Source organism: Macaca mulatta, chromosome 14, assembly GCF_049350105.2.
Source record: "Macaca mulatta isolate MMU2019108-1 chromosome 14, T2T-MMU8v2.0, whole genome shotgun sequence".
Taxonomy (NCBI): Eukaryota; Metazoa; Chordata; class Mammalia; order Primates; family Cercopithecidae; genus Macaca; species Macaca mulatta.
This window is the reverse complement of record NC_133419.1, coordinates 77,989,376-78,133,117: the sequence shown is the minus strand read 5'-3', so window position 1 is coordinate 78,133,117 and position 143,742 is coordinate 77,989,376. Positions and strand designations below refer to the sequence as shown.

The 143,742-nt window shown below is 40.8% G+C and overlaps 3 protein-coding genes and 4 long non-coding RNA genes across 14 annotated transcripts in view; 4 read left to right on the top strand and 3 right to left on the bottom strand.

The window, feature by feature from the left end:
- Window positions 1–46,513, top strand: part of RSF1 (remodeling and spacing factor 1) — a 157,999-nt gene extending 111,486 nt beyond the window's left edge. Inside the window, exons 6-16 of one of the 2 annotated variants that reach the window (XM_015115269.3) lie at window positions 4,272–6,046; window positions 8,061–8,267; window positions 13,051–13,155; window positions 15,138–15,217; window positions 21,338–21,392; window positions 22,671–22,780; window positions 28,504–28,571; window positions 29,656–29,863; window positions 31,376–31,596; window positions 34,421–34,609; window positions 39,002–46,513. In XM_015115269.3, coding sequence (XP_014970755.3) covers window positions 4,272–6,046; window positions 8,061–8,267; window positions 13,051–13,155; window positions 15,138–15,217; window positions 21,338–21,392; window positions 22,671–22,780; window positions 28,504–28,571; window positions 29,656–29,863; window positions 31,376–31,596; window positions 34,421–34,609; window positions 39,002–39,576 — 3,593 coding nt within the window. In that variant the 3' untranslated portion in view covers window positions 39,577–46,513. The remainder of the gene's footprint in view (window positions 1–4,271; window positions 6,047–8,060; window positions 8,268–13,050; window positions 13,156–15,137; window positions 15,218–21,337; window positions 21,393–22,670; window positions 22,781–28,503; window positions 28,572–29,655; window positions 29,864–31,375; window positions 31,597–34,420; window positions 34,610–39,001) is intronic. The other variant, XM_077963960.1, reaches the window with a different exon arrangement.
- Window positions 46,514–69,238: 22,725 nt separating this feature from the next.
- CLNS1A (chloride nucleotide-sensitive channel 1A) lies at window positions 69,239–92,365 on the top strand. Of its 5 annotated transcripts, XR_013404198.1 has the most exons (8): window positions 69,239–69,456; window positions 77,054–77,190; window positions 80,632–80,733; window positions 81,396–81,503; window positions 84,109–84,282; window positions 88,713–88,802; window positions 89,715–90,561; window positions 91,112–92,365. XR_013404198.1 is itself a non-coding variant. In XM_028833858.2 (7 exons), the coding sequence occupies exons 1-6, from the start codon at window positions 69,332–69,334 to the stop codon at window positions 88,778–88,780; spliced, it is 714 nt and encodes a 237-aa protein (XP_028689691.1). In that variant the 5' UTR covers window positions 69,239–69,331; the 3' UTR covers window positions 88,781–88,802; window positions 91,820–92,365. The 5 variants fall into 5 exon arrangements, 4 of the variants coding, with proteins under 4 accessions (XP_028689691.1, XP_028689692.1, XP_077820132.1 ...); XM_028833858.2 differs by lacking the exon at window positions 89,715–90,561 and having other exon boundaries at window positions 91,820–92,365; XM_028833859.2 differs by having other exon boundaries at window positions 89,715–92,365.
- A 72-nt stretch (window positions 92,366–92,437) lies between these two features.
- On the bottom strand, window positions 92,438–95,856 carry LOC144334403 (uncharacterized). Its single transcript, XR_013404200.1, has 2 exons — window positions 95,816–95,856; window positions 92,438–94,146 (listed from the first exon to the last, which is right to left on the bottom strand). It is a non-coding gene; the product is annotated as an uncharacterized LOC144334403 (long non-coding RNA).
- A 3,465-nt stretch (window positions 95,857–99,321) lies between these two features.
- AQP11 (aquaporin 11) lies at window positions 99,322–117,786 on the bottom strand. Of its 2 annotated transcripts, NM_001266495.2 has the most exon segments (3): window positions 99,322–99,745; window positions 105,660–105,776; window positions 116,835–117,610. In NM_001266495.2, coding segments are annotated over 3 exon segments (816 nt in total). In that variant the 5' UTR covers window positions 117,454–117,610; the 3' UTR covers window positions 99,322–99,665.
- Window positions 117,041–120,021, top strand: LOC144334402 (uncharacterized). The gene is made up of 2 exons (XR_013404199.1): window positions 117,041–117,593; window positions 117,655–120,021. It is a non-coding gene; the product is annotated as an uncharacterized LOC144334402 (long non-coding RNA).
- A 10,509-nt stretch (window positions 120,022–130,530) lies between these two features.
- On the top strand, window positions 130,531–132,250 carry LOC144334404 (uncharacterized). Its single transcript, XR_013404203.1, has 2 exons — window positions 130,531–131,188; window positions 131,351–132,250. It is a non-coding gene; the product is annotated as an uncharacterized LOC144334404 (long non-coding RNA).
- Window positions 132,251–133,664: 1,414 nt separating this feature from the next.
- Window positions 133,665–142,247, bottom strand: LOC106993393 (uncharacterized). 2 transcript variants are annotated; one of them, XR_013404202.1, is made up of 4 exons: window positions 142,110–142,247; window positions 141,734–141,976; window positions 135,134–135,404; window positions 133,665–133,843 (listed from the first exon to the last, which is right to left on the bottom strand). It is a non-coding gene; the product is annotated as an uncharacterized LOC106993393 (long non-coding RNA). The 2 variants fall into 2 exon arrangements; XR_013404201.1 differs by lacking the exon at window positions 133,665–133,843 and having other exon boundaries at window positions 134,691–135,404.
- Between the last annotated feature and the right edge of the window lie 1,495 nt (window positions 142,248–143,742).

The following is a 143,742-nucleotide window of genomic DNA, read 5'->3' as shown; positions in this document are numbered from 1 at the left end:
TTGAACCTAAAGTAAAAGTTTTTAAAAAATTAGGAAAATGAGGAATCTTAAAAGGTACAAAATAGCAATTGCTTACTAGGCAGAGTTAACAGAGTAAAACAAAAAAGTGATGGCAGCTTTGGGAAACTGAATTTTCCTATGTGGCTGAAGTTTGTGGTAAAAAGACGGGCCAAATAATTAATAATAGCTCCCAAGTACTATGTAAAAGTACTTTGCATGCTCCATTTTCAAAAATTCCCCTCAGATAAAAAGAAAAAAAAATCCTCACAGTTACTCCTTGAGGTATAGATATTTATGTTTCAGTTTTTAAAAGAGTTTAGAGTCTAAAGAGACTTAGAAAATTTCAAGTAATTTTCTAAAGGTCCCACAGCTGGCCAAGGTGGAGGTGACACAAGAGCGTTAAGGTTTTTCTGACTCTTTGAGAGTCTTATTTTTCTTTCTTTCTTTCTTTCTTTCTTTTTTTTTTTTTTTTTTTTTTTTTTTTTTTTTTTTGAGACAGAGTCTTGCTCTGTCGCCAGGCTGGAGTGCAGTGGGGCAATCTCAGCTCACTGCAACCTCCACCTCCCAGGTTTAAGCCATTCTCCTGCCTCAGCCTCCCAAGTAGCTGAGACTACAGGCCCACACCACCCCACCCTGCTAATTTTTGTATTGTTAATGGAGACGGGGTTTCATCATGTTGGCCAGGATAATCTCAATCTCTTGACCTTTGTGCGACCCACCTTGGCCTCCCAAAGTGCTGGGATTGCAGGTGTGAGCCACCGCACCTGGCCAAGATTCTTAATTTGTCATGAAATAGTTCAAATAAAACATAGTATAAAACACTTGTATATCCAACATTTTATTTGTGTGGTGGGTTTTTTTGTTTTTTTGTTTTTTGTTTTTTGAGACAGGGTCTTGCTTTGTCGCCCCAGCAGGAGTGCAGTAGTGCAATCATAGCTCACTACAGCCTTGACTTCCTGGACTCAAGCAATCCTCCCACGTAGCTGGGATCACAGCTCCTTCTCCAGGTATTGTGTATAGAATCTGGACCCAAAGAAGGGAAAAGGGCAAAAGGCACCAGTCAGCTGACTCCTTTCTCACCCACGACTTCCTCATGCATGTCATTGGTCATAACTGGATCACATGACTCACAGCTTTAAGGTATTTGAGGAGGCAAGTGCCTTCCTGAACAAAATTCGTTCTGTTTGTAAGAAAGAAGGGCAGAATAGATAATGGGCAGGCAACTCGTAGTGTCTTCTACTGTTAACTTATATAGAATATTCAATGTATCATTACAGAGTGATTCTGCTAGGGGTGGTGGAGAAAGCACATAATAAGTGATCAATAAATATTTGTTGAGTAAATGAATGAATCACCTTTAAAAACCCACAGTAGATACAACTTCTCTTGAGTCACTTCATTTGTGAAGAAATGTGATGCTGTGTTTCAATTTTTGGAGTGAATTTTTCCTTTGGTCACTTCAAATTTTATGCCTCTTAAACTCGTTTATGTGCTCTTTTACAACTTTCTTTTGACAAACTCTGGGAAAATGCTTGTGTAACTGACCTTTTCACTAATTTTTATAGTGCTTAAAGGTTCATATTCTGTCCTAGTTCTTCCTTTCTCTGTACTATTTTGGAAACATATTTATTTAATTTAGAGGAGCTAGAATATTAATTATTGTCATTTTTTTTTTTCTTAAAAGAACCAAGCCGGCCAGGGCGGTGGCTCACGCCTGTAATCCCAGCACTTTGGGAGGCCAAGGTGGGCGGATCACCTGCGGTTGGGAGTTCGAGACCAGCCTGACCAACATGGAGAAACCCCATCTGTACTAAATATATAAAATTAGCCGGGCATAGTGGCTCGTGCCTGTAATCCCAGCTACTTGGGAGGCTGAGGCAAGAGAATCGCTTGAACCCAGGAGTCAGAGGTTGTGATGAGCTGAATCACACCACTGCACTCCAGCCTGGGCAACAAGAGCAAAACTTCTTCTCAAAAAAAAAAGAACCAAGCCAAATACACAAAAACCCAAGAATTTAACATTTTTGGAATAAAAGAAAAATAACACCAGTGGAGAACAATAGTTGAGGTTATTTAGTCCAGCTGCTTTATTTATAGAAGACGAAAGATCAGTGAGTTTGTGACACACCCAAAGATGCATCACTAGCTAAATTAGTTAACCTGAGAATCTTGAACCTAATGTCATTTCTTGTTTTATTTTGCTGTGTTGTTACTCAAACCGAGATCAGTTACCTGCGAATGAAAACATAAAAGAAATCTACTGAAGAAACTGAGAAATTTACTTTACATTGGATCAGGGTCATGATGAGATCTTTAGATACTTTCTGAACCATAGAATAGAGATAAAAAATATTAACTTGTGCTTAGCGCACACTTAGTATTGGGTTGAAGTTTTTTTTGTTTTGTTTGTTTCTTTTTTTGAGACAGGATCTCACTCTGTCACCAGTGCTGGAATGCACCCAGGCTGGAATGCAGTGGCATGATCAGGGGTCAGGGTTAACCTTGAACTCCTGGGCTCCAATGATCCTTCCACCTCAGCCTACCTAATAGCTGGAACTACAAGCACACACCACCATGCCCCGGCTTTTTGTATTTTTTGTAGAGACAAGAGTTTCACCATGCTGCCCAGGCTGGTCTCAAACTCCTGAGCTCAAGCGATCCGCCCAATTTGGCCTCCCAAAGTGCTGGGATTAAAGATGCGAACCATTGCACGTGGCGGTTGAAGTTATTTTTAAAGATAGTAATCAGTATTTTAACTGTTAAACAAGGTGTTCATTTAGTTAAATTTCCTGATGTACTAGCTAATCTCATTAAATGAGAATTTATCAAACCTGTTTTATCAGTGGGAAAGAGAAAACATACAAATTAGGTAATTACTGTCATCTCTGTTTTTGTCTTACCTTATTTATGCTGTAGAACTATTTTATATTTTGAATTAAAATTTTTTTTTTTTTTTTTGCTGTCATCTCTTGAAATATTTTAGCAGCATTCCCTACTGCACTGACTTTGTAAAGAAGGAAGAAATACTGATTACAGTTGCTTAACTCTCAGACCCTGAATGGTTCTAAATGGTTCTTGGCTTTTTTATTTGCAACATCATTGGACATAAAAGAAACGGTGGTTTGTAATGAAAATATTCACTTTTAACGAAATGTTAAATTTTCATTTCAAAAAACATATCCTGCTTTATCTTCTCACTTCTTTCCATCCCATTATTCCCATGAAATATATCCTAACTGGTTTATCAACTTGATGCGAATCATTTCAAAATTTTAGGAAAAAAACTTATATCTTAGTAAAACTTTGTTTAGAATTAGGTTTTTCAGTAGCAAGGATAAGGTGAAGGGATTAAAAATGTAGGTAAAATTAGTAGTTAATATATTCTGTAATGCAATCTCTATAATCCTATTCAGAGATTATGCTATTTACTGAATATAGCTTTGGTTATGTTTAAATCTGCACCATTATTAGGTACTCCATAAAAGTTGAAAATATATAGCCAATAAGGTATAAAGAAGAATTGACAGATAAATCTAAACAGTTTCTTTGTATAGTACTAACTTCTAAAATGTTCAGTGGTGGCATTTGATAAAGTAAGTTGTAATATGATCACGTTGAAGAATGTTATATAATTATTAAACTCAATTTTTATAAAAGGCATTTAGTATCATAAGAAAGTGCCAGTGTTTCAACGAATAAATTGAGGCAACATGATACCAACTTAGTGAAAAATATACAAGACCAGAAGGAAGTAACCTAAAATATTACTAGTGATTGCCTCTGGGTAATAGGATACGGGCTTTTTGTCTCTCTATATTTTTCATTTTCCCACTGCCGTGTTCCTGGTACAAGTGAAATGAAGTGCTCAGTGACTTGCGAAAAAGAACAGTTGTCAGTTTGTAAAACAAATATGGTCTTTTGGAAATGTTTTATGTAGCATTTTCAATTTTATGTTTTTAAGCCATCTCTTGAATTTGAATAAATTATTTGAACTGCATAAATATTTGCAATCCATTGAGAACACTGAAACAAAAAGTAAAAATCAGAAACCTAAATTTTTCTAAATGTTTTTTAATATCTAGAAGTTGTATTTCAACATTTTTGTAATTTTCTTCATTGTCAGATTTTATTTCTTATTGTCAAATATCCAATGACAAAGGCCACCTCTTTTAAAATAGAAACTTTAAATGGAAATATATATTATACCAAGACTTACATTTTATAGCCTTGAAAGTTTCTATTCATGTAATTAAACTTTTTCTAATTTTTAGAGGAACAGAAAGAAAGTGAAAAGATGAAAAGTGAGGAGCAGCCTATGGATATAGAAAACCGTTCTACAGCCAATGTTCTAGAAGAGACTACTGTGAAAAAAGAAAAAGAAGATGAAAAAGAACTTGTGAAACTGCCAGTCATAGTGAAGCTAGAAAAACCTTTGCCAGAAAATGAAGAAAAAAAGATCATCAAAGAAGAAAGTGATTCCTTCAAGGAAAATGTCAAACCCATTAAAGTTGAAGTGAAGGAATGTAGAGCAGATCCTAAAGATACCAAAAGTAGCATGGAGAGGCCAGTGGCGCAGGAGCCTGAAAGGATTGAATTTGGTGGCAATATTAAATTTTCTCATGAAATTACTGAGAAATCTACTGAAGAAACTGAGAAACTTAAAAATGACCAGCAGGCCAAGATACCACTAAAAAAACGAGAAATTAAACTGAGTGATGATTTTGACAGTCCAGTCAAGGGACCTTTGTGTAAATCAGTTACTCCAACAAAAGAGTTTTTGAAAGATGAAATAAAACAAGAGGAAGAGACTTGTAAAAGGATCTCTACAATCACCGCTTTGGGTTATGAAGGGAAACAGCTGGTAAATGGAGAAGTTAGTGACGAAAGGGTAGCTCCAAATTTTAAGACAGAACCAATAGAGACAAAGTTTTATGAGACAAAGGAAGAGAGCTATAGCCCCTCTAAGGACAGAAATATCATCATGGAGGGAAATGGAACAGAGTCCTTAAATTCTGTCATAACGAGTTTGAAAATAGGTGAGCTTGAGAAAGAAACAACACCTTTGAGGAAAGATGCAGATAGTTCAATATCAGTCTTAGACATCCATAGTCAAAAAGCACAAATAGAGGAACCCGGTCCTCCAGAAATGGAAACTTCTCTTGAGTCTTCTGAGATGGCAAAAGATCTCTCTTTAAAAACTGCTTTATCTACCACTGAGTCGTGTACCATGAAAGTTGAAGAAAAGTCTCCCAAAACTAAGAAGGATAAGCGCCCACCAATCCTAGAATGTCTTGAAAAGTTAGAGAAGTCCAAAAAGACTTTTCTTGATAAGGACACACAAAGATTGAGTCCAATACCAGAAGAAGTTCCAAAGAGTACTCTAGAGTCAGAAAAGCCTGGCTCTCCTGAGGCAGCTGAAACTTCTCCACCATCTAATATGATTGACCACTGTGAGAAACTAGCTTCAGAAAAAGAATTGGTAGAATGCCAGAGTACAGGTACTGTTGGTGGTCAGTCTGTGAAAAAAGTAGACCTAGAAACCCTAAAAGAGGATTCTGAGTTCACAAAGGTAGAAATGGATAATCTGGACAATGCCCAGACATCTGGCATAGAGGAGCCTTCTGAGACAAAGGGTTCTATGCAAAAAAGCAAATTCAAATATAAGTTGGTTCCTGAAGAAGTAACCACTGCCTCAGAAAATACAGAGATAACCTCTGAAAGGCAGAAAGAAGGCATCAAATTAACAATCAGGATATCAAGTCGGAAAAAGAAGCCTGATTCTCCCCCCAAAGTTCTAGAACCAGAAAATAAGCAAGAAAAGACAGAAAAGGAAGAGGAGAAAACAAATGTGGGTCGTACTTTAAGAAGATCTCCAAGAATCTCTAGACCCACTGCAAAAGTGGCTGAGATCAGAGATCAGAAAGCTGATAAAAAAAGAGGGGAAGGAGAAGATGAGGTGGAGGAAGAGTCAACAGCTTTGCAAAAAACTGACAAAAAGGAAATTTTGAAAAAATCAGAGAAGGATACAAATTCTAAAGTAAGCAAGGTAAAACTTCTACTTGTTTTAATTTTTAATTAAAAATATTTGTCTCTATATGTTCATAGGTTTTTTGGTTTTGTCTAAAACTTAGTCATCAAAGACAACTGAAAAAGTGTCTTTCTTCCTCTGAGATACCTTTTCAGACTTTATACTCTATACTCTTGTCATCTTTTAACTTTTTTAAGAAATTAAAAGTAGTATAGAAATATATTCTCCTTGTTAACTATTCAAATAATATCCATCCTGTAGAATTATAGAATGAGAATTCCCCATTGCCATTATTAACAGTTTGGGGATAATTGCCACTATTAACAGTTTGGGGTATATCATCTTTCCGGTCCTTTTTTTTTTTTTTTTTTGAGACAGAGTCTTGCTCTGTTGCCAGACTGGCGTGCAATGGCACGATCTCGGCTCACTGCAACGTCTGCCTCCCTGGTTCAAGTGATTCTCTTGCCTCAGGCTCCCAAGTAGTTGAGACTACAGGCGCGGGCCACCACACCCAGCTAATTTTTGTATTTTTAGTAGAGGTGGGATTTCACCATGTTGGCCAGGATGATCTCTATCTCTTGACCTGGTGATCCGCCCACCTTGGCCTCCCGAAGTGCTGGGATTACAGTCATGAGCCACTGCGCCCGGCCCTCCAGTCCTTTTTCATGCATTTATGTGGATGTTCATAAATATGTACTTATTTTTAAAAATTGGATCAAATATGTTCATTTTTTCTGTGAGTTTTTCACTTAAAGTGTCTCTGAATTCTTCATGTCAGTATAGTATACTTTTGCTTGTTAATGGCCACACAGTACTCCATAGTGTGGATATACCTCAGTTTATTTAACCACTCACTTACTGATTGACATTTAGGTTGTTTCCAATTTTTCACTATTACAGGCAATGCTGCATTGAAGATCCTTTTGGACATGAGTGAGTATTTCTTTAGAATAGACTCCTAGAATTGGAATTGCTGGGTCAAGGGACATGTATATTTTAAGTTTTGATAGCTACTTCCACATTGCCCTCCAAAAAGGCCCCATTAATATAGCATCTTATTACCAGTGTATGACAGTGCCTATTTTCCCCCATTTTACTCATTAATATTGGTGTTACTCATCAGAATTCACTTTTTTATGACCCTGTTATTTTAAGCAAAATATTTTACAAGTCTTTTGCTAGTCGATGGGAATTTTTCATAATTAAAAGTGCTACTTTTCTTTTTAACTTATTTAAACAATCAGATCATTTTTCATTGTAAGTGATCCTGTGTTCCCTGAAATACTGAATTTTTAATTTTTTTTTAGGGTTCCTCTTTTGTTGTTAGAATTAATTTTGTTCTTTTCTAGAGACCTATAGTGTAGGAATAAACTAAAGTACAAGTTGAAAGAGTAAAAAACTAAACAATAAAAAGCTGTTAATCACATTGTAAATTTGTTCTCTGAATGTATATGTTTTTAAGTTTGTCAGGATTTTTTTATGCAGTTCTGGATTATTTAAAATTTAAAATTTATATCCAATAGAGGATTTTAAATTTTTACATGAAAATATGTGAGAATATAGTCATCATTCTCTTATAAAGTATTTAAAATGTGCATGACCTTTGACCCAGAATCCTCTTCAAGGAATTTATCCTAACCACAGAGATGTGTGTAAAAATATTTATAAAGATACAGTACATTGTTGACGAAAGTGAAAAACATGGGAAACAACTACCTAAATGTCTAGTAGAGGATTAGATACAAACAGTTATGTAATGGCATTTATAGTAATGTTAGGAGAATATGACTAGGAAAAATATAAGACCAAATGTTCATTATAGTTCAATTTTAAGAAAAAAGAAAACAAAAATTAGAAAAAATAGTGGAAATATATACCAAAATTTAACCATAGCTATATCTGATGATGAGATGATAATAATTTTCTCCTTTTTTTGGTATAGTGGCTGAATATTATACAATGGACATGGAATCAGGAGATTTTTAAAAGACATTCTTATATCAAATTATCCCAATTTTTTATTTTATACAAGGTAAAACCCAAAGGCAAAGTTCGATGGACTGGTTCTCGGACACGTGGCAGATGGAAATACTCCAGCAATGATGAAAGTGAAGGGTCTGACAGTGAAAAATCATCTGCAGCCTCAGAAGAGGGAGAAGAAAAGGAAAGTGAAGAAGCCATCCTAGCAGATGATGATGAACCGTGCAAAAAATGTGGCCTTCCAAACCATCCTGAGCTTGTATGTACCTGATATAAATGAACAATACTCGTATCACAGACATGGTGAGGTTGCCCAGAGCAACTAACTCTTCTGGGTTTTATCATGGTTTGAATTTCTTGATGATAACTTGTATGCTACAGAGTAAGCTTTATTTCTGTTTCTCATACAACCTAATTCTAGGAAGGCCAGTGATCAAGATCCTACTTTCATTCTACCTAGCTTATACATTGATATTTCCTCTACATAATAATACAGCTCAATCTCTTCTCACAAATTGATGAATGTATTCAAGTATTTTTAGTTTGTTCTTTTAAAGTTTTTCTTCTTTCCCTTTAAATTACTTTATAATGGTATTTCTGCCTGGCATGGTGGCCACATGCCAGTAGTTGCAGCTACTCAGGTGGCTGAGGTAGGAGAATTTGAGCCCAGGAACTCAAATGCAACCTGGGCAGCATGGCAAGACCCTATCTCATGGATGGTTGGATAGATAAATAGGTAAGATAAATAGGTAACTTTATAATGATATGTTTGAAGTGCCAGCTTTAAGTAAATTAGGCCTGAAGGCCTTACTGCCTTCCTATAAAAACATGTAAGTCAAGTAGTAATGTAGTAGGGCTTTAAATTTTTTTAATGGCAAAAGAGTGGCATTGGAATGTTTCTAAAACAGAGAAATGATGAATGCTTGAGGTGATGGATACCCTAGTAACCTCATGTGATTATTACTCATTAGATGCCTTTATTAAAACATCACATGTACCATATAAATATATACACCTACTATATACCCACTAAAATTTTTTTAACGTAAAATTTTTTTTTTAATTTATAAGAGATAAATCATACACCAGATATATTCCAAAAAGAATCGTACTGCATTTATAGGGAGCTTTTTCCCCCGGAAGTAAGTGCTTCAAAGGCTGCCTGAATCAGGAGAATCAGTATCTAATCTATTTTATATACTATATCTATATAATATATATATAATTTGCAGTTCATAAGTGAGTCTGTTGAGGAAATAGCCTTGTTATACCTAATTCTATGCACCTGTGCTGTTCTTTTGACTAGATTTTACTTTAAAGGCAAACTCCAGCTATTAAATAGAAGAAAATATAAAGAAAGATGTTTCTACCTGAGTAGAATCGTGTGGACCAGGATTTGAGATCCTCTAAAGTTTGGAAAATTCCTAAGGAGTGGTTCTCCAGGCTCTTTTTTCCTGCAAGGCGTTATGATGTGATGGGAAAAGCATAGGGCCAGACATCCTAAATTCAGATCCTACTTATCAGGATACCACTTATCAGGAGCTAACTTCCCTATATTTTGATTTCTTTATTGTAAGGTGTGACTCATACTACATACTTCTGAGGGGCGTTTTTAACAGCTCATGTAAAGTTGCCTAGCACCGTTTCTGATACATATTATGTGCCAGGTAAAAGTTAATTCTGGTTTACTTAGTCTTTTCTTTTTTACTGTTAATATCATATCTGGAAACTAAATGTTATCAATGAAGTTTATCATAACCCAATAGTTTTTAAGGGCTCAAGTAAAAACCAGTGAATGACTTGAGCTCTGAGAAGAATAGATGTTGAAATTATGCTGAGAAGATTCCTCTAAGCATTTTATGATCATCAAGGTCTATGTAAGTTAAATCAATATTTTTATACAGAGAAAGGCCAAGAGGACATTTAAGATAGTAGTCTTTTTCTGCTTTCTAAATCAAGAAAAAAAGCAGCACTTGGTGTTCTCTCCTTACCATTTTCTAATGTCCCTTTAAACTAAAAGAGTGCATTTTACCTAAGGCATCAATGACTGCTGTAAGGAACTGATGTGAAGAAATGAGAGGTAAAATGGGGTGAGCAGAAATTATATTGTGAATGACATTGGAAACCGAAGATCCCAAATATGGTAGATTTCTTATGTCAAGTGCTTAAGGATAAACATCAAGTCAAAATATCAAGCAGCTATTCTATGTTAAATCGTAAGAATATGCTGCTGAGCCAGAAAGACATGGTCCTTGTCTTAATTGAGCTTTAACAGCAGAAAAGCAATAAACGTATAAATGAATATAGAATTCTAAGGAATTTTCTAGATGTTTTAGTCAAAATAAATGGATTATTATCTGAGACTTGGAAATCGTACATGGTAGTATTTATTTAGTGAGACTTTACTGCAGAGTAGAAACAATCTTCACTTTAGAAATAAATTCTAAAAGTATACCTGTAATTTTGATATTTGAAATTTAGGTTATGTCTTATAGAAACTATGTGATAAATGGATTTAGGTGGCCAGGTTAGTCTGCATGTGCCTATGTAATCAACTGTATACCAGAAGTATAATACTAAAGTAACTACCAAACCCTGGGTATTGGGAGCAAGTGGTGATGCATTGTAATGGTGTGCCTCCTCCCACACCCATGGTACAGGTTAGGATTGCAGAAACTTCATCTGTACTAGGGTTGAGCAAATAAAGAAAGCATAGATAATAGGAGCTATGATGAACCCTATGATGGTAGATTAGAACTGGAGATATTAGCATGAACTCCATATTTATTTTAATATAGGCACAGAAAGATATATGTGTATACGTATACATACATATATAAACACTGTCCTCTGAGAGAGATGAAAAGTAGTTGCCAGTAGCAATGAGCTTTCAGAGCATCCAGATCTTGGTTTCCAAGTACCATTATCCAGTAAAGGAGCTAGGGCTTCTTGAAGAAATGGTTGGTTCTAAGGCTTGGCATGGAAAATACAAGATGTTCCTGAAACAATCCTGTAGTGCCAGAAAGTAAGGAAGTACTTTAAAAAAAAAAAGAAAGAAAGAAAGGCAGGCAAGTCCTAAGGACACAAGAGACAAGCTGAAAGAGCTTCCATTGTGTCCATGGCTGGAACAGTTCCAACAACAAATTAAATAATGATAGCTTTGGATTGTAACCCAAAGACTAAAATAAATATTCATTAATTCATATTGATATAAATAATTGAATAAACAAATGTGGGGAAGAAGGGACTTATTTTCCTTACAGAATAATTCCTAATAACATATGTAGAAGGCATAAGAGAGATAGAAAATCACCATCAGAACACCACAGTAATAATCGTTGCAAGCAAAATCCCAGTGATTGCTAAAACTAGTGAGCAGAACTCTAAGGAGAGAAGATATTGGCGTAATTTCAGTGCATTTCCCCCAAGTTATTTATTGATTTATTACTATTGAGATTTCAATATATATCCACAAATTATTTGATACTCATACTTCTAGAAAACTTAATTCCCTTACCCTTGAGTGTGGGCTGTACTTATCATGAGAATAGAGTGTGGAAGGTGACCTTACAGTGGATAAAACCAACAGATACTACTTTAACCAAGTGACCAAAGTTAATACCAGCAGTAGTAAGTCATATTGATAACACGTATCCACTGATACAATGCAGTGAGCAGGGCACTTCCCCTCTGTGAGTTCTTCTCCAAAACCTAGAACCCCAGTCTAATCCTGAGTAAACATCAAACAAACTCAAATTTCAGGACAGTCTACCAAAAATATCTGATTACTATAGTACTCTTCAAACTGTTGGTCAGGGAAAACAAAAAAGGACCAAGAAATCCCCCAGTTATGTACTGGGGGATACTAACAAAACATAACTGAATGCAATATGATATCCAAGATTCAAACTCAACAAAAGACATTAATGGAAAAACTTGTGAAATCTGAATAGCCTGTTGTTTAGTTTGTAGTATTGATGTTAATTTCTTAGTTTTGATAAATGTACCAGAGTTATATGAGGTAACAGTGTTGAAAATTGGGTGAAGGGTATATGAGAACTTTGTACCATCTTTGCAACTCTTCTGTAAATCTAAAATTATTTAAAAATAAAAGGTTTTCTTTTAAGTTAAACATTTTCGAACATACTATGTTAAGTTTTAGACCTTGGTCCTCTTAAATACCGATAAAGCAACTATAAGACTAAGTGATGTTACGAACCTTTGTATTATATCATGACGGTTCTGAATGTAGTTGTATTCTTTTTCTATACCTCATTCTCTTCCTTATTTGAATTTACATGGTAAAAAGAACCATGAGTGTTTCTTACAGGTAAGTAATTGAAATGCTGTTTAAAATGGAAATTTTTTGTGTTTTAAAAATTATGTGTGGTAGGGTAGTTTTTGATACTTGAGCTTTAAAACTTTGTTATAAAGAATATGTTGTTATAGCCTTTATGGCTATATGCTGAATGAAAAAGGATTCTAACTCTAGGTCAGAAAGGATTTGTTATTTTTAACTAAATTTTGTAGCTTAATTTTTTTTTAGGTTTTTTAAAAAATTAACATGGGCCGGGCGCGGTGGGCCCACGCCTGTAATCCCAGCACTTTGGGAGGCCGAGGTGGGTGGGTCACAAGGTCAGGAGATCAAGACCTTCCTGACCAACATGGTGAAACCCCGTCTCTACTAAAAATACAAAAATTAGCCAGGTGTCGTGGCAGGCACCTGTAGTCCCAGCTACTCAGGAGGCTGAGGCAGGCAGGAGAATGGCTTGAACCTGGGAGACGGAGGTTGCAGTGAACCAAGATTACGCCACTACACTCCTGCCTGGGCTACAGAGCAAGACTGCATCAAACAAACAAATAAATAAATAAATAAATATTGGTATGTCAGATCCCTAATCATCAGAGCTTTTTTTATTTATTAGCTTTATGCAAATAAAGAATGCTTTGCAGTATAGTACTCAGAAATACTGAAATGTCTTTAACCTAAGAGTCATTTAATTTTAGCCATAGTTAGGTTGACGTCAGTGTGGTTATTTCAGATTCTTCTGTGTGACTCTTGCGATAGTGGATACCATACTGCCTGCCTTCGCCCTCCTCTGATGATCATCCCAGATGGAGAATGGTTCTGCCCACCTTGCCAACATGTAAGACCCCGCCCACTTCTGTTTTCCTAGTCTTTGAGTTTGTATTCAAATTAATAATAACTGTTTAATAGCTACTGAATGAATATTTTTAACCTTCAAAGCAATGTGTAAATAATATTTACCTCTGTTTAGATTTCTACCTTTTATTAATAGCTTTAAGGTTTTCCTTTCTGTTTTTTTTCCAAAGCAATTATCAGAAGCCTTCTAAGTTTTGTAAAATTATGAATGGTTTTTTTTATTGTATTTGTTATAAGCACAAAAAGCACCAAGTGTAGATATGTCGAAGGAAGGATATATGTTTCTTCCTATGTATCACTTTGTTTCATCCTCTTTTTTGGTTTCTGCCTACTTTGTATTTGTCAGTAGTTTTATAGATGGTGTTATCAGGGTTAGGAGAAACATAGATTCTCTTTTTCTTCTATCTTAGGCAAATTTTTTTTGGAAGCTGAAGAATCAGGTTATTTCTGTGCTACTGTGCTCATTGGTTACTTTTCTCTCACAAACCTACTTTCATTTGCCTTAAAAATGATAGATTAGGCCAGACGCAGTGGCTCACACCTGTAATCCCAGCACTTTGGGAGGCCGAGGTGGTCGGATGGATACAAGGTCAAGAGATCGAGACCATCCTGGCCAACATGGTGAAACCCTCTCTCTACTAAAAATACAAAAATTATATAGGCGTGGTGGCACACGCCTTTAGTCCAAGCTACTCGGGAGGCTGAGGCAGGAGAATTGCTTGAACCTGGGAGACGGAGGTTGCAGTAAGCCGAGATCACGCCATTGTACTCAAGTCTGGCAACAGAGCAAGACTCTGTCTCAAAAAAAAAAAAAAAAAATGATGGATTAAGCCAGGCATGGTGACACATAGCTATAGTCCCAGCTCCTTGGAAGACTGAGGCAGGAGGATCACTCAAGGCCATGAGTTTGAGGCCAGCCTGGGCAGCATTGCAAGACCCCCATCTCTAAAAAATTTAAAAGTAGTAATAATTATTTTTTTAAAATGATAAAAGTTTGGCCAGGCATGGTGGCTCATGCCTATAATCCCAGCACTTTGGGAGGCCGAGGCAGGCAGATCACTTGAGGCCAGGAATTCAAGACCAGCCTGACCAACATGGTGATACCCCATCTCTACTAAAAGTACAAAAATTAGACAGGCATGGTGGCACACTCCTGTAATCCCCGCTACTTAGAAGGCTGAGGTACCAGAATCGCTTGAACGTGGGAGACAGAGGGTGCAGTAAGCCAAGATTGTACCACTGTAGTCCAGCCTGGGTGACAGAGTGAGATCTGTCTCAAAAAATTAAATTAAATTAAAATAATGAGCTTTATGCATTTCTGTGAAATGGACTTCTGTGGCTTAGCACAGTTTTATTATCAATTACATTTTTCAGCTCTGTTTTAACTCAGTAACTGTGTAGCATTGTTTGTATATTTTTTTCCAGTCTCTTTTTTTTTTTTAAGGATAGTCAAGTGAAGTAGTGGGAGTGGAGAAAGAACAAAAAAATCTGTAACTGGTTGTGATCAATTAGTTGTAAATACCACTGCACTCACACCAGCCCAGTCTCTTTTATTAAAAAATAGTTTTTGGCATCATTATGTTTTATCGTACATATAACCTTCTCCCTTTAAAACATCTTTGAATCTTTTTTAAAAAGTATAATCACTGTTGCATACACATATCGAACCAAATGCTATTTTAAACATTGATGATTGCCAGTAGGATAGATACAGAATGCGTTTCTTTTGGCAAAGCTGTATGTTTCTTTAACGTGTGCTTTATTTTAAAGGTACTATGCTCATCTTCTGTTCAAAGGATGCTGAGGCACCTTTTATTTGATTAAACACAAGAAAAGCTTCATTGTTCACTTACTGTGTGGTCCCTTTCTAGTTCTCAGAGCACACTACCCATGAAGTTAACATGTATGTAATAAATGATTGCTAAAAGTTGTTTAAAATGACCCTTATCTATTTTGCTTCTTCAGAAACTGCTCTGTGAAAAATTAGAGGAACAGTTGCAGGATTTGGATGTTGCCTTAAAGAAGAAAGAGCGTGCCGAACGAAGGTATTTTTATATGTGTGTTAATGTTTTGTTTGGGAATATGAGAGCAGAATTCTTTCACTGTATGGATAAATGGATCCATCTAAAACAAGGATTGGCATACTGTGGCCTGTGGGCCAAATCCAGCCTGCTTTTTGTTTTTGTACTGCCTGCTGACTGAGAATGTTTTTTATGTTTTTAAATGATTGCGGGGTAAAAACTAGAATCATATTTCATGACACATGAAAATCATATGATACTCAAATTTTATTGTCTGTGAATAAAGTTTTATTGAACACAATCTTGCTCATTTGTTTATATATTGTCTGTGGCTGCTTTTGCCCTATGACAGCAGCATTGAGTAATTGCAACAGAGACCTTATGACCTGCCATGCTTGCATGCTTATTATCTTTCCTTTTACAGGAAATGTTTGCCAACTTTTGATCTGAAGTATTTATCAGAACTAGCTGGGCATGGTGGCTCCCACCTGTAATCCCAGCACTTTGAGAAGCCGAGGCAGGCGGATCACCTGAGGTCAGCCTGGCCAACATGGTGAAACCCTGTCCCTCCTAAAAATACAAAAATTAGCTGGGCGTGGTGGCGCACACCTGTAGTCCCAACTACTCGGAGGCTGAGGCAGGAGAATCGTTGCAGTGAATGCCACTGCACTGCAACCTGGGCAAGAGTGAGACTCTGTCTCAAAATAAATAAATAAATAAATAAATAAATGAAGTATTTGTCGGAACCTTCTCTGAATAAATATTGGCCCAAGTATTGTGGAGGGTGTGTCCATAACTAAGTATTGTAGAGAATACAAGAAAACTCTAAGAACTGATCTATAATTTAGTTATCCCTGTCATCTCCTTGGGTGGGCAGCTAACATTGGTGAAATAAAGAGTATTAAATGCTGAATTGTGTCCTACTAACTATAAGAGATGCCCTCTTCTCAATATAGCATTGCAATGGTGGTCTAAAGCAGTTGGAGAAGGCTTTTTTTTTTTTTTTTTTTTTTTGAGACGGAGTCTCGCTCTGTCACCCAGACTGGAGTGCAGTGGCACAATCTCGGCTCACGGCAACCTCACGCCTCCCAGGTTCAAGTGATTCTTTTGCCTCAGCCTCCTGAGTAGCTGGGACTACAGGTGCCCGCCACCACACCTCGCTAATTTTTGTATTTTTAGTAGAGATAGGGTTTCACATTTTGGCCAGGCTAGTCTCCAACTCTTGACCTTGTGGTCCACCCGCCTCGGCCTCCCCACCCGCCTCGGCCTCCCAAAGAGCTGGGTTTACAGGTGTGAACCACCCTGCCCAGCCTGGAGAAGGGTTCTTAGATGAAGTTCTTAAGACTGAACTTGAGCTTAATCTTTAAAAGGGGATTCATAATCAGGACAATAGTTTATATTTATTTGTACCTTCTTTAATTAATCTATTTCTGCACATTCATTTTCGCCTACTGTGTACCAAACTGAAGAGGAAAGATCAAAAACAAAGCTCTTGTTTACATGGAACTCACCTTCTATTAGAGAATACAGACATATGAACCAATGATACAATAAAGTAGAAAAGTGGAGGTATATTAAAAGCAATACAAGAACATGGTGGAGGAGCATTTTAGTTCCCATAGCATTTGGGGTTCTCAGGAGAGGCATTGGAAGATAAATTGAGGTTATACTGATGAACGTATTTCAGACAAAGAGCACAAACATGAGCAAAGGCAAAGTGTAAAAGTGACAGTAGATGAGTGATAGTAGATAGATTTTTGTAAAAGCTGAGGAAGGCTAAATTGCGAATAGCTTTCCAGGCTGGGGAATTTGACTTATTCTCTATAGTAAGTGGGGCGGCCATCAAAGGAGACATAGGTAAGTATATCTTTATTTCAGGAAAAAATGCTGTGGTAACAGAAGAATGAATTAGAGTTGGGACTGTTGGAATAGCAAACCTGAGAGGCCTGAATTAGGCCAGGCATTGTGATAATAAGGTGAAGGTGTTAGGGAGAATTTTCAGAGGATTAATCTGTAGAACTTGATGCCCGTTTATACACTGGTATGATTGAGGAAATCTAAGTATTATCTCCTGATTTTACCTTCATTTGCTACTTCTTTACCTTATATCCCTTGACTCATAGTCTTGCCCTCCAAATTTAGCTTGCCTTAAGGCAATCAGCTTGTCCCTTGATCCTCTCACTTTACCTTGTGCAAAGGTGAACCATAATAATGGATTCAGCCTCCAGAATCTAAAGGTTTTGTTTTTTTTGCTACCCAGTTTGAGCACTCTGGCTCGTAATGGATGCTACTTAGTTTAAAGGCAAGTTAATCTCTCAAATTGACTAGGACACAAAAGTACTTTGAATTGAGAAATGCTAGGTTATTTCTTTCTTTCTTTTTTTTGAACACAGGGTCTCACTATGTTGCCCAGGCTGGTCTTGGAACTCCTGGGCTCAAGGGATGCTCCTGCCCCAACCTCCCGAGTAGCAGGGACTACAGGTGCCCATCACCACACCCAGCTAAACCCTGGGTTATTTCCATAAACTGCTTGTGTTTCAGATATTTGGAATATCTTCCAAGAACATTTTAAAAAATAAAGAATGATCCTGTATGAAATTACTAGGACTATTTTGATGTGCTGTTTCTCTTGTTTTTATTTTTGACACTGCAAAAGATATAACTAAAGATATTTAAATTAAATCACAAATAAAAACTAGATTTTTCCTTTGCCTCCATCTTGCTCAAAACTGCTTATCCTTTTCAGAAATTAGTGGTTTTCCCATGTCCTGAAGCTGATTTGTCTCAGAAACGTAGATAGCTAATAGGCTCACCGACTAAGGAAGAGAGTTTTGTTTTGTTTTATTTTGAGACGGAGTCTCACTGTGTCACCTAGACTGGAGTTCAGGTGCAGTGGTGAAGTCTCAGCTCACTGCAACTTCCACCTCATGGGCTCAAGCAATTCTCCTGCCTCAGCCTCCCGAGTAGCTGGGATTGCAGGCATGCACCACAATGCCCAGCTAATTTTTTTGTATTTTTAGTAGAGACGGGGATTTCACTATGTTGGCCAGGCTGGTCTTGAACTCCTGACCTCAAGTGATCTACCTACTTTGGCCTCGCAAAGTGCTGGGATTACAGTCATGAGCCACTACTCCCAGCTGAGAATGTATTCTTTCTAAAAGCCAAGAATGTAAACCACTAAGAATGTCTTATCTGCTTATTCTTTGGAGCCCTTTGATGCATATACCATTTATATGTGTAAAAGCCTGGTGAAAACTTTTGACAACAGCCTCATATACTATAGGATATGCCACTGCAATTACGAAATATTTTGATTTTTAGAAATTGATGTTTTAAAGTATGCCACAATATTTGTTTATATTACTGTCTCCAATTTACTAGTTCCTTTACTTTCTCTCCTACTCCAGGTAATCCTCTTTTTTTAAATGGCGTCTTTTTTATTTTTTGGAGACAGAGCCTCGCTTTGTCATCCAGGCTAGAGTGCAGTGGTGCTATCACTGCAACCTCTGCCTCCCACCTTCAAGCAATCCTCCCACCTCAGCCTCCTGAGTAGCTTGGACCACAGGCACACACCACATACCTGACTAATTTTTGTATTTTTTTAGTACAGATAGGGTTTTGCCATGTTGGCCAGGTTGGTCTTGAACGCCTAGCCTCAAGTGATCTGCCCACCTTGGCCTCCCAAAACTATGGGTTTACAGGCGTGAGCTACCACACCCAGCTTTAAATGTCATCCTTTAAGAGGACATCTGTAATTATGATTTTATATCACATTCTAAGTTCTCAGATTGTGTATAGAAAGGAGAGGAAAGTTACTGTTACAGGAAGACCAGCCTGACACAGAGCTGGTTAACCAATTGTTGTTGGTGTTTGCTGATTCTCCCTAATAATCTGGATAACAAAGCTGTTGCTGTTTATAGTTCCTAGAATACTTGTATGTGTGTGTGTGCATGTATACACACACGTATATATGAATCTTAGGAGCTCTAAACAGCAAAATATGTGTGTTTCTAAAATAAATACTAGCTGTAAATTCTAGCCATCGTCGTTCAGTTTTCTAAAGTAAGCACTTATATTCACTTCTAAAAAATCTGTGAAATAACTTATTTAGCATTCATCCTAGCAGCTTAGAGCCGTACTTACTCCCTGTGTTGTAATACAAGAGCATTTTACTCCCTATTTACTCCCTAAGCAACCCCTCTTTATGCATTCATTCAACATTTAAGCAACATGTATTGGGTACCTACTTTATGCCAATGAGTGTAATCAAATGAGGAAGTATATAATGTGGTCTTTACCTTAGAGGTCTCTACAGTCTTGTGGAAAAGAGGGATGGATGTACATTTCAGTGAGTATTTAGTGGCTAACGAGCAACTGTCTACAGACCTGATGGTGTGATGCTCTGTGATGTTTTAGAAGTCCACTGAATGATTTCTAAACATACTGGTTTTAATAGCATCACAATCTATCTCTAAAAAGACCATGAATATTCTTGTTAGAAGGGCACTAAAGGCTGCACTCTAAAAGACCTAGCCAGCTGGATACATTAATATCCTTATATAAGGAACATTACAAGCAGAGGGAGACAGAATGGTTACTATTTCAGTTCAGTTCAATTTAACATACAGAGGCATGTCGGAGCTCAGCTGTCCTTGAATTGGATTAACTTTCAGAGAACCAGGGAAAACACCTGCATTTTTTTTTTTTGTAAATAAGAGACAGGGTCTCACTCTTGATACCCAGGCTGGAGTGCAGTGGCGTGATCAAAACTCACTGCAACCTCAAACTCCTGAGTTCAAGTAATCTTCCCATCTCAGCCTTCTGAGTAACTGGGACAATAGTGTGTGCCACCATACCTGGCCAATTTTTATTTTTTTAATTTTTATAGAAACAGGCGTCTCACTATGTTGCCCAGCTGGTCTTGAATTCCTAGTGTCAAGGGACCTTGTGCCTCGGATTACAGGCATGAGCCACCACACCCATCCATCCTGCTGGTTTTTTATATATAATTTAATTAAAATCAGCAAAGGTTTGTTTCTTGGAAATTAAACTATGGAGATGTCATTGGCTCAAGTCTTCATTTCCTGGCTATAGTTATCTTCAGTTATGGCCTTCTAGAGCAGAGCTATATGTCTGCATTGCTTTCTTCTCTTTCAATAGGAAGGAATGAATGCTCTCAGTGTCATTCACTGGGACCTTGATAAGGTTTTGTTTACATAATTTTTATAGCAATATTTATTACCATGAGATTATAAATGTTAATACATACACCCGAAATATTACTAAAAACTTTCTCCAGCATAACAAAGGTCTAATTTGTCTAATCAAAGGTGGCTTTCCATCTAATCATATCAACTCGTCATAGCATAACTCTTTATGAAGTTGCTTGTCTTATTTCAGTTATAGGTTTTATTTGACCAATGTAAGTCATTTCTGAAAGATATTGTTATATTGTTATCTTAACCCTAGGAAATGTTGAGCTCCCCACACATACTAATACTATATTAAAGTTTTATACTTAATAGCTAACATGGTTAGCTGGGCGCGGTTGTGGGCACCTGTAGTCCCAGCTACTCGGGAGGCTGAGGCAGGAGAATGGCGTGAACCCGGGAGGCGGAGCTTGCAGTGAGCCGAGATCGCGCCACTGCACTCCAGCCTGGGCGACAGAGCGAGACTCCGTCTCAAAAAAAAAAAAAAAATAGCTAACATGGGCCAGGAGCAGTGGTCACGCCTATAAGCCCAGCACTTTGAGAGGCCAAGGTGGGTGGAATTTGAGACCAGGAATTTTGAGACCAGCCTGGCCAACATGGCAAAACCCCATCTCTACTAAAAATACAAAAATTATCTGGTTGTGGTGGCGCTCACCTGTAATCCCAGCTACTTGGGAGGCTGAGGCAGGAGAATCACTTGAACCTGGGAAGTGGAGGTTGCAGTGAGCTGAGATTGCACCACCGCACTCCAGCCTGGGCAAGAGAGTGAGACCTTGTCTCTAAATAAATAAGTAAATAATAGCTAACATTTCTGTGACTTACCCTCTGCTATTAACATGAAATTGTAATTTTAACATTGTGTGTATTCGTGATGTTTATGTAACAATTTTATTTTCAGCAAATCTCATGTATTTTGTTTGTTTTTCACCTAAAGAAAAGAACGCTTGGTGTATGTTGGTATCAGTATTGAAAACATCATTCCTCCACAAGTAAGTTTCTGATTTGTAATATTTTTAAATGGGAGATTGTCATAATGCTCTAAAATTTTACCCACCTTATGTAATGTTAGTGGTTTTAATTTACTTTGAGAAGGAGTTTCATTCTTGTCATCCAGACTGAAGTGCAATGGCACGTAATCTCTGCTCACTGCAGTGTCTGCCTCCTAGGTTCAAGCAATTCTCCTGCCTCAGCCTCCTGAGTAGCCAGGATTACAGGTGTCCGCCACCACACCTGGCTAATTTTTGTATTTTTAGTAGAGACAGGATTTCACCATGTTGGCCAGGCTGGTCTTGAACTCCTGACATCAGGTGATCCGCCCGTCTCAGTCTCCCAAAGTGCTGGGATTATAGGTGTGAGCCACTGTGCCTGGATGGTGGTTTTAAATCTATGATATACTAGTATTAAAAATGGAAATTTAAGACCTTTGAGAAATCACCCATAATCCCTCATGATTGAAATTTTATGTATGCAGGTGACTCCAAAATGTGATATCACATCTAAACTAAACTTACGGCTTTTACCTTTGGAGTATGTTTCCTGTTTTTACGCTGAACTTTATAATGTGTTGTTAGCTTGTTTTGCATGCTGTTTATGTAAAATGACTAAAGAATAGTTAGGAGAGATTTGATTTTTAATTTTTACTTTGGGGATTGTTGAAAACTTCAGTTTGTATTGTTCATCACAGTTTGGGTTTTTTGAAGGATTACCTTTGTTTTGCATTTATTAGTCTAATTTATAACTAAGGTGTATATATCATGAGTGAAAGTGCATATAATGTGGTTTTGTAATTTACATAGTTTGTAAATTTTTGTAATTTGTAAAAATGTGTATAAGTAATTTCATTCCGGCTTAATTAAATCACAAGCTTAAATGGCCTGTCAAGTTACTTCCTTGAGTAGCAACCCCTTTCTTCTAAATCTTTCATTCGGGCAGCATACCTGTTGAACATCTTCTGTTGCAAGTTTATTTGTTAAAAGATGTATCAGTGGAAAAAATTCATCATGACTGTTTTAAAACAAGTACTGGTTGTAAACTCACAAAAGCATAAGAATTTTAATACAGAAGGATTTCATCCTTTAATCACCAGCATTCTTTTTAATCTGTATACTCGATGTTGCCATGTTTATTCACTTCTGGAGGGAATCATCTCGAACTTTTTCAAACCTTTCACATGTGCTACCTAGATGGAGATTACAAAACTGTTTATCCCAAGGAACTTTATTCTGTCATAAGGAATAACCTCGATGCTTATTATCATATTTTTTAAGGAGCCGGACTTTTCTGAAGATCAAGAAGAAAAGAAAAAAGATTCCAAAAAATCCAAAGCAAACTTGCTTGAAAGGAGGTCAACAAGAACAAGGAAATGTATAAGTTACAGGTATGAAATGTGTGGAAATGTCTACAGTGAAAGAGGATTTATTTTGCAAGTACACAGCATGATCCAGAAGTATATGCTTTTCCTATCATGCTGATTATTAGCAGTTGTATATATATATTTCTTGCCTTCTATTTTTAGTCATATAATTTTTTTTCTTTTTTTTTTTTTTCTTTTTTTTTTTTTGAGACTGAGTCTCGCTCTTGTTGCCCAGGCTGAAGTGCAATGGCACGATCTCAGCTCACTGCAACCTCCACCTCCCGGGTTCAAGTGATTCCCCTGCCTCAGCCTCCCAAGTAGCTGGGATTACAGGTGCCCACCACCACGCCCGGGTAATTTCTTTTGTATTTTTCATAGAGACGGGTTTCACCATGTTGGCCAGGCTGATCTCGAACGCCTGACCTCAGGTGATTTGCCCTCCTCAGCCTCCCAAAGTGCTGAGATTATAGCCGTGAGCTACCACACCCGGCCTAGTCATAGAATTTTAGAGCAGAGTGATCTTTTCCAAATGTAAATCTGTTTGTGTCATCCTCTTTTGCTTTAATATAGTTTGTCAGATTTCCATAGCTCTTGGGATAAGGATTGTTCCTTTTTTTTTTTTTTCCCGAGATGGAGTCTTGCATTGCCACCAGTCTGGAGTACAGTGGCGCCATCTCCACTCACTGCAACCTCCACCTCTCGGGTTCAAGCAATTCTCGTGCCTCAGCCTCCCAAGTAGCTGGGACTACAGGCGCCCGCCACCACGCCCAGCTAAATTTTGTATTTTTAGTAGAGATGAGGTTTCACCATGTTGGCCAGGATGGTCTCAATCTCTTGACCTTGTAATCCACCTGCTTCAGCCTCCCAAAGTGCTGGGATTACAGGCGTGAGCCACCACACCTGGCCAAGCATTGATACTTTTAACACGGCCAGTAAGGCACTGCATAGTCTCATCTCTACTTCCCTCTCCAACTCTGTCTTATCACATTCTCCCTTACACTGTCTGCATTTGCTGCATCTCCTTTTAGTCCATTTGTACATACTGTTTACCTGCACTTTCCTTTTCAGTTTCAGCTTGTTAACCTCCTCTATGTGAAATCCCCCCATTATATGCCTTCATAGCAACCAGTTCTTTTCCCTGAAAGCACTTATAATTGTAATGAATGTGGTTGTGATGACTTACTAACATTTTTCATCATCACTAGATTGTTAGCGTGAAGGTAAGGACTATGTCTCTTTTACATGGACTTGTGTCCCCTATACCTAGCATAGTGCTGACAGATAATTAATGCTTCATTAGTACCTAGTGAAAGAATCAGTAAATATTACCTGGTTTACCTTTTAACACCAAAGACACCAGAAAAGGAAATTTTTCCATGGTCATTGTTAGTAGCTAATCCTAGAAACCGTATCTTCTAAAACCCTATCTTCCAGCCTAGTGTTCTTTCCACTAAATCATGCTGTCTTATTCAAATAATAAATAAATTATATGTTAGTTATTTTAGATCATTTTTCAGCCTACAGCTTCTAAAATCTGGGATAACACCAAAGCAGTTTTTTAACTTGAATAACTGGAAATGGAAAAGGAAAACAGTGGATTTTATAAAACTCTTAACTTTGAACTTGCTTCTTATTTATAAACTTACATCAGTAATCATGGAGGAATTTGCCTCTATTGTTAGTGTTAAAACTTTATAAAAATATGGTAGAATCAGTTAGGGTAAAATCTCATATACACGGGAATAGTGCCCATCCTAGTCTTTAAAAAAACACTTCAAAAAATAAAAAGTATTCTTCTATATGTATGAAGTCAAAGCTGACAGATGGAAAGTGCAAATGTAAAGTCAGTTCTGCTGCAACATAACATGTATTTTTAAAAATCACCATGCTGTGCAAAATTATACAGGAAAAACCTTAGGGATTATGGAAAATATGGGGTTAGAGACATACATTAAAGACTTCATTGGCAATGCATTAAAAAAGATAGGAATATACTAAAAATGAGAGCACCATTTGACATATGTTAAATAAGTAAGAAATACATAAATACTACATTAACTATGGCGTTTTATACTGAGAAAAGACCTGAAGCTTGTCTGTGGAAGCAGAGAATTGCAGTTTGTAAATTATGATGTGGTGGCAGAAGGAGGTTTATCTGAAATCAGAAAAGTGTAACATCACATGCAAAAGGCTATAGTTTATAACACATAGTGAACTGATGTTACTGGTAGATGTCTTGGGTATGTGTGTTTTGTATATTGCTGTGCAACTCAGTTCAGCTAGGTGCAGTTTTCTGCGTTCACCTAGCGTTTCTCACAAATGAAATTGCACATAAATTGGCTGGGCATGGTGGCTTACACTTGAAATCCCAGTACTTTGGGAAACTGAGGCAGGAAGATCATTTCAGTCCAGAAGTTCAAGACCATCCTGGGCATCATAGACTCTGTAAGAGAGAGGATGGCGGGGAGGAGGGAAGGAAAGGAAGGGAAGAAAGAAGGGGAGGAAGGAAATTGCACATAAGCATGTACGAATGAAATACGTATCATGTTTGAGTTGTTTTGTAATATGTCAGTCATTTTGGAACTAGGTAGAGTATAAAATAAATGCATTACATAATACATTTTATACGAAAAAACATAGTTTACCCTAAATTCCTATTTTACTCGTATATAATTTTAGAGCTTAAAGGGATAATCTGTGTTAATCCACCATCACAGATGAGACAACCAAGACCAAGGGAATATAGATACATGGAGTGTTGTGTTCAGAAATCTTTTATCTGATTATCTTTTATCTGCATCTGGGATATAAATCAAGACTGTTTAGTTGCATTAAAAATGACTTAGATTATCATTAAGGCAAGAGTGGAATGTTTCATTCTTTCTGAAATAGTTTCAGATACCTGAAGTTCTGATGGTCTTTGATTTTAGCAAACAAATTTCTCAGTAAGAAAGTAGTCACTCAAAGAAATAGGTTATTATGCGACCTTACAGCTGCACCCTATCCTCAGGACAAATGCTGTTTTCAGTTAACTTTGCATCTGGCATCTGGCTTTATCTGTATCTGCTATTCTACCCTAATGAATGGATGTGCTGAGTTTTACTTTCTCAGAACTTAAGAAAAATCCGCACTACAGCTACCAGAATGTTTCTCAAAATATGCAGTTGTGAAAAATTGGAAATAAACTGTTTTGACTAAATATGGTACATGTGTAAGATGAGATACTATGCAGCCAGTAAAAATTACATTGTAAAAGAAGAGCTCTCCATCTGAAATTTATGAGTCCTTTGAAATTATATATTCTAACTATGAAGGCCGGATATTTAGTTTTTAGAGATGGGGTCTTGTTATGTTGCCTAGACTGGACTCCCAACTCGTGGGCTCAAGCCATCCAGCTGCCTCAGACACCCAAGTAGTTGGGACTATGGACTCAAGCCATCCTACTGGCTTGACCTCCCAAGTAGCTGGGACTATGGGTTTATACAACCACTCCCAGCCTCCAGCTTTTAGTCTTTTTTTCTTTTTTTGAGACAGGGTTTCACTCTGTCGCACAGACTGGAGTGCAGTGGCATGATCACAGCTCACTGCAGCCTGGAACACCTATGCACAAGCAGTCCTATTGCCTCAGCTTCCCAAAGTGCTAGGACTACAGGCACACATCACCATACCTGGCTAATGTTTTTAATTTTTAATTTTTGTAGATAACAGGGTCTCACCATATAGCCCAGACTGGTCTCAAGCTCCTGGGCTCAAGTTATACTCCTGCCTCAGCCTGCCAAGAGTGCTGAGCCACTGCACCCAGCCCCAGCTTTTAGTTTTGATGCAGTTGTTAATCCATTGTGTGCTCGTAATCTCACCCTCTTCAATATAATATACTCTGGTGATGGAAGTGTTCTATTTCTTTGATGTCTGATGTGGCCGTAGCCATATGTGACTATTAAATACTTGAATCATATCTAGTGAGGAACAGAATTTTAAATTTTAATGAATTTAAATATAAATAGCCACACCTAGTAATTACCATTTTTAGCATAGTTTTAAACAAGTTACTTCATAACTTGTTTTGAGATTTGGCTGAGCCCTGAAGTAAAAGGCATTTTATATGTGAAGAAATCTTAGGAATCCTTTAGTCTTGATCCTTTTCTTTAAGTCAAGGTAAACAGCTTCAAGAAGTACTTTTACCTAGTTCTAAAATTTTAACCTTTCATGTATGAATTTTAGTAATAATATAATTTTCAATAGCAGTAATAATATAGCCCTATTATTGGGACTTTTTTTTTTTTTTTTTGAGACAGGGTCTCACTCTGTCCCCCAGGCTGGAGTGCAATGGTGCAATCTTGGCTTACTGCATCCCCTGCCTCTTGGGCTCAAGCAATCCTCTTGTCTCGGCCCCTCAAGTAGCTGGAACTACAGGCACACACCAGCTAATTTTTTGTATTCTTTATAGAGACGGGGGTTCACCATGTTGCCCAGGCTGGTCTTGAACTCCTGGTCTCAAGTGATCTACCTGCCTTGGCCTCCCAGAGTGTTGAGATTACAGATGTAAACCACTGTGCCTAGACATATTATTAGGACTTAATAGCATTTATGGAACTGTAATTTTATTTTACTTACTTTGCCATGTGATTTGTATAATTAGGAGTTGGCAAATTATGGCCTGTGGGCCCAATTCAGCTCACTTCTAGTTTTTGTACAACGTGACCTCAAAGTGGTTTTTATAAATGCTTCAAAAAAAGGATCAAAAGAAAAATAATATCCTGTGAAAATTATATGGAAATTACCTATAATTCAAATTTTAATGCTTATAAAGTTTTATTGAAACACATTTGTATCATTTACTTACATGTTGTCTGTAGCTGCTTTGCACTACAGTAGCAGAGTTGAGTAGTTACAACAGAGACTGCATTGTCTGAAAAGCCTAAAATATTTATTATCTGGCCCTTTATAAAAATTTTTGCTGACATTGTCTCAGTCCAATTTGACTGCTATCACAAAGTAACCGTAAACTGGATAACCTCTAATCAACAGAAATTTATTTCTCACGGTTCTAGAAGCTAGGGAGTCCAAGGTCAAGGCACTGGCAGGTATGGTGTCTGGTGAGGGCCTGCTTTCTGGTTCATAGATGGCACCTTCTAGGGTGTTCTTAATCACAGAAGGGATGAGGGGACTCTTTAGGGTAGACCTAATGCCTAGTGAAGGCCTTCTCCTTCATAGATGGCCATCTTCACTGTAACCCCATATGGTGGAAGAAACAAAGGGTCTCTCTCTGGCTTCTTTTATATGGGCACTAATCTTATACATGAGGGCTCTGCCAAAGACCCCACCTCCTAATACCATCACCTTGAGATTTATTATTTCAACATGTGAATTTTGAGGGGACATAAACAATCAGACAGTAACAGACATCTGCTAAAGGTATTCTTTAAAAATAAAAGGCCGCTGGGTGCGGTGGCCCACGCCTGTAATCCCAGCACTTGGATCACGAGGTCAAGAGATGCAGACCATTCTGGCCAAATGGTGAAACCCTGTCTCTACTAAAAGTACAAAAATTAGCTAGGTGTGGTGGCACATGCCTGTAGTCGCAGGTACTCGGGAGGCAGAGGTTGCAATGAACCGAGATGGTGCCACTGCACTCCAGCCTGGCGACAGAACAAGACTCCATCTCAAAAATAAATAAATAAATAAAAATAATTAAACAAAAAAAAAAGCCAGGACAGGCTATAATGTGATCATTGTATATATTTTAGATTTGATGAGTTTGATGAAGCAATTGATGAAGCTATTGAAGATGATATCAAAGAGGCCGATGGAGGAGGTATGTGTTTGTCATTCTCTCTTCTTCATAGAACTCTGCCAAGAAGTTCATTCAGGTGCCAAATTAGGGCAGTGAGCATATTTTTTTATTCTCTTTCCCAGTGTGTATTATGATTAGTACTGATGTTAGTTGTCTCAGATTTAGAGTAATTTTTGGACACGATGTCAGTGTATAGACTCAGATCTTATTAATTACTTTTAAAGCAGTTTTGTTTTACAACCTGATATAAAACATTGATGTTCCTACATAGGTTAAAAAATTTACTTCTGATTCCATATAGAAAACTGAGGAAACTTTTGTGTTGTCTTTGAGACTACGAAGTCTCAACAATTATGGATAATCAGAACCAAAATAATTTAAACCAAAATTTAAGTTAACCTATTAAAAATTGGTTTCTTAGTTTCATAGTCTTTAGTAAGTGGCATTAAAATAGAAGAACTTGAAGGTAATTTAATTAAAGCACTATTAGCCAATGCTCCAATATGGAACATTCTGGTTTCTACTTAGTTATTATGAAAACTCTGGAAAAGATTGATAAGTAGGTCGTTTAAGGCTTTTCCAGAAATGTTTGTCTTGTTTACATCTTTGCTGCTGAATTCTCACTTTTTCTGTCCTGCAAACACTGTTTTTAAAAACTCTATTGGCCTCTTTCTAAAGCCTTGTCCAAAAGACAGCTTTCAAGAAGAGATTCTTGAGTGACTGCTCATAGGTATGAGGTTTCTTTTTTGGGTGATGAAAATGTTCTGGAGTGAGTTAGTGGTGATGGTTGCACAGCTTTGTGACTATACTGAAAACCTCTGAATCGCACACTTTAAGAGGGTGAATATTATGGTGTGTGAATTATATAAAAATTTAAAAAACAAGAGGTTCCCTACGTAGTAAACTTCTATTCAGTAGGATAAACGAATGCTAAAACTCTGAGACCTCTGTCAGCTGAAGTCATGAGAAAACTGCGTATTTGTAGGAAGAAAATAAAGAAATGAAGAGCTACTAAGCATGAATAAGGACTGTCTCTAGAAATTAAAGGGAAGCTTTTAATAAACACATATTTTTCTCTCCCTGAACTTCCCTCCTCCAAACTCAGGAGTTGGCCGAGGAAAAGATATCTCCACCATCACAGGTCATCGTGGGAAAGACATCTCTACTATTTTGGATGAAGAAAGAAAAGAAAATAAACGACCCCAGAGGGCAGCTGCTGCTCGAAGGAAGAAACGCCGGCGGTTAAACGATCTGGACAGTGACAGCAACCTGGATGAAGAAGAGAGCGAGGACGAATTCAAGATCAGTGATGGGTGCGTGGTCTCCCATTAGACCCCAATCCCTAGATACCAGCAGGAACAGGACTGGGCTAGCAGAGAGGCTTGCCCGTGCCGTGATGAGGGTTTTCTTCTTCATGTCCATAGACTAGATCTGTTTATTTTCGGGATATTTAAAGCAGATTCGAGAATACTAATTTTGGCCCGTTTTTAAAATTTAGAACAGAAAATAGATTTATGGTTGTTTAACATTCAAAATTATATTTAAATTTTACTGACTACAATTAAACTTTGATTTGTCAAGAGCTTTCTCTGTACCTCTGTGCCACCTTCTGCCAGGTCTGTGAGGGGTTTCCAGTCCTATGCGAAAAATAAATAAGTAATTAGATATTATCCTCTCATGACTCATAGGAGTTGGACTTGGGACAGGTAATCCAGTATAGAAGATCAAGAAAGGCTTCTTTGCAGAGTTGAAATTGAAACAATATTGCAGAGTTTCTCCTTTCAGATTATTAGAAGAGGAAACAAGCATATAAACCACAAAAAAAAGTCGTTCTGCGTAACTGCTACTAAAATACAGGGAAAGATAAATTAGGGTACAGAGGAAAGTTGGCTTAAAAGTAAAGCTTGATCTTAAATTTGAAGAATAAATATTTGGAATCAACAAGTGTGGGACTAAAAGCAGGATAAGATAAAGGTATTATAAGCATAGAAGTTTTATGTCCAAGACAGCAAGCCATAAAATGTCATGGAATGTTTGGGAAACTCCTGTTGGCTCAGGATAGCCGGAATAAGGGGATGAAGTAGAGAGTGCCCTGCTGGAGATATGGCGAAGTGATAAAAAGAACCAGATTAGGGAGTGTTTTATTAGTCATGCATAAGTGTTTTGACTTATCTTGAAAATTATACAAAACCAGTGAAGGGTTTTAAACACAAAATTAATATGAGATTTATGCTTCAGAAAGATTCATCCTGGCATTCATTTGGAGAATAGATTGAGGGGAAATGAGACCAGATATTAGAGAAACTATTTATGGAGTTGCTTTTGTAGTTTAGGTGAGTATGAAAAGCTGAAAACAGAAGAGATCAGGTTTGAGAGATTATCTTTTAAGAGGTAGACTCTAGAGAAATTAGTAATTGATTAGATATGATCAATGAAAAGGGGAAAGTTAGGATATATACCACGTTTCTGGTTGGAGTTACTGGATGAGTGATGACGCCAAATACCAGGCCAGGGAACAGAAGAGAGAAGTAGATTGGGAAATAATGAATTTACTTTTGAATATGTTGAATTTAACATGGGGGACATCTCAAGAGGTCAAACCAGTACAGAAATCAACATTAATTCATCTTTACAACCCCTCCTAAGAGGATGGGGGGCAAAACATTTTCCCCATTTTATAAATAGGGCATTTGATACAATTATCTGGATATGTTGCACTATACTTAATGATTCACTGGGCTCACTAGAATTTGAACTTAGTACTCTTAAAAAATGGGTTCACTCTTCTAAATACTATTGTATTTTATCTGATTTCTCTTGGACAGATCTCAAGATGAATTTGTTGTGTCTGATGAAAACCCAGATGAAAGTGAAGAAGATCCACCATCTAATGATGACAGTGACACTGACTTTTGTAGCCGTAGACTGAGGCGACACCCCTCTCGGCCAATGAGGCAGAGCAGGCGTTTGCGAAGAAAGACCCCAAAGAAAAAGTATTCCGATGATGATGAAGAGGAGGAATCTGAGGAGAATAGTAGAGACTCTGGTAAAAATAATCTGTATCCATATGATACCTCAGCTCAACAAATTCTTTTTTTTTTTTTTCTTGTTGCTCATGCTGGAGTGCAATGGCACCATCTCGGCTCACCGCAACCTCTACGTCCCGGGTTCAAGCGATTCTCCTGCCTCAGCTTCCCAAGTAGCTGGGATTACAGGCATGCACACCATGACTGGCTAATTTTGTATTTAGAAATGGAGTTTCTCCATGTTGGCCAGGCTGGTCTCAAACTCCCGACCTCAGGTGATCTGCCCACCTCGGCCTCCCAAAGTGCTGGGATTATAGGCACGAGCCAGCACACTGGCCAGCTCAACAAATTCTTACGACTTCTGGAGTTAAGAGTTCTTAAAATTCTGTTCCTAAGACTTATTTCTGACTAAATTTTTCTCATAGAAAGCACATCTGAGAAAATACGTACAGATTGATATGTTAACTTCATATCAGATGCCTAGTAGGATTGTGATGACTCCTTGGTGTCAAATGTTTCCATGCCTAAACCTTCACCTTCATAGGGTTTCTTGGAAATCATTTTCAATAAACCGTGAACATTTCCATCGATGCCCAGCTGTTGAAGAGAGAAGAATATAAGTTAACTCACATTTAGACCACAGTCAGTGTTGAGTAGTTTTTACAGGTTAACAGTAGTTGGTGTTGTTATAGAGTATGCTTATCCTTATTAAGTGAGTAAATAGAGGCTCAACCACTAAAAGAAATGCGTGCTCATCTTACTGGAGCACGCGTTTACTTACTGGATAGGTGTCATCTTACTGGAGAAGAACTATAGATATGAGTGTCAGACTCTGGCCATCTTTGTGGGGGTTTTTTGGTTTTATTTATCTTCTTTCCTAAACTGTCTAAATAAGTGATGATAATATCATGCCGCTTTATCAGTGATTATTTCTTAAGAACAAGGACATTTTCTTACATAACCACAGTGCAGTTACCAAATTCAGATATTTTAACATTGATATAATGCAATTACCTAATTAACAGTACACATTCAAATTTTTATCAAGTATCTCTGTATTATTCTTTATATCTTTTTATTTTCCTAACCCAGGATCCATTCCAGGGCTACGTGTTTATTCACATCTCTTTAGTCTCTATTAATCTGGAATGTTCCTCAAATTTTGTCTCATCGATCTTGATATTTTTAAAGAGTACATACTAGTTGTTTTGTAAGATGTTTCTCAGTTTGGATTTCTTTTGTTTCCTTGTAATAAGATTCAGATTACGCATTTATAGCAGGAATAGCACAGAGAATGTTGCATCTTCTGAGTCTCTTTATTATTTTTCCTTATAATTAATAAGTAATTTGTGGGAATTTGAGACTATTTAAATATCCTGTTCCTTATATTTCACCTACTAGTTTTAGTTTCTGTGGATAATTCTAACTCTGTCATGTCTGTTATATTTATTTATTGTTGTTTTGTAAGAAAGAACATTTCCCTTCTCCTCCGTATGTTTATTTATTTATGTCAATGTATACTCATGGATTCTTATTCTGATCAGTGGATATACTACATTCCCATCACTATTTAGGCTCCATTTGTCTGAAATTTGGCCAATGAGAACCACTTCGACCTATTGGCAAGCTATTTTGAAATGTTTGAAATCCATGAAAGAATAACAAGCTTGAATGTAGTACTTTGGTGGAATTTAACATTCTGAAAAACAGCGGTGACATAATGCAATAGCCTCACTCTGGTTTATTGATCAGAGATGACAAGAACAATGCTATTTAGCAGTGCTTTGCAAGTTTAGGTCTGTGTACTTTATTTAGCAGATTTGTATTCTTTATGGAGAAAAGTCAAAAATCTAACTTGAGTTCTATATTTATGTAGAACAGATTCATGAGTTTTCTTTGGTTAGAGGGCTTAACCTCTGCAATACATTATGACTATAGCCACATGTAGAACAGCAGATTATCAGGAGGCAGATTTGTGGTAGCCGTCTACCAAGAAGAGCAGTCATGGCAACTGTGTACCTGACCAGGTAGCTGTAGGTCAGTTGCAATAAGGACTATTTCTAAAAATATATAAAACATTTAGGCCGGGCGCGGTGGCTCACACCTGTAATCCCAGCAATTTGGGAGGCCGAGGCAGGCAGACCACTTGAGGTCAGGAGTTCAAGACCAGCCTGGCCAACATGGCAAAACCCCATCTCTACTAAAAATATAAAAATTAGCTGGGTGTGGTAGTGGGTACCTGTAGTCCCAGCTACTTGGGAGGCTGAGGCAGGAGAATTGCTTGAACCTGGGAGGTGGAGGTTGCAGTGAGCCAAGATCACGCCACTACACTCTAGCCTGGGCGACATAGTGAGACTCTGTCTCAAAAACAAACAAAAAAGGATAAAACATTTTCTAATCTTGAGGATTCACTGCTAAGAGTATACATTGTGAGGTTTGGCATTAAAAACCCCCACAGATTGACTCATTCTTTTTTTTTTTTTTTTTTTTTTTTTAAGTGAGACTTAAAGGCCAGGCATGTTATAATCTCAACGCTTTGGTAGGTAGCCAGGCGTAGTAGTGCGTGCCTGTGATCCTAGCTCTAGCTACTGGGGCGGCTGAGGCCAGAGGCTCTCTTGAGCCCGGGAGGTTGAAGCTGTAGTCAGCTGCGTTCATGCCACTGCACTCCAGCCTGTGTGACAGTGAGATACTCTCTCAAATAAAATGAGACTTACAAAAGACTGTTCACTTAAAAATATTTATGACTGAACTCTGCTTAGTAGCTTTTCATTTTTATAACCTAAGCTACATTTCTACTTAATAGACTTAAATTTTGTACTTTCTTCTTCCTTTTTTTTTAAATAGAAAGTGACTTCAGTGATGATTTTAGTGATGATTTTGTAGAAACTCGGCGAAGGCGGTCAAGGAGAAATCAGAAAAGACAAATTAACTACAAAGAAGACTCGGAAAGTGACGGTTCCCAGAAGAGTTTACGACGTGGTAAAGAAATAAGGCGAGTTCACAAGCGAAGACTTTCCAGCTCAGAGAGTGAAGGTAAGGCACAGGTCTCCTACGTGTAGAAGTTTGGACAAGGCAAAATAGACATTATAAAGTGAACTCAGGATTGTGATTCTGTACCATTCTTTAAAATTCATGTAACCAGGCCAGGTGTGGTGGCTTATGCCTGTAATCCCAGCAGTTTGGTAGGCCAGGGCAGGCAAGTCTCTTGAGGCCAGGAGCTCAAGACCAGCCTGTCCAACATGGTGAGACCTTGTCTCTACTAAAAATTAAAAAATTAGCCTGTGTGGTGATTTGCATCTGTAATCTTAGCTACTCAGGAGATTGAGGCAGGAGAACTGCTTGAACCTGGGAGGCAGAGGTTGCAGTGAGCCAAGATCGCACCACTGCATTCCACCCTGGGTGACAGAGCAAGACTGTGTCTCAAAAGAAAAAAAATTCATATAACCAATAGTATCTTTGAGATAAAACCTATAATTTTGTGCATATTATAGTTTAAATAAAGGATACTTGATAAGAGGCTAATTTTTAAGATCTCCATTGTAGTTAAAATTTTCATTGAAACTAGAAGAATCTCAGAAAATTGTGATCTGATCAAAATTTATTCTGCTTCTTTTTTTTACTCCCTTATTCATGGCCCTCATTTTGAAATAACCTCTTATGTCCTCAATAGCTGAAAGGTTTCAAATAAAAGTGCCTACTGTCTTTTTCCGCCTTTACTATGATTTCCATTGGAAACTGTTTTATTTCCTGATAGCTATAGCTGTGCCCCCTACCAGTAGTACAAGACAAGCTCTAAAATATGAATTTCTGACATCCATTTAGTCTTTTTTATTTTATTATTTATTTTATATATATATATATATTTTTTTTTTTTTTTTTTTTTTTTGAGACAGAGTCTCAAAAAAACCTCCCAATAGCTAGGATTTTAGGCATGCGCCACCACGCCTGGCTAATTTTTGTATTTTTAGTAGAGACGGGGTTTCACCATGTCGACCAGGCTAGTCTCAAACTCCTGACCTCAGGTAATCCGCCCGCCTCGGCCTCCCAAAGTGCTGCGATTACAGGCCTGAGCCACCGCACCCAGCTTTATGGCCTGTTTTGAAGATTGTTTTGCTTTCATAGATTAAACATGAATTTAAGTTTGAGCCCAAGACAAAAGAGAAAGGGGAAAAAAATGTTTGGATGTGAAATGCTAAAGAAGGGAGGTGAACATCTTTTTTGAATGTGTACTTACCTTCATGTGTCACAGAGACAAACATAAATGCATTAGTTAAGCCGTTAAATATGAATATTTATTAAACTAGGCCCTGTTCCAAGCACTGGCATATAACAGCAGACAAAATAGTTCTTATGAAACTCTTATTTTAGTTGGGAAGAAAGCGACAATAAACAAGATAGATAAGTAGAATATATGATATATTAGAGATGAGTGCTGTGGAAAAAAATAAAGGAGAAAAGGGGGTTGGGAAAGTAGTTGAATTTCAGATAATATACTCAGGAAAATCCTCACTAAGAAAACATTTGAGTGAAGACCTGAAAGAAATGTTGTGTGTGAGTCATGCAGTTATCTAAAAGAAGAATGGTACAGGCAGATGGAACAATAAGTATGAAGTCCTTGAGATATGTTTGTGCTTGTCATGTTCAGCAAACAGAAGGGAGTGCAGGGTTGTTGGAGCAGAGTGAGTGAAGGCAAACATAATGAGATGAAGCAAAGAGGTCAGTGGGGACCAGTCAGCAAACAACAGCCCACCTGCTTACATAAATAAAAAAGCAAGGTTTTGTTTTTGTTTTTGAAACAGAGGCTCACCCTGGCTGGCGTTCAGTGGCATAATCACAGCTCACCATAGCCTCAATCTGCTGTGCTCAAGCAGTCTACCCTCCTCAGCCTCCCAAGTGGCTAGAAGTGGCATAAGCCACCACACTGTGCTAATTTTTAATTTTTTTTTTTAATAGAGATGAGATCTTGCAGTGTTGCCCTGGCTGGCCTTAAACTCCTGGCCTCAAGCGATCCACCCCCCACCTTGGCCCCCCACAGTGTTAGGATTACAGGTGTAAGCCACTGCACCCTACCCTGTAATACAATTTTTATTGGAAGACTACCATGCCCGCTTGTTTACATATTGTCTATTGCCTGCTTTCTCAAAAAGCTGAGTTGTTGTGACTGAGAGTATAGGGCCTGCCTCTTATATAAAAGATGTGCTAATCTCTGATGATAAATAGTGCCATGCAGTTTAACTTTCTGCAGTGATTATATATGTGCTGATGGTTACAATAGCTGCTAGCCTTCATATGGCTTGAGCACTTGAAATGCGGCTAGAGTGACCATGGAACTGAATTTTAATTTTTATTTAATTTTAACTAATTTAAATTTAAAATAACCACATGTGACTAGTGTTTACCATATTAGGTAACACAGAGTAGGGTATTGTATGGACTTTGGATTTTTATTTCGTGTGAGGTGAGAAACATTTGGGCCAAAGCACAGATGAGTATTGAGAAGCAGATGAGGAGGAAGAGGAAGAGGAAAGCAAACCATCCCACATTTTGAGCAAAGGAGTGATGTGATCTGACTTAGGTTTTAATTTGCTGTGGTAGCTGTGTTATGAATAGATTGAAGGGGGCCAGGGCAGAAGCTAGAAGACCCATTGGGAAGTTATTGTAATAGTCCAGGTGAGAGATGATGGAGGGTAGAACTGGGTCAGTAGCAGTAAAGAGGCAAAAGCAGTCACATTAGGGGTATGTTTTAAAGTGAGACCGAAAGGATTTACTGTTGGGTTGGGTGAGAGAAAGAAAATAATCAAGGATGACTGAGAAATTGGAGGAGCAATTGTGAAAAACTAAGATGGTAGAGACCACAGTGCTGCAGGATTAAGGAGAAAATTTAGGAGCCCAGTTTGAGACACGTCATTTGAAATGCCTGCTTAGAGATACCCAAGCCTAGATGTCAAGTAGGCAGTTTGATACACTAGTCTGGAATTCAGTGGTTGCCTAAAATAAATATGAAAGCCGTTAGCATATAGATGGCATGCCAAGTTGTGAGACTAGGTGAGCTCTTCTAAAATGGAAGTAGAGTCATCTTCAGTATCCATTGGGGATTGGTTTCAGGATCCCCGCAGATACCAAAATCCTTGGATTTATAAGTCCCTCATATAAAATGGTGTCATATTTGCATATAACCTACCCATATCCTCCATATACTTTAATCTCTAGAATATTTAAAATACCTGATACAATGTAAATGCTATATAATTGTTATACTGTATTGTTTAGTGAATGACAAGAAAAAAGTCTATGTATGTTCAGTTCAGACACTACCATCTATTTTTTTCCTGAATATTTTCCATCTGCAGTTGGTTAAATTCATGGATAGGGAGGCCCAACTGTATAGACAAAGAAGAGAAGACAATTAAGACTACCAAGGGTGTCTGATAACTAAGATGAGAATTGGCACAGTGTTTAAGATGTACAGAGTTGGGTGTCCAGTTTAAATCTTTCCTTATCAGCATGTTGACATGATAACCTAATTTGTGTACTAGTGGGAAGGAGTTTCTTAGTTTGTAACTAACCTATCTTCATTTAATTCAAGCATTATCAGACATCTTCCCCAAGAAATTTGCTGTTGGCCAGGCACAGTGGCTCACGCCTGTAATCCCAGCACTTTGGGAGGCCAAGGTGGGCAGATCACTTGAGGCCAGGAGTTCGAGACCAGTCTGGCCAACATGGTGAAACCCCGTCTCTACTAAAAATGTAAAGAAATTAGCTGGGTGTGGCAGCACATACGCCTGTAATCACAGCTCCTCGGGAGGCTGAGGCAGGAGAATTGCTGGAACCTGGGAGGCAGAGGTTGCAGTCAGCCGAGTTTGCGCCACTATGCTCCAGCCTGGGAGACAGAGTGAGACTCCGTCTCAAAAAATAAAGTAGACCAGGTGCGGTGGCTCACGCCTGTAATCCCAGTACTTTGGGAAGCCAAGGCAGATGGATCACAAAGTCAGGAGTTCGAGACCAGCCTGGCTAACATAGTGAAACCCCGTCTCTACTAAAAATACAAAAAGTTAGCCTGGTGTGGTGGCAGGCACCTGTAATCCCAGCTACTCGGGAGGCTGAGGCAGGAGAATGGCTTGAACCCGGGAGGTGGAGGTTGCAGTGAGCCAAGATCACACCATTGTACTCTAGCCTGGGTGACAGTGTGAGACTTGGTCTCAAAAAAAAAAGAAAATATTCTCTAAAATCATAAATAAAGTATACCATGAATTATATTGGGCACTGTTATGGGGCTGAGGAGAGAAATCAGGCCAATTATTGAAAGGACATTTTTATGTACAAGCAATTCTGAAAGCAGGACGTGGTGAATATGGGGAGGAAAAGGAGAATTAAATTCGTTTATGGTTACCCATGCCAATGGCTTAAATGTGCTGTTTATTCTAGAGAGCTATTTGTCCAAGAACTCTGAAGATGACGAGCTAGCTAAAGAATCAAAGCGGTCAGTTCGAAAGCGGGGCCGAAGCACAGATGAGTATTCAGAAGCAGATGAGGAGGAGGAGGAAGAGGAAGGCAAACCATCCCGCAAACGGCTACACCGGATTGAGACGGATGAGGAGGAGAGTTGTGACAATGCTCATGGAGATGCAAATCAGCCTGCCCATGACAGCCAGCCTAGGGTCCTGCCCTCAGAACAAGAGAGCACCAAGAAGCCCTACCGGATAGAAAGTGATGAGGAAGAGGACTTTGAAAATGTAGGCAAAGTGGGGAGCCCATTGGACTATAGCTTAGTGGACTTACCTTCAACCAATGGACAGAGTCCTGGCAAAGCCATTGAGAACTTGATTGGCAAGCCTACTGAGAAGTCTCAGACCCCCAAGGACAACAGCACAGCCAGTGCAAGCCTCGCCTCCAATGGGACAAGTGGTGGGCAGGAGGCAGGAGCACCAGAAGAGGAGGAAGATGAGCTTTTGAGAGTGACTGACCTTGTTGATTACGTCTGTAACAGTGAACAGTTATAAGACTTTTTTTCCATTTTTGTGCTAATTTATTCCACGGTAGCTCTCACACCAGCGGGCCAGTTATTAAAAGCTGTTTAATTTTTCCTAGAAAACTCCACTACAGAATGACTTTTTAGAAGAAAAATTTCAACAAATCCTGAAGTCTTTCTGTGAAGTGACCAGTTTTGAACTTTGAAGACAAATAATTGCTGTAAATTCCTTTTGATTTTCTTTTTCCAGGTTCATGGTCCTTGGTAATTTCATTCATGGAAAAAAATCTTATTATAATAACAACAAAGATTTGTATATTTTTGACTTTATATTTCCTGAGCTCTCCTGACTTTGTGAAAAAGGGTGGATGAGAATGCATTCCGAATCTGTGAGGGCCCAAAACAGAATTTAGGGGTGGGAGAAAGCACTTGTGCTTTAGCTTTTTCATATTAAATATATATTATATTTAAACATTCATGGCATAGATGATGATTTACAGACAATTTAAAAGTTTAAGTCTGTACTGTTACAGTTTGAGAATTGTAGATAACATCATAAGTCATTTAGTAACAGGCTTTGTGAAATCAACTTGTTTACTATTGGAGATAACCACACTTAATAAAGAAGAGACAGTGAAAGTACCATCATAATTAACCTAAATTTCTGTTATAGCAGAGTTTCTTGTTTTAAAAAAATAAAATCATCTGAAAAGCATTTGTACAGTAAAATGTATAATGAAGCTTTGCCAACCAGACTGTGCTAGCAACACATTTTTTTAAATAGCTTTATGCAGTGGTAATAAGGTGGCCTCAAATATATTATGTCTGATGGAGGGTTATTAGCGAAATGGATGTGGTCTTTGTTAAGGCCTGGGTGGATCGTAAACTTTGCCAATAGTATAACTCTTGTCTTCTGGCCACTTGATGTTTAAATATCTGAAATATCATTTTGAAAAAAATACATCTATATATAACATACATGAAGAGATGCTAAGCTGACAGTGATATTTTAGCACATTTGAAGACTGGGAAGAGATTTTCAGGTGAATTTTAACTGGTCTATTCTTGCCCTTAGTATCTACTTCAAATTGAAGTCTACAAACAAAGCAGTTCCTTTGGGAGGTTTTTAGTTTGAGTTTTAGCATGTGTGCGTATGTGTGTGTGTGCGTGTGCGTATGTGTGTGTGTTGGAATTTCCTATCTGCCTGGATATATTAGCAGAGTTTGAATGTAGTTTTGGCCTTTGGCCGTTAGACTTCTATTAAAATTCATTAATAGTCATACAACCAACATAGAGTTGAATGAGAACTGCCGATGTAATTAATAGGCATGACATCCATTTCAAACATCTCAACACTTTAAAGAAAAGCCCTTTATTTAAAAAAAGAAAGGGTTTTTAACTAAATACCTAACATGTAATTGACACTAAAATATGAACTTTGTCTTATTTAGTTTCTGTTATAGCTGTAAAACTTCAGGCAGAGCCATAACATTGTACAGAGTGTAGCACTTGTGATTAAACCTAGCCTGTTAAATCCTGAAACCTTCAACCATTACTTCTGTGAATACTTTTGCCCTGGGATTTGGGTTTTTCTGTTCCAGTGTTGTGTCTGTTGCCGGCAATGGACACACCATATCTGCTGCTGGCCCAAGGAACGTCATTAATTTTTCTTTCCAAATTAAATATTATGTGCTAGTCAGTATATAGTAAAGCACTTCTCTTTTTTATTACTAAAAAGCTGGCATTAGATTTGCATTATAAATACCTCTCTAGGAACTTTATACTCCTTTTCCTTCTTCAACAGGTATTGCCCTTAAATCTTATCTTTTGGCCTTGAAAGTTTATAGCTGTTGTTTTTCAGTTGTTTGTTGTTTTGTTTTGTTTCACTTTAGTTCTGTAGTACCTGCCCATTAATATTTTTGCTTTGATTCTAGCAATGTGTATGTATCTGTAAAAAAATAAAATAATGAAAGCAGCCTAAAAATAGGATGCACCAATAGCGTGTGGTTCCAAGTAAGTTGTGATTTTTATTTTGAGACAGTGTTCCACTGGAAGGGAAGGAAGGGCTTACATTCACAGACGGTAAAGCAGGACTGTGGAAGGAGCTGCATTCACTTACAGTCTCCTTTCCAGCTAGGTTTGTTTTATTTATTTGCAAGTCAGCTAAGAATTAACCTTTTAAACTATCTAAAACAGGCCAGCAATATAAAGATTTCTACCAGTGCAAGGTAAGTGGTTTGAATGTACAGGTGCCCTTTCCTGCCACCCAGTCTCACCCCACCATTTTAGTCCTGCAACTGGGTAAAGCCACTATTGTGTGGAAACTCTCCCATGTGCCCTGTCTCTACCTCTGGACACACCAGCTCCTCCTTCCACCTATTAGTTCTATTCCTCAGTTAAGCCAGTGATCAGAAGTAGTATTAAATGGGTAGATAATTTTAACAGGATGCCTAATGTGAAATAAGGAGTTATTTTTACTCTTCTTCTATAGAAAGCCTAAGGTAATTTTTACCATCGCAAAGGCTGAGTATTCCATTTAGCAAAAGTCCCACTGACATGGGTTTGGAGACCACTTGTGCTGCCTGATGTTTACCAAACTTGAGTAAATGTTTGTCAACTTGATAGTGAATGTACCCCTTCTCACCTTATATTTTGATTAAATCAATTAACTATAGGTCATCTACCAAGAATGTAATCCAAACAGTTGATAAAACATTATTATGCAGATTGATTATTGATTATTAAATTTTGAGCAGTGCAAAAACAGTTCTGCTGCTTGGAGTTCAAATTCAGTCCCTCAAAGAGTTTATGATCACTGAAGTACACTCTGAAGGTATCCTGAAGAAGTTAAAAAAAAAATTTAGAAAACGAAATGTTCTGTATACAAAGACAATACAGTCCCTACGAACTGCAGAAAGTATAGGAAAGCAGTAATTGATCTAGAGTTTAGACAGTCTTGAATCTTTTTTAGAGCACTAACCATGGATTTAGACTCAATAGCTGCTACATAGTAGAGCCCTTTAATAATTTAATCCCCCCTTTTTGAAATACAAGCTGGACTCCCAAACTCTAGACTGTAGCAAATGTATTAAAGGGAGATGTAGATTAATATTCAGTATATTTAGTTTGCAATTTCTGTAAAGGTCTGAAAACTAGTCAGCTTTTCACAAAGCAGAAACTTTGAACTGAAATATATGTGAAAATGACTCAGACTGAAAACATTTTGGTTTTGTACATCAGTGCCGATAAAATAGTGTTTAGTGTAAAGCATTTTCCATCATTGGCACATTACTGCAAAATGATGGCAGAGATATTTTCAAGAATGTACATCAAGTTGTATTTCCTCGACATCCTTTTTTCAATTGTTCAAGGTTACAGATTCAGAGGATAAAGGAGAGTTTCATTTAGAATAAATTCATGTCTACTGGTAATCTATATAAAAGTGACCTGCCCAAGAACCAAAAACTTCAAATGCTAATGAAGCTTTTGAAAATTTTTAAACAAATTAATTTTAAAAGGGTGTTACACATATCCAGTTTTTACTTTTTGGTTGATGAAATGCATCCCATAATATATATTTGAGCAAAGTACATACATTAAGAAAAACATGGACATTTACTTGTTTAACTTAATAGTCAAAATGATGAGGAAATGTTAGCTGTTTTTAAGTGGGATTGATGGAATGTCCTTTGTCACAAGGAATGCCTTTTTAGCTTGTTTGTGGGCATAAGAGATGTTAACCATTCGCTAGTTCTGCCACACAACTGTAAAGAACCTAATGAATCTACAAGTTTAATATTCAGAAAAAGCTAGGAACTCCGCTCTTCACTAACACAGTGGAACAGGTCCATTATTCAAGGTGATGCCTCACAGCTATAGAACAACTATTCAGAGACCTAGAGTTAAATGGTACATGTGTATTTGTTTGTGTGCGCGCACGCACACACTTCAGATAAGTATCAGAAGAAATAAAAATGAATCCATCATTAACTATTGAAAGAAATAAGATGGCTGCATTGCAACAGATATAATTACAAATATCATTTAATTACAGAAAATCTAGGCAACAGTTTCTCCTGATGTTTGACATTCTCAAAATATCCTACTCGTTCTCCAAGAAGCAGAGAATGCCAAGGCTGCATATCTGCTGTAATCTACCTAGCCCTCTTCTGCTTAATATGATGCATTATTGAATCTTCTTAGATTAAAATCCATTCCTATTTTATCTACCTTTCCCAAAGTATGTACCTGTAAACCTACTTTGGAAGTGGCAAGTTAACTGATTTTTTTGTGTCGTTTTTATGCCAATCCTTAAGGTCAAAGCCTTTTGCTATCAATGTATTTAAATTGAGTTGCTATGTGTTCACTTAATTTGTTTTCAAAATACTTTGCTCCAACTTAAATTATCTTTTAACATCTTTTGAGTGCCAAGAATTGCTAAGTAACTGTAATATGTTGAACAGAGTAATTCCCAAGTAAGCAAGGAGGTCATAAGCCAAAATTTAATGAACTTAGTATATAACCACTTTAGATTATACACTCACCACTTTTTGTATTCATTCATGCAAACCCTCCTGGAAGTCAATTAGAATAGGATCCCATTTGTGGACTTTTTTTCCTCCTTTTGGACACCTGAGCACAATTTTTTTTTTCATTTCATATTTATACCACTTTGGAAAATTCATTAAACCCAATTCTGGCACATTGTAATCGTTTCAGTTAATGAAGATGTTATTTTTATTTTAATAACTAAAATATTACTATCCTATACATAAGTTATATGAGAGGGCATAACAATAGATGAGTAGAAATTTATTAAATTTCTTGGATATTTTGAATGAGAAAAAACATTTTTAAAGGAATTTTTTTTCCTTTTTTGTCCAAACCGGTACAAGCTAGAAAGTTTGCTAAGGACTGAATACTTGCCTTGTGCTTTTTGCCACTGGATGATGTAAGTTAAGAATGGAACTGTTAATTCTAAGTATATATTTTCTTGACTTTCATCAGTTTCTAAAGAAATCTAATTTAAGTGTTTTGCGGTTTTATTTGATCTGTATTTATTGAGTTCTGGTCATAGACCAGCAGCTTGCATGTCATGCTTGTGAACAGCCAGAACACAGTTATTCGGGAACTTCATGGCTCAAAACCTTCTGAATCATTTAACTTATTTTGTATGTTGCAAAAAAAAAAAGTTTATTTTGCTTGAGAGTCACCTTTTTTTTTTTAATAACTGTACAGCTTTTAAGGGATGGGAGGTGGGAAAATACCCTAAAATAGGATGTAGATTTTTTACAATTGTGTTTATGCTAGATCATCTACAGGTGCATTATGTAATTAAACCTAAAATTGTTTAAAAATTTGTGCCATGTCTTTTTCATTCTCCTGCCCTTTAGCAGAATTGGTGCATGTCAACTGCTATGTGGACAAGCCTTGAAATTAATAGAGTAACAAGCCCTGTCTCCAAAGCTTTAAGGTCACTGCATGAAAATTGTGCACACAGACACACACACACACACACACACACACACACACACAGATCTAGCTTATATTAGTGAATGGATTTTCAGGATCAGAACAGCTACAGTAGCCCAGATTTGGCTGTTAACAGCATATTCTTATAGGGCATGATTTTTGTAATTCCTAACTAGGGTATTCTCAATGTTAGTCTGGTGTTCTATTCTCTTTCAAAGTAGCTTCTTGATGATGGTATCTGTTGTAGCTTGCCCAAACCTGCCATGAGGTTTTGTGTACACTTCGAAAGGGTATGTCCTATGCTAAGATGGGGGTAGAGCAAGGCTTGATTTTCATCTATTCATATAAAAGAAGGAAAAAACTAGAATTGCTCTATTTGGTTATTCAGTGGACTTAATTCCACAGGAATAGTTGTCTGCTGAAGCGTGGCAGCAAGGGAAGTCAAATTCAAATTTCAGTTCCCTCCTTATTCGCTAAGTATTTTGAAATCTTGTAGAACTTCTGATTCTAGCACAGTCTTTTACATGGCACGTTTTACCATGGTATATTCACAGCTTCGTTTAAATGTCAGTGCTTTTTCCCATGTCGTAATTTTGCCATTCTAATTTCTCACCTTTGTAGTACAAGTGTATTCTTGAAAATAATTAAATTCATCTAAGTGTGTCATAATTTCTGTCAAAGCTATATTCATGTTTTGCCAGCGTCAGTTTTTTGCTGTCCTCATTCAGAAGGGAAGCCTGGGGATCATGAGTTTCCATGTGAAGAATACAAATTCCAGATAAAAATTTGTAAATGGTGTCTTTTAGAATTTTGATTTGAAGTAATAGCTGGAATTCAGGGACTGTCTAATCAGAATGTCTCTTGATTTTCCAGCATGCTTATATGAAATGCTTTATTTTCCTATGCGTTAAAAAATGTATTCCTGGAATAGGTTCTCAGAATGCTTTATTTGGTTTCTAGGAGATGAGATTTAAAGCAGAAGCTCCAAGATTAGCATATAACTCTTGAGGTAATCAGGACCGTGCTGTTAGTCAAATAGAAGCTGGAGTGCTCTCTGTCACATAATATACTGCATGTGTGTGGGGGCGGGGGGGGCAGGGAAGATCAGAAAACTGGAAATGTAATTCTGATAACACACAAAGTAAATTGTGCATTAAAAGTATGGGAATTCTTGGTAGCTTAAAGCTTCAGGGGTTAACTTCAGTGTATGAACACCTAGTGTGTTAGAATTGCAGTGCATAGTTGTTTAAATACAATATTCCTTGTAAGTGACAACCAAAATATGTTGTGGCTGGTGCCAATATTTTTGTTAATGAAATGTTCAGTGTCTCACTACAGTCTGATCAGAACTCTTGGTGTTATAAACCAGGCCTAAAGCCATTTTATAGCTATTGGCCTAATCGTGTAACTTTTTCTTTCAAAATGTTTTATTATAATACTTCTGTCATTTCTTTCACTTAATATGTCAATTGTCATAATAAAAATTTAAATTTGAATTATTTAGCATGATGTGTTTGCAAACTTAGCTTATTTTAAATTTTGTGGCACATGGAATAAATTGTCTGTAGCAGTTCATGATGGTTAAAATTTATCATCCAGGCCTAGATAAATTGTTCTCCCGCTATCTGGAAAGTAAATGTGCAAGTGCATCAGTTTCCCTAAAATAATTTTTAAGGCTATTTGCCAACTAGACAAATATAGATATTAGAAAACTATTATTGATTTCTATCTTTAGCCTCTGGAAAACTAATACATTATAGAGGCTGTGGACTTGTTCTGTGTGGTCCCATAGGAGCACAGAACTAGACCAGAGGGCAGAAGCCATAGGGCAAAAGTTTTCCATTCATTCTGTGGAAGAAACTTAGTTCTCTAATAATAAACAAGCTTGGAAGTGAATTATTAGGAATAGGGGATGTTTGGAAGTCCAAACATCCACACATTGATCCACACATTTAAAAATGGATTAGACCAAATGACCAACGGGTCCTTCCAACCCTGAGTAGGCTTCTCAACTCCAAATAATTTGACAGTTTTTATTTACTCTTGAAATACAGTAAAATTCACACTGAGCTTGCTTTTTTACCAACAAACTAGCAGAGTATTTGTGATTCTGATTGAAAATATTAAGTAGGTAAAGAACTTTTGAAGAATTTCACCTAATGGAGTAAAACTTGGTCTGTGCTAGCAAGAAAATGGCTAGTTACAATGCTAAATTTATTTGAAATTTTCACTTTAAGAGAATCAGTCAAATGACGTGAGCCACCGTGCCCGGCCAGCCCATTTCTTTGTCAGATTATGAGAACAGAAGATGTAGAACAGTTCTTTTCTTTTACAAATAGAATTAGTGTACTATTCTGTGATTCTTTAGTAGAGGCAGAATTATAAAAAGTAATGAGGCCGGGCGCGGTGGCTCAAGCCTGTAATCCCAGCACTTTGGGAGGCCGAGACGGGCGGATCACGAGGTCAGGAGATCGAGACCATCCTGGCTAACACGGTGAAACCCCGTCTCTACTAAAAAATACAAAAAACTAGCCGGGCGAGGTGGCGGGCGCCTGTAGTCCCAGCTACTCAGGAGGCTGAGGCAGGAGAATGGTCTAAACCCGGGAGGCGGAGCTTGCAGTGAGCTGAGATCCGGCCACTGCACCCCAGCCTGGGCGACAGAGCAAGACTCTGTCTCAAAAAAAAAAAAAAAAAAAAAAAAGTAATGAAAATATTCTACTGAAATTAGATGTCGGGACCCTTTTGGGTGAGATTAATGCTTGTGTCATTTTGATTCTTAGTGAGTTTGCATGAGCTCTTTAGGGTCCTAAAAGTCTAAATGAATATCAAAGAGAAAGGACACTCTAAGAGGATGTAACTTGACATTGCAATATGAGTTTAGCATATGCAGTCAAATCCCAAATGAAGTCAGCTGGGAACCTACTAGTATTGATATCGGCCACCTATGGCTTCCTTATCATTCCTCCTTGCCCATTTCAGAGCCACTTAACCCACATTTAAGCACCTATCTTTCTCCCTAGCCCTGTCTCCGAGGAGGTATCTTCTTTTTGCAGTACCTTGTCTGCCTGTGTCCTTGATCGGTAGTCTTTTTATTACCGCCTCTGGGTTTTCACATCTTACTTCTCTATCTCTGATCTCCATTACTTGACACACACTCCTCTCTAAATAAAGTTCTCCCTATTGTGGAAGACAAAAGTTTGATCCTGTCTCTGGTTTGATACCCTTCCCAGTTACTTCTTATTTAACTTCCAGTCTTTAAAATAGACAGACTATGGAAAACCCTAAACTGTATTTGGAAATTATTACTGAAATGTCAGAAATTCCTAAGAGAAACTCCAGAAAACAAGCCACCGTCTCAGCAACATACTTTGTTATCATGAACAACTGTTACAGAAAGCTGAAACTTAGAACAGGAATGTGATTCCTCCCTTTTCCCTGCACTTGGCTTCGTGTTTGTCTGTTGAATGTAATGTGCATTTTGTTTTCTCTTTGACATTATTACTTGCTAGTGGGACACCAGTAATTGCACTGTGAACTCACATAACCAAATAGCTCTTACTCTACCATTTAGAACCAAAAAGTTAGAGGAAGTACTTCATTAATGAACCTTATTTGAACCTGTACTGTCCCTAGCTTCAACCATAAAAGATTTTCTGTAGTAACAACAAAGAGAGGTAAGCTGGCTCAATGCTATTAGGTTGGTGCAAAAGTAATTGCAGTTTCCGCTATATATAATACATTTTATAATTTTTTTTAAAAGGCAAAAACTGCCTTTTTTTTTTTTTTTTTTTTGAGACAGAATCTCTCTTTGTCGCCCAGGCTGGAGTGCAGTGGTGCGATCTTGGCTCACTGCAACCTCTGCCTCCCAGGTTCAAGGGGTTCTCCTGCTGCAGCCTGCCAGATAGCTGGGATTGAAGGCGTGTGAGCCACCATGCCCAGCTAATTTCTTTGTATTTTTAGTAGAGACTGGGTTTCACCACGTTGGCCAGGCTGGTCTCGAATTCCTGACCTCAGGTGATCCACCTGCCTCAGCCTCCAAAAGTGCTGGGATTACAGGCGTGAGCCACCATGTCTGGCCTAATAATTAGTTTTGCACCAACCTAATAGAAAATCAGAAAGTTGGCTTCAGATTCAGAATAATGCAGAAGTAGGGCTGGAATTTTACTGGCCAATGCTGTGAGCAGAACCAGGAGAGTGCCAGAGAGCCAAGGATGAAAGGCAAGGATCTCCTGGGTGCAGTGACTCGTGCATGTAATCCCAGCACTTTGGGAGGCTGAGATGGGAGGATCACTTGACGTTATAAGTGATGATGACGAGTGGTCACTCCAGCCTGAGCGACAGAGCAAGACTCCATCTCAAAAAAAAAAAGAAAAGAAAAAGGCAAGGATCCACAAGCAGGAAAAGTGTATCAGAGAGGAGAGATGGAATGCTAAGAAGCCGTCTTTAAGATGACTGTCCCCTTTTTGACATAGCTACTTTTTTTTCTTTCTTTCTTTCTTTCTTTTTTTTTTTTTTGAGATGGAGTCTCGCTCTGTCACCCAGGCTGGAGTGCAGTGGTGCCATCTCAGCTCACTGCAACCTCCACCTCCCGGGTTCAAGTGATTCTCCTGCCTCAGTCTCCCAAGTAGCTGGGACTACAGTCGTCCGCCACCACACCCAGCTAATTATTTGTATTTTTAGTAGAGACAGGGTTTCGCTGTGTTAGCCAGGATAGTCTCGATCTCCTGACCTATGATCCTCCTGCCTCGGCCTGCCAAAGTGCTGGGATCACATGCGTGAGCCACCGCACCTGGCCGACATAGCCACTTTTAATAACCTGGATGTGCTTACATGATGATATCCAAAAGAACTTGTAAGTTTTATTTATAAAAGTTTCTTGTCGGCCGGGCGCGGTGGCTCACGCCTGTAATCCCAGCACTTTGGGATGCTGAGGCGGGCAGATCACGAGGTCAGGAGATCGAGACCATCCTGGCTAACACGATGAAACCCCATCTCTACTAAAAATACAAAAAATTAGCCGGGCATGATGGCGGTTGCCTGTAGTCCCAGCTACTCAGGAGGCTGAGGCAGGAGAATGGTGTGAACCTGGGAGGCGGAGCTTGCAGTGAGCCGAAATTGCCCCACTGCACTCCAGCCTGGGCGACAGAGCGAGACTCCGTCTCAAAAAAAAAAAAAAAAAAAGTTTCTTGTTTTTTATTGAGATAATTCACATACCATAAAGTTCACCATTATAAAGTATACAATTCAGAGGTCTTTGTTACCAGTAGAGGGTCTTGACTGCAAGTTGTCCAGGTTCTTGGCGTTTTGAACAAAGAATTGGAGAAAACACCCAGCAAAGCAAAGAAAGAATGAAGCAACAAAAGAAGGAAAGCAGGGATTTATTGAAAATGAAAGTATACTCTACAGTGTGGAAGCTGGAGGAGCAGCGACTCAAGGGCCCGCATGCAGAATCTTCTCGGGTCCGAGTACTCCCTAGAGGTTTTCCATTGGCCACTTGATGCTCACCTCATGTAAATAAAGTGGTAGCCCTCAACTGGTCTGATTAGTTGTGGAAAACAACCAATCAAAGACTGAAGTGGAGGATACAAAGATCACACTCCTTTTTTTTTGCAACCAATGAGAGGCTAAGGTAAAGTTAGAAAGTTGCAAACGAAGACAGACCGGCAAACAGTCTGATTGGTTTCCAGCAGCCAGTTTCCCAACTGCCCAGCAGAAAAGGTGGGGGCATTGCAAAGGGAGTAGCCTCTGGTCCTTTTGTTACTTAGGCTGTGGAAAGTTAGAGTTTTCTTTTTCAATTTGGTTCTAAGAAGTCTGTGTGAAATGGCCTTAGGTTCCCTGCCTCCAGACCCTATTCTCCTGCCTCATCTAGCATATTTGCAAGGTTGTCACCAACCTAAAAACGCCCTACTAGTGACTAGTGACCCATTTCCTCCCTAGTCCCTGTCAAGTACTATTACTTTCTGTCTCTACAAATGTGCCTCTTCTTGACCTTTCATATAAATGGGATCACACTGTGTAGCCCTTACAGATCTAACGTCTGTTATTTAACATGTTTTCAAGGTTCATCATGTTATAGCATAAGTTAGTACTTCATTCTGTTTTACGCATGAATAATATTCTACTGTATGGATATGCCACATCTTGTTTATCCGTCAGTTGATGAACATTTGAGTAATTTCCACTCTGAGGCTATGAATGGTCAGGGCTATTAGGAATAATAAACATTCATGTACAAGCTTTGTGTGGGCATGCATGTTTTTCATTCTTGAGTACACACCTAGGAGTGGAATTGCTGGATCATATGACAACTCTATGTTTAACTTTTGAAGAACTTTGAACCTGTTTTACACAGTGCCTGCACCTTTTTACATTCCCACTAGCAATGCACAAGGGTTCCAATTTCTTCACATCAACAATATTTATTATTGGCAGTCTTTTTATTATGGCCATTCTAGGGGATATGAAGTGGTATCTCATTGTTGCTTTGATTTGCATTTCCTTTTTTTTTTTTTTTTTTTTTTTTGAGACGGAGTCTCGCTCTGTCGCCCAGGCTGGAGTGCAGTGGCTGGATCTCAGCTCACTGCAAGCTCCGCCCCCCGGGTTTACGCCATTCTCCTGCCTCAGCCTCCCAAGTAGCTGGGACTACAGGCGCCCGCCACCTCGCCCGGCTAGTTTTTTGTATTTTTAGTAGAGACGGGGTTTCACCGTGTTAGCCAGGATGTTCTCGATCTCCTGACCTCGTGATCCGCCCGACTCGGCCTCCCAAAGTGCTGGGATTACAGGCTTGAGCCACCGCGCCCGGCCGCCGATTTGCATTTCCTAATGATTAATGATGTTAAGCATCTTCTCATGTGCTTACTGGCTGCTCATATATTTTCTTTGTAGAAATGTCCATTTAAATCATTTGCCTGTATTTATGATCAGGAATGGTGGCTTATACCTGTAATCCCAGCCCTTTGGGAGGCCAAGGCAGGAAGATTGCTTGAGGCCAGGAGTCTGAGACCAGCCTGGGCAACATAGTGAGATCCCATTGACACACAATAAAACTTTTTTTAATTAGTCAAACATGGTGGTATGTACCTGTAGTCCCAGCAGTTTAGGAGGCTAAGGCAGGAGGATCACTTGAGCCCAGGAGTTCCAGGCTGCAGTGAGCCATGATCACACCACTGCACTCTGGCCTGCGTGACAGAGCAAGATGCCCTCTCTTTTAAAAAAAAAAAAAAAAAAAAAAGGCCAGGCACAGTGACTCATGCCTCTAATCTCAGTACAGCACTTTGGGAGGCCAAGGTGGGAGGATCGCTTGAGACCAGGAGTTTCAGGTAACAGTAAGCTATGATAGCACTACTGTACTACAGCCTGGGTGACAGAGCAACATCCTGTCTTTACAAAAAAACAAAAATAAATCCTCTGCCCCCCCTCCCTTTTTTTTTTTTTTTTTTTGCTTTTTTTCATGGAAATGGCCCAAAAGCCTCTACCCATTTTTAATTGAGCTGTCTTTGTATTGTTGAGCTATAAGTAAATACCAGCTGAATTCTGAATACCAGACCTTTACCAAATATATGATTTGCAATATTTTCTATGATTCTGATACATCACTTTCTTGATGGCGTCCTTTGATACACAAAGAATTTTTAACTTTACCGGTGTCCAATTTCTGTTTTTTTTTTTTCCTTTGGTTGCCTATGCTTGATGTTAGAGATCTGAGAAAACACTGCATAAGTCAATATCTTGAAGATTTACATTTTATGTTTTCTTTAAGAGTTTTATAGGTTTAGCTCTTTTTTTTTTTTTTTTTGAGACAGGGTCTTGTTCTGTCACCCAGGCTGGAGTGCAGTGGTGCGATCTGGCTCACTACAACCTCCAACTCTTGGGTTCAAGCAGTTCTCGTGCCAACAGCCTCCAAGTAGCTGGGATTAACAGGCATGAGCCACCACACCTGACCCAATCGATTTAACTCTTTTTTCTTTTTCTTTTTTTTTCCTGAGACGGAGTTTTGCTCTTGTTGCCCAAGCTGGAGTGCAATTGCACAATCTTGGCTCACCGCAACCTCCGCCTCCCATGTTCAAGCAATTCTCCTACCTCAGCTTTCTGAGCAGCTGGGACTACAGGCATGCACCACCATGCCCAGCTAATTTTGTATTTTTAGTAGAGACGGGGTTTCTTCATGTTGGTCAGGCTGGTCTCGAACTCCCAACCTCAGATGATCCACCCACCTTGGCCTCCCAAAGTGCTGGGAAGTTTAACTCTTAAGTTTAGGCCTTAGATCCCTTCTGAGTTATTTTTGTATATGATGAGAGATAAGGATCCAAATTCATTCTCTTGCATGTAGTTAAACAGTTGTCTAAGCACCATTTATTGAAAATACTATTCTTGGCCAGCTGCAGTGGCTTACGCTTGTAATCCCAACACTTTAGGAGGCCAGGATAGGCAGATTGCTTGAGCTCAGGAGTTCAAGACCAGACTGGGCAACATGGCTAAATGCTGTCTTTAGAAAGCAACAACAACAACAGCAACAATTAGCCGGGTGTGGTGGTGCACGCCTAAGGTTCCAGCTACTCAGGAGGCTGAGATGGGAGAATTGCTTGAACCCAGGAGGCAGAGGTTGCAATGAGCCAAGATTTTACCACTGCACTCCACCCTGTCTCAAAAAATTAAAAAGAAAAGAAAAGATACTATTTTTTCCTTAATTTAATTATCTTGACCTCCTTGTCAAAAATCTATTGACCCTAAATGTATGGATTTACTTCTGGATTCTCAATTTGGTTCCATTGAGCTATACATCTGTCCTTATTCTACTACTATACAGCCTTGATCACTGTAGCTTCTTACTAAGATACAAAATCAGAAAATGTAAGTCCTTCAATTTGGCTCCTTTTTTTATTCAAGACTATTTTAACTATTCTGGGCTCCTTAAATTTCCATGTGAATTTTAGGTTCCATTTGTCAATTTCTGTGAAAAAAGGCAGCTGGAATTTTTATATAGATCACGTTTGTTGGTTTGTTTGTTTGTTTGGAGATGGAGATTCACTCTTGTTGCCCAGGCTGGAGTGCAATGGCGCAATCTCAGCTCACCTCAACCTCTGCCTCCTGGGTTCATGCAATTCTCCTGCCTCAGCCTCCCGAGTAGCTGGGATTACAGGCGTGCATGACCATGCCCAGCAAATTTTTGTATTTTTAGTAGAGATGGTTTCACTATGTTGGCCAGGCTGGTCATCAATGCCTGACCTCAAATGATCCCCCCACTTCAGCCTCCCAAAGTGCTGGGATTACAAGTGTAAGCCACTGTACCCAGCCAAATTTCATTTTTGTATTGTTCATTGCTAGTGTACAGAAATACAACTGTAGTCCCAGCTACTCAGAGGGCTGAGGCAGGAGGACTGCTTGAACCAAGGAGTTCAAGGCCAGCCTGGGCAACATAGCAAGACCCCATCTCTAGAAAAAAAAAAGCTAAGCAGAAAATAAATACTATTGTTTTATTTTGTTTTCTTTTAGATGGAGTTTTGCTCTTATTGCCTAGGCTGGAGTGCAATGGTGCGATCTTCGCTCACTGCAACCTCTGCCTCCCAGGTTCAAGTGATTCTCCTGCTTCAGCCACCCAAGTAGATGGGATTACAGGCATGCACCACCATGTCCTGCTAGTTTGTATTTTTAGTAGAGATGGGATTTCACTGTGTTGATCAGGTTGGTCTCCATCTCCTGACCTCAGGTGATCCACCCACCTCGACCTCCCAAAGTGCTGGGATCACAGGTGTGAGCCACCACGCCTGGCCTAAATACAATTGATTTTTACTTAGGAATAAACTTAACTAAGCAGATGAAAGACTTATGTACTGACTGCTGTCAAACAAACAAAAAATAATAATAAGGGTTGATGAGGACATGCCCAAACTGGAATCCCTGAGCATTGCTGGCAGGAGTGTAAAATGGTGCAGCTGCTGTGGAAAACAGTACAGAGGTATAGCAGTTCCTCAAAAATGTTTAAACACAATTACCATGTGATCCAGCAATTTTGCTTCTTGGCAAACATTGAAAAGAACTGAAAGCAGACTTTCAAAGGGGTATCTGTTTTTTTGGTTGTGTGTGTGTGTGTTTTCTGTTTGTTTGTTTTTTGAGACAGAGTCTCACTCTGTCGTTCGGGCTGGAGTGCAATGGTGTGATCTTGGCTCACTGCGTCCTCCACCTCCTGGGTTCAAGTGATTCTCCTGCCTCAACCTCCTGAGTAGCTAGGATTACAGGAGTGTGCCACCACACCCAGCTAATTTTTGTATTTTTAGTAGAGAGAGGGTTTCACCATGTTGGCTAGGCTGGTCCCGAACTCCTGACCTTGTGATCCACCCACCTCAGCCTCCCAAAGTGCTGGGATTACAGGTGTGAGCCACCACGCCCGGCCCTGAGTTTTGTATATTGATTTTGTAACCTGTAACCTTGCTGAACTCTATTTAGCTCTAATAATTTTTCTGATGTGGATTCCCTTAAGATTTTCTAGATACAAGATAATGTCATCTGTGACTAGAGATAGATGGATTCCTTTTACTTATTTTTCTTGCCTAATTGCCGGCTAGAACCTCCAGTACAACGAAGAAACAGTGAAAATGGGCACCCTTCTGTTTGTGATCCTAGGTGAAAACATTCAGTGTTTCACAATTAAGTATGAAGTTAGCTGAGGGTTCTCATAGATGTCTTTTATCTGGTTGAGGAAATTACCTTCGTCTCCTAATTTTTTAGTTTGCAAGTCTTTTTATCATGAAAGGGAGTTGGATTTTGTCAAATACTTTCTCTGTAACCATTGAGATGGTTATATGGCTTCTCCCTTTAGTAATACGGTATATTACATTAATTTTCATATGTTCAATCAACCTTCCATTCCTGGGATAAATCCCACTTGGTTATTGTGTCGGGAATCTCCCAGATCACTCCAGGATCAATGATTCACCAGGAGGACTGACAGCTGTCATTTATTACAGTGAAAAGATAAAAAACAAAATCAGCAAAGGGACATGGCCCACGGGCAGACAGGAGGTAATTAAGTACATGCTTCCAAAGGTCCTCTCTCAGAGGAGTCACACAAGACTCACTTAATTATGACAACACATGTGAAAAGTTACCTACCTATGCAGCTCACTAGAGGCTTGGGGCAAGTTTTTGTTGGGGAGCCAGTCACACAAACACCATTTTGCCTAACGCATACCAAAATTTCAGACCTCCAGAAGGAAAGCACATGTTCAGCATAAGCCATGTTGTTTGCACCAACACATGGCACAGTGAGCCCCTCTTAGAGCCAGGGTAGTAGGAATCGTCTCAAAATCAAAGTTCCCAGGCACTAGTGAAGGGCTAAGCTTGTAAGCAGGTCTTTCTAAGGATAAGTATTCTCAGGCTTGCTATAATATTCTGTTTTTTGCACAATCCAACCACTTGTCCCTTATCTAAGAGCAAAAGACACCTTATTGTAAAAGAGTTTATAATAATTAGGGCACTGCAAAACAGAATATGCATTAGTCAGGCAGTACAGGTTAACAGAGTGCCCAATGTGGCCTCCCACCAATGGGGCCTCTAACCCTAGGGTTTCCACTCTAGTCTGAAATAATTCAGCTCAGGTCAGGCACGGTGGCTCATGCCTATAATCCCAGGACTTTGGGAGGCTGAGGCAGTTGCTTGAGCCCAGAAATTTGAGACCAGCCTGGACAACATGGCAAAACCTGGTCTCTACAAAAAATACAAAAGTTAGCTAGGCGTTGTAGGTGTGTGCCTGTGGTCCCAGCTACTTGGGAGGTTGAGGTGGGAGGATTGCTTGAGCCCAGGAGGTCAAGGCTACAGTGAGCCATGATAGAACCACTGTACTCTAGTCTGGATGGAATGAGATCCTGTCTTTAAAAATAAAATAAAATAAAGTAAATAAAATAATTCACCTCAGTTCTTGATATCAGAGGTGCTGCAGTCAGTTCCAAACAGTTTTGTGGTTTTTTTTTTTTTGTTTTTTTTTTTTCCTCTGAGACGGAGTCTCGCTGTCTCCCAGAGCTGGGGTGCGGTGGCACTATCTCGGCTCACTACAAGCTCCGCCTCCCGGGTTCACACCATCCTCCTGCCTCAGCCTCCTGAGTAGCTGGGACTACAGGCGCCCGCCACCATGCCCAGCTGATTTTTCATATTTTTAGTAGAGATGGGTTTCACCATGTTAGCCTGGATGGTCTGGATCTCCTGACCTCGTGATCCGCCTGCCTTGGCCTCCCAAAGTGCTGGGATTACAGGCGTGAGCCACCACATCCGACCAGTTCCAAACAGTTTTGCTTGTCCTTGACATCAATTCATCAGTCTCATGAGTGTGGATGACATCTGTAAGTGTTCTGCCTGGAAAGCTGAGGAGCGGGGACCACCCTTGCTGTCTCAAAGTAAGCTCTATCAGCTGTGATCATAGGCTTAGAAGTCAGTTTGAATAAAAGGTGCTCAAAGCAGCTCGGAAAGGCAGCATGGGAAGTTTTTTTCAGTAAGAGAGGAAAGCTTCCAGAAACAACTCTGAAAAACAAGAACATCAATTCCCTTCTTGCCCTTGCCTTCAACCAGGCCTCCCCAGGTGCTGGGGCTCTGTTTTCCTCCATGGTTACACAATCAGTGTGTTCCATTCAGTCAGTGATCAATATCTTACATTTATTTCATCCCATATTCTTACCCAGACCTTTTGTCTGGAGGAGTTGTATGTAAGAAGGACAAAAGAATTTTCACAGATATTATAGAACAGTTTCTTAACATCTAAATAAAGAAAAATAAAATAAAATGAAGAATAAGAATTAAAATAAAGACAAAAATAAATGAAAAAATAGAAAAAGAATTTTCACAGAAAAATATTTTTATACAACTTAATCAGAAAGACACATCATGTTCCGAAGTTGGTCAGGACAACATCCTGAATTTTCTGGCATTTTCAAAATGGGTTTATTTAACTTCTCAGCCCTTTAATCCTGATTATTTATCCAGTGAGCATCCTAGAAAAGCCTTGCTTTTCTGAAGACAGCGGCATTTTACAATCAAGCTGCACTTAGGTTTGTGTACCAGGAAAAAGATGAGAAAAGTAGGGTTAGGGTATCATTAATCTATTGTTGCAAGCTGCAAATAATTAGGAAATTTAAGCACAAGTTAACAGTAGTGAGGCATTCCCGAGAAAGGGTTGAGTCTAATCTGTCAGAGGGCTCATACTGTTTGTGATGTGCCCTCCCCTAAGTTGCAGCTTTTGGTAGGAATCACCCATTAGGAATGCAATCAGTCTCTGCATCCAAAATATAGAGATGATGAGTAATTTAATTTCACACAATCTCATCGGACAATAAACACTTTCTTGTAGGTATCTGCAAGTGACCCAGATGGACCAGCCAGCTTCCCTGATGTTATCACAATTTATGGCCCCACAAAGGACTGTCCTAAATCTGCAATGGTCCATGAGTGGAAGAGCTGTTTTTGAGCATATGTCTGCTTTCAGTTCAGCACAGCTCATGTTCAGACTGAAACAGGCCCATAACAGACAGTATCCAGTTTTATGTAGTGTCAGTTCCAAGCAATTAAGGTCTGTGAATTCAGGATAACATAAAAGCTAATAGCTTTTCTTCAGCACCAGCAAAGTCAATATGCTTCAGGACCAGAAAACTGTGTTCCAAATCTAAGTGACAATCAGGACTCTACTTACCCTTTTTGTCTTACTAGTCTTATAGTCCAAAATGACCCACTTAAAAATCACACATTGGCCGGACGCGGTGGCTCATGCCTGTAATCCCAGCACTTTGGGGGGCTGAGGCGGGCGGATCATCTGAGGTCAGGAATTCGAGACCAGCCTGGCCAACATGGTGAAACCCTGTCTCTACTAAAAATATAAAATTACCCGGGCATGGTGGCACTTGTCTGTAATCCCAGCTACTCGGGAGGCTGAGGCAGAAGAATCACTTGAACCTGGGAGGCGGAGGTTGCAGTGAGCTGAGATTATGCCATTGCACTCCAGCCTGGGCAACAAGACTAAAACTCCGTCTCAAAAAAAAAGAAAAAAAAAAATCACATATCAGGCCAGAAAATCATCTGTCTCTTAAGGGTCAGATATCTGATTTCACAAAAGCTTATTACCAAAATAAAAACTGCTTTTGAAACTCCAAAAGTGTATCTCTCTGGAGATTGTCTGTCTTTTCATGCTGTCTCCCGTTTTCCTGAAGCTCTAATAAGCAAAAATTATAGCATAAATAATCAGTTATGGGCCGGGCGTGGTGGCTCATGCCTACAATCCCAGCAGTTTGGGAGGCCGAGGCGGGCAGATCACCTGAGGTCAGGAGTTCGAGACCAGCATAACTAACGTGGTGAAACCCCATCTCTACTAAAAATATTTTAAAAATTAGCCGGGTGTAGTGGTGGGTGCCTGTCATCCCAGCTACTTGGGAGGCTGAGGCAGGTGAATCGCTTGAACCTGGGAAGCGGAGGTTGCAGTGAGCCGAGACACGCCACTGCACTCCAACCTGGGCAACAGAGCGAGACTCTGTCTCAAAAAAAATAAATAAATAAATAATCAGTTATGGAGAATTGTTCTGTTTCCAGTACTCAATGAGCTTATATTCTACGTGCCCACAAAAAGCAAGGTTTTGACCACAAAATGAGTTCATTAAGTCATTTCACTAATGCGTTTTCTTTTTTTCTTCTTTAATTTTTATTTTCATTCCCTTCTTTTCACAGGTGTTGATCATTAACATGTTGTCTTTGCAGCTTTCTATGACTGGAATGGTTCCTCTAGCATTTATGAAATTACAAGCATATAGGCGGGCGTGGTGGCTCACGCCTGTAATTCCAGCACTTTGGGAGGCCGAGGCAAGTGGATCACATGAGATCAGGAGTTCGAGACCAGCCTGATCAACATGGAGAAACCCTGTCTGTACTAAAAATACAAAATTAGCTGGGCGTGGTGGCACATGCCTGTAATCCCAGCTACTCGGGAGGCTGAGGCAGGAGAATCGCTTGAACCCAGGAGGCGGAGGTTGCAGTGAGCCGAGATTGTGCCATTGCACTCCAGCCTGGGCTACAAGAGTGAAACTCTGTCTCAAACAAACAAAAAAAAAATAAATTACAAGCATATAACATTTTACATCAATGTTTATACATTCAGACATAACAGCCACAAAATATGAAACCATGTTTTTAAATTCCCCATTTTTTTGCTCTCACTGCAAATTTACTCAAACCTCAGTAGTAAATTCAGCATTTACAGGGTTAACATTTGAGTTGCCAGAGAAGATCCTGGCTGGAATCTAAGGAGTGGGCATGGAAGGTCTGCTGCATCAGTGGCAGCAGCTAGACTGAAGAAAGAGTCTGGGTATTCTTCTCCTTCTGGTTTGTCTAAAATTTTACTGTAGCCCTGGACACTGGATGTTATCTTTTTCCCCACCGCCGGAAGAGAGGTTATTTTTTCCACCTGAAAGACAGAATGAATATAAAAGGTATCATCTGGACTGCATCCCTCCCCCACCCTGTGTTAGCCTGAAGAGCCAAAAGCAGCCAGGGCTTCCAGTAAGCCAAATCTCCTAGAGTTGGAGTTGGAGCTACCATTTTAAAATTCCATAGGTAACTTTTGCCCCTCACAACAGAGCTTCAGCTGCTTTATTATGCCATGGATAATTCCATAGCCACCCAGGCACCAAAGGTTCATCATACCCCATTCTCCTTCATCTTTCCTCTACCCAGACAATGCGTGGATCACATATCATTGAGTCAGAGTCATTCTAGTGAATTTCACTTTTGACACGTACTGTGTCAGGGTCATCAAGACAACTCTTAGGATGGACAGGAGGATGCTAGGAGTCAGCATCTAATCATACTCATGCTATTTGTCTTAGACAATGGGTGAGAAGGTGTTCTTTTACAAAGTAGCCAGGCATGGTGGCTCACATCAGTAATCCCAGAATTTTGAGAGGCAAGGTGGAAGGATCACCTGAGCCCAGGAGTTTGAGACCAGCCTGGGCAACATAGTGAGACTTCATCTCTACAAAAAAAAATTTTTTTAATCGGCTAGGCATAGTGGTACCCACTAGTAGTCCCAGCTACTCAAGAGGCTGAGGTTAAAATTGCCACTGTAAAATCATAACTGAGACAGTGAAAGAGATCTGACTTAACCAACTCCATCTTGCTTCTAACTCCAAGCTGTCATTATTCATTCCTGGGCATAAGCTGAACGGACCTTGGGAGGAACTTAATTTGTAGTCTGTAGTTTAGAACAAAGACAGTAACAGTCCTTTCCCAAAACAAACCCCCTTCTTGCCTGGGGACTAGACTGCCTTTGTAGTATTAACAGATTAGCCAAAAGATCAATTCTGACCCTCTCCAAATTGCTCCTGGGGATAATATCACTATTGTAAGGCCTAAGATCTGTGCTTGAGATGTTTTGCAGACCCTGCACTTGATGGATCAGCTGGCACCACCCAGATCAATAAACTGGCTCATCTGATCTTGTGGCCCCCACCCAGGAACTGACTCAACACAAGAAGACAGCTTGGACTCCCTATGATTTCATCTCTGACCAATCAGCACTCCTGACTCACTGGCACCCCATACCCACCAAATTATCCTTAAAAACTGATCCCTTGCCAGTGTGGTGGCTCATACCTATAATCCCAGCACTTTAGTTCGAGACCAGCCTGGCAGTATGGTGAAACCTCATCTCTACTGAAAACACAAAAATTAGCTGGGTATGGTGGCACACCTCTGTAGTCCCAGCTACTCAGGAGGCTGAGGCAGGAGAATCTTGAACTGAGAGGCGGAGGCTTCAGTGAACTGAGATTGCCCCACTGCACTCCAGCCTGAGGGACAGAGTGAGAGTCTGTCTTAAAACAAAGAAAGGAAAAATAAATAAATAAATAAAAACACAGAGCCTTAGATTTTGAGAAGGATCTATCGACTTTCAGTTCCTGGGGTTCCATGAAGAAAACAGAGGTTTTTCCCAAAACAGATTGTGTGGCACCTTCTCTGTTTTTCCCAAGGAGTTTCAGGCTATTAGAAGCTATCTTAGAGCCTCTCATGCATGCATTGAGTGGCAAGAAAAAATGGAGAAAAATAATTCAGTTGACTGAGAAGAAAAAACTTTTTTTTAGAACAACAAGATCCAAGACAAAAAAAACACATAAAAGCCTTTTAAATATACCTATTGGATATCCACTTCTTTTTTTTTTTTTTTTTTTTTTTTTTTTTTTTTTTTTTTGAGACGGAGTCTCGCTCTGTCGCCCAGGCTGGAGTACAGTGGCCGGATCTCAGCTCACCGCAAGCCCCACCTCCTGGGTTTACGCCATTCTCCTGCCTCAGCCTCCCGAGTAGCTGAGACTACAGGCGCCCGCCACCTCGCCCGGCTAGTTTTTTGTATTTTTTAGTAGAGACGGGGTTTCACCGGGTTAGCCAGGATGGTCTCCATCTCCTGACCTCGTGATCCGCCCGTCTCGGCCTCCCAAAGTGCTGGGATTACAGGCTTGAGCCACCGCGCCCGGCCTCCACTTCTTTTTTGAGATGGAGTCTCACTCTGTCTCCCAGGTTGGAGTGCGGTGGTGCAGTCTCAGCTCACTGTAGCCTCTGCCTCTCAGATTCGAGTGATTTTCTTGCCTCAATCTCCCGAGTAGCGGGGACCACAGGCCCGCAACGCCACACCTGGCTGATTTTTGTATTTTTTGCAGAGACGGGGTTTCACCATGTTGCCCAGGCTGGTCTTGAACTCCTGGGCGCATGTGATTCTCTTGCTTCAGCCTCCCAAAGTGCTGGGATTACAGCTGGGAGCCACTGCTCCTGGCAGATATCCACTTTTAATTAAGCTGACTTTTAACTATAGTGCTCTTTTTAAAATCCTCTTAAATCTCTTATTACCTGACTTTAGCCATGCCAAGTGGCCAACATTTCTGGATTTTGAACTTTACCAAAGGTAACCTCCCAGGTGTTTAGAGAGAAGAAAATTCAAGAAGGGAACCCCAAAGTTGTTCATGGATGGGAAGAGAATTAACAAATGATAAAGTTTACACAGGCTGGGTGTGGTGGCTCACGCCTGTAATCCCAGCACTTTGGGAGTCTGAGGCGGGTGGATCACGAGATCAGGAGTTCGAGACCAGCCTGGCCAACATGGTGAAACCCTGTCTCTACTAAAAATACAAAAAACTTAGCCAGGCATGGTGGTGGGCGCCTGTAATCCCAGCTACTTGGGTGGCTGCATCAGGAGAATCTCTTGAACCCAGGAGGCGGAGTTTGCAGTGAGCCGAGATCACACCACTGTACTCCAGCCTGGGCAACAGAGCAAGACTCCGTCTCAAAAAAAAAAGAAAAAGAAAAAGTCACACAAATATCACCCAGAAAGTATTCATACCCTAAGCCAGGAATTGTACTCAGGCCACCATTGTAAAATGGCAAAGCCTTAGCTGCTGAGCTACAGCACCGAGTGGTTCCCGTTGCCCTTCCCAGAAGTAGTCCAAGGTAGTTAATTTTGAGCTTGCAAATGCTTTTAACTCCTGAAAATGGTTTTTGGAGCTAACTATGATATGAACCCCAAAACTCCTTTTTCCTAGAAGATGGAGACCAAGAGAAAGTACTCTCATATGGTTACAAGGTCAAGCTCCTAGGACATAAAACAAGATGGAGACCTCATCCAGTTTTTCTGTTTTTTTCTGTTTTTTTTTTTCTTCAGAGACTTGTAGCAAAGCTTGGAACTGAGTAGTTTGCTGGGGTGGTTTGAACAGTGGGCTTATGGGGTCCTTTTGTTCTATCCTAAGGTACTTCTCTTTATGACAGACCCATACAGAAAGACACACAAAGCCCACCAGATTCGCTACTGTTTAAGAATAACCTTAGAATCCTTTGTTGCATTAAGAAAAACTTTACAGAGGATATAAACAGTGATTGTTATCATTCATTCAAGCGATTTGCACAGAGAGAGGACACAGTCTGATTGTTAAGAAATCCTTTCACTTTTGCTGGCATGCCAGGCTTCCGGGTTCCCTTTCCCTGAGCTGTTCTAGTAACCTGGCTTACCGCACTATAGCCCTGGGGCCAAGTTGTAACACAAAGAGAATTTATCTTTTTCCTCTACGGCCAGAGCAACATACATGTGACAAAACATAGACATTAGCCACTCCACTTAGCTCCCAATATCAAACGGGCAAGACTCAAACTTGCCCCTGGATGGGCCCTGTCATCTTTAAATATTTTTAGAATCTTCTGCATATTAATAGGCATCCCTAGATGAGACTAATTTGGGAGCCCTCATTTTTAAATGCACTTCAGTGCATTGTTGTTCAGTTGAAACTTTCCACTGTAAGTTATGTTTAGTAAGATTTTGCCATTTCTGTAAGGCTTCGCTGCTTCCCAGGCCTAACACTTATGCAGGTATAAGCTGAAGAAACTCAGTCCTCCTGAAATTAAGGATCTATTTTTACCTAAGATATTGGCTTTGCTCTCAGTTTCCCTTGATCAACTTAGCCAATGATTTTTTTCCTATCTAAGCAAGCAAGAAAAATGAAATAAAGGGGAGGAACAGAAAAATCCCTGTGAATTTTCTTTTTCTTTCTTTTTTTTTTTTTTCTTTTTTTTTGAGACGGAGCCTCGCTTTCGCCGAGGCTGGAGTGCAGTGGCGCCATCTTGGCTCACTGCAAGCTCTGCCTCCGGGGTTCACGCCTTTCTCCTGCCTCAGCCTCCCAGTAGCTGGGACTACAGGCGCCGGCCACCACGCCCGGCTAATTTTTGGTATTTTTTTTTTTTTTTTTTTTTTTTAGTGGAGACGGGGTTTCACCGTGTTAGCCAGGATGGTCTTGATCTCCTGACCTTGTGATCCACCCGTCTCGGCCTCTCAAAGTGTTGGGATTACAGGCGTGAGCCACCGCGCCCCGCCACCTGTGAATTTTCAAAAGCCAAATTTTACAACCCCAACAGTATTACCATGTACTACCAGTTTCCTTCTGGCCTAGTCAGATATAAAAGGCCTCTAACTGGATCCAACCAGTTAATTACCAGATCAAATTTGATCTTGGACCCAGTCCAGTTTCTGTCGCAACTTCCAAACCCAGTTTGGAACAGAAATTTGCTCAAAGAAAGTCAGAAAGCTGGCCAGACGTGGTGGCTCATGCCTGTAATTCCAGCACTTTGGGAGGTTGAGGTGGGTAGATCACCTGAAGGTCAGGAGCTCCAGACCAGCCTGGCCAACATGAAGAAACCCCATCTCTACTAAAAATATAAAAAATTAGCTGGGCGTGGTGGCAGATGCCTGTAATCCCAGCTACTCGGGAGGCTGAGACAGGAGGCTAAGGTTGCAGTAAGCCAAGATCTCGCCATTGCACTCCAGCCTGGGCAACAAGAGCAAAACTCCCTCTCAAAAAAAAAAAAACAAACAAACAAACAAAAAACAAAAGGAACTCAGAGAGCTCAAAACACAAATCTGTGGAACTCTGAAATCTGAGAGAGAACTTACCAGCATCCCCAGGTGCTGTGACAGATCCAAGGACACAGTGGATTCTGCAGGTACCTGACTTGTTCACTCAGCACTACTGGGGATCGTTACAAGCTCTACTTCAGATCCCACTTCTGATACCATCTGTTAAAGGAAAAACTTCAGCAGAATTAAATTTCAAGGCAGCCCCCAGAATCACAGCAGATTCAGAGAGACTCCAGGGATGCCTCATGGTCACAACAAATTTATAGACAAAAGGAGAGAAGTGACGTACAAGAATTGGAAGTGAGGTACAGAAACAGCTGGATTGGATACAGGTTGGCATCTGCCTTATTTGAACACAGTTTGAACACTCAGCAGTGTATGAGTGGTTGAAACATGGCTGCTGGGATTGGCCAAGTTTCAACTATTGTTACAGGTGAATACTCCTAAGTTAGGTTTTCAAAGTTATCTCCCTATTAACTTAGGTTACAGTTCGTCCACAAGGATTCAAATATAGAAGTACAGAGCCCTCCTCAGGCCTTACTTAATTCACTTTAACACTACCAACAAACTAGTCCAGGTTAAAGGAAAAAAAATGTTTTTTGAGATGGAGTCTTGCTCTGCCACCCAGGCTAGAGTGCAGTGGCACAATCGTGGCTCACTGTAGCCTCCACTTCTGAGGCTCAAATGATCCTCTCACCTCAGCCTCCCAAGTAGTTGGGATCACAGGCAAGTGCCACTATGCTGGACTAATTTTTTTATTTATTTTTTGGTAGAGATGGGGGGTCTCACTATGTTGCACAGGCTGATCTCAAAGAGGTTAAAAATTTAATGCTACCCTAACTGTTGAGAGGATAGAAACAAAACTACCCCACACATCCTGGCTTCCAGCCTCAGCAGTCCTACTGCAAAGGTATTATACCATACTGAGTTAACAAGAGGATTTACTTGAATTTCACTAGTTCTCTCATGGCCAAATTATTGTTCTTGAGTTTAATGCCTCAGGTCTCTCATCTGTAAAGTGGGTCAATAACAGTAACTTTGGGGGGGCGGGGTGCCGTGGCTCACGCCTGTAATCCCAGCACTTTGGGAGGCTGAGGCAGGCAGATCACGAGGTCAGGAGATCGAGACCACAGTGAAACCCCGTCTCTACTAAAAATACAAAAAATTAGCCAGGGGCTGTGGTGGGCGCCTGTAGTCCCAGCTACTGGGGAGGCTGAGGCAGGAGAATGGGGAGAACCCGGGAGGTGGAGCTTGCAGTGAGCCGAGATGGCGCCACTGCACTCCAGCCGGGATGACAGAGCGAGACACCGTATCAAAAATAATAATAATAATAATAATAATAATAGTAACTTCACAAACTTGCAAAGAGTAAATGAAGAGATGATACAGGTAAAGTGCCTGGAAGAGAGCCTGGCACAGAACACTCGTTAACTTTAGCTACCATTATGACGATTTTGGAAGTCTTTCTTCCTCTTACTGCTATACTCTTTAGTGCCTAACGAAGAAACAAAACATCAATTGCAATTTTGGTGGATTAATTCCTTTCCAGTCAGTGCCCCAGCTCCTTACCGATGTACCCAGCTCTTCACCCTGCCCTTATTAACCGTTTATGCTTATCTGCTCACTTGACACGTGGGGACGTGGCTTGTGCACCAGGCCAGTATAAAGACCTAGATCGACGTATGCTACACGTTTGTGTAGACCCGAGATGTGAACAGTCCCGGGAGATGGGGACAGCGTGGCCAGATCAGAACATCATAACCGAGTTGGGAGACTTCTGAGCTCCAGATGAGTGGTCTCTATGTCCTGTGCATCCTTCGGCAAGGGACTCCATGTATTCGTCTTTCTCTCTTTTTCTTTCCTTTTTAAATTTATTTTTAAATATTTGAGACAATGTTTCGCTCTTGTTGCCCAGGCTGGAGTGCAGTGGCGTGATCTCGGCTCACTGCAACCTCCGCCTCCTGGGTTCAAGCAATTTTCCTGCCTCAGCCTCCCGAGTAGCTGGGATTACAGGCATGCGCCACCACGCCAGGCTAATTTTGCATTTTTAGTAGCGATGGGGTTTCTCCATGTTGGTCAGGCTGGTCTCGAATTCCCGAGGTCAGGTGATTTGCCCGCCACGGCCTCCAAAGTGCTGGGATTACAGGCGTGAACCACTTCGCCCGGTGTATTACTCTTTCTCTATTGCAATTCCCCTGTCTTGATAAATCGGCTCTGTCTAAGCAGCAGGCACGGTGAACCCATTGGGCAGTTACAACAGGGTTGTAACAGGGTTGCTGCTGTAATGGCCCAGTGGGTTCACCTTGCCTGTTGCCTAGACAGAGCTGATTTATCAAGATGGAAATTGTCATAGAAAAACAGTAATTCACGCAGGGCCGCTGTGCAGGAGACTAGAGTTTTTGTTGTTGTTGTTGTTTTGAGACGGAGTCTCGCTATGTCGCCCAGGCTGGAGTGCAGTGGCACGATCTTGGCTCACTGCAAGCTCCGCCTCTCGGGTTCACCCCATTCTCCCGCTTCAACCTTCCGCGTAGCTGGGACTACAGGCGCCTGCCACCACGCCCGGCTAATTTTGTTTTTGTATTTTTAGTAGAGACGGGGTTTCACTGTATTAGCCAGGCTGGTCTCGATCTCCTGACCTGGTGATCTGCCAGCCTCGGCCTCCCACAGTGCTGGGATTACAAGCATGAGCCACTGCTCCCAGCCTAGAGTTTTATTTTTACTCAAATCAGTTTTCCAGAGCATTCAGGGATCAAAGTTTTCTTTTTTTCTTTTCTTTTCTTTTTTTTTTTTTTTGAGACAGTCTCGCTCTGTTGCCCAGGCTGGAGTGCAGTAGCGCGATCTCGGCTCACTGCAAGCTCCGCCTCCCGGGTTCACACCATTCTCCTGCCTCAGCCTCCCGAGAGTAGCTGGAACTACAGGCGCCTGCCACCACACCCGGCTAATTTTTTGTATTTTTAGTAGAGACGGGGTTTCACCTTGTTAGCCAGAATGGTCTGGATCTCCTGACCTCGTGATCCGCCCGTCTCAGCCTCCCAAAGTGTTGGGATTACAGGCGTGAGCCACCGTGCCCGGCCAGGGATCAAAGTTTTTAAGGATAATTTGGAAGGTTGGGGAAGGCCAGTGAGTGAAGAGTGTTGATTGGTTGGGTGGGGGATGAAATCACAGGGAGTTGAAGCTATCCTCTTGCCCTGAGTCAGTTCCTGGGTTGCGGGGGAGGGGGCACAAGATCACATAGCCAGTTTATGCATCTGGTGGTGCCAGCTGATCCATCAAGTGTAGGGTCTGCAACATATCTTAAGCACCGATCTTAAGTGCAGTTTAGGGAGGGTCAGAATCTTGTGGCCTCCAGCTGTAATTTCTAAATTACAAAATTTCTAATCTTTGGCTGATTTGTTAGTCCTACAAAGGCAGTCCAGCCCCCAGGCAAGAAGGAAGTTTGTTTTGGAAAAAGGCTGTCATCATCTTTGTTTTAAAACTTCAAACTGTAAACTAAGTTCCTCCCAAAGTTAGTTCAGCCTATACGAGGAATGAACAAGGACAGCTTGGAGGTTAGAAACAACATGGATTTGGGTAGGTCAGATTGCTTTCAGTGTCTCAGTTACAATTTTGCAATGGTGATTTCACTGTGACAATCTTGAGGGACTTCCCACAGAACCCTCAGTTCTTGAAGCCCAAAGCCTCAGAAATGGCGAGGAAGAACGAGAGGGGTGTTAAACTCCACACGGTCTTAGCCGACCTCCGACGCTTTTCCTAGAATGTCTCATCTCTATGGTCGACGGCGTTCAGATTCCGGGGCAGACTAAGTTGTTCTTCCGGGGTGAGTGCCTCTTCCAGGGCGAGCGGTGTGGTGCACGCATTGCTGTGTTCTAACTCCCTCAGGGGCTGTGTTGTCGCACTTTCTGCTGCTATGAGCTTCCTCAAAAGTTTCCCGCCGCCTGGGCCGGCGGAGGGGCTCCTGCGGCAACAACCAGACACCGAGGCTGTGCTGAACGGGAAGGGCCTCGGCACTGGTACCCTTTACATCGCTGAGAGGTAGGGTTCCCGGTCCCCAGCGCCGGCCTCCTGCGTGCCACCCTCTTCCTTGCTGGAGCAGGCGGTGCGAAGGAGCCGGGCAAGGGGCGGCCTGGAGGGCTGCTGGGAGCGGGGGCGCGTGTCCGGGACGCCTCAGGGATACCTGTACCGGCTGGAAGGCTCGATTTTTCTAGCACTCTTCCCGAGTCTTCCATTCTCTATTTTCTCGGGCCGGAATTTCCCCTCATGGATTGTGCTTTTGTTTTTTTGTTTTGTTTTTTTAAACTCGCCTTTTACTGGAGGTCTGGCGCGTGCGTTGCCCTTAACGCACGGTCTCGTTTTAAGAGTCTGAAGTGTGCCTGTCTTTCCGGATGAACAGATGCAGGAGATGTTCCCCTCTGCAGGATACGTAGTTTCAGAGCCGAGTGTGGAGGACTTTGAAAGTTTGGTTACACAATATAGATTTTTTCTGTAGGAATAGTAAGGAGAGGAACATCCTTAACTCGACACAGACAGGGGTCATATGCAGAGGTACCAGACTCCCGTTTTGGGGTCCTGGAAGGAGTTGCCCTTTTATTTGGCCACCTGGAGCACTTTGGTATTTTCACAGTCAGATAGATCTACCTTAAATATTGTGGTTGTAGAACCGAGGTCCCTGTTTCCTTGACATTTAGTTCTCTTTATTTTGAAGCCTGTAATGACACATTTAATCTTTCCTGCCCTTCAGATATGTGTTGCTTCCCCTTTTGCTCCATCACTTGTCGACAGCCAGAGAAAATTCTCTAAGAACTCATGTGATTACTTTGGAACCACCTGTAAAATCCGGGATAATCTCCCTATGTTGCTGTCCACTGGTAACCTTAATTAGGTTTGCGAAGTCCCTTTTGCTGTGTAATATAACATATTCACACGCATGACACCAGAAACTGAAGGTCGTGGGGGCCAAAATTTTGCCTACCACAGAATCCAGAGCACAAAAACTGTAAAGAACTGTTGCTTTAAAGGGAAATTTAGACATTGAACAAGGCTTAGGCTTCAGGCCAGTCACTGAGATAGGACATATGGGTGGTAGGAAAAGCAAGATTGAGGTGAGAGGCAGATAATGAGTTTGGTCAGGACATGTGTGGAGTAGTTGTACATACGAGTGTGTGTTGGGCCGGGCGCGGTGGCTCACACCTGTAATCCCAGCACTTTGGGAAGCTGAGGCAGGCGGATCGCCCCAGAAGTTCGAGATTAGCCTGGGTAACATGGCGAAACCCAGTCTCTACAAAAAATACAAAAGTTAGCCAGGCATGGTGGCGGCCTGTAGTCCTAGCTACTCAGGAAACTGAGATGGGAGGATCACCTGAGTCCAGAAGGTTGAGGCACGGTGAGCCGTGATTGTGCCCCTGCACTCCAGCCTAAGTGACAGAGTGAGACCTTGTCTCAAAAAAAAAAAAAAAAAAAAAAAAAAGAGTGTGTGTCTTGGGAAAGTGGTATTAAAGATAGATGTTTGGAAGTCGTTGAAGTATTAGTGTATACTCATGGAAATGGATTAACTATCTCAGAAGAGAAGAGGACCAAGTGTAGAACCCTAGGGACACACCTTTGGGTGGGTCATAGAAGAAGAGACTTGAGAAAGGAGGAAGGAGCAGTCAAAACAAAATATGAAGAGCGTATATTGAGTATTGACAAGGAAATCTTTGATATTTGGGGAAAGCAGTTTCTTTGAAGTGATGGAAGATGGAGCACAGATACATTCCTAGTTCCCAGGCATTCCTTTTTTATTCATGACATTTCTGTATGTTGACACTTCGTTCAATATTATAACTCCTTTTGAGGGACAGTCCTGTATTGGTTTTTGCATTTTGAAAAATTTCAAACCTACGGTCCGGTGCGGTGGCTCACGCCTGTAATTCCAGCACTTTGGGAGGCGGAGGCGGGCAGATCACCTGAGGACAGGAGTTCAAGACCAGCCTGGCCAACATGGTGAAACCTCATCTCTACTAAAATACAAAAATTAGCCGGGTGTGGTGGCAGGCATCTGTAATCTCAGCTACTTGGGAGGCTGAGACAGAAGAATTGCTTGAACCCGAGAGGCGGAGGTTGTAGTGAGCCGAGATCATGCCATTGCACTCCAGCCTGGGTGACAGAGACTGTCTCAAAAAAAAAAAAAGAAAAATTTCAAACCTAAAGAAAAGTTGTAAGTGTTATTACTACCCATACACCCTTCACAAAGATTTATTAGTTAACATTTTGCCATGTTTGTCTGTTTTTCTTTTTTTTCTGAGCCATTTGAGAATTGCAGACATGTTTTCTACTTCCTGTTCAGAAGAACAGGGACATTATCTTGTATAACCACAATACAATTCTCACACCAAGGAAGTATAACTCTTTTTAAGTTCTTACCAGTTTTTTAAAAATTCTTAGCCTGGACAAGGTGGCTCACACCTGTAAATTCCTGCTCTTTGGAAGGCCAAGGTGAGCAGATCGCTTGAGCCCAGGAGTTGTTGACCAGCCTGGGCAACATGACAAAACCCTGTCTCTACAAAGAATACAAAATTGCAAAAATTAGCCGGTCATGGTTGCATGTACCTGTAGTCGCAGCTACTATGGGGGGCTGAGGTGGGAGGATTACTTAAGCCTGGGAAGTTGAGGCTACAGTGAGCTGTGATCATGCCACTACATTCCAGCCTGGGTGACACAGTGAAACCTTGTCTCTTAAAAAAATTAAAAATTATTTGTTTCAGCTTTTCACAAACAAATCTCTTATGTTTCTTCTTTAAGATTATTTTTTATTTATTTATTTTTTTTTGAGACAGAGCCTCGCTCTGTTGCCCAGGCTGGAGTGCAGTGGTGCGATTTCGGCTCACTGCAACCTCCACCTCCTGGGTTCAAGTGATTCTCCTGCCTCAGCCTCCCAAGTAGCTGGGATTACAGACGTGCTCCACCACGCCCAGCCAATTTTTGTATTTTTAGTAGAGACGGGGTTTCACCATGTTGGTCAAGCTGGTCTCGAACTCCTGACCTCATGATCCATCCGCCTCGGCCTCCCAAAGTGCTGGAATTACAGGCATGAGCCGCTGCGGCAGGCCAAGATCATTTTTTGTGTGTGAAACATAAATACAAAAAAAAGAGTATAAATACACACACATACTGTATACATGTATATACAGTCCAGCAGTTCTTCCTCTGAGGCATTGAGGGAGAATGCCCAGAGATAACAAAGCTGGAGAAGAAGACAGTCATGTTCATGAGTTTGGCTTATAGCCTTTAGGCTTTGGTGAAACTATTTAGTTTGAGGCAGAGAGGGACAGCAACAGATTAGGTTTTGGCTAGACTTGGTTTTAGTCTCTCAGATTTGTGTTGAAAGAGTTAGAATCTCCGACTTATTTCAGAGCTTAGTTTTTTATAGGAAGTTGCATTTTCTTTTTTTTTTTTTGAAACAGAATTTCACTCTTGTTGCCCAGGCTGGAGTGCAATGGTAAAATCTCGGCTCAGTGCAACCTCTGCCTCCCTAGTTCAAGAGATTCTCCTGCCTCAGCCTCCTGAGTAGCTGGGATTATAGGCATGTGCCACCACGCCCAGCTAATTTTGTATTTTTAGTAGAGATGGGGTTTCTGCATGTTGGTCAGACTGGTCTCAAACTCCCGACCTCAGGTGATCCGTCCACCTCGGTCTCCCAAGATTACAGGCATTAGCCACTGCATCTGGCCAGGAAGTTGAATTTTTATCCAAATAAGGAAGATACAGAGGCATGAATAATATAAAATCATTTAAAACAGGTAAAATAGGTTATCACATTAAAATTAGGTAATTTAAACATAAATTTTTTTTGTATCTCATTCCAAAATTAATTTTAAACCAAATAATTAAGTTAACCTAAATTCAAGACCTCTCGTAGCTTCCTGTCCTGTTTTTCATCCCATGCTGGGAATAAAGGACACTGACCATACTTGTGCAAAAGCATTTGAATTCAGCAAAACATTTTCTCTACGTGTTTACTTGGTTTCTAATTCTTCTTGTCTTTCCCTTTTGACTCACAGTTTCTTTGAAACTGGGTATGGTTAATTAGATATTTTAGAAGGATTTCTTCTAGAATATATACAAAGAGTAAATGAAAATCAGAATTTAATGATCAGACAAAACAGTTATATTTTTAGATGATACAGTGAAATCTTTTATGTTTCTCTACAGCACTTTAAAAGTTATAACTTGAATACTTTGAGTAGATTTATTACAATCTCATCCCAGCAAACTTTAATGGCAGCCTATTTCATCGTGGCCTCTGCTAAAATTAGAAAATCTGGTGGTGGTACAACGAATAATTTACGTGCAATAGGATTTAATTTGTTGTTAATAGCTATTTGTTAAAATTAAAATTGCCAGATAAATGAATGTACTGTCAAATCTCTTTTTTTTTTTTTTTTTTTTTTTGAGATGGAGTCTCCCCACTGTCGCCCAGGCTGGAGTGTGGTAGTGTAATCTTGGTTCACTGCAACCTCTGCCTCCTGAATTCAACCAATTCTCCTGCCTGAGCCTCCCGAGTAGCTGGAATTACAGGTGCCTGCCACCACACCCAGCTAATTTTCGTATTTTTAATAGAGACAGGGTTTCGCCATGTTGGTAGGCTGGTCTGGAACTCCTGACCTCAGGTGATCCATCCACCTCAGCCTCCCAAAATGCTGGGATTACAGGCGTGAGTCACCACGCTCGGCCTATAATGTCAAATCTTTTTTAACATAGTAACATGCTGTTGGAAAAAATAAGTTGTTGAAAGTAAGTTGTTTTTCCATTTAAAAATATCTGTGAATATTAATATATGATATGCCTTTGTAAATCTGAAAAGGTAAAATACAGAAGCCTAGGGGTTTCTTTTCTTTTTTTATTAAAAAAAAAAATTTAACCATTAGAGTAAGTGTTTTTAAGTGTGGAACTTGGCTTCTGTCCTGTAGAGTGCATAATCCCAGTTCATGTAAAAGATTATGAGAGCTCCATAGCAAATGCTGTGCAGAGGAGCATTTTATTCTCTCTGCACTAGTAAGGAATTACAGAGTTATTATTATGGCTTTTAAAAGTAAAGGCCATAATTTGATAGGCACTGATTCTATGTTTAGGTTTCAGTTTTTCCATGTCCTCATTCAAGTTTTATGGCTCTGGATATTTGAAATTATTTTGGACACCCAAATTTGGAATGTTTCTTTCTGAATTGTGATAATGCCAGAAAATTTTTGAGATCAGAAAAGGGCAGTTTATTTGCTTTAAAATCATATAGCTTTTGTAGGGGACTCATGATACTTGGGTATTATTTCATCTCCACATTAAAAGGAAGGCAGTGAGCAGGAAAGATGCATATAGTACATAACTCATTACATAATACAATGTTTCTTTGGAACCAGTAGGAATGAGTTGTTCTGGAAAATAATTTGTAGAGGTTTTATCACTTTTAGCTCTTTAAGATTTATCACTTTTAGGCCAGGTGCAGTGGCTCAGGCTTGTAATCCCAGCACTTTGGGAGGCCGAGGTGGCAGATCACCCAAGGTCGGGAGTTTGAGACCAGCCTGACCATCATGACCATCATGGCAAAACCCTGTCTCTACTAAAAATACAAAAATTCGCGAGATGTGGTGTCACAGGCCTGTAATCCCAGCTACTTGGGAGGCTGAGGCAGGAGAATCGCCTGAACCCCGGAGGTGGAGGTTGCAGTGAGCCAAGATCATGCCACTGCACTCCAGCCTGGGTGACAAAGCGAGACTTCATCTCAAAAAAACAAAAACAAAGATTTATCACCTTTAAGCTTCTTAGATTTCCTTTACTTTTTTTTTTTTAAAATAAGAATGTTGAATGGAAATCTTTCCATATGACAGTGCATATACTTTTGCCTTTTTAAAGTAAACAATTACATAAGTTTTAGTATATTTGCAGATTTGTACAGTTATCACCACAATCTAATAATCTGCCTTTGTTTTGGTAATGCTTTTGGTAACTGAGGGTCAGGCGTGTTTAACACTCATAGTATGTGGTTAGACATTGATTTCCTTTAGGGGAACTGTGGTGTAAAGTTCATCCTCCCCTTCCACTGAACATGAATGATCTCAGACTGTCACACTGTCATTGTTCCTGCCCAAGGCAGTCCTAGGTTCTCCTGTTTTACTTTTGTTTTTGCTTGGTTAAAAATTAGACAGCCAGGCTTGTTAAAATTGTATAGAATATAGAATGATACATGGGTCTTACTTCATTAACTTTTAAAAATAATTCATATAACATACCGTTTAACCATTTAAACATACAATTCAGTAGTTTTTAGTCTGTTTACAGTATCGTGCAATTATCACCACAATTTTAGAATATTTTCTTCACCCCAAAAAGAACCTGGTACCCATTAGCAGACATTCCTATTTCCTTCTAGCCCTAGGCAACCACTGTATTGCATTAACATTTTTTTTTTTAGCTTCTTCAGGATTTTTTACTTTTTTTCTGCTAAGTGGTACAGATGGATGAAATATTATCAGAAAATTAGTTAGCCTCTACTGAAAGCTCAACATACTGATTTTGGTGATGTGCTTCCTTTGGTACACCAATAAAATATTTGCATTTGACCACATTTGAGGGAAAACTAGGCCTAGCTTTTCTGTGGCTTTCTCTTAAAGATGTTGAATAAATGAGAGGCTTCAGGGAGTCTGTCTCTCAAGGTAATAAATATTCCCTGAGTTGCGGTGAGTGTGATGACACCCATTTATGTCTTTTAGTGTAGGATTCATGGAGAAACGAATGATTACCAAGGATTTATTGCATACTTACCTCCTGAGCTCTTTGTTAATGGTTTTGAAGAATGTTAAATAAAGGAATGTGACGAGTCCTGCTGTCAAATAGCTCATATTCCATAAGGGCACATATAAGACTCACTACCACAGAGTTAAGTACTAAAATTTGCAAATCAGAAAAAGAAGAGGTCTTTATGGACTGGTGTAGTTGAAGGGAGGCCTCATGGAAGAGGGGAGGATTTGCAAAAGCAAAGAGGGTATTTGAAGACATATCAAAAAAGAAGAAGCTTGAAAGTCATAGAAACATACATGTGACTGAGGAAAATGGAATTTCAAGTCTGTTTGAATTTATAGCTAGAGGGAAAGAGACTTTAACAGAATTGATCTTAAAGAAAATTCGATTTCCACTACTGAATTTTCTTTTTTTTTTTTTTTTTTTTTTTGAGACGGAGTCTCACTCTGTCACCCAGGCTGGAGTGCAGTGGCCGGATCTCAGCTTCCTGCAAGCTCTGCCTCCCGGGTTCACACCATTCTCCTGCCTCAGCCTCCCGAGTAGCTGGGACTACAGGCGCCGGCCACCTCGCCCGGCTAGTTTTTTGTATTTTTTAGTAGAGACGGGGTTTCACCATGTTAGCCAGGATGGTCTCGATCTCCTAACCTCGTGATCCGCCCGTCTTGGCCTCCCAAAGTGCTGGGATTACAGGCTTGAGCCACCGCGCCTGGCCTGAATTTTCTTATTTTATGAACATTTCTAAAAAAGTAAGCTTGAATTTATTTATATGCATAAAGGTGTCCAAGCTGAACTTTTATGTACTTTGTGATATTACATTAGGATTTACTTTCTAAAACTAATCTACTTAAAACATGTTTTTCAGCCGCCTGTCTTGGTTAGATGGTTCTGGATTAGGATTCTCACTGGAATACCCCACTATTAGTTTACATGCATTATCCAGGGACCGAAGTGACTGTCTAGGAGAGCATTTGTATGTTATGGTGAATGCCAAATTTGAAGGTATGTATGGTGTAATTTAATCTAATGCCTCCTTTGATAGCAAATTATATTTTAAAAAAGAGTGTTTGATAATAATCAATGTAACATTGAGGCCATTGACTCATTTTGGATAGTAGTTTATTAAGCAAAATTTCAGCACAGCAACTTGGACAGTTGAAGTTTTCATAATGGACGTTTGTGTGTGTCTGTATATATTTCTATATATTTACACTTAGAATTCTTCATTTATTATGGATATGTATTTCTAACTTTCCTCTAAAGTTTCACTGTTTATTCTGCCTTTCTCTTTTTAAAAGGCACCCTTAGAGACTTGGATCAGTATACCCTGTGCTTCTGAGAATTTAAGATAGAACTGTTCTGTTTTGTTACAATAGTGGTTATCAGTGGGTGTAGGGGGAATATATTTTTCATAGACCTCCACCAGCCTCACCATTCCCCCACATTTGGCAGTGACATTTTGGTTGAAAGAGGAAGGATATTATTGGCATCTAGCAGTTAGATGCCAAGGGTGCTATTATTGTACTAAATATTCTGCTATGCGCAGATGGTCCCCCACAACAAAGAATTATTCCATCCAAATGTCAGTGGTGCCAAGGTTGAGAAACTGTAGGATATAAAGATTTTCAAGTTTTGCTTTGGGATAATTGCAAAGACTTGTAAAAATCTAGTGAAGATGTTCATGTTTAAAATAATGGGTTGCTTTTCTTTGAAGCAGTGTGTAAGAGACAATCCCATTTATTTACCTATAAGACTATTGCTCTTTCAAATTGGGATTTTAATATGGTTCCAGATATAATAATATGATCATTTATATTCAGTTGTGACACTATTTAGTAATTCTTAGGACTTTTGGCAAGCCCTGCCTCATTAAGTGGTAATGACTGATTCAGCTATCTGAAAATATTTTTGTTATAAGATTTCCAATTCTTGCCGTTGGAAAAGGTTCAAAGACATTTAAAAATCTAGTGAAGTCTGAAAAAGAGGATTAGGAAAAGTAAAAGGCTGTTAACCCTGGGGTGTAGTAGTGTAGTAAGACTTCCTAATAAGGCATTAGATACAAAATTTGCTTTTCATCTAAGTAAATGCAACTATGATTTTATAACTAAGAATATCATGTGTCATGTTTAGTTTAAAGCATTCATTGATTTCCAGAAATGCAAAACCTTAGAGGTACTCTTGCCAGTCAGCTCCAAATGCTGGTGTGAAATGGCCCTAAATAGTGACGGGCATTGGAGGTGGGAAAGGTACATATCAAGAGAAAGGCTTAGGAAATAGTGTTTAATAATAAAGGGCAAAAGCACATTGAATAAGAAAACTCTGTCATTAGGCCGGGCACAGTGGCTCACACCTGTAATCCCAGCACTTTGGGAGGCCGAGGCAGGCGGATCACCTGAAGTCAGGAGTTGGAGACCTGCTTGGCCAACATGGTGAAATCCTGTCTCTACTAAAAATACAAAAATTAGCTGGGCCTGGTGGCGGGCGCCAGTAATCCCAGCTACTTGGGAGGCTGAGACATGAGAATCGCTTAAACCCAGGACGTGGAGGTTGCAGTGAGCTGAGATTGCACCACTGCACTCCGGTCTGGGCAACAGAGCGAGACTCTGTTGAAAAAAAAAAAAAAAGTAAAAACTCTGTCATTAACTTGCTAGGCAAGTCATTTGCATCTCTCTGAGCCTGAATTTCATCCAGAAAGGTTAAGGGAGTATATTGGTCTCTGGTTCTCAAACTCAAGACTAACGGATACATATTAGAAATACGTGGGAAGCTTGTTTAAAATGCAAATGCTGTAAGTCCTAAACTAGGAAAAAGCAGTTCAGTAGGTTTTAGGGTGTGTGTTTTAAATATGTGCTCTATAATCTTACAGAGTCTATATGATTATTTGATTGTAATTGATGTGATTATGATTAATCCTTTCTTAGTAAAATATGCAGGATTTCCTATCTTACTAGAAATTAGTATCTTCCTGGGTCACATTTATTTCACTAATTCTCCAGTTTTTTTTATTTTTTTGAGATGGAGTCTTGCTCTGTTGCCAGGCTGGAGTGCAGTGACGCGATCTCAGCTCACTGCAACCTCCGCCTCCCGGGTTCAAACGATTCTCCTGCCTCAACCTCCTGAGTAGCTGGGATTACAGGCACCCACCGCCATGCCTGGCTAATTTTTTTTTGTATTTTAGTAGGAACGGTGTTTCACTGTGTTGGCCAGGATGGTCTCGATCTGCTGATCTCATGATCCGCCCACCTCAGCCTCCCAAAGTGCTGGGATTACAGGTGTGAGCCACCTCGCCTGGCCCTCCAGTTCTTTTTATCTTAAACTCCTCTCATAAATTACACATGCTTGAATCATATTTTCCCAGCCTTTGTTCCTCACATTCTGATTCTCCAAATTCCAAGATTATTTTTCTCTTTGGCATACCTCTATAAGTCTCTTTATAAATGACCATCAGGACCGAGCACAGTGGTTCACATCTGTAATCCCAGCATTTTTTTTTTGAAACGGAGTCTCACCCTGTCACCCAGGCTGGAGTGCAATGGCGTGATCTTGGCTCAGTGGCTCACACCTGTAATCCCAACCTTTTTTTTTTTTCTTTTTTTTTTCTTGAGACGGCGTCTCGCCCTGTCACCAAGGCTGGAGTGGAATGCTGTGATCTTGGCTCACTACAACCTCCGCCTCCTGGGTTCAAATGATTCTCCTGCCTCAACCTCCTGAGTAGCTGGGATTACAGGCGCCCACCGCCATGCCTGGCTAATTTTTGTATTTTTAGTAGAGACGGGGTTTCACCATGTTGGCCAGGCTGGTCTCGAACTCCTGACCTCGTGATCCGCCCGCCTCGGGATTACAGTGCTGGGATTACAGTCCTGAGCCACCACGCCCAGCCACAATCCCAGGATTTTGAAAGGCCAAGACAGGACGATCACTTGAGCCTAGGAGTTTGAGACCAGCCTGGGCAAATCGTAAGACCCCATCTCAAAAAAACAAAAATTAGCAGGGTGTGGTGGCAAGTGTCTGTAGTCCTAGCTGCTTAGTAGGCTGAGGTGGGAGGATCGCTTGAGCCTGAGAGGGCAAGGGTGTTCAGTCTGGGCAACAAAACAAGTCCCAGTCTTAGAAAAAAAAAAGATGACCATTAGCTCGTTGTGGATGAGATTAGATTATCTTAAAAATAACCTTAAAAATTCATTCCCGGCAAGGCGTGGTGACTCACGCTTGTAATCCCAGCAGTTTGGGAGACCGAGGTGGGTGGATCTAGAGGTAAGGCGATCGAGGCAACGCTTTTCTAGGATGCTCACTGGATAAATAATCAGGATTTTTCAACCATAATTGGAAATAAATTTGTCAACCATAATTGGAAATTAAAACTGAATTGCAGTATTCAGATTTATCAATACGCTTCATTTTTTAAAAGTCAAATAATGACATTAAAGGGGTGTTTTTATTTTCTAGAAGAATCAAAAGAACCTGTTGCTGATGAAGAAGAGGAAGACAGTGATGATGATGTTGAACCTATTACTGAATTTAGATTTGTGCCTAGTGATAAATCAGCATGTGAGTGTTCTACAGTATTGATTCTTCCCCTTTTATGTACCAAGCATTCCCAATTCACACACACACACGCACACACACACACACACACACACACCCTCTCACCTTTACCACCATTACCTCCATTTTACTACTTTTTCTTCATTTTAGCATTGGTAATATTGAGGACCAAATACTTATTAACATCAAAGGTTGTGAATGTAGTGAGAATATTGTAGACACTGTGTTATCTGGGTTTATTTTGTGAATGGACTCTTGTTAGTTTTACTGATTGGTGCTGTTGACTTAATCTCACCTGCTGGATGGCAGAGGAGTTACAGCAGTTTTAAAGTGGAAGATCTCAGGATGGCTGGAAAGAGCCCTATCAGCTGAGAGGGGCTTCACCCTGATGCCAGCAGTCTTACCAGGACTCTGACCCTTTTTTCTTGGAAAACCCCATGAGCCATGAAGAGATCGTAATAATCTCTCATAATGAACTCTTACTATTTTATGACTTGTCCTTTGCTTCAGCCGCTTTCAAGATTGATTTTACAATTTGGCAAGTTTGTAAATACTGTGGCCTTTTGTGTACCCATTAAATTTATTGGCACTGATGGTTATTTTTATTATAAAATTTTATTCTACATTGAAAAAAAAATTGGTTACAGTTTAATTCCCTTGTTCAGTGGAGGCAATGTTCACTGCAATGTGCGAGTGCCAGGCCTTGCATCCAGATCCTGAGGATGAGGATTCAGATGACTACGATGGAGAAGAATATGATGTAGAAGCACATGGTTAGTGAAATGGATTTTAAAGTGTTTTTTTGTTTGTTTAGTGTTTCATTGTAAGCATTTATTTGTATTAAGGGTAGAGGATTATAGTTCTTTATATGTCTGTAAAATATGCAGTATGGTAAGATTATTTTTATTATTATTATTTTTGAGACGGAGTTTTGTTCTTGTTGCCCAGGCTGGAGTGCAATGGTGTGGTCTCGGCTCACCGCAACCTCCACCTCCCAGGTTCAGGTGATTCTCCTGCTTTAGCCTTCCAAGTAGCTGGGATTACAGGCATGCGCCACCACGCCAGGCTAATTTTGTATTTTTAGTAGAGATAGGGTTTCTCCGTGTTGGTCAGGCTGGTCTTGAACTCTCGACCTTAGGTGATCCGCCTGTCTCGGCCTCCCAAAGTGCTGGTATTATAGGCGTAAGCCACTGCACCTGGCCGGTAAGATTATTATTGAAAGAGAATGACACAGTAGTACACTTTATGCCAAAGCCCTTTGCAACAGACAAATTTTTGAGGGTAAAAAATAGAGATTGTTGGGAAGAATGGATAAGTAGAGCATATGGAAGGAAAGAAAATGGTAGATAGGAAACTGGATAGTCAGGAAAGTCTTTTAAGCTGAGGCAACTGCCCCCAGGGAACAAGCTTCCCTCTCTACACCTTGAGAACCTGGATCATTTATGTTGTTTTATTATTATTATTATTTTGCAACAGGGTCTCGCTCTGATGCCCAGGCTGGTGTGCAGTGGCGTGATTTCTGCTCACTGCAAACTCTGCCTGCTGGGCTCAAATGATTCTCCCAGCTCAGCCTCCTGAGTAGCTGCGACGACAGGCTTGTGCCACCATGCCTGGCTAATTTCTGTGTATTTTTTGTAGAGACTGGGCTTTGCCATATTGCACAAACTGGTCGACTCTTGGGCTCAAGCAAGCCTCTGGCCTTGGCCTCCCAGAATGCTGAGATTACAGGCATGAGCCATCGGGCCTGGCCTGCATCTTTATTTAACATGTTCCTTCAAACAGCTCACTGCCAAGGTCATTTCTTTTTCTCAGAACCATACTTCATTTATTTTTCTCAGAACTATACTTCATTTATTTAAGAACTCTTTCCCATTGCCTTCCCCAGACCAGAATGCAGTCACTAGTGTGATAAGAGTCTTTATAGCTTGAAGTGCTTGCTGTTCTCTTTTCTTTTCCCTACTGGTCTTATGTACACCATTCTGGGTATCCAAAGCCCTTTCTTTCATGTGCACCCACTTCCTGGCCTTAGATAAACACATTTCTGGGATTCTCCATCACATACCTAAATATATCCAAATATATCCTTACTTTTCTGAGATTTTTGAGTGATTTAAAATTTTTTTATTATTTTTGTATGTTGCAGAATTTGATTTTTTTTTTTTTTTGAGATGGAGTCTTGCTCTGTCGCCCAGGCTGGAGTGCAGTGGCGCGATCTCAGCTCTGCAAGCTCCGCCTCCTGGGTTCACACCATTCTCCTGCCTCAGCCTCCCGAGTAGCTGGGACTACAGGCGCCCGCCACCTCGCCCGGCTAGTTTTTTGTATTTTTTAGTAGAGACGGGGTTTCACCATGTTAGCCAGGATGGTCTCGATCTCCTGACCTCGTGATCCGCCCGTCTTGGCCTCCCAAAGTGCTGGGATTACAGGCTTGAGCCACCGCGCCCAGCTAATTTTTTTTTTTTTTCTGTTTTTAAATAGGGTCTAGCACTATTGCCCAGGTTGGAAGGCAGTGGTACCATCACCACCCACTGCAGCCTTGAGCTACTGGACTAAAGCTGTCCCACCCCAGTCTCCCAATTAGCTGAGACTACAAGTGCACACCACTGTGCCTGGCTAATTAAAAAAACATTTTTTTGGAGAGATGAAGTCTTACTGTGTTGCCCAGGCTGATCTTGAACTCCTGGGCTCAAGCAGTCCTCCCACCTCGGCCTCTCAAAGTGCTGGGATTACAGACGTCAGCCACTGTACCTGGCCCTGATTTTTTTTAAGAAAGGAGCATGTTTTTTAATCAGAAAACATCTTCATTATACAAGTTAATGTCAAATTAATTTGTGCTCACTTGTAAAATTCCCACCTCAGGATAATGTAGGACTCTCTCTGACCTTAGGAACACAGTTTTTTTTTCTAGTCCTTGGACATGGAATTCTTTGGGAATTGCTATTTACTGGCTTGTTATCTCTTTTAATAGCCCTAGAGAGTAGGGACATTTTCTTTGTATTTCCATCATCAGCAGTAGCCTATATATGTGTATAAATAAATGTTGAAAAGTATCTTCCTGGAAGCCTATTTGGACTGTATGTTACCTTCAGCAGATTCTTTTTTTTTTTCAAAACAAAATCTTGCTCTGTTGCCCAGGCTGGAGTACAACGGTACAGTCTCGGCTCACTGCAGCCTCCATCTCTGGGGTTCAAGCGATTCTCCTGCCGCAGCCTCCTGAGTAGCTGGGACTACAGTTGCGTGCCACCACGCCTGGCTAATTTTTGTATTTTTAGTAGAGATAGGGTTTCATCGTGTTGGCCAGGCTGGCAGCAGATGCATTATTGATTCCATTTTGTTTTTTCTAATTGTTGTATTTAAACTTTAAGTTTTCTGTTTGTTTAGAACAAGGACAGGGGGACATCCCTACATTTTACACCTATGAAGAAGGATTATCCCATCTAACAGCAGAAGGCCAAGCCACATTGGAGAGATTAGAAGGAATGCTCTCTCAGTCTGTGAGCAGCCAGTATAATATGGCTGGGGTGAGGACAGAAGATTCAATAAGAGATTATGAAGGTGAGTGTTCTTTTGCATTGTGAACAGTCAGATGAGCACTTGGGAAATAAGTTATGGATAGTCATAAAAGTTCTTTTAATAACTAAGAGAAATAATTGACTGTAGTATAGGAAGCAGATACAGAATTACATAGTGTGGGAATGCTTATGTCATTTGTTTTTGGTTATTTTTTTTTTCCTCATTACCAAAATAGTCTGTTCATAGTCAAAAACATTCTTTTAATGTGCGCAGGCAAAGTAGACGTGAAAAAAAAAAAAAGTGTAATTCTAACTGAGAGATATCCACTATTAATTTTCTGTTGCATCTCTGTATTAGTTTACTAGGGCCATTATAACAAAGGGTCATACAGGCTGGGTGGCTCAAACAGAATTTTATTGTCTCATAGTTTTGGAGGCTAGAAGTCCATGGTAGGTTATCTCTGAGGGCTGTCAATTCAGGCATCTCTTCAGGTATACACACACCCACCAAAGCAAGAGAGAGAGAGATTTTAAGAAATTGGCCCACGTGACAGAAGGCTGGCAAGTCCAAAATCTGCAGGGTAAACTGGCAGACTGGAGACCCAGAGAAGAGGTGATGTTGCATTCTGCTGCCTCAGAAGTTCTGCTGGCAGAATCTCTTCTTGCTCAGGGGAGGTGAGTCTTTTTCCTGTTGAGTCCTCCAGCTGATTAAATGAGACTCACCACACTATGCAGGGTAATCTGCTTCACCCAAAGTTCACCAGTTTATAAGGCTAATCTCATCTAAAAAATAACTTCCACAGAAACGTCTAGAATAATGTTTGACCAACTATCTGGACACCATTGCCTAGCCAAGTTGATGCATAAGTTTGACTATCACATCGTTCTTTTTTTTATTTTGAGACGGAGTTTCACTCTTGTTGCCCCAACTGGAGTGCATTGGCATGATCTTGGCTCACTACAACCTCCGCCTCCTGGGTTCAAGCGATTCTCCTGCCTCAGCCTCCTGAATAGCTAGGGTTACTAAGGCGCCTGCCACCACTCCCAACTAATTTTTGTATATTTAGTAGAGACAAGGTTTCACCATGTTGGCTTAAAGTATGCACTGGCAAAGAAGAGGTAGAAAAATTAAATAGAATTCTGAGAGGCATTTACTATTAATTTTCTGTTGCATCTCCTTTCTTGTTTGTGTCCTTTTGTGTGTGTATATACACTGATTCTTTTTGTGTGTGTGTGTGTGTGTGAGAGCAGAGTGTCGCTCTGTTGTCCAGGCCGGAGTACAATGACGTGCCCTCAGCTCACTGCAACCTCTGCCTCCCAGGTTCAAGTGATTCTCCCACCTCAGCCTCCCGAGTAGCTGGGATTACCCACTACTATCATGCCTGGCTAATTTTTGTATTTTTGTAGAGATGGGGTTTCACCATGTTGGCCAGGCTGGTGTCGAACTCCTGACCTCAGGTGATCCGCCTGCCTTGGCCTCCCAAAGTGTTGGGATGATAGGCATGAGTCACTGCACCCAGCCATGATTCTGTCTTATTTATTTATTTAAGACGGAGTCTCACTCTGTCGCCCAGGCTGGAGTACAGTGGCATGATCTTGGCTTACTTCAACCTCCACCTCCTGGGTTTAAGAGATTCTTCTGCCTCAACCTCCTCAGTAGTTGGGATTACAGGCATGCGCTACCACGCCTGGCTAATTTCTGTATTTTTAGTAGAGGTGGGGTTTCACCATGTTGGTCTCAAACTCCTGACCTCAGGTGATCTGCCCGCCTTGGCCTCCCAAAGTGTTGGGATTACAGCATGAGCCACTGTGCCCGGTCAAGATGTTACCTTTTTTTATTACGGTAATTGCCTAAAGAGTGCCATGTGGACGCTTACTTCTTGCCTTATAGCAAATGATTTTAAGGTCATAAATACTTTTTGCTAAGTTGAGATTTTTGGACTTTTATTCAATAAGCCTCATTAACACATTGGAGTTGCCTATATATAAAAATTCTTCAGCCTGTGCCAGTCTCCATCTCTGAAGTCCTGAGCACCCACGTCATTATTTTTGCCAGTGAAACACTTTTAGTGTGGCATTTTTAGTGCTTCATGTGCTCCTTTATAAAGTAAGAGGTGTTTATTGAGCTGTACCAGGTACAGGTAATACAGCAGTACTCAAGGGATGAGGTTACTGACTTCATATCAGTGACATTCTGGTGGAAGAAAAGTTAACAGTACATTGAGATACAGCATTGAGATATAGAAGGTGCTTGGGCAGCTGTGGAATTGTAAGGGCTGGGCCCTTTGCCCAGCCTGGATAGTTAGGGAAAGTGTTAAGTTTCATGGAATAAGTGACATTTAAGTCAAGATCTGAAAGATGTATAGAGATGGCCCAGGTGGGCTGGGCATGTTTTCTCACACCTGTAATCCCAGCACTTTCAATGGCCAAGGTGGGCATATCACAAGGTCAAGAGATCAAGACCATCCTGGCCAACATGGTGAAACCCCATCTCTACTAAAAATACAAAAATTAGCTGGGCATAGTGGCGCATGCCTGTAGTCCCAGCTACTTGGGAGGCTGAGGCAGGAGAATCTCTTGAACCCAGGAGGCAGAGGTTGCAGTGAGCTGAGATCAAGCCACTGCACTCCAGCCTAGTGACAGAGCAAGACTCCGTCTCAAAAAGAAAAAAAAAAAAAGGCCCAGGTGAAGATGTTGAGGGGAGATGCAGGTAAAGGGATTAGTCATGTGCAAAGAAGGGTTCAAGAGACTACTCAGATTTGGGGAACTGAAAGTAGTTCAATGTGAAAGGTAGTTATTATGGTAACAGATAAAGGTAGGATAGTGAACTGGGTAACGTCTTAGAGGAACTCTTAGGTCAGTGGGAATCCATTGAAGAATTTTATTAGTGTTTCAGAAGGTGACTGTGGTTATAATTTGGAAAACTGATTGGGGAAGAAAAATACTGGAGAGAAAAAGAGAAACCCTGTTGTGTGACTTACATATTAAATAAGAGGTGATCACTTAAATTAGGTAGTGGCAGTGAATATCAAAAGACCTGACAGATTTCAGACTCTGAGGAGATAGAAGCAACAGAAGTTAGGGGCTTGGGGTAAGGGTTTCTAGTTTAAATGGATAAGAGGCACCCTTTAGTAAGACTGGAAAAAAAATGGCATTTTTTTTAATGTGGAAAGATGAATAGTTAATTTAGATATGTTAGATTTGCATCTGCAGGTGACGGGGTGCCCTGGGGCTGTGGGCAGAAGACATTTTTTGGTGGGCGGAAGAATTGAGGGGTGACTGGGAGGTGAGGAAGCGAAGAAAACAGCTGTAGATGACTCTTTTTTTCTTTTTGGAGATTTTTTTTTTTTTTTTTTTTGTGCACTTGTGGCCCAGGCTGGAGTGCGATGGTGCAATCTCAGCTCTCTGCAACCTCTGCCTTCCTGGTTCAAACCATTCTCCTGCCTCAGCCTCCCGAGTAGCTGGGATTACAAGCACCTGCCACCATGCCCGGGTAATTTTTTTGTATTTTTAGTAGAGACGGGGTTTCACCATGTTGGCCAGGCTGGTCTCAAACTCCTGACCTCAGGTCATCTACCCACCTTGGCCTCCCAAAGTGCTGGGATTACAGGCATGAGCCACCGTGCCCAGCCAAGACAACCTCCCGTGGGGTATTAGTCTGTTTTCACACTGCTGATAAAGACATACCAAGACTGGGCAATTAACAAAAGAAAGAGGTTTCACTGGACTTACAGTTCCACATGGCTGGGGAAACCTCACAATCATGGTGGAAGGCAAGGAGGAGCAAGTCACATCTTACGTGGAAGGCAGCAAGCAAAAAGAGCTTTTGCAGGAAAACTCCCCCTTATAATAACCATCAGATCTAATGAAACTTACTCATTATTATGAGAAAAGCACGGGAAAGACCTGCCCCATAATTCAGTTACCTCCCACTGGGTCCCTCCCGCAACACATGGGAATTCAAGATGAGATTTGGGTAGGGACACAGCCAAACCGTATCAGGGCTCTTGTTTTTTTCTCTTGTTGCCTCCCCACCTTTTATTTAATGAGATGACAAAAATGGGGAAATAAGCAAAAAGCTTGCTGTACTGATTTTTGTCGTTTCTCCTGAATTATGTTGTAAGCTTTGTGAGGATAGGGCCGTATACATTTAAAAAAAAAAGCCCAGCAGTAAATACTTAGATCTGTAAAGGGTGAACAGTTGATCCTGCATTTGAAAGTTCCTACATAGAGTTATTTTAGTATTGAGGTTGAGAATTTACACAGTAAATGTCACAGACTGATTTTGATGTGGCCTAAATCCCCAGGTAGCATTTTCTTTCTCAGTTTGTCCTTTCAGACTTTTCTTTTCAAAAAAGAGGAAAAAGCAATTCTTACCAGCAGATGGCACTAGCTTCCTTCTGGTAGAAGTTGTAAGTTGCATCTACCTGTTTGAAGCCTTCATAGGGATTGCTCAGTAATTTTTTTGTTTAGATGGGATGGAGGTGGATACCACACCAACAGTTGCTGGACAGTTTGAAGATGCAGATGTTGATCACTGAAAATGATTTATGCAGGTTTAAGGTGAGTAGTTCATTTTCTCCCTTGTCACTGAACATGAAAATCATGTGAAAAGATTACTTCCTACCTTTTTTTTTTTTTCTTTTTTGAGACAGGGTCTTACACTGTCACCCAGGCTAGAGTGCAATGGCATGATCCTAGCTCACTACAGCCTTGAACTCAAGCAGTCCACCTGCCTCACCCTCCCAAGTAGCTGGGACTATAGGCACACCCAGCTTATTTTAAAATTTTTCGTAGAGACAGGGTCTCATTATGTTGCCCAGGCTGGTCTCAAACTCCTGGCCTCAAATGATTCTCCTTCCTCAGCATCCCAAAGTCCTGGGATTACAGCTATGAGCCACTGCGTCCGGCCTATTTCTTTTTCTTTCTTTAAAAAATATTTTTCTTCTTTTAAAGCTCAAATTGTCCCTGACAATTTATTTGCTATTCCATTATTCTGAGAAATATATTGTCCTTTGCCAGCCTAAGTATTTCAACTATATGTTAGATAATAACTGAAGGTCATGTTCATATCATACAGAGCTAGAACTAGTAATTGTAATAGTCCTTTATAAACTGTTGTTAAATTGTTGTTCCTCTTTCCCCACTACAACTTCCTCCTACCTTATAGCATTGTTTTCTTGAATACTGGCTATCCTCCAGTCTTTGAGATGCTCTTGCTATCCTCCTCTTATTTTACTAAAGCATATAATAATAGCGTGGCAAAATTTATATGTTTTGACTTGACTCTGCTACCACTATCAGTCATCCAGTTAAGTTATGAGATCCTTTGTTATTCCCTGCAGTGATAAATACTTCAGAATTCCTTCTCATTTCTTCTGATACAGATTTTATTTCTGAACCTAGTTCTGTAATCATTGGCTTTTCTCCAGTTACAAGTTTTAATTCTTTTACCCCTGTTCTATTTCGTTTCAGAAACCAGCCTTTTAAAGTTCCAGTTAGCTTCCAAGTTACTGCCATTGTGAAAACTGTATAACATTGCTTCTTATACTGACCATGAATTGTGATATTGGACCTCTGCTTTCTTCTCACGTCCTGCCAGTGGAACTATCAGAAAATAACCTCTTAGAGTTCTATGATTTATATCTTCCCTTAAATACTTAATTTTAATTTCCACATTTACATTTGTCAGTGGTAGCCATACAGTCTAATATTAGCAATGTCCCCTCTGTTAAAATCATGTGTTCACATCACTGGAGCTCTGTTAACTTTGATTTTTAGCTCTCCCAGTTCCAATTGTCAGTAACTTCACTGTTCTACTTCATGGGAAATCTTTTGTTATCAACTTAAGTCTTCTTTCCTTATTTCTCGTCACATTATAGCATATTAATTTTTTCAGTTCAGTGATACTTGTTTAGTAACTGTTTTATTGCAGTTAGAAAACAGATTTTGGGGTCTTTGGGCTTTCACATATTTCTTTTGAAGAACAGACTGTTCAGAGAACATCAGCCACTCTTTTATTAATCAGAATCATGAGAAACTCATTTGGTATGTCACTAACAGTTAAACAAATGGCGTGTTACTGCAGTCCTTGGCAAGAATTCTTAGGATTCTTTTTAATGGTGAATTAGCCACAAACTTTTCAATGAGCTTTGTTTTCTGTTTATTTTATCCTAGAGCTCAGAGGCAGAGAATTATTTTATTCATAATGTTTTTTTTTTTGAGATGGAATCTTGCTCTGTCGCCCAGGCTGGAGTGCAGCGGCGTGATCTTGGCTCACTGCAACCTCCACCTCCCGGGTTCAAGCGATTCTCCTGCCTTAGTCTCCCGAGTAGCTGGGACTACAGACGCGTGCCACCACGGCTGGCTAATTTTTGTATTTTTAGTAGAGACGGGGTTTCACCATGTTGGCCAGGATGGTCTTGATCTCTTGATCTCGTGATCCACCTGCCTCGGCCTCTCAAAGTGCTGGGGTTATAAGCATGAGCCACTGCGCCCTGTTTATAATGTATAAACATTGTAAATAATGTTTATACATATTCTTCATCTGGATAATTGATCTGAATTCCAAACAATGTCTACATTTTTTTTTTTTCTGACATGGGAGTCTCACTCTGTCACCCAGGCTGATGTGCAGTGGCACAGTCTCGGCTCACTGCAACCTCTGCCTCCTGGGTTCAAGTGATTCTCCTGCCTCAGCCTCCTGAATAGCTGGGATTACAGGCGCCCACTACCACACCCGGGTAACTTTTTTTTTTTTTTTTTTTTTTGAGACAGAGTTTCACTCTTGTTGCCCAGGCTGAAGTGCAGTGGCGCAATCTCAGCTTGCCAAATCCTCCGCCTGCCGGGTTCAAGCGATTCTCCTGCCTCAGCCTCCCGAGTAGCTGGGATTACAGGCATGTGCCACCACATCCGGCTACTTTTGTACTTTTAGTAGAGATGGGGTTTCTCCATGTCTAGTCAGGCTGGTCTTGAACTCCTGACCTCAGGTTATCCGCCTGCCTCGGCTTCCCAAAGTGCTGGGATTACAGGTGTGAGCCACCACGCCTGGTCCTAATTTTGTATTTTTAGTAGAGACGGGATTTCACCATGTTGGCCAGGCTTGTCTCAAATTCCTGACCTCAGGTGATCCACCCGCCTTGGCCTCCCAAAGTGCTGGGATTACGGGTGTGAGCCACCACACCTGGCTGTGTAAATTTTTAATCATTTAAAATTATACATGCTTCTAAAGAATGAACAAGGTATAAATAATTAGAGTAATTTATGCAGCCGTTTATTAATTTCATGATAATGGAACTAGGACTTCTCAATGCATGAGGTGGGGTGGAGATGGCACATTAATGGTGGAATCACAACTCTGCCACATACTTGTGTACACCTTTGGACAAGGCATATAACTTATTTAATCCTCACTTCCCCCATCTGTAAAGTGGAGAGGATAATAACTACCTTGCAGGGTTGTTGCAGAGGCTGAGATAAAATGTACCTAAGTCCTCTGGCACTCTGTGACTAGGCATTCAATAAATAGTAGCTATTATTATTATTACTATTGTAAACACTGTGAACCTTTTGTTTTTCAGATTCTGCTCCTAACTGTAGGAGAGAACTTGGTGCCTCTTCCACTCTGGAGTGAAGTTGATGAAAGTCTTTTTCCTTTTCCACAATCCAACCTGAACCAGTTCCTTCTTGAGACAGACTATACTGAGACAATAAGTTGTCACCAGCAGAAGATAGATAATATGACCTTTATTAACTTGATGAATTAACTTAACCAAGAGGGTATTTGTAGTTTATTATTTACCCCAAAACTTTCTGTGTCTGGGTACCCTCTGAGTAGGCCTATAATTTCTGCCTTGACTGTGTGCATCTTTTGTAAGCTAGCAGATTTATGTGGTGAAAATGCACAGGAGCTTGGTGTAGGTAGACTGGGTAGGAAAGAGAGAGCTCCTTTTGCCATGTTTTACCAGTCTGCTCTTATAAACTCTTAGGTTATATCCTTTAATTTCCAGCCTTTTAGGTTAGTTTCTGTAACAGAGCAAGTGAGTCTTGGATGAAGTCCTCAAAGTACTTCAAGTGGTAGTTGTTTTGTTTTTGTAATAGCTTAACAAATAAACCTAGGTTTTCTATATTACTGTGCTCTCATTCTTGACTAAAACCATTAATGAGAAATGTGTTTTTAAAAATAATGCTGGCAAATATGAGAATTTTGTTGGCTTTATTTTTGTTTACTTATTAAGGAGAACATGAAATAAAATACAGCTTCTGGCAAGTATTTAGTAAGGCAAAGATTTAACACATTTCAGGGGATTTCTGCCACTTCCTTTTAGATTAGCAGTAATTTCTTGTATTTATCAACTCTCAATTTTTAGTTTTCATAGATTACCTGGGTATTACAAGGCTGATTTGTAATTACTGATTTATACTTGGACTTTTGATACCATGATGTGGCCTTAAAAATAAGGTTATACAAGCTAATCTTACTACCAGAATCACTTGGCTAATTAGTGACTAAACTGATGTTTGGTGCCACTCAGCCCAGTGTTCATTTTAGCATTGTCACTTGGCTTCCCTCAGCTTGCAAGGTAGACTGAAAAAAAACTAATTTTCCTTTTTCTAACCAGACTCTCAGAATTTCTGAGTCTGTTAACAATAGGCAAGTAAAACAGCCACTTGAAATGGAAACTAAAATTTACTGAGACCTTCTCTGTACCAGCCACTGTCCTGAGTTCTTTATTATGTATTATAATATTCTTAATTACCTTATGAGATACACTTTTATCCCACTTTATAGTTGAGGAAACTGAGTTATAGAGAGAGGTAAAATAACTTGCTTAAGGTCATGTAGATAGTGAACTGTGATTTTTGAGCCTGTGCTTTAAAACATCATACAGCCTCACCATGTACCAGCAGCAGAAAGCACACTCTCCCCACTGCTGCAGGGTTTCAACGTTAACATTTCAATGGCAGTACACTGCTGCAGGGTTTCAACGTTATGGCAAACACTGCTGCAGGGTTTCAACGTTATGGCAAACACTGCTGCAGGGTTTCAACGTTAACATTTCAATGGCAGTACAAGAGCTTCCCAAGTTTCTCTGCTACCCATCTGAGCAACACCCATAATTCTATCCTAGGAGTTTGTGCACTCTTCAGTAAGCAGTCAGGACATTCTCAAGGCTAGTATTATAAATTCCATTTGAGTTCCTTTTAAAAGAAACAAATTTGTAATTGTGACTTTCCATGAAGCATAAATTGCTCTGATAGCAAAATGTTGAGGAGATTCAGAGTGTACTGGGTTTCTTATTGGTGTTGCTGTGGTCAATGCAGTATGCAAAAAGGCAGGAGACCAAAGCATGTGGGCACCTCTCTGGGCTTATTTCCTCATCAGACTAAATGACTTTCAAAGATTGAGCTATAACATTCACTAAATAGTAAATTAGAACTGTAGCATTGAGAAAATAGAAGCTGAGAAAAAAGAGCAGGCTAGGCTTTTAAAAGATAACATTTATAATGATCAGCCAGACAATATTTATTGATTTCATTTAAGCCTAACTTTAGGGTTGCCGTAATTGTTTTCTTTGTGTGTTCCTGATGTAGAGACACTTTAAAGGTACATAGACATTTCCCTTCCAAAATGTAAGTCATCTAAATGTTCCTAAAAGCTAGAGTTAGTGGTTCTCTGTTCTAGGTTCTATCATTTAAAAAATGTATTCATTAAGATATGGTCCCACCCAGACGTGGTGGCTCACACCTATAAGCCCAGCACTTTGGGAGGCTGAGGTGGGCAGATCAATTGAGGTCAGGATTTCGAGACCAGCCTGGCCAATATGGTGAAACCCCATCTCTGCTGAAAATGCAAAAATTAGCCAGGCCTGGTGGTGGGCACCTGTAATCCTAGCTACTCAGGAGGCTGAGGTACAAGAATCGCTTGAACCCAGGAGGCAGAAGTTGCAGTGAGCCAAGGCTATAAACTTGTTTAAATCCTTAATAGAGGCTGGGTGCAGTGGTTCACGCCTATAATCTCAGCACTTTGGGAGGCTTAGACAGGCAGGCGGATCACCTGAGGTCAGGAGTTCAAGACCAGCCTGGTCAACATGGTGAAACCCTATCTCTACAAAAATACAAAAATTAGCTGGGTGTGGTGGTGGGGCACATCTAATCCCAGCTACTTGGGAAGCTGAGGCAGGAGAATCCCTTGAACCTGGGAGGTGGATGTTGCAGTGAGCTGAGGTTGCGCCATTGCGCTCCAGCCTGGGCAACAAGAGCAAAATTCTGTCTCAAAAAAAAAAAGATGATGTATTTTTGAGGTTCTCTTAGGAGCTTCCTCAATATTGGTAAAGGTGAGAGATTATGTGCAGATGACCATAATATACAGGTTGAGTATTATCTGAAATCTGAAATTCCCCAAAATCTGAAACTTGAGTGCTAACATGATGCCCAAAGGAACTGCTCATTGGAGCATTTGGATTTCAGATTTTCGGATTAGGGACGCTTAACCAGTATAATGCGAATTATTCCAAAATTTTAAAAACATTCCAAAATCTGAAATACTTCTGATCCCAATAATTTCGCTTAAGGGATACTCAATCTGTATAGTCCTTTACTTTTAGAAGACAGGTATGATTACTGCTCAGAGATAATAGATATTTAGATAGAATTTATCTGCAGGATTTCAGATGGGTTCACTATTATATACCTGATTCTCATGCAAATCCTGTTTTAAAAGTATAGAATGGATGAATCCATATCTGGGACTCATCTTTTGTGACCAGTAACTGAATTCTAAGCATTGTCTCTCATGGGGATCCTCATAGAATTATTGCCATCCCTTTATGAAGGAGCTGGAGCATATTTTCACTAACATCTCACTCTGTTCATATTTACACAAGTAAAAATCAGTAGGGGAACTTCGTAATTTCAAATGACAAAAAAATGAATTATTTTGAAGATCACATGAATCACTAGTACACGTAAAGCACTTAGAACAACAGTGCCTAGAATATAGCTCAGTAAATGGTAGTTGTTAACTAATAGTAGTAATCCTTTTCATAACAGAAAGCAGCAGCTACAAATATATCAACTCACTATTTAGAATACATCTGATTAGCTTGAAGTTTAAAAATCCACTGAGCAATTAAAGTAGACATCATAAAATCTATACTTATTTTGCATAGGACCTCACACCTTCACTGCAAATCTCTACTCTTGCTCTACAAACAGGTTTAATGTACTTGAATATCTAGTTTCTAGGCACACAATGGGTTTGACAAGGAGAAAAAGGTGCTTATATTCCCACAAAATATAGCAGTCTAAGCCTCTATAGTAAACAGTACAAATATGAGGACAGCGTAGCAATTTATGTTCATAAAATTATGACCCTGTATCAACCCAAATTATGATTGTAAATCCAAATCTGACTAAGCAGAATTTTTTTTTTTTTTTGAGACGGAGTTTCGTTCTTGTTGCCCAGGCTGGAGTGCAGTGGCATGATCTTGGCTCACCGCAACCTAAGCCTCCCGGGTTCAAGCAATTCTCCTGCATCAGCTTCCTGAGTAGCTGGGATTACAGGCATGTGCCACCACACCCCGCTGATTTTGTATTTTTAGTAGAGACAGGGTTTCTCCATGTTGGTCAGACTGGTCTCGAACTCCCGACCTCAAGTGATCCGCCTGCCTTGGCCTCCCAAAGTGCTGGGATTACAGGCGTGAGCCACCGTGCCCGGCCTAAGCCAGAAATTTTTTATTAGAAAGCTATCTGGTAGCTCACTAAATGGACAGGAAAGTTGAAATAAACCAGGCTTATAAAAAGATGAAATCTACATTAGATGTTATGATTCCTCCGCTGCTGTTAGACTGATTTCTTGATTGTCCCTGTGTCTATGAGTCACCACACTTAAGATACAAACTTCTGGTTGGCACTGTGTGTCTTCATTGCCAAGGGCAGAAGGAGTATCTGGGCCTTTCAGCTTCTACAATAGAAGGACACTGCTCCTGTGCAGATGCTCACAGGAGGGGATTACGCCAGATAAGAAGGATGCTTAGATGCTGGATTGAAAAAAATGTACAGCTGTCTACTACAACCCCAAATCTTAAAAAAAAAAAAAAAAAAAAAAAAAAAAAAAAAAAAAAAAGTTGCTCTTCTGTTGCACATGTGCAGGCATGGAATAAGCGAACAGTTGGATTTAATCAAGTTGAGGCTAAGCTCTGTGAGTATGAGATAGAGGAGCAAGGGAGTTAAGGGTGTATGCATGTGATGATGACTGGCCAAGTAAGCTGCTTAAGGAAAAGAGGCTACTTGAGAGGGGTGAGAGATGTGAAAAAGTGGTGTTATCAATGGACAGAAGTTCCATGTGGGGGTCAAAGGATCACTGGAGATGGGGTCCTAAAGAGACTGAGCTGGAAAGGGGTCAGTGATTGGAGAGTAGGGTGTCTGAGTTCATATAATATTTCAGTTATTGGTAGTAAGTTCAAGGTTACCACCAAAATTGCAGGTGAGGCAAAGCAGAAGACAAAATTATTGAAGGAGAGATCCAGGGAACTCCAAGGCCATGAAGCTGGAAGGATCATCTTTGTATCTGTCACCAAGAAGTGCGACTGTGGTGGTGGTAGAGAGTGAGACGGGAACTAAGATCTGAAAGGAACAAAGGGGAATTGAGGGGACTATATACTAGAAGACTGCAACAAGTACCCAGGTAACTGATGACATGTTTTTAATGGAAGAAGCAGAGGAGAATGGATGAGCAGCAGCAATGAGGACAAGGAAATCTACTCTGCCTCCAGGCACAGTGGTATACTAAGTGTGGGAGAGAAAATAGCCACTACTTGAGAGGGCTGTAGAGGTAGTAGTGTCATCAGAAGTCACAAACTCCAAAGTCTGACAGGTGAAGTTCAGAGGGTTAGGCGTTTGCACAGATTAATACTCATTTTTCTTTTTCTTTTTCTTTTTTTTTTTTTGAGACGGAGTCTCTCGCTCAGTCGCCCAGGCTGGAGTGCAGTGGCGCGATCTCGGCTCACTGCAAGCTCCGCCTCCTGGGTTCACGCCATTCTCCTGCCTCAGCCTCCGAAGTAGCTGGGACTACAGGCGCCCGCCACCACGCCCAGCTAATTTTTTGCATTTTTAGTAGAGACGGGGTTTCACCGTGTTAGCCAGGATGGTCTCGATCTCCTGACCTCGTGATCCGCCCACCTCAGCCTCCCAAAGTGCTGGGATTACAGGCCTGAGCCACCGCGCCCGGCCAATACTCATTTTTCTTAACCCACAGAAGTCCTCATGCTAAAGATGTAAAAAGACACATTCCTATAAGAAAAATAGCCATGAAACAGTAAGTGAAACTTAGCTTCATGTTTGCAAGACGGGACCATTTTAAAGGGAACAACCATTATTTTGTGTTGTATGGCAGAATTCGGGCCTAGTATCGCAAGGTCTTTGGAATTTTTCTGAGAGCAGCTGGAACTATGGATTTTACTTAATTTCGACTTTAAAAAAAAATGCTGTGCAGGCCAAATAAAATAGGTCAGAGACTGCATTTAGTCACATTTGTGAACTCTGCTTTTTTTTTTAATAAGATGGAGTTTCGCTCTTGTTGCCTGGGCTGGAGTGCAGTGGTGTGATCTCGGCTCACTGCAACCTCCGCCTCCCGGGTTCAAGCGATTCTCCTGCCTCAGCCTCCCGAGTAACTGAGGCTACAGGTGCCTGCCACCACGCCCAACTAATTTTTGTATTTTTAGTGGAGACAGGGTTTTACCATCTTGGCCAGGCTGGTCTGGAACCCCTGAACTTGTGATCCACCCACCTCAGCCTCCCAAAGTGCTGGGATTACAGGCATGAGCCACCATGCCTGACCAAACTCTGCTTTTTAAAATACAAAGCTGGCTGCCTTGTTGGGTAGACTTGGCAAAAGGCTGCACCTGTTCAGTCTGCAGATATAAATAGAGTTACTGTCTACAAGCTGATCACCAAGCATCACTTAAATTACCTGGCAAATTATCAGTTGTTAACTATTATTACTCAAACGGATTATATCTCACCCCATATTATTTTACATTATTTTACCTTTTTTTTTTTTTTTTTGAGACAGAGTCTCGCTTTGTTGCCAGGCTGGGCATGATCTCGGCTCACTGCAACTTCTGCCTCCCGAGTCCAAGCGATTCTTCTGCCTCAGCCTCCTGAGTAGCTGCGACTACAGGTGCACGTCACCATGCCTGACTAATTTTTGTATTTTTAGTAGAGACAAGGTTTCACTATCTTGGCCAGGATGGTCTCGATCTCTTGACCTTGTGATCCTCCTGTCTCAGCCTCTCAAAGTGTTGGGATTACAGGTGTAAGCCCAGCCTTTACTTTCAATTCTAACTCTGATAATGGAATTTCCTTTGAAGGGAAACACACTTAACCTTTCATGGCCTGAACTTTTAATAAAAAGTAGACCACATACAATAAAAGAAGCCTTCTAATATAGTAAAACTGGAAGGTTCTTTAAATCTCAAAAAATACTAATTTCTAAACAAGTTTTAATGTTATTATAAGTACTTAATATTTCTATGAACCCTTGATTTCCCTTTAGTCATAATCATGACCGAGAAGAATATTTGGATTGAAGTCAAAGACTAGAGATGGTATTTGGCGCTATGTGATCTAAGCCAGGGCAGCAAACCCATCTAGGCCTAGTTTCCTTGTCTGTAAAATGGAGATTAAAAATACATGCCCTCCCTACTTCATAAGGTAGCTGGCTGTTGGCTCAAAGGAGAATGTGAAAAGCTTAAATCCTGACTTCGTATGGGTGTTTTGTTTTAGTATATTCTATTAAAGAATAACCACTTGGCTAGAGCTAGTGAGATTGTCTATTTAGAGAAAATATTTTAGATACTAGATTGTAATATACTTAAAATGTAGGAAATTGCTTATATGTGAGTGAATATATATTCTACTTCTAAAAGTGACTTTCCTGCTGAAAGATGACACTGCTTGATGGTATCATTGTGTGAGGTGGTGGCTGAAAGTATCCTCTCGCCAGTTCTGTAAGTTGATGGGTTGTACTTATAGTTAAAAATTCTGTTCATTTGGGTGACACTTGATACACAAATTCTTTGGTCTTACTATCACCATTACTTCCCTTCTCATCCTGTACTCATTTTTCATCAAAGTTAACAATTACCATTTAAGATTGATTTATGTTTAATGTAATGAGGCTTTTCTAGCAGCATTTAATACATCACTCAAAGAACAAGTCTTAACTGAGAAGTACAGGATGCCTCATTTTCACAGTAATTTTTTGTTTAAGTCCCAGTGATGAAAACTATAAGGCAGCTTCCTCAAAGGAAGTTAACACTGACGAATCCAGTGCAGCCAGTGTTTTCCATATGAGGTGATAAAATCTTTATCACATCCAGCTGGACTGTCCTGTATGTTAGTCTGAGTCTTTGGAACAGTTATTTATTCCTTTTTATTAATTGTATGGTTGTTATGCAGCCATGGAAGGAAAAAGCTGAACATCAAAATCATCAACAATATACCTGAAAGACAAAATACAGTAAAATAAAAAAACAATCTTTAAGGAAGTTCATAATCACTAGGAGGGTATATCTTAAAATTATATACAATTATATACCTAGCTGTTTGGAAAGCTATGCTTAAAGAATTGGTTACATCAATTCTACGTGAAACATGTTAGATATTTAAATCTAATATTCTCAGATTATTTTTTCTTCAACTGTGAATCCTTAAAAACAGTATGCATTTGGCAAAACCAATAGGATCTAATGAATTCAAAGGATAAACCAAATCCAAAGATGTATAGTTTTAGTTCTGGCTCTGTTACTGACTTGCTAAGTGAGAAACCCTAGACTTGGGTCTTCATTTTCTTCTCTTTAAAATGGTAACACTCTCCCTTCCCTCCGTGCCCCAGGGACATACCTGGAGAATAAAGCAACTGAAAGCATTTGGAGTTTTCACTTAGAATGCTCAAATAAAAACAATGTTAGGTTACTTCCTCCAGTCTCTCCTTTTTCATTAATCTCAACCATTAACAGCTTTTTTTTTTCCCATTTTTATCTCAACCTTATTTAACTGACAATTAACCGCTTTTAGAGATGTGTCAAGCAAATAAAATATCTAAAACAAAATTTCAGTCGATGGTGGAAGTTTAAATCTTAAATATAATACAAAATTGTTGTTTATTTGTTTTTGAGACAGAGTTTCGCTCTTTCGCCCAGGCTGGAGTGAAGTGGTGTGATCTTGGCTCACTGCAACTTCTGTCTCCCAGGTTCAAGCCGTTCTCCTGCCTCAGCCTCCTGAGTAGCTGGGATTACAGGCGCCCGCCCACCACGCCTGGCTAATTTTTGTATTTTTAGTAGAGACGGGATTTCACTATGTTGGCCAGTCTGGTCTCGAACTCCTGATTCACCCGCCTTGGCCTCCCAAAGTGCTAGGATTACAGGCGTAAGTCACTGTACCCAGCCCAAAATGTTTTGAAAATTCACATATTAGTAATCTTCATTTCTGAGAATTACAACAGAGAAATCTGGCATGTAGCTGTTGGTTAATTTTTCAATGTGAAATAGGGACTAAGGAGAGTGAGGGCTCAAGTCACTATCTTGAAAAGTAAATCTGCAGTGGTTAATTTTTCATCTTGATCTGAATGTATTCAGGCTTAGAGCCCTACCTAGATCAGTTTAAATTCAGACTGAAAACAAGTTTTGTCTCATGCACATTTGAAATTATGTTCTCTTGTTTGCAACAACAAAAAACCTTAAGGTTTGGCAAGCACTTAGATACCTTAACATATTTGTGAAAGATGAGTCTGTTTGCAACCAAAGGCTTTAAATGAAAAAATATCAGAAACAACCTTTATGTTAACTGACCCACAATTTTTTTGTCATTTTTTATAAAGTCAGAACTAGAAAATAAGATATTACATTTAAAATTTTTTCCAAAAATGGAATTGTAGTTTCATAGAAGCAAATATAATTTTCCACTTTTCACTGTATGAAATGTATAAACTAGAGAATACTATATATATATATATATATATATTTTTTTTTTTTTTTTTTTTCTTTCTTTCTTTTTTTTTGAGACAGGGTCACACTCTCATCACTCAGGCTGGAGTGCAGTGGTACGATCTCGGCTCACTGCAGCCTCGACTTCCTGGGCTCAGGTGATTCTCCTACCTCAGCCTGCCAAGTAGCTGAGACTACATGCATGTACTACCACACCAGGCCACATATGCATCCTTATAGTCATGTTTCTAAATTTTTAATTTGGGAAGATGGCAGGGGCCATTAGAGGAATTATAATTATCTCTGCTGTGATGAGAAACAAGAAAGAATATGGACTATGACTCCCAAGAATAGTTTGCTTCCTGCTTGGTCAAGAAGGAAAGAAGGTGGATATCTTGGGATTACTCTTTCCTCTGTCTCACTCCCCTGGCACTGCCTAATTAATGTAACTTTCGTAGTTGAGTGGTGTTTGTTTTGGGGTTTTTGTTTTTATTTTTATTTTGGACTCCTCATCTCTTTACTCTTTGAATGATTCTTTTAATTTATAATTTATTTTTTCCCATTCTTTACAGAGTTATATAATGTGTCGCTTTATTTCTTTATTTCATTTGGAGCCATTTTTTTTTCCCCCAATGAGAAGTTAACTTCAATATATGACAAAATTCAATGGCAGGCTAGAACGCAGTATTCTAAAAAAATCATCATTTATTCACATACATGTCTTTTATCTACATATATTGAAGGATGCCTTTATTCTAATTCATAAACCTCAGAAAGAAATATACAAACAGGCCTCTTTAAACCAAAAATATAATACAAATTTTATGTTGGGTCTATTTTAAAAGGTAGGGGTCCTTAGACCAAATAAGAATCTTGGAATACATATTTTCAACAAGCTAAATATAAAAAAGATCATATGAATTCGAAAATGTTTAATCTCAGCCAAGCATGGTGGCTCATACCTATAATCTCAGCACTTTGGCAGGCCAAGGCGGGCAGATCACCTGAGCCCAGGAGTTCAAGACCAGCCTGAGCAACATAGAAACCCTGTTTCTATAAAAAATACAAAACTTAGCTGGGTGTGGGGGCACACACCAGTAGTCCCAGCTACCTGGGGGGTTGGGACAAGAGGATCACTTGTGCCTGGAAGGCAGAGGTTGCAGTGAGCCAAGATTGCGCCACTGCACTCCAGCCTCGGTGATCACAGCCAGACCAAAAAAAGTTTGATTCTACTTCTATATGTAAGAGATTTGGACTTTTTTTGGGGGGGAGGGGGTGTTTGGATTATTGGGGGATAAGTGGTTCTTTAAAATGTTTTGGCTACATACAATGTGTTATCTTCCTGTTTGTACTACACAAACAAGAAGAGAATATAGTCACTTTCCCCACCCTATCACACTTTCTGCTCTATAAAAGGGGAAGATTTAGCATTCCTTTTTTATCTATCATGAGGCTTTTTTTCTAGTATGTTCTTCCAGGAAGTCATTAAGTGCTGCTTTGGCTGGAAAATGTGTTCTAAGAAAAAAATCAAGGTCCTTTTACAGAGATTGTCATTACTTCAGATTCCTTTTTAAAATTCTTCCAGAAAGACCCTTTTTAAAAAAATTTATTTTTTAAACAGGTTGTTTTGCTATGTTGCCCAAGTTGGACTTGAACTCCTGGCCTCCGCCTCCCAAGTAGTTGGTAGCTGGGGCTATAGACATGTGCCACTGTGCTTTTTTTTTTTTTTTTTTTTTTGTGAGACTTGCTCTGTCACCCAGGCTAGAGTGCAATAGTGCGATCTCGGCTCACTGCAACCTCCAACTCCTGAGTTCAGGCGATTCTCCTGCCTCAGCCTCCCGAGTAGCTGGGATTACAGGCACGCATCATCATGCCCAGCTAATTTTTGTATTTTTAGTAGAGTTGGCCAGACTGGTCTCGAACTCCTGACTTCAGGTGATCCACCCACCTCGGCCTCCCAAAGTGCTGGGATTACAGGCGTGAGCCACCGCACCCAGCCTACCTGGCTACTTTTAATGTTCTGTCAAGTAATGGATGAAATAATTCCTTAACACAGTCATGACTGGTTTCCTGGAAGACAGTTTTTCCATGGACTGGGGGCATGGTTTTGGGATGAAACTGTTCCACCTTGGATCATCAGGCATTAGTTAGATTCTCATAAGCAGCGTGTAACCTAGATCGTTCACATGCTGAGTTCACAATAAGGTTCATGCTCCTATGAGAATCTAATGCCACCGCTGACCTGACAGGAGACGGAGCTTTGTAAGCTTGACTGCCACTCACCTCCTGCCGTGTGGCCTGATTGCTAACAGGCCACGGACTGTACTGGTCTGCAGCCTGGAGGTTGGGGACCTCTGCCTTAGCCTACTATTACAATTGTAGTTGGAGCATGCTAACAAATAAATCATGTTAATATATGTTAGTCTCCAGACATACTGGGGGAATTTTTTCATATAAAAACTACCAGTAGGCCTGCCCAATTAGACCTTGTTAACTTCTTAACTTCTTTTTTTTTTTTTGAGACGGAGTCTCGCTCTGTCGCCCAGGCTGGAGTGCAGTGGCGCGATCTCGGCTCACTGCAAGCTCCGCCCCCCGGGTTCCCGCCATTCTCCCGCCTCAGCCTCCCAAGTAGCTGGGACTACAGGCGCCCGCTACCACGCCCGGCTAGTTTTTTGTATTTTTAGTAGAGACGGGGTTTCACCATGTTAGCCAGGATAGTCTCGATCTCCTGACCTCGTGATCCACCCGCCTCGGCCTCCCAAAGTGCTGGGATTACAGGCTTGAGCCACCGCGCCCGGCCCAACTTCTTAACTTCTTTACATTAGTGACCTTTTTAACTTTAAAAATGGATTTTTTGAGACGGAGTCTTTCTCTGTCACCCAGGCTGGAGTACAGTGGCATGATCTGGGGTCACTGCAGGCTCCACCTCCCGGGTTCATGCCATTCTCCTGCCTCAGCCTCCTGAGTAGCTGGGACTACAGGCGCCCGCCACCACGCCCAGCTAATTTTTTTTAGTAGAGACGGGGTTTCACCGTGTTAGCCAGGATGGTCTCAATCTCCTGACTTTGTGATCTGCCCGCCTCGGCCTCCCAAAGTGCTGGGATCACAGGCATGAGCCACCACGCCCGGCCTAAAAACGGAGAAAATTTTTCTTTAAAGACGTTATCAGAAAATACTAGCACTCAGTAGAACTGACCAAAAGTTATATTACTAGTATTTAAAACCAATTTTTCTTTGATACGCTTTATGTTTAGGCCTATAGATATCATTGAGCATAACAATATGATACTGAGCATGACAATAACATAAATGTGAGATAGAGGAATGGAAGGTAAACGGGAAGAGTAAAGTGTGATTGACTCTTCAAACCTGTTGTGGCACTTCCCTTCTGTGTTCCCTTCTGTGTATGTGTGTGTGTATTTTAAAGAAAATGACTAACAAGAAACAATATGCTAACTGGATAAAAAGAAGAGTGAATTAATGGAGGGCCAAGCATCTTCATATTCACTTACAGTTATGAGTTATAACCAGGCTTAAAACAGATGACTAAACAAAATCAAGAAATGCTGATAACTTTATATAAGTAATGCATAAGAAATGCATAATAATTTTTTGTATATTGTATAATTTTGTGTTATTTGACCCATCTTTATAAAGAGTTTATATATCTGATCCAAATAGAAATAACTGAAATGTAGCCTGAGCAACATAGCAAGACCTCATCTCTACAAAATATACACAAATTAGCTGGGTGTGGTGGCACATGCCTGTCATCCCAGCTACTCAGGAGGCTAAGGCAGGAGGATTGCTTGGGCCCAGGAGTTCAAGCACAGGGAGCTATGGCTATGATCATGCCACTGCACTCAAGCCTGGGTGACAAAGACAGACCCTGTCTCAAAAAAAAAAAAAAAAAAAAAAAAAAAAAAAAAAAAAAAAAAACAAAGCAAAACAAAAACAATAAAATAAAAATATCAGGAATGTAACTTGTGGATAACTTTTAAACTATACTTAATACAGGTATTCACTGTTTCATGAGATGCTCTTCTGCAAAATGAGTCAAATGAACTAAATGATACTTTATCTGGAGATCACAAATGTGAAAAAACAAATTTCTTTAGCAAAAAAATATATATATATATATATTTGAAGGGAAGTAAGCACTCTTTGCTTTTTTGGTGCTCAGATCTCAAGGTTTCTTAAAGTAATAGCGTATCTGAAACTGACTACCCTTAACTAGATACTGTTTCTTTAAAGATAAAAACAGTTTTAAAGGATACTACACAAAGTATCATTTCAGGCATGTTAACTACCTTTTTCATTTTCTGTTTTGTGCCTGCTCTGGCTTTGGAAATTGACATGTTACAATAATATACACATATCATATTTTTAAATACTCTAATCTTTCAGACATATTAAATTAAAATATGCTTACCTAAAGAAGGAGCCAGCCAGTATACTATAAAAAACTGAGGAAATGCTTCATCAAAACACATGAAATGTAGCGAAAGTGCCAAAGCTGGATTAAATACAGCTCCTGTTAGACTTCCTCCTGTAATAGATTTTAAGCAGAGTGACTCCAAATGATTTATCTTACATTTTCTTGTAACTGGAAATAAATGGTTACTTAATGTGACTTTTATTTTAGGTATTCTTAGTCTGTGATCTTCCTTTGCAGAATCACCTGGCATATTTTAGACTATAATCATAGACTATATGCCAGGTACAAAAAAAAAAGACAAAGGACATTAAAGTTTGAATCCAGTGCTTTTCCTATAGACTATAAAATGGACACTGAAAGTTAATGTGCTCTATTACTATTCCTACAGTTTTATAAAATAGATTTGGCTGCCCTGAACATTCATCAATTTAAATGAATGAATAATAATAAAGGTAAAATGAAAATATAGTTAAATAGATACAATGCCCCAAGATCCTTTGGGTACAAGCATAACTTTGTATTGAAAAGAAAAGGTAAAATGGACCAACAGACCAAAGCTTTATCATTGGTTCCATTTTCACTTGTCAACAGAATCCTTAAGAAGCAACCGTGAGTAGTCATGAGAGATAAGCAGAAATTATAACTGTTGGCTACTTTTTAGGAGCTGTGTTCCAGCTCTGCACCCAGGGTATCTCTCTGACGTGGGGCCTAGGAGTCTATAGTCCGACCACACAAGTTAGGAATGGCAGAGGAGGCTGGATGCCTGTCCAGCAGTACTCCACAAAGCTGTGTCTTCGCTTTTCAAAGTCCAGCCTAAGAGCATCCCTCAGACAGTGACATTTTCAGCAGTTTTTCCAAGTGGAAGCTTTCCAAGGCACACCTCTGCCTCTTTTACTTAGCCACAGAGATAGATCTTGAGATCTTCACAAGTTCTATTATTGACGTGCACCACTGTAGCCTGTTTTCATGGAAATTAAGTGGCCCTTTCATAAGATTTCACTACTGAGATTTCACACTTGAATAGGCCGAGAACAATGAAGCTGTGTCGAGATGAAGATATTGAGCAATGAACTAAGCTCACTCGATAGCTACGAGTTTTTTCTAGTGTACCAGCCTCACAGCATGATTCATATTCATGACTCAGCAATTTAAATGATATCATGGACCTTCAGAATCATTCTTGAATAGTCAAATTCTGGAATGTTAAACCTGCAACTGCTAAGGGTGAACAGAATTGTCTGGTTGGCAGCTAGTCATTTCAGTTTGATTCCACAAAAACTTACTGAGTTCCTGTGTACTAGATACCATGGTCAGAAAGATAAAGACTCACACAGACATTTACAATATAACGTAATATGACCTATGATAATATAAATGACCTGTGACTTTTAGGCATGTATTGATAAAAATGGACTGAATCATTACCCTCAATTAGTTTACTTCAGTATTCAAGGCCATGGTATACGGAAGGTTTTCCACTACATCTAAGATGAACACCACCGATCAGTCTTATACCATTCTAAAACTCAAACGACTTCACTTCCTAGTCTTCTCATCCTCACACAGCAGTTCTGATCAGTGTGACTTAGTGGTAGCTGCTTCTTCCAGCAAGAGGTTGTCTACTTTCCCTCTCTTGAAAATGAGCTGGCTTTGCAACTTGTGTTGATAGATAGAATGGAGCAGAGTAGGGCTATGTGAATTCTGAATGTGGTAGGAGTGATGCTGTGTGAATTCTAGGTTCATGTCTCAATAAACGCATCAGCTTCCACTTTTTGTTCTCTTGGAAGAATGCCCTGACCATGTGAGTTTGCTGGTCTGGGCTGCTGGAGGATGGAAGGCCACACGGAAGAGAACTGAGGCATCTTAGATGACAGCTGACAACTGCCAGACACATAAGTGAGGCTGCCTTGGGCTTTCCAGCCTCACCACTGTCCAGTTGAATACAGCTACATGAGTGATCTCAGAGGAACTGCCCGTCTATAACCCACAGAATCATGAAAAATAAGTTATTCTCAGTTTTGGGGCCAGGCATGGTGGCTAATGCCTGTAATCCTAACACCTTGGAAGGCTGAAGCAGTTGGATCACTTGAGCCCAGGAGTTTGTAACCAGCTCAGGCAACATAGCAAAACCCCATTTCTATAAGAAATACAAAAATTAGCTGGGTGTGGTGCCACATGCCTGTGGTCCCAGATACTTGGGAGGCTAAGGTAGGAGAATAACCTGAGCCTGCAGAGGTTGAGGCTGCTGTGAGTTGAGATTGTGCCACTGCTCTCCAGCCTGGGTGACAGAGTGAGAACCCGTCTCAAAAAAAAAAAAAAAAAAAAAAAAAAGTTTTGAATGGTGTGTTACATAGCAATAGTTAACTGATACAGAAATCCATGTTAGGTGTGGGTTCTGTGTTAACAAAAGCCAAAAACATGGCATTGGCTTTAATGTCTTACTGGATAATTCTTTGTTGTGAGCTGTGCACCGTAGTATGTTTAGCAGCATCACTGGCCTTTTTTTTTTTTTTTTTCTTTTTTGAGACAGAGTCTTGCTCTGTCGCCCGGGCTGGAGTGCAGTGGTGAGATCTTGGCTCACTGCAAGCTCCGCCTCCCAGGTTCACACCATTCTCCTGCCTCAGCCTCCTGAGTAGCTGGGACTACAGGCGCCCACCACCACGCCCAGCTAATTTTTTGTATTTTTAGTAGAGACGGGGTTTCATTGTGTTAGTCAGGATGGTCTTGATCTCCTGGCCTCGTGATCCACCCGCCTAAGCCTCCCAAAGTGCTGGGATTACAGGAGCCACTGCACCCAGCTCTATAAGAACTAGCAAAGATCTAGCAAGAACTTTGTAGCAGGCCAGGCGCGGTGGCTCACGCCTGTAATCCCAGCACTTTGGGAGGCCGAGGCGGGTGGATCACGAGGTCAGGAGATCGAGACCATCCTGGGTAACACGGTGAAACCCCGTCTCTACTAAAAATACAAAAAATTAGCCAGGCGTGGTGGCCGTCGCCTGTAGTCCTAGCTACTTGGGAGGCTGAGCCAGGAGAATGGCGTAAACCTGGGAGGCGGAGTTTGCAGTGAGCCAAGATTACGCCACTGCACTCCAGCCTGGGCAATAGAGTGAGACTCCGTCTCAAAAAAAAAAAAAAAAAAAAAAAGGACTTTGTAGCAAAGAACTAGCAAGATCTTAAAGTATAATTTTTTTTAAAAATAAATTAATTTTTTAAAAAATTAGTGGGTGTGGTGGCACATGCCTGTAATCCCAACTACTCCGGAGGAAAAAGATAAAAGAAAAAAAAATTAGCCAGGTGTGTCCAGGCACGGTGGCTCACGCCTGTAATCCCAGCACTTTGGGAGGCTGAGGCGGGAGGATCACCTGAGGTCGGGAGTTCAAGACCAGACTGACCAGTATGGAGAAACCCTGTCTCTACAAAAAATACAAAATTAACCGGGCGTGGTGGCGCATGCCTGTAATCCCAGCTACTCAGGAGCCTGAGGCAGGAAAATCGCTTGAGGAGGCAGAGGTTGCGGTGAGCCAAGATCGCGCCATTGCACTCCAGGCTGGGCAACAAGAGTGAAACTCTGTCTCAAAAAAAAAAAAAACACACACACACACAAAAACAAGCCAGGTGTGGTGGCATTCGCCTTTAATCCCAGCTACTCAGGAGGCTGAGGCAGGATCATTGTCTGAACCTGTGATACAGAGGTTGCAGTGAGCCGAGACTGTACCACTGCGCTCTAGGCTGGGTGACAGAGCAATACTCCATCCCAAAAAAACCCCAAACAACAACAACAACAAAAAAACCAGTTTGGAAGGTTGTAACACAAACATCAGAGACAAGGATTACCCTGGAAATAAGATTAGACAGGGAAGGAGAGGAGGCAGGCACAGAGGCATGCATGGAGGATGGCAGTCAAAAGGCACTTCAGTCTTTGAATTTTTTACATAAAGAACATATCACGTATTGTGTCATTAAACATGAATTATTTTTTAAAGAATCATCAGGCATGGAACTATCAGAAGGTGGCTTCAAAAAAACAAGTTACTATTTATTGACATTTGAAGGGGAGATGACAATCATGCATGTTGAAGAGGTATAACCGGGAGATCCAGCTAGTCCACTGCCAAGAGTCAGAGGACAGCATGGATTTGGTGAAATAACCACAGCAAGAGGCTAAGTCTCAAATCTGGCCATTTTAGGTGCTAAAGTTTCTTAGTATTCCTAAAGGGAATAAAATTCTCTGTGACAGAAGAATACTAGTTAAAATCACATAACACTCATGTAGAAGCTGGAAGGTCTCTTTATTAATTTAGAGTGGAAGCTAGCTTTCTAGTAACTGGAGTATTTGTCTTCCCTCTCCAGAGCACCCATTTTAATGAGCACGTAAGCAAAGCAAAAGGAGTGTTATCAGACCATGATGAGCTCTGATAAAATGTCATTGTCAGGAGTTGAAAATACCTCTCTAATGACAAGCCTGTTTGTTTTCCCCAAATTCAATCTCTACTCCCAGACATTACTGGGCAAATAATTTCAAAGTTTGCATCTCCAAACTCCACTTTTCATTTCTGGTTTGTATTCTGTTGATATTCTAATGTTACTAACTAAGCTAGGTAGCTAGCTGTTTTCTTTTCTTTTCTTTTTTTGAGAGATTCTCACTCTGTCACCCAGGCTGGAGTGCACTGGTGCAATCTCACCTCATTGCAACCTCCACCTCCCGGGTTCAAGTGATTCTCATGCCTCAGCTTCCTGAGTAGCTGAGACTACAGGCATGAGCCACCATGCCCAGCTAATTTTTGTATTTTAAGTAGAGACTGGGTTTCGCCATGTTGGCCAGGCTGGTCTCAAACTCCTGGCTTCAAGAGATCCGCCTACCTTGGCCTCCCAAAGTGCTGGGATTACAGGCATGAGCCACTGCGCCTGGCCTGTTTTCAAATTAGTTGTTATTCTTACAGACCTCGAAGAGTGACATTAGACTGTTCTCAGATGTTGTGGGGAACACCTAGGGATTTGTACCAAAATCTTTGACTTATTTGCAATGGACAAATTTCTTTATAAAAGTTACAACTTATATTTTCCTGAATTTATCCCAGAAGGAGTTGTGAGCAATAAAACTGATCAAATTATATGCAAAAATGATCAAATTATACTGGAATCCTGTTGGAAATATAGAGGGAAATAATAACAAAAAGTCACTATTTCCCAAGCACTTCGTATATGGCAGGTACTATCCTACAAACTTGAATTATTATTCCTCATACTAGTCTTATGAGGAAAGTGAGGCCCAAAGTAAGTATGCAGCCTAAGGGCACAGTCTTTTTTTTTTTTTTTTTTTTTTTAATCAAAACAGATGTCACTCTTTCACCCAGGCTGGAGTGTAGTGATGAAATTATGACTCAATACAGCCTCAAACTCCAGGGCTCAAGCAATCTTACTGCCTGAGCCTCTTAAGTAGCTAAGACTACAGGTGTGCACCACCATACCTGGCTCAGTTAAAACACTTTTTGTAGAGACAGGGTCTTGCTATGTTGCCCAGACTGGTCTCAAACTGCTGGCCTCATGCAGTCCTCCTGCCTTGACCTCCCAGTCCTGGGATTACAGACATGAGCCACCATACCTGGCCTTAACCACTATATATATATATATATATATATTTTTTTTTTTTTTTTTTTTTTTTTTTTTTTTAATTGAGACATAGTCTCGCTTTGTTGCCCAGGCTGGAGTGCACTGGTGTGATATCAGCTTGCTGCAACCTCTGCCTCCCAGGTTCAAGCAATTCTACTGCCTCAGCCTCGAAGTAGCTGGGGCTACAAGCGACCACCACCATGCCAGGCTAATTTTGGTATTTTTAGGAGAGATGGGGCTTCACCATGTTGGCATTAAATTGGTTAAAGAATAGTAGAGTAATGAGGCTAATGAATAGGCTATGGATGGTCATGTTGATTCAGATTATGAATCAACAGGCTGGCCTTGAACTCCTGACCTCAGGTGATCCACCCGCCTCCGTCTCCCAAAGTGCCGGGATTACAGGCATGAGCCATTACACCTGGCCTTAACCACTATATTATACTGGCATAACAAAATAAATTTTGGACCTTTGAAGGTGTTTTTCATTTGTAAATTGATAATAGCTCCTATTTAAAAAGAACATATGTTCCCTTCTCTTTTTTTTTTTTTTTTGACTGAGTCTTGCTCTGTTGCTCAGGCTGAAGTACAGTGGCATGATCTTGGCTCACTGCAACCTCCGCCTCCAGGACTCAGGGGATCCTCCCACCTCCACCTCCCAGGTTCAAGCGATTCTCCTGCCTCAGCCTCCCGAGTAGCTTGGATTACAGGTGTGCACCACCACGCCTGGCTAATTTTGTATTTTTAGTAGAGACAGGGTTTCTCCATGTTGGTCAGGCTGGTCTCAAACTCCCAACCTCAGGTGATCTGCACGCCTCAGCCTCCCAAAGTGCTGGGATTACAGGTGTGAGCCACCACACCTGCCATATTATTTCTTTCTGTACAAGTTTTTAAAGTAAACAGAATATTTGCTAGTTTGTTCACTTATTCTTAAAATACTGTTTACTTTGTACCAGGTCCTATGCTAAGATCTTGCTTTACGTTATGACAAAACAAATGTGGTCTATAGACTCAAAGCTTATCATCTGGTAAAGGAAAACAGGTGTTGTGTCAGAAAACAATTTAAAATTCTATGAAAGAAATGAACAGTATGCGGTAATAAAGACAATTGACACGTGTAAAATAACAGATGTTTTTCTTTCTTTTTTTCTTTTTTTGAGATGGTTTTGCTCTTGTTGCCCAGGCTGGAGTGCAATGGCGCGATCTCAGCTCACTGCAACCTCTGCCTCCCAGGTTCAAGCAATTCTCCTGCCTCTGCCTCCTGAGTAGCTGGGATTATAGGCATGCACCAGCATGCCCAGCTAATTTTGTATTTTTAGTAGAGGTGGGGTTTCTCCATGTTGGTCAGGCTGGTCTCAAACTCCTGACCTCAGGTAATCCACCCGCTTTGGCCTCCCAAAGTGGTGGGATTACAGGCATGAGCCACCGCACCCAGCCCACATGTTTTTCAATATCTAATTATGCATAAAAATGAATGCAGCTCTCTCTCAAACTGTTCATTGAACTTTTTCCAGAACCCAAAGAAAGATTTGCTTGAAATCTGATGAACAGTTTATAGCTCTAATATGTTAATAAACCACACAGCTTTTTCTTTCTTTTTTTTTTTTTTTTTTTTTTACACTATTAGGGGAGCCAGTTAATACATGATACATGGTAATGACATAACTGAGGCTCCATGTGTCCATCAAAATTTGGGGTGCTAAATCAATAAATACACAGACACTTGGTCACTGGCTATCCTAGGAGCCTGTGGCTATGTTGCTGGATGCTTATGTTCTGTAATCCTAAAATACATAATCATTATTTTGATATACTCTGTATTGGTGACTTCTGACTGCCCTCAAAATACAAGTGATTAAATAAATCTCCCAATATGCACCTTTGTCAAATCTGTACTTGTAGTATGTTAGAAGTTTAAAAAAGACACTCAAAATAACTTGTAATGATGCCTGACTTAGCCAACTGTCCCAAGACAGTCCTATTTGTAACAACTCTGTTCCAAAGTTATGACTTATAGCCATAGAAAATGAAAGGGAGAGATGGGGCTTAGTGCAGCATTTCCCAAACTATGTTCTCTTCTGCTATATGCTCCTAGACAAGAGGCTCTCATAAGTTTGAAAACCTGTGCTCCAAATCCTCCTCTTGGAGTTTCACAATACATAGAAGCACAGTAAAGGCTCTATGAAGTCTTAAAATTAGAAAACCTGTTTAATCCAGTGTCTGCCAAATTTATTTGGCAACATCATTTTGTAACTTAAAAATTGTATAAATTGTGGTGAAACATATATACGTAACATAAAGTATGCCATTTTAGCCATTTTTAAGTGTATTATTGGTGTTACATTCACCATGCTGTTTCACCAGCAGCACCATTTCCAAAGGTTTTCATAACATAAACAGAAACTTTGTACCCATTAAACAGTAAGTCCCCATTCCTCTCTCCTCCCCACAGTCCCTGGTAACTCTATTCTACTTTCTGTCTCTATGAATTTACCTATTCTGGGCATTTTGTGTACGTAGAGCCATACAGTATTTGTCTTACTGTGTCTGGCTTATTTTGCTTAGCATAATATTTTTGAGGTTCATTCATGTTGTAGTATATATCATAACCTCATTCCTTTTTATGGCTGAATATATTCAATTGTGTCTAGTTTTGTAACTTTTGAGGAGCACACTGTGGAAAGGCTGATAATGAGTCCGTATGAGCTTTAGTGCCATTTGGAACCACGGTTCTAGCACAGTCTAGTTATGTAAGCTTGGACAAGTCATTTCACTTTTCTGGGCCTCACTTACTTTACTTAAAATGGGAAGAATGTATTCATCAATGAGTTCTTGTAAGGGTTAATTAAGATAACTCTCATAAATTACCTAGCAAAATGCTTGGCCTATAACAGCTGACAACTGAATATTCTTATCTCCCTTATATTGGCAGAAAACAAAAAAAGGGAAGATCATACTGCATTATAAATTTCTGTAACTAGAAGTAATCAACAATTGTCTATTTTGTTCTACCCAGGCAAACGGAGTCTAGCACTGTCCAATACTGTAGCCACTAGCTACATCACAATTTGACAACTGACCACTTGAAATGTAGCTACTTTGAATCTAATTTCAGTTAATTTAAGTGTAAATAGCCACATGCTGCTAGTGGCTACTGAATTGCACAGTGCAGGTCTAGACTCCTAAAGCAGTGCTTCTTTATCTTGGTTTCATACTGAGATCACCTGTGAAGGTTTAACATACATCGCTGCCTAGGCCCCTTGCCAGAGCAATTGGATTTTAATCTGTGAGCCCAGAATAAGTAAGCATGTTTAAAGAGCTCCCCAGGTGATTTTAATACAGAGAGAACCACTGCTCTAGTGATCCCTTTATACTCTCCCTCTCCCCCATCAATTAGTACCCTCATTTCAAGAAAAAAAGGGCAGTATTTTTGATCTCTTAAGTTGATATTTTACAGATTCCTTCTAATAACTTTCCTTATATCTATGACTGGATCTATAACTCCAAATATTATCTGTGTCTCTTCTCTCAAATTTTTTGTCACTGATAAAATAGGGCATGGCTAATATATATAGTATTATCTATGGAATCATAAATATGTATTAAAAGTAGACAAAGAATATCAACTTCAGGCTAATCAAGAGAGGGAAGAGGAACATAGGTTTTGAAAAATCCAACTGTAGTTGATGTTCTATTGATTTAAAAATTCTTCTAAGTTTTTACTGCTTTTAATTGTAGAAATACAGAGGTAAACCATGGCATAACTTTTTTGCAGTGACAATTCTGTTCATATACAGGGGATGTTTCTGCTTTAGCTAAAATCTAACACTTCAATAAATAAGCAACTACTCACCAATCCCTCAAATATGCCTGTACCTGTCACTTTTTTTCTTTTTCTTTTTTTCTTTTGAAACAGACAGGGTCTCTATAACCCAGGCTGGAGTGCAGTGGCACTATCACAGCTCACCACAGCCTCAACCTCCTGGAATTTGGTTGATCCTCCCACCTTAGACTCCCAAGTAGTTGGGACTACAAGTGCGCACCAGCACGCCCGGCTAATTTTTGTATTTTTTGTAGAGATGGGATTTCTCTGTGTTGCCCAGGCTAGTCTCGAACTCCTGGGCTCAAGCGATCCACCCGCCTTGGCCTCCCAAAGTGTGACAGGCGTGAGCCACCGCGCCCGGCCCCTTTCACTCTCCTACACCACTTATTTCCATTTATGTCTACCTAAAAAGTGGTACTACACCTAAAGAAGGGGAAATTGATTGGGAAGGCTTTCTTTCTTTCTTTCTTTCTTTTTTTTTTTTTGAGACAGAGTCTCACTGTTGTTGCCCAGGCTTGAGTACAAGGGCGGGATCTCCCCTCACTGCAACCTCCGCCTCCCGGTTTCCAGCAATTCTCCTGCCTCAGCCTCCCGAGTAGCTGAGATTACAGGCGCCCACCACCACGCCCAGCTAAATTTTTTTTTGTATTTTTAGTAGAGACGGGCGTTTCACCATGTTGGCCAGGCTGGTGGCAAACTCCTGACCTCTAGTGATCCACCCACCTCGGCCGCCCAAAGTGCTGGGATTACAGGTGTGAGCCACCGCGCCCGGCTGAAGGCTTTCATTTTTACCCTAGAAGGTCAAGTACATGTTTAGGAGTCCTTATAATCTTGAAGTTTGCTTCTAGTCATGGTTTCACTTTTAATGGGCAGAAGATAACTATTACCACAAATTTCCTTTGTTGTAATTTCTGCCTCCACAGTCTTTTATAATTTAGATGTAGCCACAATAAATACATTCTGTTGTAAGCATTTAACATGACACATTTCATCATTAAATACTTATGTTTTGGATTTTCTCCTCCCATTTAGGACTAGATTGCCCACCGCATCTGAGATCTTTCAAAGTAAACAAATGGTTTAAAAGAAATCAACAGATTTCTCAAGAGTTATATTTTAAAAAGCATCTTTAATTTGAAGCAAGTTCTCATTTAAACACATTTTTCTTGATAGGTCACTTAAAAGTTCATGTATAACGCAAAATGAATTTTTAAAATAAGAAATTTCATAACTCAAAATGAATTAAGGAAATAAGAAATGACTTTAAGTAATTTATAGGACTAGAATGGAACTACAAAATTCCTACTCTCCGCTGTTATACTAACCAATCATGTGCCTTGTGCTTTAAATCGAAAGGAACTTTGTAAAGCCAGGATCATTTTTCAGTAAGAGTATCCGAAAGGATCTATACCACCTTGGCATAAATAAGTTATCTTTCCTTTCTACCATTAAAACAAACCCCTTGTAGGATATCTGAACCCCTGGCAATATCTCACAATATCTCAGTTTCAGCACAGAGGTGGCTCCTTTCTCTGGTGTTCAAAAAAGCACTGCATGAAGGCTCTATGTGTCGGCCCTACTGGTTAAGAACGGGCTGCAAAATGGTTAGAATAACGGGGATTCCAGCATTTACATCATAGCGGGATAGAGGATTTCAAATGTATTTTAGTAAAGAACTTACAGCCTCATGTCATAGAGGCTCTGGAAGTGCCAAGTATTTGGTGGGAATGACAAACCTGCATAGACCAAAAAGGTGATGAGTGCAGCCAGCAGGTGGATACGAAGCTTGGTTCGGACCTCCTGAAAGTGCAGCAGAGCGCTGTGGAAAAGAAAGGAGCAGACGGCCTCTGTGATGACTGCTTTGAACAAGTCGACTTGGATGGGATTCTTGCAAGCGAAGCTCCTCTCGCTGACGTGATACTGGGTCAGACCCAAGTTCCACAGGGCGCTTGTGCAGTACCTGCTGCACAGGGCACTAACCAGCTGAGCCAATAGCCTGACCGCGCCCGTCTCTGGGGACATGCCCCCCAGCATCATCTGCATCATCACGCCGCACGGGTTGCTGAACGTGCCTACCAGAGTCAGACCATGCACCAGCGAGAAGAAGTAGACGAGCGTCAGCGTCCAGGTGGGGTGCGCGGGGTGCTGCTCGCTCAGCAGTTGCAGCTCGTGGGTGCAGCAGCAGAGCTGGAAGGTGGCTAGAAACTCCAGGACGAAGGCGTGGGCCACCGGCCTGTGCAGCTGCTGCCGGGCGACCACGCGGGCCAGCCCTATGAGCAGCACCACCGACAGCATCAGTCCCAGCGAGGTGCAAGTGTCCTGCAGCTCGGGCCGGAGCCCCAGCAGTGGCGACATGGCTCTGTCGCCGCCTGAGCGGGTTGCGGGCTCCGGCTCTGGGTAGGAGGCAGTCTCCGGGCCCGAGTCCGAAGTCCGCAGCCCCTCCCCTCCTCACGCCCCTCGGGGCGGGACGAGCGGGAGGCCCCGGGGCGGCACACGTGGGGAGTCCTCCCCGCCTCCCCGGCTCGGCGCTGGGGTGTTGGAACCAGAGCCGGGGAGGCGGGGAGGCGCGGAGCGGCGAAGGGAAGTCGGCTAGGGCGCCGGCCGAGGGGCCAACGGTCAGCCGAGCACTCAGCGCACTCGGCCTCCGCCCTCCGCCGCCTCCCTCAGGGCCTTGCAGGCGGGTGCTGCGGCGTAGGGCCGGGCGCGGCGTGGACGACGCAGCGCTCTTGGTGCCCACTGCGCACGCGTGCTGCGGCCCGTGCGCCCCTGCGGGCGGCGACTCCAGACCCCGGGGCGGAGAGGAGCGGGGCGGAGAGGAGCTGGGCGGAGTGGAGCGGCGCGGCAGGGCTCGGACGGTTGCTTTGAAGTGAGGACCTTGGAGTTTTTCTTTCCTGGCTCCAGACTGTAAAACCGTGGAGCTGGAAAGACCGCTGAAGGCCACCTCAGATAGCCACCTCGTTTTTATCAATGGGGCGACTGAAATTGAGAAGGGAGACGCGGCGCAGGGGGCGGGTGAGTTAGTGGGCGTAGACCGGTGCGCAGGGCCTCCTGGAGCCTTGCTTTTCTTCACCTGCCAAAAAAGATTGCTAAAAATGGTGATAATATATGCCAGATAAAATTCGCCACTTTAACTAGTTTAAGCGTGTTTCAGTGGCATCGATTACCTTCACAGTGTTGTTCAACCATCACCTCTTTTTTCCCAGAACTTGAGCGGTGATTCTTCGAAGTGTAGCCTAGTTTTGGCGTTTCTTTGGCGTAAACTCTTTACCTGTAATATGAAACAGTTGTGTCTTACTGTTACATGCACTCTTCCTACGTGAAGAGGAAACAACAGGTAACTGGAGACCCCAGGAGTTCCAGGCTGCAGTGAGCCGAGATCGCGCTACTGCTCCCCGCGCCTGGGTCACAGAATGAGACACTGTTTTTAGAAACAACAACAATAACCAGGTTCGGCTGGGCGCGGTGGCTCACGCCTGTAATCGCAGCACTTTGGGAGGCCGAGGCGGGCGGATCACCTGAGGTCGCGAGGTCGGAACCAGCTTGACCAACATGAGAAACCCCGTCTGTATTGAAAATACAAAATTAGCCGGGCATGGTGGCGCATGCCTGTCATCCCAGGTACTCGGGAGGATGAGGCAGGAGAATCGCTTGAACCCAGGAGGCAGAGGTTGCAGTGAGCCGAGGTCGCGTCATTGCACTCCAACCTGGGCAACAAGAGCGAAACTCAAAACAACAACAACAACAACAAAAACAAAACATGAAAACCACTTAGAACAGTTCCCAATACTTAGAAAATGTTCACTAAATGGTAGCTTACAGTGGAAACAGCAGGTTCCAGCAGCCAGAGTCCACGGCTCTTGAGTCCCAGCAGCTCGTCCCCTGGGGTGGCCTATTGTGGGTGCAGAGTGGAAGAGAATGTCGGTTTCCTCACACCCCAGCCTAGAGCAATTCTGTGCTAATGGCACAGTGTAATGGGTCACTCTCCAGCTGCTCAGCGCCTCCACTGGACTCTGTGGACCGCAAGTCCATGTTTCGTGGGGCTGGAGGGGAGGGAGAGAGGAAGAAAAATGAGGGGAATCCTTAACTTCAAGTGGTAGAGGACTTGGAAGGTGTTCTTGCTGGTTTTTTCAGCTTTGTTCACCAATCTCGACTTGTCCTTTTATAACATAAAGTTCACTTTTATTATAACTCCAAGATTTCTGTGGTGCCAATAGATGTTTTCTGAATTAAAAAAATTAATTCAGATGGAGGTTGCAGTGAGCCAATATAGCGCCACTGCACTCCAGTTTGAGCAACAGAGACTCCGTCTCAAGGAAAAAAACAAAAAAATTCTTTCGCAAGACACAAATTAGTAGAAAATTAAGACCTTTTCTCTTTCCTGTGTTGATTGCCTGGCCAGAAAGAATTTAGAGTAAATTAGAATTATTTTTAAGTCACTGCTGTTTAAAGAAGTTGCCTTTAAATCAATCCTATGAATGTAACCCTTTCAGTGCTCCCCTAGATTAGAAGTCACTTGAGGATTAATGTGAATGTATTTTATTTACTGCTCTGCTGATAATTCACTTTTACCCGGAAGAGTCATGTAGAAAACCAGTGTTTTGGACTTTGGTGAGAAATTTTAGTATCATCGTAATACACATTGTCATTAAAAGGACTTTGGACGTTGTTTTAATTAAAGAACAAGGGCAAAATTAACGTAATTAATTACTAGTGATTGGATATTTTACATCAAATCAACCTTCCTATTTTCAGAAGCAAGAAATCACTAATTAAAATCTCTTGAGAGTAACATCATGGATGAAGGCCTCTGTTAGCTTTGGTACAACAGCAGTAAAAACAGTCCTTGCTCTTGAATAAGCATAGAAGAGGGAACAGAAGAGAAAACAGAAAATTAAAATATAGTGTAAAAGTACAATGGTAAAAGAAGAGAGGCCTGGGCACGGGGAGGGGCCCCCACTCAGACTTAAGGAAAGGCTCCTTGGAGGAAGTGTCATCCTAGCTGAAACCTGAAGAATAAATAGGAGTTAAGGGGTGAAGACAAGAGGGAGAAAAAAGAGAGGCAGAGGCACTGCATTTTGCAAACACGCAGAGAGAAAGCCTACAGGAGTCCCCGTGCTCTAGGCTGGAGTATGAAGGGGGGAAGTAGCAAGAGGTCAAGGTTAAAAGAAACAATGCCTGAAAAAGATTTAGTACATGGCCCAGCACATAGTAGTGCTTAATAAGGTTTAATATGTAAAAATGGAGGTAAAATAGATGATAGTTTAATAATATGGATTTTGCACTGAAGCTTCAGACAAGACAGAGAAATGAAGAAAAAAACCCGCCAAAATTCAGAATTGCATTTCTTTTTTTTTTTTTTTTTTTTTTTGAGACAGAGTCTCACTCTGTCACCCAGTCTGGAGTGCAGTGGCGCGATCTCAGCTCACTGCAAGCTCCGCCTCCCGGGTTCACGCCATTCTACTGCCTCAGCCTCCCGAGTAGTTGGGACTACAGGCACCTGCCACCACGCCCGGCTAATTTTTTTGTATTTTTAATAGAGACGGGGTTTCACCGTGTTTTGCCAGGATGGTCTCGATTTCCTGACCTCGTGATCCACCCACCTCGGCCCCTCAAAGTGCTGGGATTACAGGCGTGAACCACCGCGCCCGGCCAGAATTGCATTTCATTAACATCTGCGAAGAGATAAAGCGTTTAAGAGCTTCTGTGCCAGGCGCAGTGTCTCACACCTGTAATCCCAGCACTGTGGGAGGCCGAGGTGGGTGGATCACCTGAGGTTAGGAGTTTGAGACCAGCCTTGCCAACATGGTGAAACCCTGTCTCCACTAAAAATACAAAAATTAGCTAGGCGTGTTGGCACACGCCTGTAGTCCCAGCTGCCCGGGAAGCTGAGGCAAGAGATTCGCTTGAACCCGGGAGGTGGAGGTTGCAGTGAGCCAAGATTGTGCCACTAAACTCCAGCCTGGGCAACACGGTGAGACGCCATCTCAAAAAAAAAAAAAAAAAAAAAAAAAAAAAAAGGCTTCTGAAGGCATGTCCTTCGGATTGACGTTTACGTGGGCAGAAACATGGGAAGAATTTAAGTAATTGCATTTTAAAAATATTTTATCTTGAAATAATCTCAGGCTTTCAGAAAAGTTGCAAGTATAGTACAAAAAAATTTTTTTTCCCGAACCATTTGAAAATTAGTTGTTGATACTATGCCTAATTACTCAGAACATTTTAGGGTGTATTTTCTTAAACAACTGTGTGCTACATAGCCATAATAAGACTATCAAAATCAGGAAATTAACATTGTTACCACCATCTACTCCTCAGATCCCATTCAAGTTTTGCCAGTTGTCTCAACGTTGTACTTCTTAGCAAAAGGATCCAATTCAGAATTGCACATTGCATTTAGTGTCATGTCTCATGAGTTTCCTTCAATCTAGAGAAGTTCCTCAGCTCTTCCTTGACTTTCATGACCTGGACAGTTTTGAGGTTACAGATCAGTTATTTTGTAAAACCTCCTTGAGTTTGGGTTTGTCTAATGTTTCCTAGATACTAGGTGAAGTGTCTTTTTTTTTTTTTTTTTTTTTTTGAGACAGGGTCTCACTGTGTTGCCAAGGCTGGAGTGCAGGGGTATGTGATCGCGGCTCAATGCAGCCTCACAGGGTATGCATCTTTAACAGGAATATCACAGAACTGATGCCACATTTTTCTCATTGTGTTTTATCAGATGTGTACTCCAAAAATCTGAGACATGTCTCAGTTAATTTAGAAAGTTTATTTCACCAAGGTTGAGGATGCGTGCCTATGACACAGCCTCAGGAGGTTCTGATGACATTTACCCAAGGTGGTCAGAGCACAATTTGGATTTATACATTTTAGGAAGTCATGAAACATCAATCAGTATACATAAGAAGAACATTGGTTCGGTCTGGAAAGGCATGACATCTTGAAGCACGAAGGGGGCTTCCAGTTCATAGGTACGTAAGAGAAAAATGGTTACATTCTTTTTTTTTTTTTTTTTAGGGATTTTCACACATATTTATTTAATTTTTTTTTAAATTATTATACATTAAGTTCTAGGGTACATGTGCATAACATGCAGGTTTGTTACATATGTATACTTGTGCCATGTTGGTGTGCTGCACCAATCAACTCGTCAGCACCCATCAACTCGTCATTTACATCAGGTATAACTCCCAATGCAATCCCTCCCCACTCCCCGCTCCCCGTGATAGGCCCCAGTGTGTGATGTTCCCCTTCCCGAGTCCAAGTGATAAGTTTCTGATTAGCCTCCTCAAAAGAGGCAGTCAGATATGTTTTTATCTCAGTGAGCGGAGGGGTAACTTTGAATAGAATGGGAGGCAAATTTGCCCTAAGTAGTTTCCAGTTTGACTTTTCCCTTTAGCTTAGTGATTTTGGGGGCATAAGATATTTTCCTTTCACATTTCCCACTTTTCTTTTTAAAAATCTTTTGGAAAAAGCATTTTAGGAGAAAATGAGTTTGTGGTCTCAGATTTCGTCTGATCTGTCATGGCTAGGATGGTTTACTCCTAGACGAGTAGGTCCTGAGTTATTAGGAAAGTTCATTTTTAGAAGATTGTGAAGTCTTATGTCCTGTGAAAAGAAAACAGGGGGAGCAAGGGAGAAAAGCAACAAACAAAAAACAATCCTGGAAAATCGTTATAGGCTGGATTACTCTGAAGTCCATACATCAATAGGCAAGTATGAAAGTGGCTTATGTATGTAAATAGATTGCTGTTATATTCTTCTGAAATTTAAGTTGTCTGGCTTCAGTTTGCAGGGCTTTAAGAAAGCACAGTTAGCTGGGCATGGTGGTGCACACCTGTAATCCCAGCTACTCGGGAGGCTGAGGCAGGAGAATCGCTTCAATCTAGGAAGTGGAGGTGGCAGTGAGCTGAGATTGCCCCACTGCACTTCAGCCTGGGTGACAGAGTGAGTCTGTCTGAAAAAAATTAAAATAAAAATAAATAAATAAAAAAGAAAGCAAAACTTAGTCTGGACATGGTGGCTCACCCCTATAATCCCAGCATTTTGGGAGGCCGAGGCAGGTGGATCACTTGAGGTCAGGAGTTTGAGACCAGCCTGGCCAACATGGTGAAACTCCATCTCTACTAAAATACAAAAATTAGCTGGGTGTGGTGGCAGGTGCCTGTAATTCCAGCTACTCAGGAGGCTGAGGCAGGAAAATTGCTCTAACCCACGAGACAGAGGTTGCAGTGAGCTGAGATCGTGCTGCTGCATGCCAGCCTGGGTGACAGAGCAAGACTCTGTCTCAAAAATAATAAAAAGAAAGCACAGCTTAGTTTTCCATGACTTCAAACTAGAAAAAAATGGGGAAAAAAGTTGAAAACTTTATTTTGAATACATGTAGCTAAAAAAAAAATTAGAATTCTGTCCAAATGGTACCACAATAATGAAAATTGAAAAACATTAGGCAAGACTAGAATCTAACAACAGGTGTACTATAGTTTTCAAAACATAATTTTTCTTTCTCTAGTTTCCCATTTTTACTAAAGACAAGTCATGTCTTTAGTAATTTGATTTGCTTTATTATACTTGGCCTAATTATTTGTATACAATACAGCAAGAATAATTATTTTTCAAATACACTTTTAAATTGGCTTTGATGGAACTTTGTTCTATAGAAGGAATCCCAGATAAGATCTTTTAAAATTTTTTATAATTTCTTTTTTGAGATGGAGTCTCACTCTGTCCCCAAGCTAGAGTATGGTGGCACCATCTGGGGTCACTGCAACTTCTGCCTTCCAGGTTCAAGCTATTCTCCTGCCTCAGCCTCCCAAGTAGCTGGGACTATAGGTGCATGCCACCATGCCCAGCTAATTTTTGTGCTTTTAGTAGAGTCAGGATTTCACCATGTTGGCCAGGCTGGTCTCAAACTCCTGACCTCAAATGATCCACCTGCCTCAGCCTCCCAAAGTGCTGGGATTATAGTCGTGAGTCCCTGCACCTGGCTAAGACCTTTATTTAAAGCCAAGACCAGCCATGGATTTATGCCATTAAATACCTATAAGTTGGATGATCCTCTGCTCTTGAGGTTCCAAAGTAAACTTGGGGCTCCTGGGCCTGTCAGAAAGTGACATTCTTTACTTATCACAGGTCAGGAACGCTGTACAGGGAAGGTATGAGGCCACTTTCCCCAAGGGGCTTTATTGGCTTCCATAAGTCAAGTTTGATTCCTTAAAGGAAAGCACACTATTACAGTCAGAACCTTGGTAAAATAACCAGTTTCTCCTTTTGTGTCTTGTTGCAAAATGAAAACAGATTCTTTTTTTTTTTTTTTTTTTTGGGGACGGAGTCTTGCTCTGTTGCCCAGGCTGGAGTGCAGTGGCACGATCTCGGCTGACTGCAAGCTCCGCCTCCCGGGTTCCCGCCATTCTCCTGCCTCAGCCTCCCGAGTAGCTGGGACTACAGGCGCCGCCACCATGCCCGGCTAATTTTTTGTATTTTTTTTTAGTAGAGACGGGGTTTCACCGTGGTCTCGCTCTCCTGACCTTGTGATCCGCCCTCCTCGGCCTCCCAAAGTGCTGGGATTACAGGCGTGAGCCACCGCGCCCGGCCGAAAACAGATTCTTACTATACTTGTGCAAATTACTGTATTGCCATAAGGGAAGCATATTCAAAAATGGTTTCCAAGTTCTGGAGAAATCAGGTAGAGAGAAACAAATATGCTCCAAATTTTACTCATAGGAGTATACTAAATTGTTAAAAGCTGTCAATAGCTCAAAAGAAAAGTTTCCTTGACTCTGAAAAAAAAACAAAGAATCACCAACATTTCTTTTTTTTTTTTTTTTTTTTTGAGATGGAGTCTTGCTCTGTCGCCCAGGCTGGAGTGTAGTGGCCAGATCTCAGTTCACTGAAACCTCTGCCTCCCGGGTTCAAGCCATTCTCCTGCCTCAGCCTCCCGAGTAGCTGGGACTGCAGGCGCCTGCCACCTTGCCCGGCTAGTTTTTTGTATTTTTTAGTGGAGACGGGGTTTCACCGTGTCAGCCAGGATGGTCTCGATCTCCTGACCTCGTGATCCGCCCATCTCGGCCTCCCAAAGTGCTGGGATTACAGGCTTGAGCCACCACGCCCGGCAGAATCACCAACATTTAAAGCAAAAGTCAAAAAGATTACTTTAGTCTTCTATCAGTTCAGTTTATGCAATTAACTCCTGTTCTGCTTGATATTCATGAACATTTCAGCTCTCCATAAGAGTCCTAAAAGTTTCTTTTTTCCTCTATTCTAATGTCACAAATTCCAAAGTTATCAGAAACCTGCATTTAAGAACACCTGTTAGAGTTCTGTAGCTGGTTATAAAACCACCCTCTAAAGAGGGCCAAAACAAGACAACAGTTGTCTGTGGATGACAGTTTTAGAGCAGCCATAGTCAAAGACACAATTGACAAGGACATTTGTTACCTCTGTGGCACACAATAATTTAACATAAGAATTATAATTATTATGGGTAATGTACACTAAGTTATATCACTAAATGTCTCTCACTATGTACACTAAGTTATAATTATAGGAGTTTCCCATAATTTTGGAACATATACCAGTAACATATTTGTATAAATGTAGCCCAAAGAAAACCAAACACTATTTTATATGTGACAATGATTCCTGTATAATTTTTATACCAGATAAGCCAAATATGTCATTTTTGGACTTTAGGGAACCTATTAATAATACCTTAAAGGATTAATTAAATCAGAAAAAGACATAATTTATAATTTGATTTTGGAAAGTTTGTCAAATATCAAAGGTTTAAAACACTTGATATCACAAAATAGAATCACAGGTCATTGTTAAATAAGTTATTCATTTAACCAAAGTGAAACTCAAGGATTTCAAAGAAAAGGTGAAAACCTTCATTCTTTGAGAGAGGATATTTAATTTTCCAAACAATAAGCCCTGACAAAAACAGCACAGGCTGGGTGCAGTGGCTCACACCATAATCCCAGCACTTTGGGGGGCCAAGAGGGGTTGGATCACTGGAGGTCAGGAGTTCGAGACCAGCCTGACCAATATACTGAAACCCTGTCTCTACTAAAAATACAAAAAATTTAATCCCAGCACTTTGGGGGGCCAAGAGGGGTTGGATCACTGGAGGTCAGGAGTTTGAGACCAGCCTGACCAATGTACTGAAACCCTGTCTCTACTAAAAATACAAAAAATTTAATCCCAGCACTTTGGGAGGCCAAGGTGGGCGGATCACGAGGTCAGATCGAGCCCATCCTGGCTAACACGGTGAAACCCCGTCTCTACTAAAAAACACAAAAAATCAGCCAGGCCTGTTGGCATGGGCCTGTAGTCCCAGCTATTTGGGAGGCTGAGGCAGGAAAATCGTTTGAACGCAGGAGGCGGAGGTCGCAGTGAGCTGAGATCACACCACTGCACTCCAGCCTGGTGACAGAGCCAGACTCTGTCTCAAAATGACAAAACAAACAAACAAACAAAATTAGCCACACATGGTGGTGGGTTCCTGTAATCCCAGCTACTCAGGAGGCTGTGGAAGGAGAATCACTTAAACCCAGGAGGCAAAGGTTGCAGTGAGCTGAGATCACACCACTGCACTCCAGCCTGGGTGACAGACTTCATCTCAAAAACTAAAAAAAAAAAAAAGTACGAAACCAATTAAATTTGTTTTTCAAAATTGTACAAACACTCTATATAACATTTTAATCTTGATTGTAAGAGATTGTAAGATATAACTTCCACAAGCCTTTTATAACCTTTACTAAGGAGTTAATGCTTCAAGATAATCTTGTTAATCTGACACAGTGACACATATTCTGGTCTTGCATTGATGTGCCTTTGACATTAATGGTTAATTTATGGATGTAATAATCTTAATTAAAAAAATTTTTTTTTTTTTTTTTTTTTTTTTGAGACGGAGTCTCGCTGTGTCTCCCAGGCTGGAGTGCAGTGGCATGATCTCGGCTCACTGCAAGCTCCGCCTCCCGGGTTCACGCCATTCTCCCGCCTCAGCCTCCCAAGTAGCTGAGACTACAGGCGCCCGCCACCACGCCCGGCTAGTTTTTTGTATTTTTAGTAGAGACGGGGTTTCACCATGTTAGCCAGGATAGTCTCGATCTCCTGACCTCGTGATCCACCCGCCTCGGCCTCCCAAAGTGCTGGGATTACAGGCTTGAGCCACCGCGCCCGGCCAATTAAAAAAATTTTAATCTCAGTTTTTTCCTAAGCAAACCACAACTTAATAGTAATAGCATAGGAGTTATGTTGATAAAATGTAAAATTTATTAAACTAGTTACCAAAAGGCAAAAGAAAAGATCTTCTGCTGTGTACAGAAAATTATGTTGGAATAAAACATTTCCTTTAGATCTTTAAGAAAATATTGTTAGCATCAGGCCACAACAGACAGAACTTGAGGAAAAAAAAAAATGTATATGAGCTGAAAATGAGTTGAAGGAGAGTGTTATAATTTTGCACCTTTTAAAAGGGGAAAGAAAACTGAAAACAGCATGATGAAATAAAAGTTGAACCTTGGGTTAAAAAAATTAAAATCTTTTTTTTTTTTTTTTGAGATGGAGTCTTGCTCTGTCGCCCAGGCTGGAGTGCAGTGGCGCAATCTTGGCTCACTGCAACCTCTGCCTCCTGGGTTCATGCAATTCTCCTGCCTCAGCCTCCCAAGTAGCTGGGACTATAGGCGCTCGCCACTATGCCCGGCTAATTTTTTGTATTCTTTAGTAGAGACGGGGTTTTACCGTGTTAGCCAGGGTGGTCTCGATCTCCTGACCTCGTAATCCACCCGCCTCGGCCTCCTAAAGTGCTGGGATTACAGGCGTGAGCCACCGCGCCTGGCCTAAAAAAAAATTAAAATCTTTATAATTTATTAAGAAGTAATCAATCCCTTAAGGACATTTTATTGTTGAATTCTTTAGCGTGTGTGTTTCATTACATCAAACCCAATGTCTAGAAAAACCCATTATAATTTTCCTTTAATTATAGATGACTTGATCATATGAAAATTTTTGGGTTTTTTTTTAGGTAAATCCTTTGTTACTTACACAGACCATTCATGACATGCTTGGACTTTCGGGTTTGTCCTGAATATCTTTCTTTCTTAAACAACCACTCATTTTATTCTTCATCTAAATTTACCATACAAGATTATTTTTCATATAAAATTATTTCTCAGTTGGGCATAGTGGCTCATGCCTGTAATCCCAGCACTTTGGGAGGTCAAGGCTAGTAGATCACCTCAAGTCAGGAGTTTGAGACCAACCTGGCCAACATGGCAAAACCCCATCTCTACTTTAAATACAAAAATTAGCTGGGCATGGTGGCAGGCACCTATAATCCCAGCTACTTGGGAGGCTGAGGCAGGAGAATCACTTGAACCCTGCGGGAGGAAGGTTGCAACAAGCCAAGATTGCGCCACTTCACTCTAGCCTGGCAGACAGGCTCATCTCAAAAAAAAAATTTTTTTTAATTATTTCTCTTTAAGCTTTCTTACCAAAAAATACCTCTTTCTTTCTATAATTTTGTTTATACCTCTCTTATTTCCTGGCTCCTTTTACCTTGTTTTATACATGACCTTTAAATAAGCTTTGAATTAGACAAAAATTGTTCACGTTTTTAAAAGGGACACTTTTTTTTTAAGAAAGAATGTTTTCCTACAATGTATTTTTATTGAAAAATACTGAAATAATGAAATATTTATAATTTAATTTAATATAACTTTAGATTCTAAATTATGACTAGTTTATCTACAAGTATTTATCCTATTACATTTATCTAATTATTTTATTTTAATCATTTACCTACATTATTTATGAAAACTGCGATAGTCATCATTTAAAGTTATGAAACCACCATTGCAAAATTATAACTGAGACAGTGAAAAAGATTTGCCCTAAGTGACTCCATCTTGCTTCTAAACTCCAAGCTGTCCTTGTTCATTCCTGGGTATGGGCTGAACTAACTTTGCTAGGAACTTAGTTTATAGTTTAGCTTTGAAACAAAAATAGTAACTGTCTTCCCAAAGGAAATCTCTTACTGCCTGTGGACTAGACTGCCTAACACCACAGGATTAGAAGTTATGGTAATCTGGCTGGGCATGGGCGGCCTGTAATCCCAGCACTTTGGGAGGCCAAGGCGGGCAGATCACCTGAGGTTGGGAGTTTGAGAGCAGCCTGACCATCATGGAGAAACCCTGTCTCTACTAAAAATACAAAATTAGCCAGGCATGGTGGTGCATGTGTGTAAACCCAGCTACTTGCGAGGCTGAGGCAGGACAATCACTTGAACATGGGAGGCGGAGGTTGCTGTGAGCCAAGATCATGCCACTGCACTCCAGCCTGGGCAACAAGAGCAAAACTCTGTCTCAAAAAAAAAAAGAAGTATGGTAATCTTACTAAATTCAAGATGTAGCTATTTTTATTAAACCAATATCAATGTATTATTTATTAAAGATTACACCAGCAAAGATAATTCTGTCTTGGGCTGGTTTTATAGTTTTGTAACCTCTATACCAAATTTTGACACCTTATAGTATCTGGCTGGGAAAAGTATAAAATTGCTTGATTAGTAAATGCAAACAAAGATGTATTGCTGGCAAATTCTTAAGACATTTCTAATATTATTTTACCAATAATTTTAAATCCAGCTTATTTATTAAGATTTTACTTAAGTCCCATGAACTTGAAAAAGCATTTGACTAGTCTTTTTTTCTTTAGTATCTGATTTAAGTGCTTTTGTTTTTTTTAAGCCAATTAATTAGCTCTTTTATATATTTTCAATAGTGAAATATTGTGTGCACAACACATAAATACCTAGATGTATTAGGCATGCTGATAGAAGTATATCTTGTAGATTCATAAAGACCTTTTTTTTTTTAATCTTAGACTTTCAGGTTCTTGATAACCTGTTTCACAACCCTAGGCAGTTAAATAGCTAAATAGCCTTAAATTTGCATATTAAAGGAAACAACTCAGGTGAAAAGTAACAGAATTTACATCATAAGGTACAGAGAGGAAAAGTCTGGTGTGCTAGAGGGAGATTAAAGATAGATGTCAAATCAAACATAAAATTATAAAAATCTATCATAGGATTGTATAAGGAGACCAATTTTATTTGGGTAGGGACTACCTATCTTTTAACTGGATCTCTGAGCTCTAGGCAGAGCCTATACCAAATCCTGGGTTTCCAAAAAGGGAGAATTATTATGAGGCTAGACCAAATGATGTTTTTACACTGCACTTAAAGATAATTTTTTTTAAACAGACATTTCTAAGTGTTGAATACGCTATTCCTTAAAAACCCAAGGCTAGCCTCTGTTGCAAATAACTATTTTAGTCAATAAACCATGTAACACAATACAAAAGCAAGCAGTTTAAAAGCTGAGATGAACTTGTCCGTTTATACTTTTGGCGCCTTCTCCACTTTCTTTTTTTTCTTTTTTTTTTTTTTTTTGAGACGGAGTCTCGCTCTGTCGCCCAGGTTGGAGTGCAGTGGCCGGATGTCAGCTCACTGCAAGCTCCGCCTCCGGGGTTTACGCCATTCTCGGGGGTTTACGCCATTCTCCGGGTTTACGCCATTCTCCTACCTCAGCCTCCCGAGTAGCTGGGACTACAGACGCCCGCCACCTCGCCCAGCTAGTTTTTTGTGTATTTTTTAGTAGAGACGGGGCTTCTCCACTTTCTTAAAGGAACCCAGGCTAAACTATTTCAGGTCCCTCATGCAGCAGAGGGTGCAAGAGAAAGGAGAGACAGCAGAAGTAAATGAAGAAAACAGAATTAAGTCAACTGAGAAGAAAAACCTTGCTCAAAAGAACAACAAGGTCGTAGGAGAGAAAAAAACAAACCATGAAGACCTTTCAAATACAAACACACACACGTATCTTGGATGTTAGCTTTTAATTAAGTTGACTTTAACAAATGAGCTCCTTTAAAAAAAGAAGTTTTTAAATCTCATTACCATATTTCAACTGAGACAAATTGGTGCTATTTCATTTTCTTTTCTTTTTTCTTTTTTTTGAGATGGAGTCTTGCTCTGTTGCCCAGGCTGGAGTACAATGGCAAGATCTTGGCTCACTGCAACCTCTGCCCCCAGGTTCAAGTGATTCTCCTGCCTCAGCTTCTCGAGTAGCTAGGATTACAGGCATGTGCCACCATGCCCAGCTAAGTTTTGTATTTAATTTCTTTGTTTTTTTTTTTTTTTTTTTTTTTTGTTGTTGTTGTTGTTGTTGAGATGGAGTCTTTCTCTGTTGCCCAGGCTGAAGTACAGTGGTGCAATCTCAGCTCACTACAACCTCTGCCTCCTGGGTTCAAGCAATTCTCCTCCCTCAGCCTCCCGAGTAGCTGGGACTACAGGTGCACACCGCCATATCTGGCTGATTTTTTGTATTTTAGTAGAGACAGGGTTTCACCATGTTGCCCAGGCTGGTCACAAACTCTTGAGCTCAGGCAATCAGTCTGCCTTGGCCTCCCAAAGTGCTAGGATTACCGGCGTGAGCCACTGCTCCCACCTTTATTTTTTTGTTTTTTATTTTTTGTTTGTTTGTTTGCTTTTGTTTCTTAAATTGCTGCTATTTCAGAAGTACAACCATTGCTCTTTCAGATTGGCCTGGCTAGCTAAAAGGTGGCCTTGTAAATAAAGCCCGTGTAGTACTCAAAATAAAAAATCTTTCCTCTTTTTTCTTTTCGCTGGCTGTTTTTCTCCCCCACCATACCACCTTTTTGTGTGTGTGTTTGTGGGAATTTATGTATTTGAGAGGCCTTGTTCCCCATAATTGGAACTTTCCTTCAGATTTGATCAAGTCTCATAGAGTCGGTCAAACCTAATGGGACAAAGACCAAAACAACAACAAAAACAGAAACAACAATGACAAACAGCTAAGCAAAACAAATGATCATAAACTTACATGATTACTGAATGCTTTAATGGTAAGGAGAAATTATGATCATCTGGTTGTTAACTTTAGCCAAGACTAAACCTCAATTCAGCTACTTACCTAGGGATGGGTCTCAGGCTGAAGACTGCTCTCTACCATCCTAGAAGCAGGAAAAAAAAAATCATCTTTTCTGTTGGAAGCAAGCTCAAACTCACAAAGGAATTACCTGCCTTCCATTGTCATGGAAGCAAGTAAAACTCCAAAAAAAAAAAAAAAAAAAAGAGGCAGTTGTACAGCAAAATAAACTTTAGATCTCAACCAAACTTTGGGAGAGCAGGGATTCTCTGGAAATCCTCAAAGAAGTCCTCTGAGGACTTCCTCTGGAAGTCCTCAGCAAAGTATTCATAAAATTAGCTTATGCTGATACCAAACACCAGTAGGAGATTTGTCAAAGTTCAATTGTTCCTCCACACAGAGTCCCTATGTGGTTACCAAAATGTTAACCCCAGTAATTTGAGACAGGTCTCAGTTAATAGAAAATTTGGCCAGGCATGGTGGCTCAAGCCTGTAATCCCAGCACTTTGGGAGGCTGAGACGGGCGGATCACGAGGTCAGGAGATCAAGACCATCCTGGCTAACACGGTGAAACCCCGTCTCTACTAAAAAAAATACAAAAAACTAGCTGGGCGAGGTGGCGGGAGCCTGTAGTCCCAGCTACTCGGGAGACTGAGGCAGGAGAATGGCGTAAACCCGAGAGGCGGAGCTTGCAGTGAGCTGAGATCCGGCCACTGCACTCCAGCCTGAGCAACAGAGCGAGACTCCATCTCAAAAAAAAAAAAGAAAATTTATTTTGCTAATTAACTGGGTGTGGTGGCACTAGACTGTAATTTCAGCTACTCGGGAGACTGAGGCATGAGAATTGCTTGAATCTGGGAAGTGAAGGTTGTAGTGGGTCGAGATTGCGTCACCGTACTCCAGCCTGGGCGACAGAGTGAGACTCTGTCTCTAAAAAATAAATAAAAATAAAAAATAAAGTTTATTTTGCCACAGTTGAGGATGTGCACCCGTGACAGTCTCAGGAGGTCCTGATGACATGTGCCCAGGGTAGTCAGAGCATAGCTTGGTTTTATACATTTTAGGGAGAAATAAGACATCAGTTAATATATGTAAGATGAACATCGGTTTGGTCCAGAAAGGTGGGACAACTCAAAGCAGGGAGGGGGCTTCCAGGTCATAGGTAGAAAAGAGACAAATGGTTGCATTCTTTTGAGTTTCTGATTAGCCTCTCCAAAGGAGGCAATGAGATATGCATTTATCTCAGAGAGCAGAGGGGTAAGTTTGAATAGAATGGGAGGCAGGTTTGCCCTAAGAAGTTCCAAGCTTGACATATCCTTTTAGATTAGTGATTTTTTTATGTGTTGGGGGGCTCATACCTATGAATAGAGACATAAAGTAGAAGGATGGCTTTCAAGTGATGAGGGAAGGGAGGAGTGAGGAGTTAGTGTTTAATGGGTATAGAGTTTTAGTTTCACAAGATAAAAGGAGTTCTATAGATGGATGGTGGTGATGGTTGCACAACAATGTAAATGTACCTAATACCGCTGAATTCTCCATTTGCAAATGGTTAAAATGGGCCGGGTGTGGTGGCTCATGCCTGTAATCTTGTTGTGGGAAACTGAGGAACGGAGAGACCAATTTGCGAGTACTAGAGGGTATTTATTTTAAGGTACGCACTGGCTGAGTGGATTCATATACAAAAAGCTGAGCATTAAACAAAGAGCAGGGTTTTTATAAGTGGACTTACAAAAGTAAAACAAAAGCAGTTAATCATATAGTGCATAATTTGTGGCCTTGCATAGCTGGTGGCCTTGTAGCTGCGTCAAAAGAAAAACAAGAACTGGCTAAATACAGACATTTGTAAAACATAATCATGCTTAAGAAGCCAGAGAAAGGAGTAACAGTAAAGGAATTTGTCTTTCTCTTTTTTTTCCCTTCAACCTTGTTCTGGAGGGGAGAGGTGTCTGGAGCCCGTTCCTTTGGCCTTGGCTTCTCAAACAGCTTTATCTTATAACTGACCTTGAAGTGAGCTTGCTAGGCAGAGGAAAACTTGTTCTTTTCTTTTTAACCCTTGCCTTTCCTGTTACTTTTCTTGGAGTGAATGAATGCATATTTATTTTTAAATTTCTGCCTCAGTTTCCCCCCTTGATGCCTTTTATAAAAGAAGTTTAATAGGAGGCATCACTATTATTTAATTTTGCATGAAGAGACAAGTTTTATTCTTTAGACAAAGGTTGATATTTACATAGAGCCTTTAGCTGACTGGTAGTTTGCCTAGCTACTATTGCCTCTATAGTTGATTGAATGTTTCTAACAAGGAGAGGTAAGAGACAAGGGAGTATTAGGCAACTTCCTAGTATGGCCAGAACCACTCTTATTAAAGTCTTAAAGCCTCCGAAAAATGAAAGACAGCCTCCAAAGAGAGAACTGGAGACCACCCTTTCTATGTTTGAACTGGAACATGGGTTAATTTTCTTATTCTTGCAGTTATTTCCGTAATTGTCTTTCCATTGTCGTTGATTTCCAGGCAGCAATTAGTTAGATTGAATTGTCCACATACTCCTCCTTCCTGGGCTAGGAGGTAGTCTAAAGCTAATCTGTTTTGATAGATAGCAGTCCTCATTTTTGTAGCTTGCTGGGCCAGTAAATCTAATGCATTTGCTGTTTTATTAGTGATCTCAAGCCCTGCCTGTAACCTTATGATGCGCTTAAGCATGTAAGTAGGAATATGGTAACTCCATGACCTATTTTCCGCGTAGGTAGCTGGCCATTTCTGGGTCATAAATTGAATAGGTGATCTCATTGTAAGTACAAGTTCCTAGGTAAGTCCCTGTACACTCATAATAAGTATGGTATAATAGAGTCCTGGTTATACTGTTTTCTGACCATGTAGTATGTGTACAATGGGAACACCCTTCTATGGGTGTTTCTTCTAGCATGGTTAAGGTGGGTAACAACAGCAAAACAATGTACAGTGTATTCATATCTAGTAAGGACAGAAGAGGTCCTTACTTGGGGGAGGAGGTTGAGAATAGTGACAGAACAATAGTAAAACAGTTAATATTACAAGGAAAACTACTAGTCCTAAGATTTCTAACTGCATTTACTTGCTTGATGAGTCATCAAGCTTTGGCTGTGCATAGACTAGTCAACTTTCAGTGTGTGACTAGAGCAGGGCTTGTTGTTTCCTCAAGCTTCAGCCGTGTGTAGGCTGGTCAGACTCGAGAGTGACCAGAGCAGGGCGATCATCTTTAGCAGCAGTTCGGTCTCATCTCAGGATCAGCTGGGTTGGATGATCTGGGTCCTGCTGGCTGGTCCACTTGTCTTGAGTTGTCGGTTTCAGCCGACTGTGGTGGATCCAATGCACAACACCTGCAACTTTAACAGTAGTGGGAGTGGATAAGATTACAGTATAGGGCCCATCTCATATGGGTCCTAGAGAAGTTGGAGTCCACTTTTTAACCCAAACAGGATCTCCAGGTTTAAAGGGGTGTTCTGGGTCTGTTAGACTTATAGGCATTCTTTTCTGTACCCAGTCACGAATCTCTTGCATGGCTATTCCTAAAGCCTACATTTGTTTTCTTTTCTTTATCTTTTTTTCTTTTTTTTTTTTTTTGAGACGGAGTCTTGCTCTGTCGCCCAGGCTGGAGTGCAGTGGCGTGATCTCAGCTCACTGCAAGCTCCGCCTCCCAGGCTCATGCCATTCTCCTGCCTCAGCCTCCCGAGTAGCTGGGACTACAGGTGCCTGCCACCACACCTGGCTGATTTTTTGTATTTTTAGTAGGGACACGGTTTCACTGTGTTAGGATGGTTTCGATCTCCTGACCTTGTGATCCACCCGCCTTGGCCTCCCAAAGTGCTGGGATTACAGTTGTGAGCCACCACACCCAGCCGCATTTGTTTTCTTAAAGTTAATTCCCCTAGTTCTCAGAGGTTTCCTTTAATTTGACTTATGATTGGGGGAGGCCGAATGAATAAAATCTCATAGGATGAATACCTAGTTTGTTTGGTGGGGGTGCACCTGACTTGGAGGAGGACTATAGGCAAAACCTAATTTCATTTCACATGAGTGTTTTGGCAATATTTCTTCAGTAGCTGCTTGAGTATCCAGTTCATGCATTTTACTTTTCCTGAACTTTGTGGCCAATAGGCTGTATGTAACTTCCAGTTTATTTTTTAACAGTTTTGTTAAATCTTGCATTATTTCAGCTACAAATGCCAGCTTATTGTCTGACTCTAAAGTTAAAGGCAGTCTAAACCTGTGGATAATATCTCTTAACAGTACTATAGTCACTTGTGCTTTTTCTGTTTTGATGGGGAAAGTTTCAACCCACCCTGAGAAGGTGCAAACAGACACTGGCATGTACCGATAGCCTCCAGCATGGGGCAATTCGGTAAAGTCTATTAGTAAGTTTTCACAAGGCATGGCTACTACTTATTGAATTCCTGGGGGCCACGTGGGTCTATGTTGTGGGTTGTTCGGAGCACAGGTTAAACATTGCGCACAGACAGCTCGAGTGATAGCAGAGAGCCATGGCACATAGAAATGACATTTTAATAACGTTTCTAGTGCCGTTTTCCCCATATGAGTTCCCTGATGAATTTGTTTTACAAACTTAGGAGCCAACATCTCTGGAATGAGTAATCTCCCATCGTATAATTTCCACCACCCTCCTTTAATATATTTTTAATCTTCCTGGGCAAACCAGGCTCTTTCATTTGGAGTATAACTTCGGTCCTCTTGGAGGGGGGTTCTGGGAGGAGAGGCATAGCTAAAGCTTCCTCTTTAAAATGTGGCACAATCATTGCTGCCTGCTTTGCCTCTCTGTCTGCCTTTCTGTTTCCTTTAGCTTCTGGCGTTCTTGCCTTTTGGTGCCTTCTACAGTGCATTACAGCTACTTTTTCTGGAGCCTATACAGCCTCTAAAAACTGTAGAATCTTTTTTATACTTTATTTCTTTGTCTCCAGCTGTTAAAAGTCTTCTTTCTTTATATATTGCTCCATGTACATGCAATGTAGTAATAGCATATTTAGAGTCTGTGTAAATATTGACTTTCTTGTCTTTTGGTAGCAACAGTGCTCTTATCAAGGCCATCAGCTCTGCCTTTTGTGCTGATGTTCCAGTAGGCAGAGGCTGAGCCTCTACTACTGAATCCAATGCTACCACTGCACACCTGGCTCGTCAGACACCCTCTAACACAAAACTACTTCCATCTGTGAAGTACTCGACATCTGGGTCTCTGAGGGGTTTGTCTGTAAGATCTTTCTGATTGGAGAATACCTCATCTACTGTTTCAACACAGTCATGAAGGGGAGCTCCCGGTTTGACTGGGAGCGAGGTAGCTGGGTTTAGAGTGTTCAGTTTTTAAAGGAATGTAGGGATTTTCACATAGAAGCCCTTGGTACTGAGTTATTCTCAGGTTTGACAACCAATGGTGACACTCAGAGTTATGACTGAGTGTGGCACCCAAATGATTAACTGCTGTCTTTAGAGTCAATTTGCTAGCTTCTTGTGTTTAGCAAGGTGGTGGCAGCTAATGCCTTAACACAGGGAGGCCATCCTAGCATCACAGAGTCCAATTGTTTGGATAAGTATGCTACCGGGTGATGCTATGACTTTTTAACTTGAGTCAGAACTCCTATAGCCATTCCTTTTCGTTCATGAACATATAGAAAGAAAGGCTTAGTTATATCTGGTGGTCCTAAGGCTAGGGCCTGAGTTAAAGCTTCCTTGATTTGTTTGAATACTGTTTTCAATTAGTGTCCTAAAGGAGGGTTTTTTTTTTCTGCCCCTTTTGTGGCTTCATATAACGGCTTAGCCATCAATGAAAAGTTTGGAATCCAGATGCGGCAAAATCCTGCTGCCCCTAAAAATTCTTTTATTTGACATTGGGTGGTTGGGGTTGGAAGTGCACAAACGGCTTGTTTTCACTTATAGCCAAGCTAGCATTCCCTGTGGCTCGCTATGAAACCTAGATATGTAACCCTTTATGGCAAATTTGGGCTTTCTTTTTAGATACTTTGTAACCTGCTTTCCACAGGAGATGGAGGAGGTCTTGGGTTCTCTGATAATAGTCCTCCCGGGTTGGGGCCGCTAAAAGAAGGTTGCCTGTGTACTATAACAAGGCACAGTTATCATTTGGCAGGGTATAGGCCTTGAGGTCTGAGGCCAGTGTTTCCCCAAAGATTGTAGGGGAGTTTTTGAACCCTTGTGGGAGCCTAGTCCAGGTGAGCTGCATAGCTTCCTTGTCCCATTGAAATGCAAAAATGGGCTAACTGGTGCTAAGCAAATATAAAAGAAAGCGTCCTTTAAGTCTAAGACTGTAAACCTAGTGGCACTTGTTGGAATAAGTACCATTAAAGTATATGGGTTTGGTGCCACTGGATGGATGGTCACCATGGCCCGGTTTATGGCATGCAAATCTTCACCAGTATATACTCATCAGATCTTGGTCCCAGCAGTGGCCTTCATAGTGGCAAAAGTGGAGAATTCCAGGGGGACTGGCATCAGATTAAGATTCTATATTTATAGAGCCATTCTAAATATTTGCAGACACCCTGTACAGCCTTTTGGGGAACCGGGTACTGACGAACCCAGACCGGAGTTGCTCTTGGTTTCAGTTCAGCTACTATGGCTGGATGCTTTACAGCCAGCCCAGGTGGGTTTTTTTCAGCTCATACCCCAGGAATTTTATTAGCTAGTCCAAATAATAATTTTTCTTCCCGTGTATGAGGCTGCATTGGCACCTGCATTTTCTTTCTATACAGTCTCTGTTCCTCACTTGTGGAATGGCAAGGGTTAACACCATGGCTTTCGAGTGACTCAGATTTAAAGTCATTTCTCCCTGCAGGCCAAAAGTAATTTGTGCTTGCAATTTTTGAAGTAGGTCTCTTCCTAACAAGGGAACTGGACAATTTGGGAGGTATAGGAATTCATGCTGGACTTCTTGTCCTCCTGTAACACACCTTCTGGGCTCATAGAATGGTCTTTTCTCTGAGACTCCAGTATCTCCTACAATAGTTGTATAGTTCGGCCGGGCACGGTGGCTCATGCCTGTAATCCCAGCACTTTGGGAGGCCAAGGTGGGAGGATCACAAGGTCAGGAGATCAAGACCATCCTGCCCAACATGGTGAAACCCCGTCTCTACTAAAAATACAAAAGTTAGCTGGGTGTGGTGGTGGATGCCTGTAATCTCAGCTACTCAGGAGGCTGAGGTAGGATAATTGCCTGAATCCAGGAGGCGGAGGTTGCAGTGAGCCAAGATCAGTGCCATTGCACTCCAGACTGGGTCACAGGGCAAGACTCCGTCTCAAAAAAAAAAAAAAAAAAAAAAATTGTATAGTTCTTGGATAGTGGCCCTATGGATTGAGCTACTACAGAGTGTTCAGCCCCGGTATCTACCAAAAAGTCCGTCAACTGGCCTCCAACTTCTAATGTGACCATAGGCTCCTGAAGGCCCAATGAGAAGAAGCCTGATGTGTCCTAGTCCTCACATCCTTTAACTCCACCACCCCGACCAGATCAGTATCTGGTTTTTCTAAGGTGTGGCAGCCCTTGGCCGATGGCCTCTTCATCTCATGGCCTTGGCCATTTCTTTCATTGCTTTCTGGATATTCATCCTTCTACTGTCTTTTCTTTTTGTATCTCGCATATTGATCCCTCTCTAGCCTTGGTTGGCTTTCAAATCCTAGTCTAACTTGACTTCTTCTATGGCTACGTCTGCATCCACATCCCCTCACATTGTTAATCTCTTTTTCTATAAGGGCTGCTGTCAACAGATCAGCCTTTTTCTTAAGCCTCCGAACTGCTTCCTTCTTTGCCTCCTGGTCATAGTTAACATACGCTTTGGTGAAGCTGGGTAGCATTCATATCTGTAAAACCTAACTTCTGAAACTTTTGTTTGATATCACCCTGGGCCTGTCCTACAGATGAGGTATTCACCATACACTGATTTTCAGCAGCCTCAGGGTCAAGGTAAAAAGTCGGTATGCCTCACAGAGTCTTTCATAAAACTGGCTAGGGCTCTCATCACTTCCCTGAAGCACCTCTGAAATCTTCCCTGTATTAATTGCTTCCTTTCCACCAGCTCTTAGCCCCTGCAGAAGTGCCTCTCAGTACCTCTGCAGGCACAGAAGCTGAGTTGCATTCTCTGTGTCCCAGTTGGGATCTTGGTCTGGGAACTGACCCTGAGCGTGTGCCTGAGCATTCACTTTGTCTGCTGATGGATGGACTTCTACCCAGCAGAGAGCTGTCTGTGTTATTCTCCTGTGCTCTTCACTGTTAAATAATGTGAGGAGGAGCTGCCTGCAGTCTGGCCAGGTTGGATTGTGTGTCAGAAAGATGGATTGCATCAGATCTATAAGAGCTTGGGGCTTTATCCATGTAGGAGGGAGTATGGTGTTTCCAGTTTAAGAGATCAGTGGTTGAAAGGGCTGGTAAATGAAAATCTGTTGCCCCCCCTGAACTTGACCTTGGTCATCATAATAAATGGGCTCTTGCATCTCCTTGAGAGGCATTTGCATAGCTTGAGAATGGCCAGATCTGAGACAGCCTGCTTGACTATCTTGACTTCTTTCCCTGGCCTCTTGAGGCTCTGATCCTCTCCTTCGGGGTGCAACTTGGGGCACGCTGGCTCCTGAGTCTGGTTCCTGGGGGACTGTTGGCCTCGGTAAAGGGGGGTAGGCTGGGACATATGGAGGAAGAATCTCTGTTCCCTCTGGCGGTTTCTGCAAAATTGGCTTTTCTTGTTCTCTCTGGGACTTCCCTTTTAACTTTGCCGGCGAAACTGCTCTTACTTTTTACTCTTGGCTGGGCTCGGGCCACAAGTGTTTTGCAATAAGCTGCTAAAAAGGGCTGGATTCAGGCCGGTCTTATCTGTGCCATATTTAACTGTGAATCAATATAAGGAAATTGATCAGGTTACTCAGGCTGTCCTCTGACTCCTGTCACCATCTTAAATACACAGCCAATTATTTCCCTATCTATAGTTCCTTTGGTTGGCCATCCAACACCAAAAGAAGGCCATTCTAATTCACAGAGAGTTCTCAACCTCTGAGGGGTTAACTTAACTCCGTAATCTGCTGCAAAACCTTTCTTAAAGTTCTGTAACATGGACTCCAATGGAGTAAGTTTTGATGACTCTCCTACCATTCCTCCCTTTACAGCACAGCACATTCACTCTTGCACACTCACTCGTCCTCTTGTTTAGGCCTACTATACCATCTCCTATTACAGCAGTTTTCAGACGCTGCTTGGCTTTGGAGAGATTCTTATTCCTGTTACAACTCTGAGCTGTAGGGCAGCTCCTATTAGCTGTATGCAGATTGCTACTAGTCTTAGTTGGCCCCACACTTTGCTCGGGCACATAGTCCACATGAAGAGATCTGTAACTCCCCACTTCGTGGCTGATGAGCCTAATTAGGCCCCTCCATTCACACACTTTTACACATTTCCCCACTCCCAGTTCCTGTGTTCCTAATTGGGGTGATGAGCCACTCTCGCCACCTCCAGTTTCCTTTTCCTAACCAACTTAGTGAGCCACTCTCGCTTCCTGTGTCAATTAGGGTGTGAGTTTCATCCGAATTGATGAGCCATTCTCATCGCCCCCCAGCCCCTCTGGGTCAGACTATTAGGCACACCCTGGGAGATGATCAGGCTCCCTTTCCATCCTTATGATGGGTCCTGCCTTGGGCCCCAAAACCTTACCACAGTTCCTGAAGTGCGCTCTTTCTAGAATCATCCTGTAGCTCCTCTCAGGTTCCGTTGTGCTGCTGGGTAGGGGTGCCTGGTCACAGGAGAGCTGATTTCCCCTCCAGGCTGAAGTTCTCCTGGTGGCGCCTGGGGTCACAGGTCTCCCCTGGCTCAGGGCTGCAGCCCTCCATAGGCAGAGGAGACAGTAAGCCTGTCATCTCCACTCCTGGCTGGCTCGCCAAGAAATGTTACGGGAAACTGAGGAATGGAGAGATTGATATGAGAGTACAGGAAGATACTTATTTTTAGGTATGCTCCGGCTGAGTGGATTCATATCCAAAAAGCTGAGCATTAAACAAAGACAGAACAGGGTTTTTATAAGTGGACTTACAAAAGTAAAACAAAAGCAGTTAATCATATAGTGCATAATTTGTGGACTTGCATAGCTGGCCTTGTAGCTGCATCAAAAGAAAAACAAGAACTGGCTAAATACAAACATTTGTAAAACATAATCATGCTTAACAAGCCAGAGAAAGGAGTAACAGTAAAGGAATTTGTCTTTCTCTTTTTTTTCCTTCGACCTTGTTCTGGAGGGGAAGGGTGTCTCGAACCTGTTCCTTTGGCCTTGGCTTCTCAAACAGCATTATCTTATAACTGTCCTTGAAGTGAGCTTGCTAGGCAGAAGAAAACTTGTTCTTTTGCTTTTAACCCTTGCATTGCCTGTTACTTTTCTTGGAGTGAATGAATGCATATTTATTTTTAAATTTCTGCTTCAATCTTAGCACTTTGGGAGGCCAAGGTAGGTGGATCACGAAGTCAGGAGGTTGAGACCAGCCTGGCCACCATGGTGAAACTCTGTCTCTACTAAAAATATAAAAGTTAGCTAGGCCTGGTGGCACGTGCCTGTAGTCCCAGCTACTTGGGAGGCAGAGGCAGGAGAATTGCTTGAACCTGGGAGGTAGACGTTGCAGTGAGCCAAGATCACGCCATGTACTCCAGCCTGGCGACAGAACGAGAATCCGCCTCAAACAAAACAAAACAAAGAAAATGGTTAAAAATGGAAATTGTTATGTTTATTTTACCACAATTAAAAAAAAACAAAGAAATGAGCTATCAAGCAAAGCAAAGACATGGATAAATGTTGAATGTATATCAGTAAGTCAAAGAAGCAAGTCTGATGAATTTTTACTGTATAATTTTTTTTTTTTTTTTTTTTTTTGGAGACAGAGTCTGGCTCTGTCACCAGGTTGGAGTGCAGCGGCGTGATCTCGGCTCACTGCAACCTCCACCTCCCAGGTTCAAGCAATTCTCTTGCCTCAGCCTCCTGAATAGCTGGGACTACAGGGGCCTGCCACCACGTCTGGCTAATTTTTGCATTTTTAGCAGAGATGGGGTTTCACCATGTTGGCCAGGATTGTCTCGATCTCTTGACCTCGTGATCCACCCGCCTCGGCCTCCCAAAGTGCTGGGATTACAGGCGTAAGCCCCCATGCCTGGCCATGATTCTACTTATATACATTATGAAAGGTAAAACTACGGAGATGAAAAACAAGTTGGTAGGAATTCAGTAAGGGAGGAGGATTGAATAGGTAAATCACAGGATATTTTAGGATGGTGACATTATTTTGTGTAATACCATAATGGTAGTGACATGGTACATGACACCTTGCATTTGTCAAAACCCTTAGAACCTAATGTATGCAAATTAAAAAAAATCATTTAGGAGCTCAGATAGATGATCCCAAGATGAAATAAAGAACGTGACAAAATAATCCAACCATATTATGAAAAACCCTCAATGAAGGAAATGGGAGAAAATTGCTCACCTAAGTAACTTTGGAAATAAGTGGATTCTGTAAAACTAAATGCAAAAGGAATACAGACTGGGGAGCAATATGGCCAAGTGGGGGCCTCCAGAAATTGTCCTCCCTGCAGGAACACCAAATTGAACAACTATTCACACAAAAAACACCTTCATTACAACCAAAAATCAGGTAAGTAATCATAGTACCTGGTTTTAACAG

Coding starts and splice junctions, on each gene's coding strand:
- CLNS1A (XM_028833858.2), top strand. CDS start 69,332: ATGAGCTTCCTCAAAAGTTTCCCGCCGCCTGGGCCGGCGGAGGGGCTC. Junction 69,457..77,053: donor ACCCTTTACATCGCTGAGAG/GTAGGGTTCCCG, acceptor CATGTTTTTCAG/CCGCCTGTCTTGGTTAGATG. Junction 80,734..81,395: donor GCCTAGTGATAAATCAGCAT/GTGAGTGTTCTA, acceptor TCCCTTGTTCAG/TGGAGGCAATGTTCACTGCA.
- AQP11 (XM_077960445.1), bottom strand. CDS start 117,453: ATGTCGCCACTGCTGGGGCTCCGGCCCGAGCTGCAGGACACTTGCACC. Junction 99,746..116,834: donor CACCTTTTTGGTCTATGCAG/GTTTGTCATTCC, acceptor TTTGTCTTTCAG/GTATATTGTTGATGATTTTG.